General features: G+C 38.2%; 7 protein-coding genes across 14 annotated transcripts; 2 read left to right on the forward strand and 5 right to left on the reverse strand.

Annotated features, from left to right (window-relative positions):
- Positions 1–677: 677 nt before the first annotated feature.
- spata1 (spermatogenesis associated 1) lies at positions 678–13,323 on the reverse strand. The gene is made up of 12 exons (XM_057841588.1): positions 12,974–13,323; positions 12,786–12,892; positions 8,735–8,852; positions 8,582–8,635; positions 7,935–8,301; positions 5,653–5,791; positions 5,508–5,568; positions 5,309–5,426; positions 5,106–5,231; positions 3,452–3,627; positions 2,105–2,203; positions 678–1,527 (listed from the first exon to the last, which is right to left on the reverse strand). Exons 1-12 carry the CDS (start codon positions 13,037–13,039, stop codon positions 1,366–1,368), a joined length of 1,593 nt encoding a protein of 530 aa, XP_057697571.1. The 5' UTR covers positions 13,040–13,323; the 3' UTR covers positions 678–1,365.
- Positions 13,324–17,294: 3,971 nt separating this feature from the next.
- On the reverse strand, positions 17,295–37,395 carry rpf1 (ribosome production factor 1 homolog). The gene is made up of 9 exons (XM_057841586.1): positions 37,075–37,395; positions 35,622–35,678; positions 34,274–34,354; positions 34,097–34,192; positions 33,869–34,022; positions 25,387–25,469; positions 20,864–21,045; positions 20,652–20,778; positions 17,295–18,969 (listed from the first exon to the last, which is right to left on the reverse strand). Exons 1-9 carry the CDS (start codon positions 37,309–37,311, stop codon positions 18,928–18,930), a joined length of 1,059 nt encoding a protein of 352 aa, XP_057697569.1. The 5' UTR covers positions 37,312–37,395; the 3' UTR covers positions 17,295–18,927.
- LOC130919132 (guanine nucleotide-binding protein G(I)/G(S)/G(O) subunit gamma-5) lies at positions 17,324–19,093 on the forward strand. The gene is made up of 3 exons (XM_057841587.1): positions 17,324–17,657; positions 17,768–17,912; positions 17,979–19,093. Exons 1-2 carry the CDS (start codon positions 17,577–17,579, stop codon positions 17,891–17,893), a joined length of 207 nt encoding a protein of 68 aa, XP_057697570.1. The 5' UTR covers positions 17,324–17,576; the 3' UTR covers positions 17,894–17,912; positions 17,979–19,093.
- A 5,516-nt stretch (positions 37,396–42,911) lies between the features above and the next one.
- On the reverse strand, positions 42,912–68,631 carry dnase2b (deoxyribonuclease II beta). 4 transcript variants are annotated; one of them, XM_057841009.1, is made up of 9 exons: positions 68,541–68,631; positions 68,279–68,321; positions 62,741–62,854; positions 56,526–56,577; positions 56,281–56,455; positions 55,954–56,032; positions 50,944–51,105; positions 49,792–49,989; positions 42,912–44,181 (listed from the first exon to the last, which is right to left on the reverse strand). In XM_057841009.1, the coding sequence occupies exons 5-9, from the start codon at positions 56,392–56,394 to the stop codon at positions 43,847–43,849; spliced, it is 888 nt and encodes a 295-aa protein (XP_057696992.1). In that variant the 5' UTR covers positions 56,395–56,455; positions 56,526–56,577; positions 62,741–62,854; positions 68,279–68,321; positions 68,541–68,631; the 3' UTR covers positions 42,912–43,846. The 4 variants fall into 4 exon arrangements, with proteins under 4 accessions (XP_057696992.1, XP_057696990.1, XP_057696989.1 ...); XM_057841007.1 differs by lacking the exons at positions 62,741–62,854; positions 68,279–68,321; positions 68,541–68,631 and having other exon boundaries at positions 56,526–56,689; XM_057841006.1 differs by lacking the exons at positions 62,741–62,854; positions 68,279–68,321; positions 68,541–68,631 and having other exon boundaries at positions 56,281–56,677.
- uox (urate oxidase) lies at positions 58,261–62,944 on the forward strand. The gene is made up of 8 exons (XM_057841010.1): positions 58,261–58,300; positions 58,619–58,831; positions 59,677–59,793; positions 61,510–61,588; positions 61,672–61,858; positions 61,966–62,089; positions 62,631–62,714; positions 62,789–62,944. Exons 1-8 carry the CDS (start codon positions 58,280–58,282, stop codon positions 62,858–62,860), a joined length of 897 nt encoding a protein of 298 aa, XP_057696993.1. The 5' UTR covers positions 58,261–58,279; the 3' UTR covers positions 62,861–62,944.
- Positions 62,866–69,268, reverse strand: samd13 (sterile alpha motif domain containing 13). Of its 4 annotated transcripts, none has more exons than XM_057841011.1 (5): positions 69,108–69,268; positions 68,541–68,652; positions 68,279–68,321; positions 63,917–64,028; positions 62,866–63,825 (listed from the first exon to the last, which is right to left on the reverse strand). In XM_057841011.1, the coding sequence occupies exons 2-5, from the start codon at positions 68,566–68,568 to the stop codon at positions 63,682–63,684; spliced, it is 327 nt and encodes a 108-aa protein (XP_057696994.1). In that variant the 5' UTR covers positions 68,569–68,652; positions 69,108–69,268; the 3' UTR covers positions 62,866–63,681. The 4 variants fall into 4 exon arrangements, with proteins under 4 accessions (XP_057696994.1, XP_057696996.1, XP_057696995.1 ...); XM_057841013.1 differs by having other exon boundaries at positions 69,211–69,251; XM_057841012.1 differs by lacking the exon at positions 69,108–69,268 and adding an exon at positions 68,953–69,101.
- A 129-nt stretch (positions 69,269–69,397) lies between these two features.
- Positions 69,398–100,303, reverse strand: prkacba (protein kinase, cAMP-dependent, catalytic, beta a). Of its 2 annotated transcripts, none has more exons than XM_057841003.1 (10): positions 89,636–90,801; positions 84,110–84,171; positions 83,765–83,893; positions 79,849–79,947; positions 79,649–79,731; positions 77,379–77,505; positions 77,150–77,245; positions 74,548–74,670; positions 74,279–74,443; positions 69,398–74,183 (listed from the first exon to the last, which is right to left on the reverse strand). In XM_057841003.1, the coding sequence occupies exons 1-10, from the start codon at positions 89,766–89,768 to the stop codon at positions 74,058–74,060; spliced, it is 1,143 nt and encodes a 380-aa protein (XP_057696986.1). In that variant the 5' UTR covers positions 89,769–90,801; the 3' UTR covers positions 69,398–74,057. The 2 variants fall into 2 exon arrangements, with proteins under 2 accessions (XP_057696986.1, XP_057696987.1); XM_057841004.1 differs by lacking the exon at positions 89,636–90,801 and adding an exon at positions 99,972–100,303 and having other exon boundaries at positions 69,409–74,183.
- Between the last annotated feature and the right edge of the window lie 1,651 nt (positions 100,304–101,954).

Here is a 101,954-nt window from a genome sequence, read left to right on the forward strand (position 1 = left end):
TAATCCATGACGGTGTAATGTGTTTCCGATGGTTTTCTTCGAGACTGTGGTTCCAGCTCTCTTCAGGTCATTGACCAGGTCCTGCCGTGTAGTTCTGGGCTGATCCCTCACCTTCCTCATGATCAGTGATGCCCCACGAGGTGAGATCTTGCATGGAGCCCCAGAACGAGGCAGACTGACCGTCAACTTGAACTTCTTCCATTTTCTAATAATCGCTCCAACAGTTGTTACCTTCTCACCAAGCTGCTTGCTTATTTTCCTGTAGCCCATCCCAGCCTTGTGCAGGTCTATTATTTTATCGCTGACGTCCTTACACAGCTCTTTGGTCTTGGCCATTGTGGAGAGGTTGGAGTTTGTTTGTTTGAGCATGTGAACAGGTGACATTTATACAGGTAACACGTTCAAACAGGTGCAGTTACTTCTGGTAATGAGTGGAGAACAGGAGGGGTTCTTAAAAAAAACTGAGAGCCGAAATATTTACTAGTTGGTAATGTATCAAATACTTTTTTAATCCAGTTAAATACAAATTTATCATTTAAAAATTATACAATGTGATTTTCTGGATTTTTGTATTAGATTCCGTCCCTCATAGTTGAAGAGAACTTATGATACAAATTACAGACCTCTACATGGCTTGCAAGTGGGAAAACCAACAAAATCGGCAGTGTATCAAATACTTGTTCTCCCCACTGTATGTCAAAGTTGTGTGTATCAACTTTCCATTAGTTTAGAGCCTAGGAAAAAAATACCAGTGAATGGTTTAATGAAAACATAGAAAATGTATTTGTGAATTGCATCACTAGTAGAATCAACAGGAAATAAATTCCAATTGCAATTGGAAATTGTAATAACATTCCTCATTAGACATCTGAATATGAGATTATATATACCGTATATATATATATTTCACAGAATAGATGAAATCTTCTTATGACAGTGTCATAAGACTGTCATAATCATAACATGGCACTTGTCATGAACAACTGCTTATTACAGATGCCATTAAATATCCTAACCCATTTGAAACAAAGTAAACTTTGCATCAATAGTGAAATCATTTACTGAATGACATCTGTCAGAAGCATTCATATACATGACAAGTGTCATGTCATGATTACAAGTCTTATGACATTGTCATTTGAACTATTCAAATAAAGTGTAACCGATGTTTCTAACTAAAGACTAAAATAAAACTTGAATACTGAGACAAAACTGGCCAGAGTTTACAACACACATCACTACACACAAATAGAGCTGTTAGCCATATGCATAATGGAAAAGTAGAAAAAATATTTTCAGAAAAAGAACACCATTTTAAACCGAGGACTCCCACTAGCCATTTGTGCTGGTTAAAAAAAAGAAACTTCATTCTTGTGACTCATTTGAAGATGTTTTGGACTTATGCTTCGTTTCGTGTCTGCTGACAAAGCTCAGAGATGCCACAGGCCCGTGGTGGCACGACTGACTCTTCTTCTGTGCCAACTCGGCCTTCAGTGCCCTCAGTTCAGTGGCTGCCTGTTTCCTTAGCTACAACAGAGTTTGTAGTAAGACTTAACATTCAGTAAAGGACCTCTGTTGTTGTGGTAGTAGAGCTACCGTATTTTTCCGACTATAAGTCACAGTTTGGCTGGGGGTGCGACTTATACTCTGGAGCGACTTATGTGTGAAATTATTAACACATAATTATATCATTTCACATGTTATTTTGGTGTTTTAGAGGGAGACTGATGGTTTGGTAAACTTGTTAGCATGTTCTTTATGCTACAGTATACTGTAGTTATCTGAATAACTCTCAAATAGCTATGTTACGTTAACATACCGGCCACGTTTACATTTCATTGTTCATGCATCATGTAACATTATCATACTGTACACTTAATCAGCATGCTGTTCTCTATTGTATTTTTATTTTAAATTGCCTTTCAAGAGGTCATACCTGTTCTATGTGTTGGATTTTATCAAGTAAATGTCCCCCAAAAATGTGACTTATACTCTGGTGCGACTTAGATATGGTTTTTTCCTCTTCGTTGGGCATTTTATGGCTGGTGCGACTTATACTCAGGTGTGACTTATAGTCCAAAAACTACGGTACTTTGAAATTTACCTTTATCTCTGTCACCAGCTTCATCTTGGCGTCCTCGACCTTCCTCTTCAGGTTGTCAATATCGTGACTCTCTGTTAAGATCTGAATGATCAGCGCATTCTAAACACACATGTTGCACACTTATTTACTGTGTGTAAGCATAAAAAGGAATTTATGGTATGGGGCATGTATGGGGAGTTACAAAGTTCAAAAAGTTTGTTAATGTAGTTAAAGCGAACAGTGCACTTTTGACATATGTCATGTGAATATATTGTATTTCAGGGGTTAATTTGTGCAGGATCCTGCCAGAACAAGATCCGGCACCTCTTGATTTTGGCCTCCCTGTGTTCTGGGACTAATGTGGGTAGATCCGGTACCTCTCGTGTGTAGAAAAAAATAAAAATAAAAACGTTATTAAAAAATGTATAAAATGAAATAATATGCATAAAGTCATTTACAGAACAAATCCCAAGAATTGCATGTTGTTAATAAAAATTTAACATCATTTGAAAAAGTCGGAGATTTGTTGATGCACTGAAAAGCTGGACCAACAAATCACGCCCCTAACATAAAAAAATAAAAATAAAAACAACTTTGCGGCATCTGGGGAGGAAGCAGCCAGGATCAAACGGTATTTTAACATGCCAAAAAGACAGGTGGATTTACTGTCTTTTTTCAAAAGAAGGAAGATGGTTCAAAACGAGTCAGAAGAGCAACAACCGGCGATGAGGGCAGCTGCAGCGATCATGCTAATAGGCAGGACCGGGTGCAGCAGGAGGCTAGCGCCGCAGCAGCTAGCCAGGTTCACAGACAGCCAGCCAAGCTGGGGCAGGAGGCAGCTACCGTGGCAGCAGCTGGCCAGCTACAGCGCCAGCAGTCAGCCAGGTGGACCACCAACAGCCAGAGCAACAGGCCAGTAACCTCATGGGAAATTCGGGTTTGGGCTATGGGATGAAACTCGCAAAAGAATGGGTTTTTGTTATTTATTGTAATGTCTGATTTTTTTTTATTTTTTATTTTTTATGTTTTACAAGTTAGACCTGTTGAGTAACTAATTGCTGACTGTGTACTGTAAGCCCCACCTGTGGTTTATCGGGCAATTGCCCATGCTGTGCAGAGTGTGGCCTAAATAATTGTAAATTGTTGTCATAACATATATACCATGGATATTATTTGAAATTGAGGCTTGTAAGTCCCACAGCATGGCAAGTGGGCATTTGCATGTTGTTTTCAGCACCATTTTCTGCATATGTTCCAGGACCTGTGCCTGTCTCGTCATTCCTGCGTTGTCATATGTACTTTGCCTTTCAGCACCTTATGATTTACAAATTAAGTACTGCAGATCATACTCAGGTCACCTGGGTGTACCTTTTCAGAGGTCGTTCCTTGCTTTTGCTGGTTGCCTCTGCAGTCTCGGGCGTGAAGCTGTAGCAGAAGTTTGTTGTAAAATGTTTCCAGTTCTTGACGCACATTTCTCAGTGCATCTTCCAAAGGTGCGGTGGCCTTCTTGGTATCAAAATACTTTTTTTTCCAGCTGTCACGGGCTGGAAAAATAAAACACATGTTAAAAAGGAAAGCATTTCCAGTAAACCGGAAAAAGCATTTATGCGTGGTCATCTATAGATGGAGTCCTGGAGAAATGACTATATACTCTAAGTGGATCCTTTAAACTTCCAAATGCCATGTAAGGCAAATGATAATTAAAATACTTGCTACTACATGTACTACTATTGCAACACGCTATATGTATTACCAGTATCTCACATTTTACTGTAAATATTTAAAATAAAGATATTTGAGTACATTAATATTTAAAAAAAAAAAAAAAAAAAAAGTATCTATATAAAAAGGGTACCAAATCCTGCGACTTCAGAACAATAATGTACTCAATGTATAACATAGTTTTTGATGAATTGATTACTGTAATGAATTAAAAATACAATTTTGAAAGGTTTATATTAGGGCTGTCAAAATTTTCGCGTTAACGCGCGGTAATTAATTTTTTTAATTAATCACGTTAAAATATTTGACGCAATTAATGCACATGTCCCTCTCAGACAGTATTCTGCCTTTTGGTAAGTTTTACAGCAAGGCTTTTTATGCTGTCAAACAGCGAACTCTAGTGGTCGCTTTGCGACATGGTTTATTGTTGTCTTGCCAGTTCAATATGGCTGCACGACGTCTCGGGCTGACGCCTACGTTGTAATTTTGTGCTTATATGATCCTTGGACAAGATTTGTCCGTAAGTATGGTTGTTGTAAATAATGTACATATTATGTTAGTAAGCGAAATGTTATATTTTTTGTATGAGACGCTTTTTGTTTATGTTTAGTGAACCTGTATAGCGTGCTAAGCTAACGTTGTTGCTAATGCAATGCTTGTGTACTTTTTTTTGTAGTTTTACGACGGTCTAAAGAGGACAATGGTTTGAGGCCATTTTATTAATAAATCAGATGAAAAAGGAAGAAGTCTGATTATTATGGCGTCGTTCACTAGCTGTCTAGCTTTGGAAAAAGTAGAGGCTTCAAAGTGAGGACAGCATAGACAGATTTAAATGACAGTAGAGTGAAATGCCCACTACAGTCCTTATGTACCGTATGTTGAATGTATATATCCATCTTGTGTCTTATCTTTCCATTCCAACAATTTATTTTACAGAATATATATATAATTTACAGAAAAATATGGCATATTTTATAGATGGTTTGAATTGCGATTAATTGCGATTAATTACGATTAATTAATTTTTAAGCTGTAATTAACTCGATTAAAAATTTTAACGTTTGACAGCCCTAGTTTATATATGTTAGCTTCATACATACTGTAATAGGATAAATTCTGGACCCAACCACGAAATATATATCAGTTGGAAAGGTTGGTTCTGTATAATTCACTAATAATTAAAATATCTGAAAACTAGAAAGCATTCCTCGAGGACTTTTGTTTTAAGACTACAATCAATCAAGGAATGAAGAGACTGTGACTGTATTTTAAATTTTTGTGATCTTTAGTTCCTCACTACCTTGGTTCCTGCGGTGCCTGTTCTGGGCCAACAAATCTTTCCCTTTCCTGAGCAACTCTTGTCTCTTCCACTCTAATTGTTTCCTTTCTTCCTTTACCAGCTTGATTTCCTCGATTAGTTCTTCTCCTAAAAGAAAAAAAAACATTTTTCATATGGAACCTCATATCTGTTGTGTGTGCCATTTTCTTTAAGTTGTGGCTTACTATTAGTTGGAACGACAGTGGAAACAACGGGTTTGTGGGTCGTCATGGTCAGGTCTAGACCGGGAGGGGGAGAAGTGCAGCGGATGGGTCGAGATAACACAACTGGGCTTTCTATCACCTTAGCAACAGATAGAAACAATAGGATTCACCAACATTTGTACGGACAGAACGTCTTCTTTTAAAACAGTACAAACATTACCCCACTTGTTGTTTTATTCCCGATAGACTGAAACGTATGCACATCTCTTAATTTTCCGAGACTGAGGATAGAAGACAAAAACATCAGCTTGACGATTACTTAGAACAATCAAAGAAAATTACAGAGATGTTTGAGTTAAACTCACTGCCTGTCCAAATCTGGATCATCCACCAAACCAACAGCTCCTGGATCTTTGGCAACTCTGCTTCCTTGGTGGTAATTTTTCTTCTTTCTGTATGTCGCTTCTTCCTCTTTGTGATGTTCCTTCACCTGAACTAAGCAGCCTTTAAAAAAGCGCATATCAAAGATTTGAACATCTGTTTCTAATCTATATCATCATGTGGGGAGAAAGAGAGGAAATAATAATGAATTTATATCCGCTTCAACAATACACCATCATGGAACTTTTTCTTATTTCTCAAATATTTTTAACTCTATCAATGCCAGCTATTTTCAGGCAAATCAACATCTAGAATACCAGCTGATTTTGAATATTTTGACTGATATTTCAAGGCCCAAACTAGAGTTCCCCAATATTATCGACTGATGAAAGCATTTTAAAATGATACTGAATAATATCGACATTGATTTTGGGCCAGTATGCACCTTGCCTACAAAGTGAATGTCGAAGCTTTCTGACTTTGCACAAGGGCAGGTCACAGCTTAGCACAGCAGTTATGCTTATTGACCATGAGATGTCTTCAAACTAAGATCCTGGGGATTTGCTATGTGAGCATAATCATGATTAAAAATCTAGTGGGGCATCACAATACAATTTGCCATACTATGTTAAGTCCATGACTGCATATATCGGTATCGGTCTGTTATCGGCATCGGATTTATGGAGTTGGACAATATCGGGATATCGGTTATCAGTTAAAAAAGTCATTTTGGGACAACTCTAGATCAAACCATATTGTGTCTTATGATTATGTAGAGACAGATACTTCCAAATAAAACACTTTGTCTTCTTTCATTTGAAAAAATGATATATTAATTGATTCATTAATTAATTGATAGGGGATTTACAGTAAGTAGAATGATTTTGTTTCAGTGCCGTTGATAGTGATAGAAATCCAAACCATTTTGACTGGGTGGGGCTGATTGAAATGTAATACAGCAGCCAGTCCTTTAACCATTTATAGAGCGAATGACTATTTTTTTGTCATTTGAAAACCCTATTTATTTTTACATTTAACACTTTTAACCCTTCATAGGGTAAGTGACTATTTTTGGCAAATAAATAAATAAATAAATAAATTAGCAATTATATATATATATATATATATATACACATACACATTAAATATACATTATTTTTTATAATTAGAAGTACATGTATAAATTATGACAGTGTTAATAAAACCTAAATCAATTACATTAAAATGAATAACAACAGAAATACACACTGGTTACAGCCCCAAGTAATAATAATAATACATTTTATTTCTAGAGCACTTTTCAAGACATCTAAAGACGCTTTACAAGAAAGATGGGAACACAATAGCTCAACGGGAATAACAAAACAATCATAAAATTAGATTAAAAGCAGGATAAGAGTAAATAAAACTTTTAAGAGGTCAGGATAAAACTGAAATAAGGATCATGGTGGGTAAGAAAGTGTAAACAGGTGTGTTTTGAGTCTGGATTTGAAAAGTGAGACGGTAAATACAAAATAAATTGCGAAGATCGAGGGGTAGGGAGTTCCAGAGCTGGGGGCCACAGTGACTATAAGCTCTGGAACCGAAGGTGGCGAGACGGACATGGGGGACCGAAAGGTGTAGGATAGAGGAGGAGCGAAGTGAATGGGGGTAGTTAATACAGAGAAGATTGCATAGGTAAGGAAGGGCCAGGCCATGGAGTTCTTTAAAGGTAATTACAAGGATTTTGTAATTGATTCTTAGTTTGACTGGGAGCCAGTGAAGTTGACGGAGGATGGGGGTGATGTGGTGTGTGGTGGGGGTCTGAGTGATGAGGCATGGTGCTGAGTTTTGGAGGAGCTGCAGTTTCTGGAAGGACTTATTTGGGAGACTGAAGAGCAGTGAGTTACAGTAATCGAGCCGGGAAGTGACTAGACTACAGACAAGAGTGGAAGCGGTATGGCGGGTGAGAGAAGGGAGGAGGTGAGATATATTGCGAAGATGGAATTAGGCCGATCTGGTGATGTCGTTGATATGATATGATGGCAACACTCAAAAGTTAACTCATCGCATCCCATTAATGGCAAAAGACGTCCAATTCACTTAAACCAGGAAGACTGCCTGCGAATGCTCATGTTTCAGTGGCATTGACAGCGCTCGCCGTCCAAACATTTTACTGTGAGGGGCGAATGAACATGAGTCAATGGCAGCCAGTGAGTTAAATGAGTGCCTAGTAAGGGTTACAAAATAAAAATCGCAATTCATGCATGAAAGGGTTAATGGTTACCTTTATTCTGTGCTTGACTGTTGGACTTTCTCTGGCCACGGTCACTCCTCTCATGCCAATCGCTCTTACTCACAGAGAGACCTTCCACCTCCCCGTGCCCTCCCTCGGAAGAGCGGTATCCCTGCTCTTCATCATCATCTTCGTCCTCCTCCTCCAAGCTAGAGGTGGGAAAGAGCTGGTGGGAAGACTGTGGGATGTGGGGGAACTTCACAAGCTCTTTAGTTTCAGCTGGTGAGCCCAATGTCTTGTGGGGGTAGTAGGACGAGGGGTCCGGGGAGCTGCTATCGGTGTCTGGGCTGAGAGAATGGGAGGAAAGGCTGCTCTCATTCTCCACTGTGAGCAGCAGGTAAAGCTCTGGCTGGGCAGCCTGTAAATGCAGTACAAAACATCAGTGTATTAAGACACACACACACACAAAACATGCATTTTCCTGACCACCTCTGACAGGGACAAGTATGGCAAATATTTTTTCCATGGACTTCTTTTCAACTCTTCACTTTCAACTTTTCTTAGAAACCAGGGCTAGAAAAAAGACGCCCCACACCAGCAATGACGTTTGTTAAGAAGGTCTATAGTTAAAATCAGGGGTTGTTCAAAAAGAGAACAACAACAAAGAAAAATAAGGAAATGAGTCATATTTCACTTACATATGGTGGAGCAAATGTTTTTGCTTTCACATCCTTCTCCTGCTTGCTTTTGACCTGCCACCAAGCAGACAAAAGAAACGATTAAAATGTATGTTATGCCTCAAACACATTCTTAAGAACGATTGTGTGGTCTAAGTTGTCAGATGGCCATACCAGAGCCAAGCTGCGGCCCACACACTTCAAAAATGAAAATTTGTCCATGCTCCTCTCTGTGCCCAGAAGCTCCCTCAGGTCACTCCTCATAGCTTTCAAGGTGACTTCAGGGTAAACCCTAAACAATCAAAACACAGCACTGTACTGTTACATCAAGACAGACATACACAAAAACTACATTAATCTTAATTTCTGATATGGCGGAAAACACAGACAAGACTGAAAAAGCAGTTTCTGTTCTTGCACCCTTCTTATAAAAAATGCTGTATTTTAAGCCAAAAGAACTGTTGTGTTCGATAGAACAATATGTCTGTATGCTGCCATAGCAGATTCATGGCGCATGAAGCACCCGAACTATTATTAATTTGTCCGTTTTACCCTGGAACCCCCGTTTACAGATGTCGTGCAACCGCTTTTGTTTCAACCTAGCCATAAAAAGAAGGTAAGTAATTATATCTATTATTCAAAATGTCTGTCATTTTTAGCTTAGAATCATTAATTGATGTCTAATACTTCGTTTAAAAAAAACGTCTTTAAAAAATTATTCACTCGCATATTTTAAACTTTTGAACAAACTACATCAGAATGAAAAAATTGGCGTCTTTAAAAAAGTCACGGATATCTACCTTATAACTATCGCTTAATTGTATTTTTTTCGTTACTGTCGCATTTTCCCTAATATTTCAGATGATAAATAATCGATCCAAACAAAGAAAATTTTGAAAAAAAAAAATTAAAAGGGTAAATATATGAAAAAGAAAATCTCGACCGCTCCTTGATGTCTGCGATTTCTGCATCGCGACCCATGTTATATTACCATGTTTTACCCATAAAATCCCCCCAAAATCCAGCTGTGACCATTCACTGCTGTTTTTTGACACTCAGGGATACATGCTACATGGAGTTTTGGGAAGGTAAGTATGCGATAATAACTCGTTAAAGTTATGGCTTCTTTCTGCTCTCGCGTGCTCTCACCTCCAGATAGGGTTTTGCTGTTTAAAAAAAAAAAAAAATGTAAAAATGCCCTCCTGTTCAAAATGTTTCTTCCCCCAGAAATTTGAGATTTTAAGCTTTCCAATGATGTATTACACATGCATATCTGACAATTTTGAAATGTGGAAAATTGGGGGTCTCAGAGCGGAATTTCAAGTCACCTGAGGGTTTTCCGCCATTCACAATCAATAAAACATGAAAGTATTTTTTTTTAGCTTAACCCTTACAGGGACAGTGGTCACTGCAGTGGACAGCTATTGAAAAGTGGACACATAAGATCTTTAACCCTTTATAGAGCAGTGAATATTTTTATCATTAAAATTTTTTTAAATTAGCAATGATAATTATATTGTTTTTTTTCATGACTGTATTTATGTATATTTTTGCAATTATAAATAATGTATAAATGAATTAAGGCTAGGCTTGTGTTAATTCGAGTTAACTCACATTCATTAACAGTTACTTATTTTTACTGCGTATTAATTTGTCTCGTTGTGACATGATATAGATTAATATTTCATTCATGTGACCGTTCATTTTAAAAATGTGTAAAATACTACTTTTGAATCTATTATTATACAGAATGCAATTAATCGCAATTAATCATCCCGGTTAAAACTAGTAAAACTAGTAATCATTGCCCACCCCTAAAATTAATACAATATTAATGAAAAACAAAATGAATTAAATTAAAAAGAATTAAAACAGAAATACACACTGGTTAGCGCCTCAAGTAACACTCAAGTTGATTTAAATTTTTTTTTTTTTTTTTAAACACCATTCGTTGATGTCGATAGACAGCCAATTCATTTAAACCCGGAAGGCTGCTGTGATTGCTCATGTCATTTCAGTGCCATTTATGGCACTAGACATTCAATCCATTTTTACTTTCATTCATTTGCCACTCCCAGTCATAATGAATTGGACGTTTAGTGTCTTCAATGGCAGGCAATGAGTTACAGTGCTTCAATGGCAGGCAATGAGTTACAGTGAGGAGCAGAAATATTTGCCCCCCCCCCCCCCTTCTGATTTAGCAAGTTCACCCACTTAGAAATTAGGTAGAGGTCTGAAATTTCAATCATAGATGCCTTTCCACTTATAGAGGCATAATCTAAAAAAATGTGAAACTCACATTTCAATAATTTGTAATGTACTAGAGTTCATAAGTATTTGTACCACTGAGAAAATCCATGCTAATATTTAGTGCAGAAGCCTTTGTTTGCAATTACAGAGGTCAGACGCTTTCTGTAGTTCTTCACCGGGTTTCCAGAAATGGAAACAGGGATTTTGACCCATTCCTCCACACAAATCCTCACTAGATCTGTCAGATTTCAGGACTGTTGTTTAGAAACACAAAGTTTCAGCTCCATCCAAAGATTTTCTATTGGATTGAGGTCTGCAGACTGGCTAGGCCTCTCCAGAACCTTGATATGCTTTTTACGCAGTAACTCCTTGGTCAGCTTGGCTGTGTGCTTCGGATCGTTGTAATGTTGGAAGATCCAGCAACGACTCATCTTCAAGTCTCTGACTGAGGGAAGGCGGTTGTGGCTCAAAATCTGACGATACATTTCACCATTCATCCTCTGCTTCACACAGTATAGTCGTCCTGTCCCCTTTGCCAAAAAGCAGCCTCAAAGCATGAGGTTTTCACCCCCATATTTCACAGTGGGGATGGTGTTCTTGGGATGATACTCATCCTTCTTTTTCCTCCACACACGACGAGTAAAGTTTGCACCAAAAAGTTGTACTGTGGTCTCATCTGACCACATGACTTTCTCCCATGACCCCTCGGCATCATTTAGATGGTCCCTGGCAAACTTCAGACAGGCCTTCACATGTACTGGCTTCAACAGGGAACCTTCTGAGCAATGCATGATTTTAAACCATTGCACTGTAGTGTTCTACTGACAGTAGCCTTTGAAACTGTGCATCCAGCTCTCTTCAGGTCATTGGCCAGCTCCTGCAGTGTAGTTCTAGGCTGAGCCCTCACTTTTCTCATCATGAGTGATGCCCCAGCAGGAGAGATTTTACATGGAGCCCCAGGCTAAGGTAGATTATCAGTCATGTTTAGCCTTTTCCATTTTCTAACAATTGCTGCAACTGCTCGTTTATTCACACCAAGCTGCTCAATTGTCCCAAAGCCTTTTCCAGCTTTGTGGAGCTCAACAATTTTTTCACTGGTGCCTTTTGAAAGCTCTCTGGTCTTGCCTATGGTAGCAGTTGGATCATAATTAACTGTGGGGTACACAGGTGACAATAATGTGCTCAAAAGGGTGGTGGGTGGTTACTTATAGTGTAAAGGTGGACTTTTTAAAGGTAGACTGACAACTCTTTCAGTGTCATAATTGTTGCCGATTCTCAGGGGTACATATACTTATGAACCCCAGTGAATTACAAATAAATTATTGCCAAATCATACAATGTGAGTTCCGGATTTTTTTCATATAATGTCTCTATGAGTGGAAATGCATCTATGATTGAAATTTCAGAGCTCCAGCTATATTCTAAGTGGGTGAACTTGCAAAATCACAAGGGGTGCAAATACTTCTGCTCCTCACTGTATATGGGTTTAAAAATAGAAAGAAAAATACATAATTCATGCATGAAAAGGGTTAAATGAACCCTCTGAGGCTCAAATTGAATGTTAGTAACAAGAAAATTGTACTGCTGAATAAAAAATGGCTCACAAAATATGAATGTGAAGTCAGTAGGTGATTAGTTATTGCATCAGTTGTTGCAGATTTGCAACAACTAAATGCTGTTCTTTTTATTGATCAGTTGTATCCTTTTTATTTTAATTTACTTTAACTTCATAAAAAAGAAAACTAGCGCCTTTAATTCATATCTAGCAGCATACAAAGAACGACATGTTCCAATTCTATAATTCATTTGATAAAGTTGCAAATCATACTGCTTTTATAAAAATCAATATTGAACAGTATTACATTTTTAGGTAACTTATTGAATATTCAATTTACTTGTTCAGTTTTCAGTATCTCTCAACAGAAGTGAAGATGTTCATATCAAACTCATTTTAGTGTTCCAAAACAAGTGTGACCTGATGAAGCCCGCAGATACAAAGCTCTCCGTAGCTTCCGCAGGAACTTTGTTCAGCTTCACATTCCACTGGTCGTCCGGCACATAGAGAACATGGAGTTCCACAAACTGAACAAACGCAACAAACATTGAAACAGTTCCCTTGAGTGCACAAATTCATCATTTATCTTTCATGCATTGTAAACATACCTTGCAACTGATTGGTCTCTTATCCACAGCATAAGATGATAACTCCATCTTCATCAGTCCAGTCATGCACGTTAGTGCTCGTCACACAGAGAAGCACTGAGTTTTCTTTTCTTTTTTAAATAATGTGTCTTTGGCCCGAGGTGAGAACTGTTGTGAATTGACGCAACACTATAGTAGCTGTCCACACTAGGGATTCTTTTATGAGAGTGCCAGCATTGGTTGCTCTGGTTGCAGGGGGGCTGAAGTACTCACACTTTGTATTTGAGCAAGAGTACAGATTTTTGAGAAGAAAAAAATACTTTGGTAAAAGGAGAAGTAGTGATTAAATTCCAGTTTTTCAGTAGAAAAAAAAAGGAAAATATTTGATAAAGGGGTATAGAGCAAAAAAAAAAAAAACCAAAAAAACAGTGGCTATAAAAAGTCTACCTAACCTTGTTCAAAGTCTAGGTTTATGTGTGATCAGTTTTCTTCTCTTCATCAACTTTGAACAGACTTCCAGTTCTTACTAATGTCAATATAGTGCCATAGTTACAGAACTACCTCCACTGCGTTTACTCCCATATGTTCAACAGATCCCTGTCTGTATGGCCTTGATAGTAGCCTATACAATGCAGCAACAAAATGTCGGATGCAGTCGCAAGGGGTGTGCTTCAAAATGGATTGGACATCTATCGTATTTCGCCTGGGCTCATTTACATCACAAAAATCTGGATCTACCCTTAATCCACTGTACTTGATCTGCTTTCAAATGTAAGTAATAAAAATAAAATGTGCTCAAAAAATATTTATCTATTGAGAAGACATAACAGAAAACTGGGGGTTGGACTTGATTAGCCCAGGATCTTACATGGCATGAAAGCAAATAATACAAGTGCTTTTTGAACAAAAGTGGGTAGTAACTCGTTACATCTACTTGAGTAACTTTTAGAGACAAATATACTTCTAAGAGTAGTTTTACCAAGTCATACTTTTACTTGAGTAAATTTGTGAAGAACAAAACGCTACTTTTACTCCGCTACTTTGGGCTACACAAGTCGTAACATGTGTCCTCTTTACTATAGCCTACCAAACAGTGGGTCTACCAGTTTCACCAATTAGACATCGCAACAATAATCACGACTCCATTATACCAATCAGACTCAAGCTTACCGTTCTATGATCACGCCGGCCTGTTCAATCACATGGCGTCTTTAAAGCGTGGTAAAAAGTATGTATAGACCCTACTCACCAACGTCACAAAATGACGTGTCGCTGTATCCGGCCGCCATATTGTCCGTCATTGTTTAGCCCTATTCTCAATGGTTTTAATTAGTCGTGCAATTTTTAGAGCAATTCATGGAAGCCCCGGTGTTATCTGACGCTGTAAACTCATTGGATGCCTTGCATAAAAGGCGTTATGTGGAAAAGCTTCAGTTTATCCATTCGCCAGATCCATATTTGATGCCTAAATCGATGTTTTTCGACCCGCTGTCTTCGCCGTCTCTGCCTGACATCTGCTACCCTGATATCTGCAACTATCTTTTCCACAGAAACTCAGCCTATTCTCAAGAAACTTTGAAAAACTTTAAGAGCAGCATTCTAAGCAACATTACCACGTGTGACCCTTGACTTTCAATTTTCTAAAATGCCGACAATCAATTAAAAAAAAAGTTGACTACGACACGTCAAGGATAGGTGCATATTGGACTATTTCTTCAATAAAATACACAACTGTGTCTGCCTCATTTGCAAAGAGACAGTCGCGGAAGATACGCAACGAGAAATTAAAGCAACTTGAAGCTAATTTAATTTCACAGCAGCAGTATTTCGCAAGAGCCCGAGGGTCGAAAGAGAACGCCACAAAGGTGAGATTGTTGTAATTATGAATTAAAAAAATAAAAATAAAGCAAATGTGACACACAGAAGGGCTTGCTAAAATTTCTTTAAATGTATTGTTGCTACGTTAATCAGCCCAGGTAGCCCCCCACATTTTTACCACACCAAATCAGGCCCCCTTTGCAAAAAGTTTGGACACCCCTGTTTAACCGATGATCTGTAGACGAGGCCAGCTTCTTTCACTTGTTACCAGCTAAATATTATTCAAAAAATAAAGATGGTGGAAGAAATAAGCATCTTGAATTTGAAACGGTATGTTGTCGGCGATTAGCCAAGCAATGATCTTAATTGTGGTTGTCAGCCTAAAACCCTCTAAATATATATTAAATGCATTTAACCAGATATAAAATGACTACTACATAATCTGTGGTAATCGTTTGGAGCCCAGTTTTCTCGTCGAATTGCAGCAGTCCATCTCGCTCTCCTCTCCGGGTCTCTCGGAATACTGTAGAACTTCAAGTCTCTCCGTCTATCTTCTCTGTTATTTTAACCGACCGCCACACACGCCTTCACCATTTTGATTATTAATGTTAACGAGCAGAAAAACACACCATAATAGGAGGAATTTACGTAGCGGTAATGCATCAACACGACGAATTGACGGACAATATGGCGCGGGGGCGTGGTTGTGACGTCATGTGAGTAGGGTCAATATTTACCATAGAGCGCTGTCGTTAGCATGACTCAAAAGCACGGATTTTACCTCTCTGTTTTTATTTGGCACCAATCATAATGGGAAATGTTTTCTCCACTAGAGGGTACTCATGTTCTTTGGATAAATGACGCTTCATTTCTGTTGACTTTTTTTCTTGACAGAATTCAAAGATTTTTTGAGGATTTTATTATAATTTCTAATAGATACAATGTATATACAGTATATGGGGCACGGTTGGAAAGCAGCACATGCTCAAAATTACGACAACATTTTCTCACATTTAGTGCCAGACAGCGGTTAAAACGTGGTGTGAAATTTTTAGTCACTTTTTTGTTTGTTTGTGCACATTTACACCATTTTTTAGCAACTTAAATATTTATTTTTACCGGAAGTAACAAAATAAAAGCTTGTGGAGCAGCTCAGACTGTCTGTTCACGTTGCCTGAAAATGAATAAAACCTACTCAACGGTGGCAGTCTGCTCTTGGACATGAGTCATTGTGATAATAACAATATATAGGTAAAATATATATTTAGGAGAAACTATTTAAAGAGTGGCGGCACGGTGGCTGAGTGGTTAGCACGTCTGCCTCACAGTTCTGAGATCAAGGGTTCAATCCCGGGCTTCGGCCTTCCTGTGTGGAGTTTGCATGTTCTCCCCGTGCCTGCGTGGGTTTCCTCCGGGAACTCCGGTTTCCTCCCACATCCCAAAAACATGCATGGTAGGCTGATTGAACACTCTAAATTGTCCGTAGGTGTGAGTGTGTGCGTGAATGGTTGTGTGTCTCCTTGTGCCCTGCGATTGGCTGGCAACCAATTCAGGGTGTCCCCTGCCTACTGCCCGAAGTTAGCTGGGATAGGCTCCAGCACCTCCGCGACCCTCGTGAGGAATAAGCGGCATGGAAAATGAATGAATGAATATTTAAAGAGTATTTTGTGTGCTCCAGCTTTTATTTTGTTACTTCCGGTCTCCAGTCGTGTGAATTTGCATATTAAGCTAAATGTTTAATTCCGACCGTTTCCTGATTTAAGATTTAGGGCATAAATTTAAGATTTAAATTAAATATTTAGTCCTGGATTTAAACAATCAGGTCCAAAACGTCATTATTTAAAAATAAATATTTAAGTTGCTAAATAATGTTGTATATGTGAAAAGTGACTCTATAAATCTCACACCATTTTAAACACTGTGTGGCGCTAAATGTGAGAAAACGTTGTCGCAATTTTGGGCATGTGCTGCTTTACAAACGGCGCCCCATATATATAAATTTAGAGGTCTGAAGATCAAATCGTCGGCTTAAGTAACTGGCAGGCGGCCATCTTGCGTCGGGAGACTTCATTGGCGGGCTTTACAGCAGCGGACGTGAGTAATTTTGTCTTATTTATTTATTCATTCATTCATTTATTTTGTCATTTATTTATCATCATCTATTTACTCCCTGAATTCTTGACGGAGCGACAAACTGATTTATAACAAACTGTATTAATGTAGATTTGATTTCGTATGAATGATAAACAAATGTAAATAATTTTCAATATGCTGTAAATTTGCTCTATGAGAAAATTAGCGGTTTGAAATTGGTCGAAAATTGAACAAATCAACTATTTCAAAATATACGTTACATTGACAGCGGAATGGCTCTGACACAAAATGGGCGACAATTTACTACGGGTGTCCCCATAGGTTCGTTGCGCGCATTTAACATCTAGTTGTATACATATGCTATTTATGGTTCATCTCAAATTCCGCCGTCAAACGTGGCATTCAAATAACTCTAATTCATATAGAGGCATACGTTTCCCTCCTTTATTTTAATCTAATTGAAAAGAACAAATGTAACGCAACTTCTCAGGTTACAGACAGAATGACAGGATTCACAAAGTTTATCAAGGAAGATTCAATTTCCGTTATCCGTCAATCCCAACAGTATTACAAAAACTTGAAGGCACCACTAGAGGACGCACCCCCCTACAAACCGGAAGTACAGTCATCGCCCGCTTGTCAACAAGTTGCTGGAACTTAAATTTTAGTTTTTTCTCCCCAGAAACTATAATCGATCAAACAATAAACAACAATGTCGGGGTCATCAAGCATCGTAGCGATGAAGAAAATCGTCCAGCAACTACGGTTTGAAGCAGGAATAAATCGAGTGAAGGTACAAACTACGCTTGGCTGTAGGGCGTTGTTTCTCTGTGCTTAAACTCGTTTTACAAATTCTGTTGTACTGGCGTAATCGACTTAATGTCCATCGTTGGTGATCGTCAGGTGTCCATGGCCGCTGCTGACCTACAGCAGTTTTGTCTTCATAACGCCCAGCATGACCCGCTACTCACTGGAATGTCATCCAGCAACAACCCCTTCAGACCTCAGAAAGTGTGCTCCTTCCTATAGCAGCGGGGCCCTGGTCACCGTGAGTCCCACTTTACATTATATTTCATCAGTCCTTCGCGTATTCACGTTTGCAATCCTTCTACAGGTCTTCAGTTGTGTGGTGCCTCGGGTGGATGGACTGGAATCGCCTCAGGAGTGTTAGGGAAAATTGCAACTAACTTAAGTTTCGTTTTTAATTGCCTTCATAACGTTCCACTCGTAAACATTTCTGGGTGCTTACATTTTCCACATATTTTCTGTATGTTTTAAACAATTACATTGAGTTCCTTGGTTTAATGCGGCAAAACCATGTAAATCAAGGGTTTTCATCCATCAGTAAACTACTGTAGTATGAAAAAACATTGAAAATGTGTATTTTTCAGGCCTTCCTGTGATGTGCAACCATTTCTACTTCCATGCACAAACTATCCTCAATGTCATTCTTGTATTAAATAAATATATGAAAATCAGTCCTACTCCGTAAAAATCTGCCTAATCCCAAAATGTCATGGTTATGTTTGTATGAAATGGATAGAAAAACAACGAATCACAGGACCAACCCCCCCCCCCCCATGTGCCTTAGGAATTGTAGTTGGCATGGTTGACGTAAAGAATAAATACATTTCACTCTGTGAAAATTATATATTTTCCATATCACACAAGATTTTATATAGTTCAGTTGGCACTATGTCTCCGAGTAAGCTCTTCATAATTGTTCATGTTTGTAAAGATGACATAGTATTCAACTGCACTACAAGGTATCAGACAGACACTAAAAAACAAAAAACAATTTGTTATACACAATTGTGAGACATTCTTGAGAGGGGCCGAGGATCCGTAAATAACAATTAACACCTTGTTGTGTGTTAAATGCAACAGAAAGCAATAAAATCTGTGTTTCTCCATCGTGTGTGTAATCAAGCCTGTAACTGCTCTCCTCTGTTGGTTACAGGACTCAAAATCCATGAATAGCACAATACAGTCATTTTGAGGGAAACCACAAACTGGGCGATAAACAGATGTCCATGCGTAATCCCAGGAGGGATATTTTGCCTTCACAGCTGGAATTTCCGCCTACAGGCATCCATTTCATGGCGCTAAAAAAAGGGGGGTAACATATTAGCAATAATTACTAGAATGCTGAGAGTAGCCACTCCTATAAACATTTGGATGTGGGTTGCATCCAATTTGTTTGGATTTGCTTTATTTTCCGCACTATAAGACACACCTAAAAGCCTTCCATGTTTCTAAACTATTGACTGCACTTTAGAATCCAATGCACTTTATATACAGTATGGATCTATATTGGTTAATCATGGCATGACATTCCCTTTAACGCAGGTCTATCAAGTTGATGCATAATGCAACCACTACTGGTAGTACTGTGTCTGAAAATGCGGTGCGCCATATATATGAAAACATTTTTAAAATAAGCCATTTATTGAAGTTGCGCCTTGTACTCCAATGCGCTTTATAGTGTGGAAAATATGGTAAATCAGACATGTTTTCCAATGGGAATAATGAAAAGACCCAAATATATTCTTAATGGTCATACTAAAGCAACAACAACAAAAGTACAGGAAGTAATGTTGCCATTTTTGTAAAGGTGTGTGAAATTTCCGATACTTAGATTATTCGCGATTCGGCCGCTGAAGATTTGATAACGATTCTCAAACATCCATATACCGATTATTTAAATATGCTAAGTACAGTCGAACTAAAACACAGCGTGGTCTTCAGGACGCAATGAGGTACGGACCGAGAGTAAGCATCCACAACTCATAGCGCTAGATAAGAAACCGCCGACAGCAGCTAAAAACAACGCCCAGTTGCTACAAACTACGCCCACATAATGCTACAGTAGATATCACAATTAGAGAACTAGATGCAAAATGACATACTCGCCGGCGTTAGTGAACAGCCGTCATCTTAAAGCAGTAGACTTCTCAGGTAGGCTCTTGTAGCGAACCTTCCGAGTGAGCCTCATTAACTTTTTATCTAAAATATTCCTAAATCAGCAAAATCTTGACTTGAATCGATCTTTAAATGACGAAACAGTTTTAAAACTTTCACATGTCGAAAGTTGACAGAAGGGAAATTATGAAATAACGGGAGCAATTTTAACAACTTTAACGGTTGATTCACAACATTAAATTGATTGAATGTAGTTTAAAGCTGCTGATACAGAATGGGGACTTGAATATTTTACTGTTTTTAACTGTCAACTTGACACTGAAATAGTAGTTTATTTAAGCCTGAGAAGATTTTTGTACTATTTATATAACCAATGAACAAAACATTAAAAGCCGCTAATAGCTGGGGGGCGGGGTTGAGCATCATTAAACGATTTATAATCGAATCATAGCCTCTGAATCGTGAGGTGCCCCAAGATTCCCACCTCTACATTTTTGGTTAACTTTTGAGTTGCTGGATTGAATGAATTTATCTTTTCCATAGACATGTTTGATTTATAGAAGAACAAGTTTTATGAATGTGATTCTAAATAATTGGCCAAAGTCAATGGGAAAGGCTCCATCCCCCTCACTCCAATTGAAGAACAGCACCACAGAAAACAGATCGACAGATGGTTTCTAACATTTTGGTAGGAATGAATTTGAGAGACTACTATGCTTGAAGAAAAATGTTTTGTTGATTGACAATTTGAGAGACTACGATGCTTGAAGAAAAATGTTTTGTTGATTGACATAGCAGTAGAGGTAGCATAAAAATAGGAAAATATAAGAACGAACATTAATAAATGACACGCAAATGATCTCACCTTGAGGACCCACTCGTACTCGCCAAACTTGGAATCGAAGGTGCCTTTCTGAAGAGTGCGAAGCTTAAGAGTGAAACGAGGTCCCAGCTCCTGAATTCCGGCCTTTTTCTCATTCTTGAATATGTATCTTTATATAAACAACAATAATATGATAAGCTGCCTTAAAAATCATAGCAAAAATAGGACTGGGTGTTTTCTTATCAGAATTTCACCTGTGAAATCGGAAAAAGATGAAGTCTCTCTGATTGTGGAAGGTGGCCACCTGCCGACCCACAAATTGGGGGTTTTGAGGGAAAAGGGCAGCAAACATCCGGCCGATGCTGTGGCCCAAACGCGTGGTGAAGTTGTTCAGGATCACTTCTGGATAGTGCTCTGTTGGTTCCTTGCCTTTTTTCTGTCGACACAAAACAGCTAGTATTGGGAACTTCTGCCATCATTTTAAGGATGGGCGGAATTTCCAGCTTGCAATATTGGTTTCAGTTATGCCGGGTGACATAAAAAAAAAACAGGCACCAAATTTGGTTAGCGGTAAGGCTGTTGCAATAACAAATTTTAGTGGGCGATATATAGTCTCATTAATTATTGCCGACATGCCATATTGTCAAAAACAATTTTTTGAACCAATTTGGTTAAGTTTTAACCACCCATTCAAATGCAATAAATGTTGATTCTTAAATAAAACACACAAAACTATATTAACCCTTAAGGAGGCAGACTATCACGCTAGCGTGATCTGAAGGGACATTTGAAAAAAAAAAAAAAAAAAAACTTTCAAGTGCAGCGCTGCAGTGAGGATCATTCAAAAGTGCAGACTTAAAACTTTTGCAGTTTTTATTTGGCACCGAGAGGCCAGAGAAAAACATGTTTTAATTTCATGGTAAAAAATAATGTCTGTGCGACAGGTTGGTGGGTGTTGCATTTTTGTTCTACAAAAATGGGCAAAAGTTCTCAAATCTGTTGATTATGTTTTACATGGCAACTTTGCTGACGTGAGTAACAAATCATGTGATCGCAAGTTATATGGGGACGTTAGAAGCAGAAATTACAATAACAACATGACGAGCGGAGACTGCCAATGTAACATTAAGACGCAGAGGATTTGTGAGATTGGCAGAATACAAACTAAATATACACACTTTATTCTACGCCCATATTGAATATACACCCCAAAATAATTTATGATGAGGAAAATCTCAGCGATCTTTCACCTTGGTCCGTGGCGGTGGGGGAGCGTGACGAGAAAGTGGTTCAGCCAAACACCGGTGATTATGCCATAAATGAGAAGTAAATCAAACCAAATTTGAATATTTACAGCTTTTGATTTCCTTGTACTCAAACCATTATAGACCCGTTTCATATGCATACAACTTCATGTGTATGTATATCCATTGTACAGAAGTTCTGCGCTGAAATGGTACAAGGAAAAAAATCTATGGCCCATTGTATGTAGTTTGAAATATTTTCATACAGTTTGTTAGTTTACATCTCAGTTGTCTCTCAGTGTTACAAGTGTACTATCTGAGAATGCAATACTTTGTTATTTTACAATTTTAATTATTATTATTTTAAGTTGTAGCAAATTTTTTTTTTTTTTTTTAATTTTGTGCTTAGGGCCTAAAAGGGCCTAAAATCAATTTTATTGTAAATATTTGTACACAGTAGTTTATTTCAATTTTATATATAAATTATATATATATATATATATATACAGTGCTGCTCAAAAGTTTGTGAACCCCCTCAACATTTTGGAATTTTCTATTATTTCAACCTGATTTCCTAATCAATCAATTCAGTAGTTTTTTTGTTTTGTTTTTTTAACAGTTGTGTTGTCGAGACTAAATTAAAAAGAGTTTTCATCAACTGATGTAGGTGCAAAATTGAACTGTTTGGTCACAACCAAAACCGCCATGTCTGGCGAAAAGTCAACACTGCATACCACCAAAAGAACCTTCTCCCAACAGTGAAGCATGGAGGTGGGAATGTCAAGATCTGGGCTTGCTTTTCATCCTCAGGACCTGGACAACTCCACATAGTCCAGGGAATCATGAATTCTGAGGAATATTGTCAAATCCTAGAACACAACCTGACGCCATCTGTTTTGAAGTTAAAGCTTGGCAGAAGGTGGATCATGCAACATGATAATGATCCAAAGCATTCCAGCAATACAACCAAGGAATGGCTGAAAAAGAAGAAGATTCGTGTTCTGGACTGGCCCAGTCAAAGTCCTGACCTAAATCCCATTGAAATGCTGTGGCGGGACCTGAAGCGAGCAGTTCATGCCAGACGCCCATCAAACCTCTCTCAACTGACTGCGTTCTGCAAGGAAGAATGGGCAAAAATCCCCCAAAGTAGATGTGAGAGGCTGATTAGTCACTACAGAAACCGTTTGGTTGAGGTAATCTCTGCAAAAGGAGGCGCAATATCCTATTAACTGAAGGGGTTCACATACTTTTGCACACATGATATCTGAGTTTTTCTTAAATCAACCACTTTTGTTAAATAAAGAATGACAATATAACTATTTCTTTTGTTTCAGTCCATTATTTGGAATGTCAGTATTGTGGATTTGGGTATAACTTAACATTTAATAAGGTTATTTTAGTTTTTTTTACAAAAAATCTGACCATCGCTGTGGGGTTCACAAACTTTCGAGCAGCACTGTATATATATATATATATATATGTGTGTTATATGTATAATTATATATATATATGAATAATTTTATATTTTAGCACACTATATTTCTCTATTTCAAGTTCCAAAATCCTTCATTGAGCAATATTGTGTGTGTTTTTTTTTTTTTTTTTTGCAATATTGTGTTTTTTTTGTTTTTTTTAATAAATAGCATATTTTTTCCAATTTGAACTTGCTTATTTTTTGGGCCTAATATGGTCATGAAATAGGTTATCGTGGGGAAAATAAAAAGTTTTTTCATATACTGGTCCTTCTCAAAAAATTTGCATATTGTGATAAAGTTCATTATTTTCTGTAGTGTACTGATAAACATTACTTTCATATATTTTAGATTCATTTCACACAACTGAAGTACAAACCGGATTCGGTTGAGGTTGGGAAGTTGTGTAAAATGTAAATAAAAACAAAATACAATGATTTGAAAATCCTTTTCAACCTATATTCAATTGAATACACTACAAAGACAACATATTTGATGCTCAAACTCATAAACTTTATTTCAATGTTCCAAATAATAATTAACTTAGAATTTCATGGCTGCAACACGTGCAGTAGAAGTTGGGAAAGGGCATGTTTACCACTTCGTTACATGACCTTTTCTTTTAATAACAATAAATGTTTTGAAAGAGAGGGGACTAATTCTCTTAGCTTCTCATGTAGAATTCTTTCCCATTCTTGCTTGAACCGCTTCAGTTGTTCAACAGTCCAGGGTCTTCTGTGTCGTATTTTATGCTTCATAATGCGCCACACATTTTGAATGGGAGACAGATCTGGACTGGAAGCGGGCCAGGGGAGAACCTGGACTCTTTTACTCCGAAGCCACGCTGTTCTAACATGTGCAGAATGTGGCTTGGCATTATATTGCTGAAATAAGCAGTGGCGTCCATGAAGAAGACGTCGCTTGGATGGCAGCATAATTTGCTCCAAAATCTGTATGTACTTTTCAGCATTTACGTTGCCTTCACAGAAATGTAAGTCACCCATGCCATGGGAACTAATGCACCCCCATACCATCACAGATGCTGGCTTTTGAACTTTGCGTTGATAACAGTCCGGATGGTCCGCTTCCTCTTTTGTCCAGAGGACACGACATCCAGTGTTTCCAAAAACAATTTAAAAGGTGGACTCATCAGACCACAAAACACTTTTCCATTGTGCATCAGTCCATTTTACATGAGCTCAGTCCCAGAGAACCCGGCAGCGTTTCTGGATGTTGTTCATAAACGGCTTTTGCTTTGCATGGTACAGTTTTAACCAACACTTACTGATGTAGTGACGAACTGTATTTACTGACAGTGGTTTTCCTGAGCCCATTTGGTGGTATCCTTTACACACGCATGTTTGTTTTTAAGGCAGTGCCGTCTGATGGATCGAAGGTCACGGTCATTCAGTCTTGGTTTCCAGCCGTGGCGCTTACGTGCATTGATTTCACCAGATTCTCTGAACCTTTTGATGATATTATGGACCGTAGATGTTGAAATCCCTAAATTCCTAGCAATTTTGCTTTGAGAAATGTTGTTCTTAAACTGTTCAACTATTTTTCATGCAGTTGTGGACAAAGTGGTGAACCTCGTCCCATCCTTACTTGTGAATGACTGAGCATGTTTGGGGAGGCTCCTTTTATGGTACCCACCTGTTCCCAATTAGCATGATCACACGTGGGATGTTCCAAATAGGTGTTTGATGTGCTTTTCTCAGCTTTCTCAGTATTTTTTGCCACCTTTCCCAACTTCTACTGGACATGTTGCAGCCATGAAATTCTAAGGTAATTATTATTTGGCAAAAAACAATTAAGTTTATAAGTTTGAACATTAAATTTGTTGTCTTTGTAGTGTAATTGAATATGGGTTGAGAAGGATTTTCAAATTATTGTATTTTGGTTTTATTTACATATTTACATTCCCAGAGTGCTGTAGCAAGGCACCTCAGTGGGAAGTCTGTGGGAAGGAAAAAGTGTGGCAGAAAACACTGCACAATAATTATCGGACCGATAATTATCGTGCACCTGTAATTTATAATACCTTCTACATCATCAACTTGCCTTCATTTCCTTTCGTAGCCGAACACTGCTGACCTTGAAGTGTGCAGTGGGCCCCTCAGGCAGGTGACAAAGAACCAAACCATCTTGGTGTTGTAGTCAAGGAAGCTAAACAAATAACTTTCATTTTACTCATAGACTCTTGGGGGTTTTCATCTTTCATCAGGGTATGTTTACAGTCTGACATTGGTTATGGGCTTTTAAAATTTTAAAATAAAGTTTTAAATACAGGTGACAATGTTGCCAAAACAGAACCTGGAAAACATTGAAACGTGCATGCCAGGCAAACAGTTAACGAAGCGGCGGTGTAAAGAAACAACACACCTTGTCCTTGTTGAAGGGAAAAAAACAATCTCTTTGCTGGTTGTGCTGAAATGAAAGTTAACGGTGGATTACAGACATTTTCAGAAAGTATTGCAGATTGCAATTCATTTGTTTCCCACCCTGGTAAATAAGTTTTGATAATTATTATGAGAAAACATTAACGTCTTCAAATACACGAATGAGAATGTGTCCGAACTTTAAATTTAAAACAAACAAAAAATTAGATAGGAGTATATGGATTAAGACTTGGTATTAGCAAGGTGACTCAGGTGACTTCTTGGACAGTGCTAAAAAATGTGTTTGGGACACCTCTAGTTATTAATACCTATTATCACATGCATATATCATCAAGTCTATCATTGTGTATCAGCGTGGTTATAACTGACATTATGAAATGGCTGCACCCCTAAGATGTGTCATTTATTGAGTTAAAGTATTATTTAGGGCTGAACCGTACTGGAAAAAACTGACATTGCGACTTTTGGGGGTTTGCAATATATTGCTATATTAAAACTAGAAGAATTTTCACGAGATCACTTGAATAGCTCTATTTGGGGAGATTTTGGTTGACTCACTTTGACCACATTTATATTCATTAGAGGTGTCCTGATTCGATCACGTGATCGGACATGGGGCCGATTGTGCCATTTTTCAGAGGATCAGAATCAGGCGAACAGGATAGGGCGTTATGTTTTAATGCTTCATGCTAGACATGTGCCGATTACCGGTTTCAAGGTATACAGTGGTATGAAAACGTCAAGGTTTCAAAACCGCAAAAATTTTCAGACATACCGTCCCTAAGGTAGTATTAGCTATTTTTTATGTCCCAAAAATGCAAGGAGAAATCCCTTGCTTGCAGCTGCAACCCTAACCCACTGGTTAGCTCAGTGTCAGGGAGTCAGCTGTGCTACACAATGGCTGGAGAAGGTGAAACTTCTGAACTTTTTCCCCATCGAAGAAAACTAAAGCGCTGGTATGGGAATACTTGGGTTACAGAAAAGTTACAGACGGCCGCGGCTTAGAGGAGGGCCAACCAATATGTAAAACATGTTTTTTTTTTTTCCTCTGGCAACAGTGTTGAGAAAGAGTATGTGTAACGTAAACATGATACGAGTCATACACACATGCTTTTCATGGAATATAATTATTTTTGTTGTGATGCTAATAATGTTGAGCTGTGGCATTTATTTTAATTTTATTTTGAATATTTTGGTTGTTTTAGTTTACCTTTACATTATACTTATGTTCCAATTTGCTAAGGTTTTGAAAAATCCTGTTCATTAAATAAAAATTGTATTCATTTCTTCATTTTAAAATTCAGATATCTCAAAGTAACACATTTTAGAGCTGTAATTGCAATACCGTCATACCGTGAAACCGTGATATTTTGGCTTAAGGTAATCATACCGGCACATGCCTACATCATGCTTGTACATCCTCTCTAGCCTGGTACACCAGACTCACCGCTGTTCCAGCTATAAAGTCTGGCGACCAATGAGTGGATCAAATTTCCAGGGCGGAGCAAGCCACAGCAAACAGACAGCGGAGTGGACCAATCAGCGACGGGCAGACGTGACGTTGGTAAAGCGACAACTCGCGAGAACAGAGAAATTTATTTAACATGGCAGGCACGAGACAGCCTGTTGTCAATGACTTGTGTCTACGTGTTTTTGTTAATTTGAAACTGATTTTACCGTGGATTGGAACATATTCTCGGCTCTCCTGTTCATCATCGGTGTTGTTGTGGAGACGTTGCTCGTTAAGAACACGTCACGCAAATAAACGAATCTGATTGGACGGTTCATTTTGTTCTTGCTCGAGAGGCCGTTAACGGGCTGGGTCCCAGACTATTTTCACAGTGTTTGAAAAATACAGGGAAAACAGTCTGGCCGTGCCAGGCAACATCCTCTCACCTCCATCCTGCTGAGCAGAGCGACCAAACTGTTTTTCTAGGTCGCCAACGCAGCTGGCGTTTGGTACTTAGATTTAACGATGATTTACAGGTTTGTAGCTTTGATCTGACCAGAGAAGACTCGGTAGTGCTACGATCAAAGCACAAATTTGCTAATCATTGTTAAACTTGCAGCCCAGTCCGAAATGTGCTGTTCCAACTCATTATTTTGTAAGTGAGAGGCTGTTCTTGGCAGCGTGAGCTTCAAAGCAAGAAAAAATAACTTTTTTTGGATCGGGACTCTGTATCGGTTCTCAAAATCAGGTGACTCAGACTCTGGTTCAAACATATGCGATCAAGACATCCCTAGTATTCATATAATACCATTTAATCCAGACTAAAGGGGTTTATCTAAATGATGAAGATCTGTGTATATGAAAGGGATCCAGGAATTGCTGCTTTTACGAAGAAAAACAACAGTTTACATTAAAAACAAAAATTAATCGCACGTCCTGCGATGGGACTGGCGCATGCGAACATTGTGATGGCGATGTTCAAACGATATACTGCGCAGTCCTTGTATTATTTACTCCATTTGCAGAGGTCTAAGGAAATTTCCATATGCATAGTTAATACTTTGAACATCAGTTTTTCACATGAAGATCTTTTCTATTAGGTATTGTCTTTGCCTTTAACAGGTGGTATAGATGTACTACCTCTAGCTAATGTTTGCGGATTGTTGTTGTTGTTTTTTTTTAAAAGTGAGAATGTTTAAAGTTTTATGATTAAAAAATATACATACAGTATATATATGGCGGAAAACACTCAGGTGACTTGAAGTTAGGCCTGTCGCGATAACAAATTTTAGTGTGCGATAATTATTATCATGAATTATTGCGATATTGCGCCCCCCCCCAATTTTTTTTTAACCAATTTACAATAACACAGTGAGAATACAGTATATATTAATAGATCAAGTACACCCATTTAAACGCGATAAATATTTACTCTTAAATTCAAAAATATTTTTTAAGAAATCGCAACTACAAACAATAGACCATGCCTCTTAAGAAAAAAACAACAATATTGATACAGCACAGAAACACAGAATAAATAAAATGTGTTTAAAAAAAAATTGCACTTAATAACTTAAGCATTTAGGCAAATGAAAACTTTTCCCGTCATAGCTTCTGCAATGGTGTTCCATAGGGATGAAACGATACAGTTAAGTCATGGTTCGGAACGATTTTTGATGCGGGGGACACGATTTTCGATCCGATTCAATACATTTAATACTCTGTAAAAAATAAAAAATAAAAAAATTAAAATCATATTTTTTGTTTCGTTTTTGTTGTTTTTTTTTTGCTAACGAGCAAAAGTTAAATTGCCATCATATAAACATGCGTTTTAGTGCATAATATTTATGTGCTTACTTCTGATCTGAAAAAAAAATGTGTATAAAAGTGCTGAGAACAATCTTTAATGTTTGTAGAGTGAGGCAGGGCGCACTGTTGATTGCTACAGCTCTCTTAGCAACTAGGTTTACTACATGAGCAAGACATCCTATTTGTGGTCCAAATCCATCTGTGTCACGTACTGAATTAACAATATTTGCAACATTATCTAAAGTCACTGGTATGGATTGATTTGGCCTTCTTATCTTCCATTCAGTCATGACAGTTTAGAATTCATTGATGTAGTATATGGACTACGTGTCCCATAATCACTCTGGGCTCACGTAGCCAATGGCATGGAATGTAGCACATCTAGTTTGCCATTTCATGATATCTAGTGTGTGCGCGCATTAAAAAAGTTAGCAAGCGCCGCTGTAGTCATGTCTGCTCATTACTACACAACACCAGCATATGATGTATTGACAATCGACTTTCATAAACAGGACGAGTTTGAAGCAGCTGTTCGTTGTCAAAGCGAGGTTGTTCGTAGCAGCCAAGTCGGTGACAATGTTTTGGCGGACTTCGTTGTAAATATCCGGCGTTGTGCCGAAAAATAACCGCCCCGCATGAAATGTCACTCCTGTCGGAAGCGCCCACACGTCAACAACACCGGCGCGCCATAGATGGTCTTCAGTCACTCCGGAGCAGTGACGCGGCTGGCATATGTTGAACAATAGTATATAATGGGAACGATTGGCTCCGGCGCTAGTTTTTGCCGGACCTGGAACGAAGATGCATTTTGCGCTGTTGGTAACGAGGAATCCGAACTTTTAACAGCACGTCTGCCGCACGTGCGCACACACGTGCACGCGAGGCGATAAATCGCAGCGGAAAAATTACCGCCTTCATTTTTATTTATCGCGCGATAAATGGAATTATTGCATATTGCGACAGGCTTACTTGAAGTTCCGCTCTGAGACCCCCAATTAAGCCAACTTTCAAAATTGTCCGATATGCATGTGTGATACATCATTGGAAAGCTTAAAGACCAAATGTGAAGTTTGCAACCATGTTTTTGAATAATATCAATGGCTAAACAATTATAAGCATATTTTCGTTATTTTTTTTAACCCAACCCTTCCAGATTCTTTGTTTAACCCATATCAACGCCCTTGAAAACGAAAATGCTTTTCTTCGACAATCTTCGGACATCACGTCACACAGAGAACTGCGAGGGAAGTCCGCCATAGAACAGTATTGTTGCATTGCTTCTCGGTAAGAAGCCACGGCGGTGTGTGGCCATGTATCGTTGTCAATCTAAAGAATAGTTGTATGAGTGGCCAAAGGATAGCAGGGCACGTAAATGGACATCTTTCGTTCACACGAAGCAAATGAATTTCACGCCATCATCGAGTAGTGTTCTCCGCTACAAACACTTCGAAGATGCCTGCTTCCTCAACTGGTCTGCTTATGATCAAGGATTTGCAAAAAAGTGTGATTTTTGGATAGATGACTGATTACTTTGTCAAAGCAGAGCTGCCAACTGTTGTGGAATGAACAGTAGAAGGTAGCGACGTTAGCCGAAAGGTAACTTGAGGCAAAACCCCGATCGTGTTGTGGAATGAACAGTAGAAGCTAGCGACGTTAGCCAAAAGCTAACTCGTGGCAATCCACGATCATAGTTGTATTAGGTTCATTTTGCCTACACTTATAAATTCGTCAAAACTTTTCTTTTATCCCAGGCAATAGTAGGTGGTTTATTTACCTGACATGTTTCGGCGAACACTTCCGCCTTCGTCAGAGTCCGAAGACGGAAGTGTTCGCCGAAACATGTCAGGTAAATAAAAGCTAACGTCACTAGCTTCTACTATTCATTCCACAACATGATCGGGGATTCGTCAAAACTTTTCTTTTATCCCAGGCAATAGTAGGTGATTTATTTACCTGACATGCTTCAAATCATAAAAATAATAGCAGCCTATATCTTACCAATCTTGTAATCTCGATGGGTCTGTCTCCATTTCATGTCAGGTAGTCTGGGCCAATGTTTGCATCCTGATTAGCGTTTGGCTAATACATGTACGGTCCAACATAAAATTCCAACCTCCTCTTGTTCCTCCAACTCTTCAAAAACTTGGATCTCCTCACTTGCACTCGATCTATTGCTTATATCGCTGTTTGAATTATTGTTTGAAGGGCTTTGTATGGCGGCCGTATGGAGCGCTGCCATCGCTGTTCTCTGTGTAACGTATCACTTCCGGGGTTGTCCCTTTTCAGGCTCAAACTTCGGAAATGCGATTATTTTGTCAAATATACAACATATAAATTATTTTTTCATGCTTTATTTGTTGGACAATGTTTATTTACATTAATTGTGACCCTATTTGGCATTTATGAAAATACTTCACATTTGGTCTTTAAAATTTTGACCAGGAGGGCATTTTTAAAACCATTTTTTTTTTAAACAGCAAAACCCTATCTGGAGGTGAGAGCACGTGAGAGCAGAATTAAAGGCGCCATGACTTTAACGAGATATTATAGCGCTTACCTTTTTTCGATCCAAAATCTCCATGTAGGATGTACTGTATCACTGAGTGTCAAGACACAGCTGTGAATGGCCACAGCTGGATTTTTTGGGGATTTTATGGGTGAAACATGGTAATATAACAAGGGTCGCGATGCAGAAATCGCAGACATCAAGGAGTGGTCGAGATTTTCTTTTTCATATATTTACCCTTTTAAACGTTTTTTTTTCCTTCAATTTTTTCTTTGTTCGGATCGATTATTTATCATCTACCATATCGTGAAAAATGCGACAGCAACAAAAAAATACAATTTAGCGATTGTTATGAGGTAGATGACCATGAGGTTTTTTTTTTGCAGACGCCATTTTTTTCATTGTGACTTCATTTGTTTAAAAGTTTAAAATATGCCAGTGAATAATTTTTGAAAGTCGTTTTTTTTAAACGAAATATTCATCATCAATTATTTTATTATAAGCTAAAAATGACTGAAATAATTTTAAATAATAAATAAAATTAATTAACTTCATTTTACGGCTGGGTTGAAACAAAAGCGGTTGACGACGTCTGTAAACGGGCGTTTCCAGGGTAAAACTGACAAAGTCCGGCCTGGGGGCCAAATGCGGCCCGTGGACAAATTTCATCCGGCCCTCAGCCTCTGTCCTAAAATCAATGACGTCTGGCCCACACACAGACTTAATAAATTGGTCAGCAGTACTGTTACCAGCGTATGAAGTAGCTTACACACTAAATGCTGCCCCTCATTTACCCACTAAAAGGCTGCAGCACTCTAAGCAACATTACCCCGTGTGACCCTTTACTCCCAATTTTCTAAAATGGTGACAATCAATTGCGACGGCCGACGCTTCAAGGATAGGTGGAAATTGGACTATTTCTTCTCTAAAATGCGCAACAACTGTGTCTGCCTCATTTGCAAAGATACAGTCGCTGCTTTTAATAGTTCAATGTGAGGCGATATTACCAAACAAAATGTACGACAAAATTACAGGGTAAATACGTAGCTATAAATTGAAGCAACTTGAAGCAAGTTTAATTTCACAGCAGCAGTATTTCGCAAGAGCCTGAGATTCAAAAGAATACGCCACAAAGGCTAGTTGCGAGATTGTTGAAATTATTAATTTAAAAAAATAATAAAAGCAAATGTGACATACAGAATGGCTTGCTAAAATTTGCTTAAATATATTGTTCTACGTAAAGGACGTCAGCCAAGGTTGGTCCCCCACATTTTTACCACACCAAATCTGGCCCCCTTTGCAAAATGTTTGGACACCCCTGATATAGACATATTGTTCTATCAAACAACAGCTATTTTGGCTTAAAATACAGCCATTTCTTTTAAAGAGGAGTGCAAGAGCAGAAACTGCTTTTTCAGTCTTTTCTGTGTTTTCCGCCATATATATAATTACAGTGGTACCTCTACATACGAAGTTAATCCGTTCCAGGACCTTGTTTGTAAGTCGAAATGGTCGTATGTCGAGCAGGATTTTCCCATAGGAATACATTATAATTCCATTAATTCGTTCCACAGCCCAAAAACCTTCACTAAATCCTTAAAAAATACTGCTGGTACTATTACAAATGGCAACTACACATAGCAAAACAAATAAATTATAAATCAAAATCGGAATAATAATAATAATAATTCCTGTATTAATGTAACGAATCGGGTTCTAATGTGGCGGACGTTTTTTGCTGACCCTGAACGCACCGCGGGGCTGACGTGCCAGAGACAGACCGGTGAGCTTGAGTTTCACTTTCACTTTGAATGTTTTCTTGAGAACACCGTCAATTGCGGCAGACAGAAGGTGTTTTTGTTTTGAATAAGTTGTGAAATAAATGATAAAAATGTGGCGAAGTTGGCGATTTCTCTGGAGATGTTACCACAATAAGAATTGTCAGCTTAACTTATAAAGACTGGCGAACGATGGTCGGAGGAGGACCGTGGAGATGTATTGTTGAGCCATTTCACGGATGCCCACCCTACGCTCATATTTTTCTGTCATTTGCATCTTCATTTAGAAGGTAACCGTCAACTTTTTCCTTGTTTCACCACCTGTACCAACCTTTTCTGAAACCAGTGTTGATTTGTCACACAAGAAAATCCGCCGTGCATTCGTCTGCGGTGCTGCCATTGTTGTCGTATTTCGAGCATGTCATCGGATGTAGAAACAAATGGCGAGTCAAATTTTACGTCGGACGTCGAAAAGTTCGTGTGTCGAAGCGATCGTATGTAGAGGTACCGCTGTATTGGTAAGCAACTTTTGCCATTCCAGTGAGGGTGCTAGACACTTGATCCTCCATAGCTCGGAGCCCTATTCTGCATTAAAGGATACTTGGCACTTTACGGTCCTCGTTGATGACGATAAGGTATGTGAAGTCCCTGGCGACACACTGGGGAATGATTCTCTTGAGGGCCAAGCCTCTTCTGTAGTAGACATGAGCGTTTGGGATCACAGTGGCCAGCTGCCTGCAGAACTTCACTGTTCTCTACAAGAGACACAGAATAAAAATTAACAGGTTGAAAACCCAAAGTAGCGTTTACAAAACAAATGAACACTCACCCCTCTTGGTCTGTCTGATGTTGTGATGAGCACTTTGGGGTTTGTTAGCCCGTTGAAGTAAGCAGAAAATTCATCTGTTGCCTCATCAAACGCAACCTTAAATGGGATTCAAAAAGTCAAGGATGAGCAGAAACGTACTGTATTACCTGAGATGAGGACAAAGACTCATGACCGCACCTCTTCATCTTCGGGGTCAACTGTTGTTTCGTCGTAGACTCTTTGGTTTTCTATTGTCTTGGGGACTTGTTTAGGTGGCGCCTTCAGAAAAGACACAAAAAAAAAACACACCAAAGACCAGGTAACAGTTAATACGTATCACTTTTTTTTTTGCTGTATTTTACATGTAGATATTTAATTTCCTATGTAGCATAATATTGTATATGAAAGATAATTGTATCATAAAATTACGCTCAGGCATGGCATAGAATGGATAGATTGGAAAAACTACAGTATATTAATACTAGAGCTGGGAATCTTTGGGCACCTAACGATTTGATTACGATTACGATTCAGAGGCTCCGATTCTATTATAAAACGATTATTGATGCACCCCCCTCCTTTTTTTCTCTCTCTTTTTTTTTTTAATGTTTTGTACATTAGTTCCAAAATTGTTCAAAAATACTCTCAGGCTAAACCACACACATCAAGTTAACATATAGCAGTAAACAAATATACAAAAATAACATTAAATAAAAAAACTCCAGTCCCCATTCTGTATCAGCAGCTTTAAACTACATTCAATTAATTTAATGTTGTGAATCAACCGTTAAATTTGTTAAAATTGCTCCCGTTATTCCATAATTTCCCTTTTGTCTACTTTCGACATGTGAAAGTTTTAAAACTATTTTAAAGATAGATTCAAGTCAATATTTTACCGATTTAGGAGTATTTTAGATAAAAAGTTAATTAGGTTTGCCTGGAAGGTTCGCTACAACAGCCTTGCAGGGAAGTGTACTGCTTTAAGATGGCGGCCGTTTATAACGCCCGCATCTAGCTTTTTGTAGATGTGCTGCTAACACTACCAAATTTATAGTGCATCTAGTCCTATATAAATGATATCCACAGTAACATTATATCGGCAGCAGCCAGGTATGTTGTTGTGTTTTTTTTATCTCGTTGCATGAGTTGAGCTAGAGCCGTGAGTTGAGCATTGGCATTACCCGAGTGGCCGGGTAATGGGAAGCATGATGTTTAGATACTCTCGCTCCGTTCCGTCCCGAAGACCGCGCGGCACGCTGAGTGTTGTGTACTTCCGCTTTACTTCGCATATTTCAATAATCGGAATTGGGATGTTTGTGAATCGTTCTCGAATCTTCCACGGCCGAATCGCGAATAATCTAAGAATCAGAAATTTTGCACACCTCTAATTAATACTGGTAAGTATTCATGCTATATCTTGTGAAATCATTTCAGCTAGCTTTAAGACTATCACTTTACTACATTTCAAAGCCAATTTTCAAGCATCAGTGTAAAACCCATACTAAAATAGTATTCTTCCACAACAGAAAAACAAGCAAAAACTCACCTTGTCACCCAAAAGTTTTGCCTGTCTTTTCCTCTGTTTCTTCAGCTCCATCTTTTGCTGAAATACAAAGAAAGGAATAATTCCCACTGACAAAGTAAAGAAACATTGTGTTAAATGAACAATAGAGTGGTATTTTTTTCTGTTTAGTTTGATGTTACTAAACTGACAAAGTCGGACTAAATATTTTACTTTGTAACTAGACATGTTTGGATAAGAATAAACAACATCTTAGGCCATCATCTTAGGAACATTTTCTACGGTTTGGCCTATCAACCACACGCACATTTTGGGAAGTGAAAACATGGGTTCTTAAAAACTCCGTCCAAAGTGAAGCTGTGCGAATTCTGCATTTGTGGCGCCATTATGTGGACACTGATAACCGAAGATTTAACTGTGGAAACATCACTGAGTGCGGCAAACTTTGTTCCTACGTCCCACATGACACCGATGTTTACATCGTTTACGTTTAGATCTCATTATTAGACAGGTGCTTTTTGCTATCATTTATTTACCAACTCTTGCAGCGCATCATACTGAAGAACACATGTGAAGGATGGGGGTATTATGGACAATCATGTTTCACGCATTGTTATGAATGTACATAAAAACGAATGAGAGCGGTTGGCGGTGGAAGCTTTTTGTCTCTACAAACGTCAGTTTAAAAAAAAAACTGCTAGGTGTAGACATGCCCTTAGTGTTGTAATGCTGCATGCATAAGTGCAAAAAAAGATTTTTCGGGGGGTCATTTAGCCATCTAGAAAGCCTACTAACAATTGGGTGTACATATGCAGCAGAGGTGTACATTAAATTTGTGTTTAATTCCACACAAATTAAATACTATAATAATAATAATAATAACACAGTACATGAACCACGGCAGAAAAAAAAAAACGTGCAATCCATAGTAATAAGTTACAACACCCGTGGTCTCACATTAAATCTGTGATGTTTAGCTCACACACACAGTGCAAAAAAAACGGCTATTTCCTGTGTAATCTTTACCTGATGACCCAATCGTCCCAATATCGATTTATTCTTTGACTCTCTTTTCCGGTAAAAAACACCCAATTTGTTTGACACGTAGGGATAGCAGCATTTACTTGAGGATTAATTAGACCTAACTTATCCTATTTACTAAGTAACTATATCATACATAAAGTTATATTGTACATTCTCATATGACTTTTATGTGTTGCTTTAGGGAAAAAAAAGTCAGAAGTCACTCAACATTTACTCCGTACTTGATTATTCTTTACAAAGAATAATGCATGAATTACGTTAAATAATTACTAGGATTTTTTGTTTTGTTTTGACGTCTACTTGCGTCATATGTTTCTAACATAAATAACATAACATGGTAAATGTTTGCCATTTGTTTACGATATCTACACTATGCCCGTGTCCCCTAAATACACAGAAGATGCCCTAAAAAGCGACGAAGTCATGACTTTACCTTTCTTTTTTCTTGCTTGAATTTCATGAACATCAAGTGTCTTCGCTGCTTATTCTTGATTTCAGACACGCTGAACGTCGGTGGGAAGGCGACGGTGGCCTCAGTCTTCTCTTCTTTCACCTCTACATCGTTAGTTTCCATCTTGTCTGGCTGCTCCGCGTCCTTCGACTGGTCAATCTTATTTTTCTTTTTCTTGCTTTTGCCCTTCTGTGTCACGGGAACCTCAATAATGTCCATCCTGTTCCTACAGTATTTACAGATGAGGAAAAAGTACTTCACGTGCGTGGATACAGCTGCTTCCGATTCCAGTTACTTCTTCACATCCGGGTCAAACTATTTATTCACTTGTTAAACACATGGGAACCCTAGCGGCCAGGCGGATGTGAACAAACAAAAAAACAAATAAACCACTGTAAGTACTGTACAGGTAGTTCCCTGGTTACGGCGGACCTGATTTACGCGATTTCAACTTTACGAAGCCCGAGTCTCGTCGTTTTTTTCCCCCTAAATGTTGACTTTTTTTTTTGTACGCATGCTTTTATTTTGGCACAGAAAGCATAGAACAGGAAGCGAGCGCATGTGAAGACACACCCGCCCACCCCACACACGCTCACAAATCGCTAAGGGTGTCAACAATAATCGATGCGGCGATGCATCCCGATGCGGGGCAGGGACGATTCGATTCGATGCGGGCAACACGCTGAATCGATTCAGCGCATTTTAAAATATATAAGTACGTTCAAAAATATTTCCTGCGCAATTCCGGTGATGCAATGGATTTGGTTTCCCCATTTGTATTGTTATTCTCATGTTTACCTGTAGAGAGAGCTACTTTACATTCAAAGCAAGCCCCGTAGAGGTTAGATCGGGCCTAACAAATTCCAGCCCAACCCGACACGGCCCGTTGGTATTGAAGCCCGACCGGCCAGATCAATTAACTATAGATTTGCATGCCAGAGCCGAGTGATGCGGAAAAAGAAAAAAAACGCAGCAGCAGCAATTTATTTTCATTTCTTCAAGTTTTCTTACTGTTTAAATAGTCTACATATTTTTATAAGAGTTATAAAAGCCTTTACACAACGAAATAACGCTGGGAAAGTTTATTATTAAAAAAACGCGGTTTTGCAGACACACAGAGGAGAAGATTTGAAAGGATCACATTTGCCTTTGTGTGCATAAATAAAAGTGTCTTTCCTAACAAATTCTCAGTTGGCAGACAAAAAACGCAAGTTTACGCAATATTTAAATAGTCTACATATTTTTATGAAATTTATAGAAGCATTTACACAACGAAATAACGCTGGGAAAGTTTGATTAAAAAAAAAAAAAACGGTTTTACAGACACACAGAGGAGAATATTCAAAAGGATCACATTTGCCTTTGTGTGCGTAAATAAAAGTGTCTTTCGTAACGAATTCTCAGTTGGCAGGAAAAAAACGCAAGTTTACTCAATATTTAAATAGTCTACATATATTTATGAGAATTATAAAAGCATTCACACAACGAAATAACGGGAGGGGAAGAAGAAAAAGAGGGCTGCGCCACAGCCCTCTGCGCATTTTTTTTAATTTATTTTTTTAAATACTTCATTAGTCCGGCGCGGCGGCCCGACCCGACCCACCGAAACGTGAATGCTTAACATTTTGGGTCGGGTCGGGTTCGGGCACAAGATCTAACCTCTATGCAGGGGGGACGAGGAACCCAAATCCGCTTCCTTACCGGAGTAACGTCACAGACAAGCACAGTTGTAATCGAGAGAGCAGAGAGATAGGACATAACATAACAATGGCTGAAACGGAGAAAGAGGGAGCGAGAAATATTATAGATATAAGATTGGCTAGGCCTACATTTTACTTTTGTTCTACATTGCAATTTAGTTGATGTTTTGTTTGCAACTGAACTGATCCCTGGATTGATATTGCGTTAAAGATGCTGCTGCACTAAAATATTTTCTTTGTCGTTTTCTTTAATATTTATTTGAATATTTTTATTGATGGGTCGTTGTGACTAAAATACAGTGACTGTTATTACTGATTTTGCACAGGAGTTCAGATGTTGCACTGTGTGAAAGGCTGCTACTGTGTGTAAAAAAAAAAAAAAAAAAGAGAAAGCCCTGGTCTCATTATAAGCACTAATTAAATGCTGTGATCTGATTTTTTTTTTTTTTTAAGATATATATGAAAGTATACTATTTTCATTTGACTTCGACCAGGAGTGACACAAGAGCCAATAAAAAGTTGTTTAATGTCTGTCCGCTTGTGTTGGCTCATGATTCACAAAAAATATGCTTTGCTTTAGAATTTTAATGCATCCCAGGCTTTAATGTATCGCAATGCATTGCCGAATCGAACCGAATCGAATCGTGACCCTCTGAATCGAATCGAATCGAATCGAATCGTGGCCTTCTGAATCGTAATCGAATCGAATCGTGAGGGCGGTGTCGATGCACACCTCTACAAATCGCAGCCGAGCGACAGAGAGGACATTCTGCTCGCACATTTATTGCTTGTGAAGCATCCAGAGGCGATGACTGTTCATATCCCCTTTTAAACTGTTTATTGTGCGTTTTCAATTGTGGTTGAATACTTGGGGCCAGTTTATGTGATTGTTTTTGATGATGTGCGGATGCTAATTGATGTATGATAATCGTTTGTTATTGCTGTATCAGCAGCTACTTGTAAACGCAAACCTGAATTGAAGATGAAACTGATTTAATTTCATTTTATTTTAGTTTCATTCTGCAAATGTTGATGCCATGAGCAGCTGAATCAAATCAGCAAGCCACACGGACATCTGACATCCTCATTTCAGAGCTTAGCTCACTGTCTAGCTAGAACTGAGATCCAACATCTTGGCGAGGACAGTACAATGACGTAGAGTACATGTTTTGGATAGTTTTTTATTTTTTTTTCTTTCTTCAATTTAGACCCTCTATATTGGGAAAAAAACTACACAAAAACATGTATTATTTACATCTATTATTATTCAGACCCTCTTAATTAAAAAAAAAAAATCCAAAAACAGGTATTATATATCATTGTACTGTGCTCGCCATGACGTTGGAGCTAAGCGCTAGATAAACAGTAACAAATGTGCACGCAGGTTGTCTACTCTGCGGCTGCTCTGTATCTGCGTGTGTTGGGTGGGCGGGCCCGTCTGTAAATGCGCTGGCTTCCTGTTCTATGCTTCCTGCGCCAAAATAAAAGCATGCATTACAAAACAAAAGTCAACATTTAACAACAACAACAACAACAAAAAACGAAGAGACTCAGGTGTCATAAAGTCGAAATCGCGAAAGTTGGGTCTGCCGTAACCTAGGGACTACCTTTATCATACAAGTATCAGATTTCTGGAATGCTTTTGACAGTGATCTTATTTTAAGTTAGAAAGACCATATTAGCACATCACCATCTTATATATGTTATACCATAAATCAAATTCATCATCAACGTTTAGCCCTTTATCAATAAAGTGTTGTTGTTTCGATGTTTTGAAATTTAAAAAAAGTGCATACGACCTGGCGTCCACATGCATGGACTTCACGTTTTGGCTAAATTGCGGCCTACAACCAAAAATGTGAAGTCCATGCCTGTAGATGCCAGGTCTCAATTATAATCATGTATATATATTATAAATTATTAATCATGATTGTATTTTCCTGTGTTATTTTTATCATTTCTATGAAGGTGGCATGGTGGATAAGTGGTTAGCATGGCCGCCTCACAGTTCCTGTTTGGAATTTGCATGTTCCCTCTGTCTCTGCATGGGTTTTCTCCAGGTACTCTTGTGTCCTCCCACATCTTAAAAAAACGCGCTGTAGGCTAAAGACTCTAAATTTCCCTTGGTATTAGTGTGTGGCCTGCGTTTGGTTGGCAACCGATTCAGAGTGTACACCGCCTGCTGCCCATGGTTAGCCGAGATGGACTCCAGCACCTCCGTGACTCTCGTGAGGATAAGTGGCCGGAAAAATGAATGAAAATTTATGAATAAATTAATAACACAAGATTAGTTGTAGACATTATTAATTATATTGATTGATGATAATGGTTTTGGAAACTTTCTTTTACCTTCTGTTAAAACACTATACTGTACAAGAATAGTAATAGATCTGTTAAAATAAAGAGTGGAGGGCGGGTATACTCCACACATGTGCCTTGGCCATAGTTGCTTTCTTCTGACTGGTTCAATCTTTTTCTTCAGTGCCTTTTTCTTCTTGAGTTCGGAATTGTCAAACTAACCAAATGGTGCTCTGTTATTACTTCTGTGCCCATGTACAGTGGGGCAAATAAGTATTTAGTCAACCACTAATTGTGCAAGTTCTCCCACTTGAAAATATTAGAGAGGCCTGGAATTGTCAACACGGTTAAACCTCAACCATGAGAGACAGGATGTGGAAAAAAAAAAACAGAAAATCACATTGTTTGATTTTTAAAGAATTTATTTGCAAATCATGGTGGAAAATAAGTATTTAGTCAGTACCAAAAGTTCATCTCAATACTTTGTTATGTACCCTTTGTTGGCAATAACGGAGGCCAAACGTTTTCTGGAATTCTTCACAAGCTTTTCATACACTGTTGCTGGTATTTTGGCCCATTCCTCCATGCAGATCTCCTCTAAAGCAGTGATGTTTTGGGGCTGTCGTTGGGCAACACGGACTTTCAACTCCGTCTGCAGATTTTCTATGGGGTTGAGACCTGGAGACTGGCTAGGCCACTCCAGGACCTTGAATTCCTTTGTTGCCCTGGCTGTGTGTTTGGGATCATTGTCATGCTGAAAGACCCAGCCACGTCTCATCTTCAATGTCGTTGCTGATGGAAGGAGATTTTCACTCAAAATCTCCCCATGCATTCTTTCCTTTACACAGATCAGTCGTCCTGGTCCCTTTGCAGAAAAACAGCCCCAAAGCATGATGTTTCCACCCCCATGCTTCACAGTGGGTATGGTGCAATTCAGTATTGTTTTTCTTTCAAAAAAGAGAACCTGTGTTTCTACCAAAAAATTCTATTTTGGTTTCATCTGACCATAACACATTCTCCCAGTCCTCTTCTGGATCATCCAAATGCTCTCTAGCGAACCGCAGACAGGCCTGGACGTGTACTTTCTTCAGCAGGGGGACACATCTGGCAGTGCAGGATTTGAGTCCCTGGCGGTGCATTGTGTTACTGAGAGTAGCCTTTGTTACTGTGGTCCCAGCTCTCTGTAGGTCATTCACTAGGTCCCCCCATGTGGTTCTGGGATTTTTGCTCCCCGTTTTTGTTATCATTTTGACGCCACAGGGTGAGGAGGGAGTTGAAAGTCCGTGTTGCCCAACGACAGCTCCAAAACATCACTGCTCTAGAGGAGATCTGCATGGAGTAATGGGCCAAAATACCAGCAACAGTGTGTGAAAAGCTTGTGAAGACTTACAGAAAATGTTTGGCCTCTATTATTGCCAACAAAGGGTACATAACAAAGTATTGAGATGAACTTTTGGTATAGACCAAATACTTATTTTCCAACATGATTTGCAAATAAATTCTTTATAAATCAAACAATGTGATTTTCTGTTTTTTTTCCCACATTCTGTTTCTCATGGTTGATGTTTACCCAAGTTGACAATTAAAGGCCTCTCTAATATTTTCAAGTGGGAGAACTTGCACAATTAGTGGTTGACTAAATACTTTTTTGCCCCACTGTATGCATGATGAAAATCATTATACTGTTCTGAAATCTCATCAATAAACTCATAGTTAATGTTAGGTGACCATTTCTGTATAGGAAAAAAGATGTCCAAAGAATGTCGCAGAACAAAAGCAAGAATGCGGTGTTGGTAGCCTTTGTATTGAGATTTATTGAAACCCTTGTCTCGAAATGTTCTCTTAAGCCTGGCTACAATACCATTTTGTGACCAGTACTGACTGATATTGTGTCAGAAGTGATCATCTGAATACTGTTCTATGCATTGTACTCGTCGCGCAGGTGATATGGTGGTTTAAAGGTGTCTACAAATGTCCACGGTCCAAAACCAAAATGCCAAGTTGCACTGTTCTTCTGTCATTTTTTACCACACAACCTGGTATTCCTTATTGTCAATTTCTAAGTCTATCTTCAGCCAGCCTTTGAAACACATGTGATCATTTCTGGTTGACAAAAAGTATTTAAATAACAGTTTGGCAGCAAATTTAATTGAGTTGAGTGGCTTGTTGCACTGTTTGTGGGACAGTATGACTTTTCTGGAACTGCCCCAGGGTCAGACGCAACACTGTTGCTTCTTTCCTTGCTAGTAATTACTAATTAAATCAACAAGTCATGTGTTTTATTTATTCCGTAGAAAGATTTAATAGCCAAGCAATATTACTATGTTCACACTTTCTTAACGACAAGGCACTGGTAAATCTCTTTCAATGATTGTATATTTAATTTGGAGCTGTAAATGACACATAGGACTTTGGTTTTTGACTGGAGAGTTCTTTGTTAAAATTCCAAATTGCCAAAAACATGGCAAATGAGGTAAAAATAAAGTGACCGCAAAAGCAGAGGTGCTTCTGGCCAAAATAAAACAGGGAGGCTAACAAACACATAATGGAATAATAATGTTCACAACATTTTGTGAATTGTATTCATCCCATAAAAATCATTTTGGAAACTATCAATTAACTGAACAAATTAACAGTAGAAAAGTGATGATTTAATTAACTGATTCCTTGTTGAATTGATAATTCCTATAGGTGAACAATGAAATGGAGTCAAATGCCCATCCCTTTGTAGTAACAATACAAAAACAGTCTTTCTTTTAGCATCCAATGTACCAGTCCACTGACTGTCTGAAAGCCTTGTAAATCAAAGGGTTGTGTGAGCACAAAAGCCCGCCACCGCGCCACATTTGGGATACCTCCCTGTTCAGGTCCCCTAAGCAGGTCACTTTATTCTGAAACTCCCACGATGTGCACCATTTGGCGTGATCGTACTTAGAATTGAATGCGTCTGATTCAGGAAGATGAATCCTCTTGATGTTCATGACATGATTGGGCAGGGAGCAATTGGAAGGCAGTTCGTGTCCTTGTCTCTGCCAGGTCTCAGCCATCAAGTCCACATTCAGGACCTGAGCCACCCAGCCAGTGTAGATGTCTGGATGGAGGCAAGTCAGAAATTAATCACTTGTGGTTAAAATAATGAACTGTATGGCAATACATAATTCAATGAAGAGTGTTCAAACATTCATATTTCAATGAGGATAGTATGCAAACAATGACAGAAGGGGTAAAAATAAGAAAGTGAACCATCACATTTAATATTTTGTGATCCCCCCTTTGGCAGCAGTATCTTCAACCAGACGCTTCCTGTAGCGTCAGATCAGTCTGGCACATCGATAAGGACTAATTTTGGCCCATTTTTCTGTATAAAACTGCTGCAGTTTAGTCAGATTCCTGAGATGTCTGGCATGAATCACTGTCTTTAGGTCATGTCACAGCATCTCAATGGGGTTCAAGTCTGGACTTTGACTTGGCCACTCCAAGACGTGTATTTTGTTCTTCTGAATTGTCTTGTTGTACCATCCATCCTCTTTTTAGCTTCAACTGCCTGACACAGTGGTCTCCAAACTATTCCACATAGGGCCGCAGTGGGTGCAGGATTTCACTCCAACAAAACAAGAACACACCTTTTCACCAATCTGGTGTTTTATGAGTGTAATCAGTTGATTGCAGTCAGGTGCTGCTTGTTTTAGTACAAACCACATTGGTTAAAAGGTCTGTGCTTGATCGGTATGAACAAAAACCAGGACCCACAGCGGCCCTCGAGGACCGGTTTGGAAACCCTTGGTCTGACAGATGGCCTCAGGCTTTCCTGCAAAACATTCTGATAAACTTTTGAATTCATTCTTCCATTAATGATTGCAAGTTGTCCAGGCCCTGGGGTAGCAAAACAGCCCCAAATCATGATGCTCCCTCCACCATGATTCACAGTGGGATGAGCTGTAGCTGTTGGTGAGCTGTTCCATTTTTCCTCCACACATGACGTTGTATGTCACTCTGAAACAATTCAACTTTGGTTTCATCAGTGCACAAAATATTTTGCCAAAACATCTCTGGAGTGTCCAAGTGCCTTTTTGTGAACATAAAACGAGCAACTATGTTTTTTTTAGACCGCAGTGGCTTCCTCCGTGGAGTCCTCCTATGAACACCATTCTTGGCTAAAGTTTTACATACTGTATAGTTGATGTGTACACAGATATATTGGACTGTGCCAGTGATTTCTGTAAATATTTAGCAAACATTGTAGGGTTCTTTATTCTATTTTATTTTATTTTATTTTATTTTTTACTTCTATGAGTATTCTGCGCTGAACTATTGGCGTTATCTTTGGTGGACGGCCACTCCTTGGGAGAGAAGCAACAGTGCCAAACTCTCTTCATTTGTAGACAACTTCTCTGACTGTCGATTGATGAACATCTAGACTTTTAGAGATGGTTTTGTATCCATTCCCAGCTTTATACAGATCAACAATACTTGATCACAGGTCTTCACACAGCTCTTTTGACCCAGCCATGGTGCACATCAGACAATGCTTCTCATCAAGACAATTCTTACACGGTGTGTGTTTTATAGTGGGCAGGGCAGCTTTAAACCACTCATCAGTGATTGGGCACACACCTGATTTAAAATTGTTTGGTAAAAAATGGGTTTCAATTGCTGTTTAAGTCTCTTTAGGCAGAGGGCTCACTTACTTATTTTCCCATTTCTGTCATTGTTTGCATGCTATCCTCATTAAAATATGAAAACCTATAAATTTTTGTGTGGTTTTAGTTAAAGCAGAAACTGTTCTTTCATCTGTGTGATTTTGACAAAGCTCAGATCCTCATTTGATGGTGATTTTATGCAGAAATGTGAGAAATTCCAAAAGGTTCAGATACTTTTTCATACAACTGTATGAGTGAGTATTCTATAGACCTGCCCAATCAGAAGTGAATGTATTTTATATTCATTTGGTCCTGCCCCTTATCGAGTGGCAATGTTCAAAGAAAGCTGAGCAAAGCTTGGCATTTTGAGCTGAGCATCTGCTGCCAGCTTCTCTCCAAAAAGACCAAACCTGCCTCCTTGCCTGTCTTTCTTCCCAATGTTGGATGAGATTACCCTAACAGTATATTTGTTAGGGATGAGATTACCCTAACAGTATGTTTATTTGTTCACATATTATTCCACATATTTGCTCATTTTCCTTGGTTGATATATTTGGATAAGATATGAATGAGAGTTATCAGCTTCTTTCCTGTAGCATGGCCATCATTGGTGACAAGTTACTGTGGCCATGGTGCAGCTGTGCAGGGAATTTCAATTTTGGTGTGAGCCACACAGATGCCCTTACAGGTTTAATTCATGGACTGGAAGCGGCATAGAAGTAATAAATGGCGTATGGTTAAGGAACGTCAGGACCGAATTTTCTCAAAGATATGATGCCCGAGAGCCGAGGTCCAGGCCGGCCTGCTTTTAATTGTTCACGCATGACTAAATGTATCTAGCTTAGTTGTTTAGTGCTTTTGTTTTGCTGCTGTGTTGTGTGTCGTAATCTCCGATTCATTTAAGAGAATTAAAAAACCTGTTAAAAAAGAATCAACTTTGTCCTTCTTCAATTGCAATCAATTTTGAGGTGAAATCACTCTTCAAACAGGATTTTAAATTGGCCACATTGAGATGTCACACTGTGTTTTAATATGCTAGTACCCGCTCTCTTCTACTAATATCGTGAGTACTTACAAAGTAGGCAAGCTCAAGTCTGCCACTTCCTGTTTCTAAACTAAGCCCTATCAAGCATTCAGTATGTAAACAAAGCAGTATTTATCATACACAGTGGGGCAAACAAGTATTTAGTCAACCACTAATTGTGCAAGTTCTCCCACTTGAAAATATTAGAGAGGCCTGTAATTGTCAACATGGGCAAACTTCAACCATGAGAGACAGAATGTGGGAAAAAAAAACAGAAAATCACATTGTTTGATTTTTAAAGAATTTATTTGCAAATCATGGTGGAAAATAAGTATTTGGTCTATACCAAAAGGTCATCTTAATACTTAATTATGTACCCTTTGTTGGCAATAACGGAGGCCAAACGTTTTCTGTAACTCTTCACAAGCTTTTAACACAGTGTTGCTGGTATATTGGCCCATTCCTCCATGCAGATCTCTTCTAGAGCAGTGATGTTTTGGGGCTGTCGTTGGGCAACACGGACTTTCAACTCCCTCCTCACCCCGTGGCGTCAAAACGATAACAAGAACGGGGAGCAAAAATCCCAGAACCACACAGGGGGACCTAGTGAATGACCTACAGGGAGCTGGGATCACAGTAACAAAGGTTACTATCAGTAACACAATGTGCCGCCAGGGACTCAAATCCTGCACTGCCAGACGTGTCCCCCTGCTGAAGATAGTACACGTCCAGGCCTGTCTGCGGTTCGCTAGAGAGCATTTGGATGATCCAGAAGAGGACTGGGAGAATGTGTTATGGTCAGATGAAACCAAAATAGAACTTTTTGGTAGAAACACAGGTTTTCGTGTTTGGAGGAGAAAGAATACCGAATTGCATCCAAACCACACCATACCCACTGTGAAGCATGGGGGTGGGAACATCATGCTTTGGGGCTGTTTTTCTGCAAAGGGACCAGGACGACTGATCTGTATAAAGGAAAGAATGAATGAGGCTATGTATCGAGAGATTTTGAGTGAAAATCTCTTTCCATCAGCAAGGGCATTGAAGATGGGACATGGCTGGGTCTTTCAGCATGACAATGATCCCAAACACACAGCCAGGGCAACAAAGGAGTGGCTACGTAAGAAGCATTTCAAGGTCCTGGAGTGGCCTAGCCAGTCTCCGGATCTCAACCCCATAAAAAATCTGTGGAGGGAGTTGAGGGTCCGTGTTGCCCAACGACAGCCCCAAAACATCATTGCTCTAGAGGAGATCCGCATGGAGGAATGGGCCAAAATACCAGCAACAGTGCTTTGTGAAGCTTGTGAAGCGTTACAGAAAATGTTTGGCCTCCGTTATTGCCAACAAAGGGTATATAACAAAGTATTGAGATGAACTTTTGGTATTGACCAAATACTTATTTTCCACCATGATTTGCAAATAAATTCTTTTAAAATCAAACAATGTGATTTTCTGTTTTTTTCCCCACATTCTGTCTCTCATGGTTGAGGTTTAACCATGTTGACAATTACAGGCCTCCCTAATAATTTCAAGTGGGAGAACTTGCACAATTAGTGGTTGACTAAATACTTATTTGCCCCACTGTATATTTGTTATGGGTTACTACAATACTTGTGGTGCATGACCAGTTCATTATTTATTTATTTATTTTTAAATGTTCTATGGTTGCGATGCCTATGTTTGGACGACTGTTCCATGATGATGGTCGTGTGAGTATGTCAACTCTACGTGATTGAATATTTTATTTTCAGAGTAAGCATGATGTAACTGAAACAGCAATTCGTGCGCCGGCCATCATTCCGACAACCAAAGATGGCCACACTCACAATTTTGCTACTGACACACCCACTCCACTGATGGCCAATCAGAGCAGAGTTTAAATTTCAACAGGAAATATTCAAATTGGATCCCGTCAACCACATATTTATAAGAATCGAAGTGCTGCACAAACCAAGCAAAAAGGACGGTCATGGTTTCAGTTAGTTTGTGCCCTAGTGTGTTTTGTCCTTGTGATTGCTCATTGTTTTTGACCTGTTGTGGCCTGCTCCTTGTGTATCTACCAATCTGCTTCCTCTCATATCACGCACCTGTGCCTCATTGTTTTGTTACCCCTTGTCTGTGTATTTAAACACCCTGTTTTTATTCAGTCTTTGTTGCGACATCGTCTGTTTTGTCAATGTCAGTGTCTGAGCCCTGTGCATACCTGTGCCCTCTTTGATTCTCATCGTAAGTTGTTTTAATACATTATTTGTTAGCCTTGGTGTTTTTTGTCTTTTGTTTTCACTTTGTTTTTTGTCAGCTTCAATTAAAACATTTTTACACCACGCCAGTTTGCCTCGCCTTCGTTTGCCTGCATTTGGGTCAACCACCCGAGATCCCTGACAAAGAACTAAACTAAAATAGCTTGAGAAATGACATTCTGAGCTCCTTTAATGCAAATTGTGCAAACCTAGTAAAAAAGCCTAAAAATGTTATGAAAAATATTGTAAACAAAACTGCTCTAGAACACCTTTTGAAAAACAAAGGAAAATAGCCTTGGTAAAGAAACGATGGTAGACTTTTTTCAAAGCTTTTGAAATAATCACTATCAAAGTGATTTTTGTAACCCTAACTGGGGTTATTTTGAGATCTCCACATTCTGAGGTTTGAAGGGGGTCTTCCCATGACAATGTTTCAGCTTTTTCCCCATCTGTACGTTTGAATATTTACTAGTAACCTACACATCAAAATAGTCTGTATTGTCCTTAGCTGATTCCCATATTTTATTAGCTTTGAATTATCTTTACTCTGTTGGAACACCCGCGACATGCAACATCAACCATACTTTCAGACCCTGGGAAGTGCATTTTTAGAGTTCAGAATCATTATCAGTTTGCCTTTCAGATCATTTTAGTGATCATTGTATGTTTTCTGTCATTACATAGCGACTGGACAACTTTGACTACGTGAGTAGATATTCAGTGAACACAAAAAACATATGACTTGCAGCTACAGTTGCTTGATTTTAGTTTAGTGTGAAAAATCAAATATACCTTACCATCCACAAAACGTTCAGATTTGGCAAAAGTGAATAACATCTCTCCCTTCAGGGAGAAGAGTTGGTCCCTTCCTTTATCCAGAGGTGCTTCTGGCCTCTCGCCAGCACATAACTGGGCCAGCTGAGGCAGTTTGGTAGCAAATGGAGAGGGCACTGAACAATTGTAGAACCGTGGAAAAAGATATACAAGATGCTGTGCTGACATATGGGGAAAAAGAGATAACCAGCATTAGAAAATACATACGATGGAAATTTAGAATATGTTATATAAAAAGATAAGACTATGGGACCAAACAATGTTTGTGTGTAATGAAACAAAAAAATACTTAAGAATGTTGTACTTTACATCCTAAATGTTTATTTGTAATAGCGTACTATCTACAAGTTTATCAATATTAAAGTGGATGAGTACAGTACAAGTAATCATTGTGGCAGCAGCAATAATTATGGGTTAACAACAATTCCAATTGTAATAACAGTACTGAGGTAGCAAGAATAGTATCATAGTTATAGTTTTGTTAGTTTGCAATGAAGTTAGAAGTCACAGTAATAGTCAAAGTAACAGTGGTAAAATAACAAATTGCAAAGTTAGTCACATGCATGAAATAGTAATTGGAGTTGTAGTCATAGTAGTGGGATAAAGTAGTCATTGTAGGAATGGATGTGCCGTTAGTAATACAAGTATGTAAATTAAGAGGGAATAAAAGTAAATGTATCAGTAGAAAATGAAAAATGTGGACATCTTTGAACGTTTACAGGTTTAGATAGAAAATCCAACGTAGCGGCCGCCACAAAATAAAGAGCTTTTTAAGTTGAAAATTCTTGTAAATAAATGCGTAAATCCTGGAATTTCTATAGATATGAATGTAAACATTTCTTATATAGACGCAGCCCCCTAATTCTCATGAGAATCCAGAAATAGACCCATTATTTTGTAGTGTTAATTCTTCGAAAAAGAAGTAGCAGCAACCTATAGTAGTTGCATTACAAATAATATCGTAAAATAGACATAGTAAGAGGAATACACTAATGGGAAACTGTGATGCTATGTATTTGCACACAACTGAGTCAGTGTGTACGCATGGGTGTGTATTCCGTGTTTTCAGCATTATGTAAAAGTGATAACCTTCTGTTTGGAAAGGGTTCACTCACTGATACGATGGAATTGGTCATAGGGGAGGCTCACACAATAAGCAGTCTGGCCATTGACTTTGCCAGAGGATGGGTACAGATAACCCATCTCTGGGAATGAGGGAAAATGGGGAATGCTATGGGAAAGCCAGAATCCTTGCAAATGGTCAAATAGGAGCACTCCTGTTGGAACCAGAAAACAAACTCAGAATGTATAGTACAGTTGGCACAGATCACACTTACTAAAGGGTAATATAGAGTATGCCATTTACCTTGGTTTGTCTGCCTCTAAAAAGACTCTGTATTTAGTGTTTTGTCTGATAGACTTGGTGATTGTATTAATACCGTGTTGAGTGAATTGTCAGAGGCAATATGAATTTCAATTTAAAAAAAAAATACTGTATACGTACAGTTTTACTTATATATTTTTTTCAGCACATTTCAGACAGTCATTCCCAGTTTTTGCATCTGTCTAGTTGTCATACAGTAAGGTCCACACAGTTTGGGACATCAATAAAATTCTCATAATTTTGGTTCCCTTATATTTAATGACCATGTAACTGTTCACAAGAGCAAAAGGAAAAATTGCGTTTCAGAAAATAAAATCTGCTCATAATCAGGTTCAGAACATCTTCCATGTTAATGTGCACTTTGAACTTATTTTTGTTCATTTATGTAAGGCTACTTATTTATTTCCTTATAATTAAAAAAAAGTCAATGTTTGCTTTGTCTTCAAAATACATATATATATATATATATTTCACTGTGCATAAGGTAAGTTATTTGTACTTATTTTTCGTTTGTGTATCTTACTTATATCTTTATTATTAAAAAAAAGTAAATCATTTCATTATCTTCAATTTTAAAGTAGATCTTACAGTGCCTTGCAAAAGTATTTGGCCCCCTTGAATCTTGCAACCTTTCGCCACATTTCAGGCTTCAAACATAAAGATATGAAATGTATTTTTTTTTGTCAAGAATCAACAACAAGTGGGACACAATCGTGAAGTGGAACAACATTTATTGGATAATTTAAACTTTTTTAACAAATAAAAAACTGAAAAGTGGGGCGTGCAATATTATTCGGCCCCTTTACTTTCAGTGCAGCAAACTCACTCCAGAAGTTCAGTGAGGATCTCTGAATGATCCAATGTTGTCCTAAATGACCGATGATGATAAATAGAATCCACCTGTGTGTAATCAAGTCTCCGTATAAATGCACCTGCTCTGTGATAGTCTCAGGGTTCTGTTTAAAGTGCAGAGAGCATTATGAAAACCAAGGAACACACCAGGCAGGTCCGAGATACTGTTGTGGAGAAGTTTAAAGCCGAATTTGGATACAAAAAGATTTCCCAAGCTTTAAACATCTCAAGGAGCACTGTGCAAGCCATCATATTGAAATGGAAGGAGCATCAGACCACTGCAAATCTACCAAGACCCGGCCGTCCTTCCAAACTTTCTTCTCAAACAAGGAGAAAACTGATCAGAGATGCAGCCAAGAGGCCCATGATCACTCTGGATGAACTGCAGAGATCTACAGCTGAGGTGGGAGAGTCTGTCCATAGGACAACAATCAGTCGTACACTGCACAAATCTGGCCTTTATGGAAGAGTGGCAAGAAGAAAGCCATTTCTCAAAGATATCCATAAAAAGTCTCGTTTAAAGTTTGCCACAAGCCACCTGGGAGACTCACCAAACATGTGGAAGAAGGTGCTCTGGTCAGATGAAACCAAAATTGAACTTTTTGGCCACAATGCAAAACGATATGTTTGGCGTAAAAGCAACACAGCTCATCACCCTGAACACACCATCCACACTGTCAAACATGGTGGTGGCAGCATCATGGTTTGGGCCTGCTTTTCTTCAGCAGGGACAGGGAAGATGGTTCAAATTGACGGGAAGATGGATGCAGTCAAATACAGGAACATTCTGGAAGAAAACCTGTTGGTATCTGTACAAGACCTGAGACTGGGACGGAGATTTATCTTCCAACAGGACAATGATCCAAAACATAAAGCCAAATCTACAATGGAATGGTTCAAAAATAAACGTATCCAGGTGTTAGAATGGCCAAGTCAAAGTCCAGACCTGAATCCAATCGAGAATCTGTGGAAAGAGCTGAAGACTGCTGTTCACAAACACTCTCCATCCAACCTCACTGAGCTCGAGCTGTTTTGCAAGGAAGAATGGGCAAGAATGTCAGTCTCTCGATGTGCAAAACTGATAGAAACATACCCCAAGAGACTTGCAGCTGTAATTGGAGCAAAAGGTGGCGCTACAAAGTATTAACGCAAGGGGGCCGAATAATATTGCACGCCCCACTTTTCAGTTTTTTATTTGTTAAAGTTTAAATGATCCAATAAATTTTGTTCCACTTCACGATTGTGTCCCACTTGTTGTTGATTCTTGACAAAAAATTAAAATTTTATATCTTTATGTTTGAAGCCTGAAATGTGGCGAAAGGTTGCAAGGTTCAAGGGGGCCGAATACTTTTGCAAGGCACTGTATGTTCTTGAATAGTTAAAATTGAGGTTTTATTTTAGATTTGAGGAAATAAGGGGAAATAAAATTTAAATAGAATTTTGTAAATCAGTAAAAAAATACAATTTTGAATGGAAATCAGTTTCTCATTTATGCCTTGTTCCAGTGTAATGTAGTAGCCTAATGCATGTGTGAAACCTTTCATACATTCATTCATTTTCCGAGCCGCTTACCCTCACGAGGGTCATGTGGCGCTGGAGCCAATCCCAGCTAACTATGGTCAGTAGGCGGGGTACACCTTGAATCGGTTGCCAACCAATCGCAGGGCACAAGGAGACTAACAACCGTTCGCGCACACACTCAACACTTTAGAGTGTTTGATCAGCCTACCATGTATGTTTTTGGGATATGGGGGGAAACCAGACTACCCGGATAAAACCCACACAGGCACGGGGACTGGGAGAACATGCAAACTCCATACAGGAAGGCCGGAGCCCGGGATTGAACCCTTGATCTCAGAACTGTGAGGCGGACGTGTTAAGCACTGTGTGTGTAAAAACTGTTGGGTTTTATATTGTGTTATATTTATATCTGTACCAAAAGCAGTTTTTGCATTTCGGTGGTTTTATGAGGTTTACAAATTGTTTCAACTTTGCACCATTCACCTGATTCAGATCTTATTGTCATAACAGGAACACATTATGAGCCACCTCCAAAAGGCTCTTACCCCAATAGCAGGTGACTGTGTGCCAGATCTGGCCTCAGCTCGCCAGATCCGCATAGCAAACACACCCGCTTAACGTCAGTGCGCCAGATGCGACCCAGATCAGCACTATGACAGTCCAAATGATAGGTTACGCACTGTTCCGGGGTGGACCTTGCAGACAGGACGTGCTCAAACTCCCGCTTAACGTCACTGCGCCAGATACGGCCCGGATCATCACTAAGACAGTTTTGCCTTAATTGTCGCCTTGATTGCACAGATGGGTGAGCCTGGGACCAGGTGCCGCTGAACATCGTCAGCAGTTTACTTAAACCGGTCCTTGGCCTCACATCATTGCCAGATCAACAACTCACAAATAGGTATGTGACTTTCAGCTAACAAAGAATCTTATAATCCTGATACTGAGCTCATTTGTGTGTTTTCCCCCCTAGATCCTGTACTGCACTGGTGTCAAACTGACTCCAAAAACGAAGTGATTATTTCTGCCGTCAACACGTCACGGCAAAAAAAACAAAAAAACAATTCCCACCAGGCCAATAATATACCGATTGACTAATCAGAGCAGTTCACGGCAAAAGAAAAAAAACGCTTTGCGAGTTGCCGATTAAGGTAAAAATAACCACTGCCTAGTCTATTGAATCGTAGCAGCTAATTGGGGCAAAAAATAATCGATTCAACGCACCAGTAATAAAATGTCGGCTGCAAACGTAAATGTGCTTGGATTTAGGTTCCCACAGGCGAAAATAGTCCACGGAACCGTATTCTTTTACTGTTCCTCGATTAATTGCGCTCAGCCATTTATTTCTCCTTTTTTTTCTCACGTGGAAGAATGAAGAACTTCAAATGCGGCTCCGAACTCTTCCTTGTGTGACAACCCGCAACACAGCAACTTTTAGCCATTCCGACGGAAAAAAGACAGCAAATAAGACGAAAGCTCAATGCGTTTCTATTATTAAGTGACTCGTCTTTTACCCCATTGTCAATATGGCGACGCTTTGTTGTGGCTGGTGACGTCATTAAATGCCCGGATGTCCGACTGCCTCTATAGGATATAATGGGAACGGATTGGCTCCGGCGCTATTTTTTACCGGAGTCGGACCGGAACCGCAACGATCATGCATCTGGTGTACTTGGGCCCTAACGCTCCCTCTCATCATCAGTAAATTAGGTCCCGCGTTACCCCAGAACTTTAACAAATACAAAATGTTATTTACAGTCTAAAAATGGATCATCTTTAATGTTGAGTTGTTTGTTCCAATTAAAATATTTTGTGAAAAAACAATGTTATATTGTTATGTTGTTGTATGTTGCAATAATATGTTAACATTAATACAGTAAATGGCATGAAAAAGAAATGTCATTATTGCTTTTAATATTCAAATTTAATTTGCAATATAAACACATTACAGTATTATATATTGAACTAAATGGACTCCAAATTTAATACTGAAAACGGTTTCGATACAAATCTGGCCCAGATTGGGTAACGTGTGCGATATCCGGGCCATACATTTATGTCTGCTACTTTGAACCAGTTCTGGCCCAAAACTGGTTGCTGATCTGGCAAGTGATTCCTTACAGGGTTTGGGCCATTGTTCAAAAAGACACTGGGGCGGATCCGTTTTACGAAATTGGGCCGAAATTTGCAGTACATTTGGCCCATGTCCGATCCAGTTATATTTTGCTATCTGGGTAGTTACTGTGAAAAGTCTGTGTCGTTGAGATGTGGCAAAATTTAAATCTCCTCTTTGAGCATTTACATTTACCAACTATTTAGGAGCACTAACTCAAGATTTTCCCCTCTAATAACGATTAGACTACAGTACCTTTTGTGTGTCCATATCCTTTGATGTATTTGAGGAGTGGTGGTGAATCATTGTAGAGGACATAAACAGAGTTACTAGGCTGAGGAAAATAGAGCACATTTTAGGTGTCAAAGTATCAAGTTCATAATTCTGCTTAGCTTAGCATTTGCTTTCAAAATGACTTTGCTTGTCATCACTTTGTGTAATGAAATCAGGAAGTGTTGTTTATAGCTCTTTATAGCAGAAGCTATACAGTTCCCTGTTAGAAAGAAATATAATTTCCTCTAAACTCTGAATGCTTCCTCAGTGTATTATGCAGGAGCATGAGGGAATAAAGAAGATGCTCACCTTATAAATGGCTTTGTCGTATAGCTGATTGAGGGTGTTTCCAATTGCTCCTTGACTGGTGTTAACCATGAATTTACTAAATTGCCAGGTTCCTATGGAGGGGTCCAGGTACATGTAATCCACCCCACTACCCACCTCACCGATCTTGTATTTTGGCAGCTTGTAGATGATGAACCTGCAACACATGACAGACCAAATCTCCCAAAAAGTAAACTCCTGGTTGATGACAAAGTAAATCACCTCACCAGTCGACAGGCTGGCCATCTTCATTCTGACAGGAAATAGCAGCATCAGAAACTGTGAGGGTCAAAAGCACAAAAATACTTGCTGTGCCCATTCTGACCTTTTTGATATCTATAGCTAAGTGAGTAAAAAATTAGCTTAACTCCTCTTAACCAATGACTGATGAGTAAATAATTTGTAAGTGGTCACTGCACAGCTACAAATGCAAAAAAAAAAAAAAAAAAAAAAAAGGAAGTGATGTGATACACTCCCATGATAGGGGTTTGGCTGACTGTTGTTTACAAGTCTTTATACCTGTGGAAGACCAAAGCTGCCAAAATAAATATAAATAAATAAATAAATAAATAAAAGTGAAAATAAAACCGACTATGAATACAAAATAAGAAATAAGATTTAAAGGGGAAAAAATGGAAATAAATACATGAAAAATAAAAATGAATATAAAAACAAAGATAAAAAATGAACTCATTGGCTGTCCTTGACAGCGCTAGATGTCTAATTAATTTTGACTTATTTATAATTATAACAAATATTAAATAAAAAAACAATAACAATTAATAATTTGCAAAAGAATATAGTAATAACTGCTAATATTTAGGGTTTTTTATTACTAAAAATAGTTACTTATCCTATAAAGGGTTAAAAGTGTTACCGTAATTTTCGGAGCATAAGCCCCACTTGACTAAAAGCCGCAACCCACCAAATTTGACACGAAAACGGTATTTGATCAAATGAACCCCATGAAGCTTTGAACCAATTGGCTACAAAGCTTCATTTCTTCAAGAAGCTTCATTTGGCCCTCGCTGCTCCCTTGAGGGAGACAATCAACCTCTGATGCCACTTGCTGTCAACAATGTTGTCGTCCAACATGCCTCCTACCATGCATTGCAGCGCTACAGATGCAAATTACATTTAAAATTCGTGTTCTGTGCTAATTATTTCTTCCAAAGTTTCAAAGGAAAGCTGTTCTGAGGAGAGGATTCTTTGCAGCATTGTTTTTGTCGAGCTCTTGAGTAGAGAATAAGCAGACAGTGCGAGACAAAACCTCAGGTTTGAAGGTTAAACGACCATCTTTGTGGGCAACAGTGAATTTGTGTGGAGAAACATGGTGGCTTTCAATACCATAATTTTCAAACTATAAACAGCTATTTTCCCCTGCTTTGAGCCCTGCGGCTTACAGTTCAGTGTGGCTCATTTATGAATTTTTAGAGGCTAATGAGCTTGATGTCTTTGGGTGTAAATATCCCACAACACTATGTAAATACTTGTGGCTTATAGTTCAATGTGGTTCACATGTGAAGGAATACATTTAAAGTTGGTGGTTGCGGCTTATTGCGATGTGCCCCTTTCAGGGCAAAATTTATGTTAGTTGTTCTTTCACTGAGCTTTCCTAGTCCTGGGATCAACCCTGCCACTTCCATCATTGTTGTTTTAGCAGCAGAAGAACCAATGATGTGCCAGTCAAAATACCCCACACACGCACACATTGTCTAACTAAGTATTTGTCGATTTTGCACTGGCACACAGGTGTTTGCAAAATCAGCCCAAAATCGGCAAAAATAAATAAATAAATAAATACACAAGACAGTGCATTCAAGTAATATTTGAATGACAACTTCATTTGATTAAGAAACTCTCCAATGGCCAAGGGCAATGGGAGAACCTCCCTCTCTGTAAAACCTCCTTTACCTGTCAAACCACCTTATACTGCTGCAAGCAAAACATTGGTGGAGCATCAGCAAAGGAGAAGAAAGAAATGGCGACTACTTCTGCTCAGGTAAACAGGATCACAACTATCCCACAAGAACAGCCAACTTTCAGCCCAGCATTGGTATTTTAAGAGATTCTTCACATTATGGTGTATGATGCCTGCCTTTGTAGGTATACTACCTGGTGTCGTGATTTGGCATTAGCATTAGGCTACTGAGAGCCAGTTCAAGATGCATCAAAAGTTCTACCTTTAAAATGAGAATAAGCAAAGACATATTTCAATTCTATTACATTATCTGTGAGTGAGTAAGTGAGTGAGTATGTGTGCGTACCAGGAGGAAAAAGATTGATCATTTGCATGTAAGATTTCATTCACATGTGTCAGAATGTTGAATTTGTGCGGACGGGCTACGGCAAGAACACGGTGAAGGTGTTGTGCATCAGGAGACAGTCGGGCCACCATGACATCATGGAGATAAAAGCGGACGTGGAGCTCACTCTTAAATCACACAAGGGTTATCTCACTGGAGAAAACTCGGACATCATCCCTACCGACACCATCAAGAATACCGTGTATGCCTTGGCAAAACTCAAGGGGGTAGGTTGTACGAACACCACAATGATCAACAGACAATTATGGCGTAATGCATCCAAATAAAGCCTCTCCACCTAGATCATATCAAACTGATTTTTTTTTTTTTTTTTTTTTTTTTTAAACTTTATGACTTATTATATTAATTTTAATTTATATTTTATATTTAATAATGATGTATTATTCATTACTCAGTATATTAGAAACCCCTTAACTCTGAAGGTTTAATGTTGCACTTCAAAACAAACGATAATTCATAGTAAACATATGTAGAGCTGATTTTGTTGAAATCATATTAGTCCCTAAAAAAAATACATACATTATGGCTTTTAAAACTTTGTAGGGAGACAAATTGATTATTGTCACTCACTCAAACTAACCAGTTAGAAAGTGCACTATATCGAGAATGGCTTCTTTGCCATTATTCTCAAGTGTGTAATACACAGTCATTTTTAAAATTTATTTCCGCCATAAGGAATTCCTGGAAATATACAAAAATGACTCTAAAATGGCCACGTTAACCAAAAATAGTGGACCTTCTGCCATTTGGGCTTAGTTTCTTAACTTTTTTTGTAGGTCTACAAAATTGGGCATAAAATGCAAATTTCAGATTGAAACATGAAACCAGCGTTGGGGAGTGTTTTTTTTTTTGGGGGGGGGGGGGGCGGGGGGGGCGGGGTAATTTTAAAAACTATTTCCGGTACCCTTCTGTAATAATACTGGATGGTACTACAAAATATTTCGAGAGAGTTAAACAGGACATCATAGCATTTAATAGTAAATTGTTTTTCAGTGGGGAATTGTAAATTTCAGTTTGTGAACTCCTACCTCACATTGTCTTTGGTGTTCAGGTGAAGACCATCGAGCACTTTTCTTTGGCTCTTTGTCACCATTTCCTGACCTCTTTCAACCATGTGGTGAGCGTTAAAGTTTACATGGAGGAGGCACCATGGAAAAGGTTGGAGAAGGTAATAGACAAAAAAAGGTATCCTAAAATTAGTCAGTTTGTGTTTTTGAAGAGATTCTTGAATAGAGACTTTTAAAAATACCGTGTATGTTTAGTACAGGATTAACCAAAACAGACTGTAAATTCATGAATTGGAGAAGATCTAGACAACGGATTTTGTAATGGCTTTTTGTACATTTTTTTTAATATAAGTAAAAATTTTAGGTTTATATTAATGTATTTACATTGACAACAGACAAGTTATTTTACCTAAATATTACACTTAAAGAAGTATGGTTTTCCAAATAATTACAGTGTTTCAAACATTCATACAGCTTTAATCGTTAACAGAAATTTATGCAGAATTAAAGCTGGAAAAGCTTGAAAAATGAAAACGAAAATGTTAGGTTACAATGACCATCTAATGTGCAAATTTACATAAATTTCAACCTTGTTTAGATGTGCTTGAGACAGTTTTTATACTAACCCTAATCCACTGAGACAGAGGTGATATGTATTACCCAAAATAGCTATCAGAATTGCGCTGTAATATTCAAATCTCTCTGGTGGTCCAAATTGCTACCGAATAAGGGCATAGGTTTGCATAGGAACGATAGGGACATAACTCTACCAACTTTTTAGGATGCTCAAATTGTCCCCACCAACTTTTAACCTTATTTGCATTATACAATGAGTTCAGTTCTATAGGTCATTTAGGTTGTCTTCCCATATGTTATAAGGATAGAATGGGCCCTACCATTATTAAGTGAAATGTTATGAAGTGTTCAGACTTACATTTACCCCTTTTCACTTGCTGAATGTGCCAATGCATTTTTTTCCACAAATGCACATTTGATTGACTGATGACTTGTACAACATGTCGACAACATGCCGCCTTCTCCACCTCCTTTGAAGAGGAGTGATTTTAGAAGTTTTTTTTTTCCAGCCAGCAGTAGCAGCAACCACTGTAAGTCATGTTAAAAGATGTCAATATTGCGGAGGTGGGGAACACACGACAAATTTTGCTACTGAAAGTCTGGCTGTGCTTGTGGACAAAAACAGTAGTGTTTTACCTGAAGAAAGGCTTCTTCTTCTTCTTTTTTGTTGTTGTTATTCCCCGACAAAGTTTTTTCAGTTATATTTAATTTCTTTATTTAGACGGTCAATGTTGAGTGGTCTTTGGACAAATGTTTTTTTTTTTTTGCATTCTGGATTGTTGGGATTATTAAAAAAAATGTGTATGTTAATATATTTCATGGTCAAATATTGCAATTTAAATTTGCTGATAAAATCCAGACATTTATTCTGGAAGTTTTCGAAATGTTTCCTTAGTCATTTTTGAAAACCAAAGTTTGAATGGAACGATTTATCACCTGAACTAATACACATTAAAAGTTAGTATAAGTCAATAGATATTTATTTTGGATTGATCATTTCAGCCCATCAATTAACTAGGTTCATATTAGCGAGAAAGGCAGCCCACCTGACCCTCGTTCATCTAATCAGTTTGGTTTTATTAATGTTCCGTCCCCAGCAAAAAGCGTACATGCAATTTATGCTGTTATATGGTCCCTGCCAATGTTGAGCCCAAACCTATGCCCTTGTTACAGAGTATACTATTTATATCAACCAAGCCGGATCCCATCCAGGTGGACTTTGGCCAAAGGGCGAGGTACACCCTGGATGTTTTCATCTCATGAACGTGCAACTAATACACTTGTATTTTGTTTTAATTCAGAATGGGGAGGAACATGCCCATGCCTTTATTTACAGCCCTGAAAGCAGTCGCTTCTGTGATGTGGAACAACATCTCAACAGTAGTGCAATCAAATTTTGGGGGGATTTCCTATTTTTGTGGTTGTTACTCTGCATACCCACTGTCTCATTATCCTTAACTCAGGCATCCCTGTGGTCTGCGGTGGACTCAAGGACATGAAGGTGCTGAAAACCACTCAGTCTGGTTTTGTTGGATTTCTCAAAGACCGCTTCACCACGCTGCAAGAGGCCACGGACAGGTGTTTCTGTACCACTGTGTATGCCAGATGGCGCTACAACAAAGTTGAAGATGTCAATTTTGATGCCGCATGGTAATGATTTGTTCCCATTAGTCCATACCACGCTACAAATTGTGCATTCAGTAGTCACTAAAATGCTGCAGTATAGTTAAACTAAAATAGGCATTTTTTTCTGATAGGAAATGCATCAAAGATACGATTATCGAGAAGTTTGCGGGACCATTTAAACATGGAGACTTCTCACCCTCTGTCCAGAAGACCCTTCATGATACACAGGTTTTAATCCTCATTAGGGCTCCTGAGGTAAGGGAAGATTTTAAAACTTAATCAAAATATTATACAGTGATTCAAAAAGAATGCGCCGAAATAATCATGTAATAGATCATAAATATTTAAAAAATAAAATAAAATAAAAAAAGTTACAAAACTCTAGCTTGGACACATGTTCAATATCCACAACAAATAAAATACACTGGACTATAAATCGCAGGATTCAAAATTAGGGAAAAAAGTAGCGGCTTATAGTCCGAAAATTACGTAACTTCAAGTTTTCAAATCAAGTGCTCAAAGGTGGCCATCATCGGCACTTGAAATACATGAAGTAATACTTGAAGTAATGTTCAACACATTTGCCAGTTTTTTTTGTTTTTCATTTTTGACATATCGCGTGATTTAGATACATCTTTTTGAATCAACCTGTATATTAAAGATTTTAAACCATCTTTTCTAAATGTTAGTTAGAATTAAAATACATTTATAATGATGAATTACCACCTGTTTATAATCATGCTGCCAGATTAACAGGACATTTTAACACTTTTAATGTGCAATGTCCGATTTACAGGTGGATGAAATCGAGATAATCATGCCCAACATCCATTACTGCACCATCGACATGACAAAAATCGGCATTGAGAACAAGGATGAAGTACATTAAATTATATATCTACGTACTGTATTGTGAGATTATTTGTTGAGCAAATCAATTTTGTTTTTTCCCAGGTTCTTCTTCCCCTTGACAGCCCCTCAGGAAACATCACAGCAACAGTGCGCAGGAAGCAAGCAAAGCTGTGAAAACGAGCAGAAATATGGAATAATGACATCGCTGATGTCCATACAGCACATAAATTTTAGCAGCAACAACCAATAAACAGGTGTTGTTCTTTGGTGAGAAAAAGAGCACCATTTATTGCAAGTTTTTAAAATATTAAAACTCCAGTGTTGCACAAGATCAATTACCACACACAGACATACACCTGATTAGTCGTCTTTGCAACCAAGTTGAAGCACCACAGGTAGTAGAGACATCATAATTAAACACACATTTCATTTTCAAAGAACCAAGCAAGACCTTTTGAGTTATGCTTGAGGTATCTAAAAATCCCATAATACTTTCCAGCCAAGTAGCAATGCATGGACTCAGTTGTGCAATGCCGAGCATACACATGACTTTTTCAAATTCAACAGCACCGAATCAGTACTTTCTGCCATTTCAAAGTGTCCCATCATATATACTGCAATCTTATGTACAAATACAATTTTTAAAACCATCAGTGGTTCATGACGAACAGACAAACACAAATATAACACAATTCATACACACAAATCACACTTCTGGAATAACATCTTCAATAAGATCTGTCTTAAATAAAAAGACAACAAATACAAAACAAAATACAAATTTGAAGCAGCAGAAATAAGAACAGCTAAAAAGGTAAACAGCTCATTAGACCCCATATGTGCCACCAATGTTTGGAGTCCACACTTCCAAAAACATGTTCAAACTCATCCTGTTTTAAGGTGCCATGCAGTCAGAGGAGTCTCTGCCAACGGACAGCTGGTCGAGGGTTGTAGATTGTCACTGAGGCATAGAGTAGCGAAAGCCTGATGACGTGCTAACAAGCGTCGCTCTTTAGGTGCTGGGTTTGCAGTGGCTTCACATGATACTCGTAGATCTTCAGAGCCGGGCCCAGCTTTATCGACAGGCCCGTTAGCACGTCATTACGTGTCATCAGGAGCAGTGACTTGCCATCGATTTCCTGTCGAGAAGTGAAGAGATGTTACTGCCATTGTCACCCAAGTAGCAGTAGTTGTCTTCAAGTTGAAACGGGGGTGGGCGGGATGTCCAACCTGATCTTGGAATGCTGTGGCTTGCTCCTCAAACCCTGTAGCTTTAAAGTAATTGACGACGTCAGCAACCGCCCAGTTGGCTGGATCTGGAAGCTGGCCATTCTCCACTGGGCTACAGAGAGATTATACTCTTCGTTACAAGATTCTGGCTTTCGTCAGAGCATCCGGTGTTCTTTGAGGGTAGTATACCCTTATGCTAATATACAGCCCTTTTCCACACATTAAATGATGCTCAAAGCACTTAATAATTAGGGGTGCACAATATCCATTTTTTGACCAATACTGATACGAGAACTGATGATATACTGTATATAATTTTATAACCCTAACCAGAATTTTCATGATGACATGCACATTATTATATTGTACAAATCAAAGACAAGAACAGTTTTGACTTCAAATAAAGTGCCCATATTTATTTTTTCAAATAAATATAATATGAGTCAATCACAATCAATCAGTCAATATCATTGACGATGTGTTTCACTGAACAATGAGCACTGAACTAAAACAAACATAAACCAAACAGTGTACTATTGACGCTATAAGAATGGGCGGTTTCTGCTTTGTCAGCAGATAAAACATTTGGTGCAACAGGAGCTGTACTTTTGTGGTCTTGGCTTGACTTTCTCAACCTGGCAATTATAGGACAGCAAGCCTATCAATAACCAAAAGGCCTCTCAAGAACTTGTAAACATAACACTAAAATGCAAACATTTGCTCATTGCTACAGTAAGGTTTATCACTCAGTGATGGAAAAATACGGCCTCTTGAATGGTAACAAAAGTTTGCGCACTGGCAAAACAGTAGTGGAAACAAATGCACACATCCCAATCCACCGACACCGTGCCATAAATAATATATATTATCGGGCCTATTAATGTTATCGGATCTTTTGGGATGATGTCATCATTCTTATTATCGGACCGATAATTATCATGCACCTCTATTAATAATACTCATAATAAAAAAGTTGTGCGCTTAGCACGTGCGGGGTACGTACACTGGATTGTAGAGCTGGGAATCTTTGGGCACCTAACGATTCGATTACGATTACGATTCAGAGGCTCCGATTTGATTATAAAACGATTATTGATGCACCCCCCTCCTTTTTTTTTTTGTTTTTTTTTAATGTTTTGTACATTAGTTCCAAAATTGTTCAAAAATCCTCTCAGGCTAAACCAAACTACTATTTCAGTATCAAGTTAACATATAACAGTAAACAAATATACAAAAATAACAGTAAATTAAAAAACTCCAGTCCCCATTCTGTATCAGCACCTTTAAACTACATTCAATTAATTTAAAGTTGTGAATCAACTTTTACAGTTGTTAAAATTGCTCCTGTTATTCCATAATTTCCCTTCTGTCTACTTTTGTCAAAGTTCTAAAACTATTTCATCACTTAAAGATAGATTAAAGACAAGATTCTGCTGATTTAGGAGTATTTTAAACAAAAAGTTAATTAGGTTCGCTACAACAGACCCTTCTAGTGAGGTCTACTGCTTTAAGATGGCGGCTATTTACTTACGCCGGAAAGTCTGTCATGTCGCATCTTTGTTCAATAATACATGTTCTAACACCGACGTCGTCTGTCATTTTGTATTTAGTTCTACATATATATGTGATATCTACTGTAGCCGTATGTTTGTAGCAATTAGCAACTGGGCATTGTTTGTAGCGGCTGTCAGCCGCAGTCAGGTATGATTGTTTTTTTTTTTATCTAGCGGCATGAGTTGAACATTATATTTACTCTCGGTCCGCTCCTCATTACGTCCCAAAGACTGCGCTGACTGTGTTTTACTTCCGCTTTACCTGGTATAATTCAATAATCGGAATTTGGGTATTTGTGAATCGTTCTCGAATCTTCCACTGCCGAATCGCGAATAATCTAAGAATCGGAAATTTCGCACACCTCTACTGGATTGCATTTGATAAAGTTGTGTGGACACCAACTATTTCCCTATTAAAATGCTGATTTATGGAATATTTATTTCCTCATGTTAAATATGACGTTTACCGAATGCAATGACAATCATCAAATGGTTTGAAAGAAAAAAACCCCAATACATTTAATGTGTGGAAAAGCACTATATGCCAATCTGACAGAACACTGGGTTTAATCGCGTGATTGCCCACAGTTATTTATGTCGTATTTCGCGGTCCCTTGCAGTAGGAATTTGAAAAAAAAAAATGTATCAGGCCGCAGTGGACTGTACAATTGCCCACATAGCAAGAGTTAACCTTCTGTCACGGTAAATCTTCTCCCAATTATGAAAAACGATCAAACTCAATGTACAATACGATGGTACTTGCTACACGCTCCCACGATGCAACACGAGAAAGGTCAACAATGACGACACGAAAGATCCTCCTATACGGCTGCATAATCAAATCATTCTTGTTTGGAACCCGCAATCAGAAGCTTGCACCTCTGCTCTCCAGATTCGCTGTCGCCGTCAAAATGCGAGGCTAACCCATAACACAATTGTCGCGGATTGCTATCACAGCTTCTCCAGAACACATTGCGACCTAAACAGCAATGGCGATTTACATCAAAATAAGGTTTTTAATGACATATTAAACTGCGAATTATTTTCAAAGGTAGTATATTATATATGAGTTACTAACATTAAAACAAAGAATACAGACCCAACATGTCAATTTAGTTGGCGTTCCCTTTAATAGTTTTACATATAAGTCACTCATGAGTATGAGTCGTGCCCCCTGCCAAACGATTAAAAAAACAAACAAACTGTGACTTACAGTCAGAAAAATATGATATTTATAAGTATAACAAATAATATAAGAATACAACAGTGATTAATATTTAAAAAAAATATAATAATAATTATGAATTTATTATTTAAAGCAAAACTTGTTAGCGTTTCAGTTTTGGTTGATTTTAGCGACGCCGGTGGACAAACGCTGTAGTGTTTTGCCTTAAGGAAGACTGCGTTTCCCATGAGGATCAGTGCACACTTGCACAGTGTCGTAAAATCATCAATCGGTCAAAAACCAATCTCCCGGATGCCTGCAGATGGATTAAACAACATTTCTGCTTCCAGCGGGTGTGTGAAGGATGAATCGTAATAAGGTAATGAATACAGTTGCGGCTAAACAATAGCATATGACGGTTAACAACCGTGTGGCTGAGAGGGCTTACCCCCCTAACCCACCCGACCTCGTCAGCGCCTCACGTCAGCGAGTTAGCCGGGCTAATGTTTATTCTGTATATCCTAGTAGCCTCTCTTTTTTTCCTCCTCAGACAAAACTTTTTGTCTCTTTTGTTGCTCTGCCATTGTTGCAAAATCCGCGCGAAAGTGACGTATGCCGTAAAGCAGTCAGCAAATTTGTAGCTTTTTTTTGTGCGTGTGGCAGCCACCTTTCTCAAAATTAATTAGTTTCGGGGAAAGCGATAACGATCCCCTCAAGATATAAAAGAGGTGTCATTCAGCTAGTTGTCAGTCGACATATTATCATATATCATATGTTATGAAAATATTTTATAATGGTTGAAAAGTTACATAGTGTTGCTTTAAGTTTTTTTTTTTTTTAATGACTAAAAAGTCACATACTCTACAGTCCACTATAGTGACCAATGTCACTGGAAGAGTTTTCAATACATCTGTAGAAAAAAGGTCACCCAAAATGACTCCATCTTGAATTTAGGCTAGTTTTATGGCGTCATATTGATGATTTAGAAATGCCCCCATTTTGTGCAAGTGTACCATTGACACTATAAGAATGGGCGGTTTCTTCCTCCATATACAGTCCATTGAATTTTAACAACTTTTTGTGTGTGTTTTTTTTTTACCAGTATTGATAAATTTCAGTATCTTGAGAAGAAATCTCATTTCATTTGCACACCCTAATCTGGTTTCCAGCCAATCACCGGGCATAGACAAACAACCTTTCGAACTCCAAATCGCCAGCTATGGACAAAGTGTTTTAGTTTTATGAAAGTTTTTTTTTCTGATGTCAGAGGAAACTGGAGTAGCCACAGAATACTCTGGCAGGCAGGTGCAGGGGGAACTGCATAATGGAAGGTTCTGTTTTAAACTCTTGATGTAAGTGAATTCAAAACCATTCAATTATGATCACAAATAATCAAAAACGTTGTTTGAATGTAATACTGTTGTGAATTGATTAGCATTATTTAATAATGTCTATTTGGCATTCATGTTATTTTAAATACTTTTGGAAATTACTTACAAGTTATTCAGCACTTGACTAGTTTATTTCTCCCCCAATTAATGCTTATAAACAAGTAATTATCTTCGGTAAAAATGCACTCTTTATTGAGTACAGTTTTTGGTTACATTACTCATCCATCTAACTCTTTGTAATCTGAGACTGTACCTTTTGGTGTCAAGAGAACCATTTGCCTTGTCTTCCATGACGGCTGAAATAAAAAAACAATTGGGATCCATTATGACACATCACTACACAAATAATATTCTCTAAACCTTTACATTCATTCATAAAAATCTCAAATCACACACTTGGTTGTCACAAAACAGCAAGTCCAGCTAAATCCTTTTAGCTACTATTATGCAATTACATACACTGCCTGAAGGGTAAGTACTAGGCATCACCATAAAAACGAATGTTGTCTACTTACAGTCAGTAAAGTTGCAATTAATTTTCATTTGATTGTTTTTCTTGTCGATCTTAATGAATTGCTGGCCGGTAAAACATCCTTCTTGTTATAGTCTTGCAACGACTAGATGATTCTGCCGGGGGAAAATGACAGGAAACCAGTGTTAAAGATGACAAATGTCAAACTAAAGAGAGACACACAACGTGCACGAGGAAATGGATCAGGAATAGTAGAACAAAGCTTCTATCTCAGTAACTAACGACGGAACAAGATGTGCAGTGTGAAAATGACGCCTCTAAACTCACATTTCAAAATCATAGTTGAGATAAAAAACAAAAACAAAATAGGGTCAACACAAACCCTAGCGCAACCCGACTGGTGTCAACTAACTTTAATAGCAAAATTCAACGTGCCCCAACAGCAAAACACTTACATTAAATAGAAAGCGAAAATAAAATACTGTAGCTCCCTTTTGGTATTTATCAAGCTAACATGGACAGTTAGCTGGCTTTGCTAATACAAAATCGAACACATTTTGAATGACTCTTCTTCTTCTCAACAACGCGTCGTCCAAGTTAAACAACTTACGTATGACGACAAAAAGTTCCCGACTTCCCGAAATGCTCTACTAGTAAAAAAATGGAAGATGCTCATTTGATGAAATCAAAAATTAATCAAAGCCAACTAGCACCTTAACGTCATAGCTTCCCTTTCACACGTCACCGAAGAATCATGGGAAGTGAAGTTTATTTCATTCATTTTTGCATCCAAGGAAATAGAATCATGCTTTTCATTTATTTTTTTAATAAAAATGATTTATTATTGTGACATATTCTTTGTTACATAAAATCTGCTACAGTAACTTATATTCCCTTTGATAAAACAAAGGTAAGTGAGCTAAATGTAGTCTATCATCCATTATTAAGATATGCAGATCTTCCCACAAACTAAAACAGAAGAAAACCCTGCAAAGAAATCAATCATATGCTGGTTTCTGTACCAGCAATACTAAAACATAACAAATCCAACAAGATTCTGATGGATTTGTTGTGTTTTGGTTCTGTATGATTTATTAGCAGGGAAGTCAGTGTTATTAGGCCCATACTGGCACACGAGACTAACTACAGAGAGAACCCAAAGTGACTTGTTTATTCAGGAGTGTCGAGGCTTGGGGGAAAGTGCCATTGTTTACATCACATAATTATGACAAACACCATTACACACAGGTTCTTCATAACACTGAAAGAGCTGTGGTTTTCACACAAAAATAGTTTTGTGGTGGATTTGACACACAGGCAGTTTGGATTGAAACATGCTGATGGTTAAGGTGATAATTAGAAGACGTTGCCCAAACATAATGGACCCACAACAATTTCTGATGGACCCTTTTTATATTAACTCCCCCCAAAAATGCAAACGTGATTAACACAAAAATAATTTGAATAAAGGGCTATACATTTTTCACTGGTGTGAGAGGCATCATTGTGCATTGATATCTGCAGTGTCAATGTCTTCAGAGAAATTAATTCGCTGAAATGAAGATTAAATGTGATTAAATAATGTACCGTAATTCTTTTATCAAATGCAACAAAAAGCAAAAGACAGTCTTAGAAAACTAATCAGATCAGAATAAAAATATAATTATGGAAAAAAAAAACATGGCTCAACTACGTTCTAAATTTTTGAATAGTTGAACTTCTGCATTTTGTGTCCTTTCTAGTGCACTGAGCACAAACCCATCAAAAATGAGTTTTATAAGAATTTAAAACATGTGAGTATGATGTTGACAGTTGCTTGAATTTCTCTAGCAAGGAGCGAAATCTAAACACATGAAATTAATTTTCCCGAACCTGAGTGCTTGACTTGCATGAAGTTTCTCATGTCGATCAAAGCAAAGCCAAACCTCTGGAAGAACTTCCATTATTAACTACAAGGCTTAATAGACATATGGTACTGCATTAAAGTTGAACAGAGGCATTGGTAAGAAATACTCCTAATGTAGAAACAATGTCAACTTGTGTCACTCTAGTGGAAGATGAGCGGAGGCAGGAATTTCACTACAGCAACAGGATGCCATGAACAGAGGAATGCTTTACACACAAACACAAACAAAAAAAAAACCTCAATTCGTTGACACGAGAGATACATAACTTTGTGAAGAAATGCTGAACAAAAACAATTGAAAATGTTTAAATATTCAAAACATTTGTATTTTTTTCATACTTTTCTGTGGAGTTTGATTTGCATTACCAGTATACTGCCGTCACATGTAGTTTGAATATTTCCAAAATGCTGCTTTATAGCAAAGCTACAATAGTGAAACACAAAATGCGAGTTGCACTAAACCTTTGTCCAAGACTAAATTAACGCAGTTTCATAGACATGAGCCCCCAAATGCAGCTTACAAAAAAAGCAACTCTCGATCACAGTGTACACTTTCATGCAAATACTATGCATTATTACTGCAGTAACGATTTGAATGTCTGGTTTGCTGCTACACATTTGTTGTTAATTATTAATATTTGCTGTCATGTGATTGTGCATGAAAAAGCCACAACAATAAAAACTGATAATACATTCAGTGCTAAAAAGAAAAACAAACAAACAAAAAATCTAACAAAATATAATAAGTGATAGGAACAGCTTAAGGGCACTAAAACGCAACACTGTTGTACCAAAGTAACTAATACTGTACATGGAAATTAACAGCGTCAGATATAACATACTAAAAACAGTCAAGTAAATATGACAGTGACATTTCTTGTGAATGTGCTGCTCCACCACAATTAGCATTCAAAACCAATTGTTAAGCAACATTCAGAAAGATTCTGCTACACAGCACTTAAAATATTTCTGGATGTGCGGAAAATAACCTCCTTCTTTCTACCCCCCTTACCTTAAAAATGTGTAATATATCTTAAATATGAAATTCAATTTCAGTCATTCAATATTACATCAGGTCTGAGGTACGGTACAAGACATCTCCAATGACTACATATGGGTGTAACAATGCTACAAATGATGCAATATATTAACATGAATGGCAAAATTGATTTCAGATTGATACTTGAATGCCTATGTATCTGCTGTTGAATTTATCAGTGCAAATCTTCTTGTACCCTCAAATATTTGGCCGTCCCTTACAAAAAACAAACAAACAAAAAAACTGTTATTCAATAATACACACTCATATGCCTATAGGTGACAATGTTGGGAGTGTTAAATGATAATAAACTGTGGCCAAAACACACTCAGGCATGTACCTTGATGCTAGCTATCAGCCTGTCAAAAATCAAGTCCATCTTTCTAAAGCTTAAAGAGCAAGTGAAACCCCCTTTTTGGTAAAATTGCAGTGCAAAATAAATACTAAAATCCCTAGTAATATCACCTACAATGCACAGTCTGTAAAATGAGTTTCAGCCCAAAATGAGCTTGTCGTGTGGCTATATATGTGCTTCTGTATATGGTCAAAGCTAAGCAAACAGCTAAATATATCGTAGCTCTTCACTGCTTGAATTGTTCTTTTAAAAAAGTGTAACCATGAGCCATTAACCCCCAGTCACCATTCTCGCTCTGGTTTAATTCCATCCTATTTCATGGAGGGGAAAAAAACAAACAAAAAACTTTTCATTTGCAGTTGACAGCCCCATAGTCAGTAAAATGATGTCCCATTAACCTGCTGTGGTGTAAATTTCATGTAACACATGCAAAAACCAAACTGGGCACACCATGTGAGAATCCTGAATTCACTTTCTCATCTGCTGGTTTTAGTCATGCAGTATACAAGGAACAATTGGTAGCTACAGACTGGTGATACGAGAGTCAACTAATTTTCCAACAACTGTGCCACTGATCGCATAGAGTTGAAAAAAGTTTACCTCCCTACACGCCTGTGCAAAGTTTACTATCAGCATGCCAAAATCATCGATTGTGTGCGTGTACACACAGTACTCCTGAAGGTTAGGATATTTAGCTTTTTTTGGTGAAATTTCAGGAAGATCCAAATATTTATCAAGCTTAATTTGACATGTAAGCTTTTTGGCAATTGCCCATCTCAAATTGATCCATATTTCAGTCCTTTTTGCACAACTTGTTCTCAAGAAGAAGCTGACCTGCAAATTTTAGAGAACAATAAGTTGTGCAGAAAGTACCCATAGTTGGGCAGGTACACTTAAAAGCTTAGAGGTAAAATTAAGTTCTGTAAAACAGCCAAATAATTCTTATCTTTTGTGAACAGCGTATATGCACCTGTGTATCTTTTTGGAGCGCTGCGTATTGATAAAGGCACAGACGATATGGGAAGCACATACAATTGTTGCGAGTGTCTTTTTTTTCTCAGCATGAACATTCAATGGCAATTCAATGTCAATGCAACAACGCTTATCAACTGACGCCTAGAGGAGTCGATTAGACTAGCCACAAAGCTTTACCCCTGTAGCGAGCGTTTGGATGAAAAAAGAAAACTTGTAAAATTATACTGTATGTCTACATCTTTAGGGTGTCTAAGCAAGTCCTTTTTTGTTTTGTTACAAGGGTGCTGTTGACTATTTTTTGGACTCCAACCCAATTTCTTATGAAGATTTGGGGGCCTGTGCAAAGGAGTATAGCCATTACAGACCAAACTTTTGGGCACTGGTAATTGTTGCTGGAGTTTTTGAAGTTCACATGGCAAGTACTGCTGAGGTGCATTTGACAAAGCAAGTCACTAAACTTTCTAGGGCTTGCTTTTACATCCTGTCTGTTCACTCTGACATTTAAGGGCAAGGCAACAGACCATTTTCAATGTAACAAATTGATTACCCCATTTTCATGTGCCCATTTAGTCGTGGGCCCTTATATGTGTCCTATACACATCCAAACTGACTATATCAGGCCTAAGAATCTTACATATGTGAATCTCTGCCCTAAATTTTTGTAAATATACATTTGTATTTATTTTATATATTAATTTTGTACAAAAACAATGATACCAATATTGGTGGCTCTAATAACTTGTGGCAACTTGTAACAACTTGTAGCTGCGCGAGAAAAATGTTGATTTCTCAAAACCTTCGGTCTCGACTCAACTTGGTTGGAACTAAAACATTTTTAAATTAAACCAATAAGCAAGTCATTTTCCACAAGAGATGCTGAATGACGTAGCCCCCAAAAAATAATGTGAGCAGTAACAGATGCTACCATGAATCACCTCATGAGACTTGTGAATACAACTCAATTTGATGTCATTCCAAAGATAACAATTCTAATTGAAATCGACTGTTAAAAAACACATTTTAAGATAAAAGGGGACTATAGCTAATAAGGTGGTCTTATATTCTTATGTTACAACACAAGGGCATGTCTGCATAATGTACCTGTGTGCAGGTTTGTGTGCTGAACAGCACGTAAAGAGCATGGCATAAAGCCTCATTCATCCGTGTGTAACAAAAGAATAGAGCATTTGTTTTGGACACATGTCAGCCACAGTTCCACCTTAACCCCCTAGGAGAGTGCAAATATCCCGAATACACAAATCCTGATGGGACTCTCTTCCACTGACTAGAATTCAGCAAATTCTTTTGCACACTTTTCCGTTTGTGAGACACGAATGTCCTCCTCTTCGTAGTCATCAAAGTTGCTTGTGTCTCCAGGTCCTCTGCACTTGGGTAAGAAGGGGGCTTCAACCTAAAAGTAAAGTACAAGTGAACTAACGATGCATATCCATAATTTATCAAACAAATTTTATTGAACATGGAAAGAAAATCATTTGTCTTGTTTACCTTTCTCTCATATATGGCAATCCAGTCTGTTGTTGAGAACCACTTGTGATTTTTGATGTCATTAACACCATTTTTAAGATTTCCGAATCTCTTTGTCAAGTCCACCTGAAGCAGATTTCTCAGCAGATCCTTCAGATCGGAGCTGAAGTGGGAGGGGAATCGTACCTAGAGCAGCAATCAGAGAGAACTTTTAAATGTCAAACAGGCACAAACCATATTATTATTCGACAATAAAGGCAAGTTGATTAAGTCAAATGCAATTGTTGCACCTTGCCAGACACAATCTTCTCATAGATCTGAATGGGCTGATCAGCAAAAAATGGAGGGTAACCAGCAGCCATCTCATAGATGAGAACACCGAGTGCCCACCAGTCCACAGCTTTGTTGTAGCCCTGAAAGATTAGGCAAACATTTGCATATAAATAAATTGTTTTTTGTCGTTTTTATTCTACAGGTTTATAAAAAAAAATTTAAAAAGTGGTCAGCAAATAGAGTCAGTTAATAGAAGTTGGTTATGATGGGAATGTGACACAACTTAATCCGGAGCCTCCAAACTTAGTAACTTTTTAGTCATCACATCTGTGGGGACTATTTTGAAAACAGCCACCGAGAGGCTTAGAAGGCTCTGGGTTTCTTGACTCGTTGAGCTATTCCAAATTAACCGAACGTAAAGTTTAAAAGTGTTGATTCCAACTAGTGATGTCACGAGGTGCGCCGAGCCTTCGAAGCATGTGTCGAGTAATGAAGGGACTTTTCCGCGAAGTGCGTACCGAGGCTCACTTCATTTAGGGGAGGTTCTGAAAATGATGACGTCCGACGCCTCGCTGCCCAGCTGTACCACATGATTGCTTCACTGAGTGCTTTAGATTTGCTGCGTGGTGTGACAGCTCGCTACAGTCTATCAACACCTCTGGCTGCATTCAAAATGTGGGTGTTTGAAGGAGAGTTGCGATCAGGTGAGAGTTTGGATAGTGAAAAGTTTGAGTTTAGAGGAGGGTACAGTAGTTGATACTCGGATGGAGCCAGCAAGAAAGAAGACGTCCTCTCTGTGGATTTTTTTTTTTTTTTTTTTTTTAAACAAAACAGAATAAAAATCCCGATCCATCCTGTAGCTACATCAATGTCCAAATTACAAAAGCATAATTACTACCGTTTTTCATGTTACACAAACACGTTTACTGTTCTCTCCCTTATTATGTGTAACGAGTACATGCAGGTCGGTCGGTTTCTGGCTTGGTGGTCAGAGCATCCACCTGCCGTACTGGATGCGGCGTGCGCGTGGGTTCGAGTCCTGTCCTTGGCACGGGGGAGGATTGCATTGTGCGGCATGGGTCCATGCAACACGGCTACACACACATATGTCATTTTCAGGAAAAAAAAACAAAAAAAAACATTGCACTACCTGCCAAATTATGATAATACCATGTATGGAATCATTGTGTGGAGTAAGGATGTGGAATGCTCTGAATGTAGAGTAAATAGAATGTCAAAGTATTTATCAATCTAAGAGAATGTTTAAACAATCAATAATTCAGTGTTACATGTGTGAACCTGTGCAATGATGGTTTTTGAAGTTTTTATTTATCTTTTTGTGTTTATTTTCTTATTATTTTGTGATATTGATATGCATGCACAGCATGTACAGTTTTGAATTATATGGAGGTGCGTCTTATGTTTAAAATTCATTGTATTTTAAATGTGCAGGGGTAGGGACTCTATAAGCTATGCTTCATCTCCCTCCTTTTCAGATGTTTTCGTTATTATTTCAATTAATCATTTTTGTGTTGATCATTTTGTCTTAACGCCTGAAATAAAATCACAATTAATCAATTTTCACACACAAACTACATTAAAAGAACTATTGTAGGTTTTACTTCATGAGTGACCAATCACTCTGGCTGTATGTGGCCACTCCTCTTACTGGACCCAAAAGCTCATACGTTTATATGTATAATTTGTTGTATGTTGATTTTTGGGGAGCTGCTTGGCACTGCGGACCTACAGGAGACATCACCATATCATATTTTTATGACTGTGAGGTACTGTTTGTGTGTATGTGTGCATTTTTGTTTCATATGTATAGGTCATTTTTGTTTTTATACAGCCCCCTGAATAAAAACAAACAGCCCCCTCATACATTATGGTCACCCAGGTAGAGTTTGATCCCATTGCTGAAGATGTATGCCAAATTTACCTTCTGTGGCTGGAAAACAATGAGAAGATTGAAGAAAAAATGTATATACTTATGTGATAATCTATGTACATCAAGGATTTGGTCAGACAATATTTTGCTCAATAATACCTTCCCAACAGACACACACACAAAAATTAACGAATCACTCATGTGGTTGGGAGACAAACGACTGTGATTATACACTTAGCCAGTAGGTGGTTCCGTGGACCCATGAAGCTCTGAGAAATGAACCGTTTCTCGAACCAATTGGCTCAAGTGGTGCAATGCATCATGAGGCTTCATCTCACCATCACTAATTCCAACTCAAAATCAAACAATGCTACTCGTGGGTATCTAACTCAAATAAACAAAATTAAACAATAAGGTGCGGCAGTGAAACAACGGTCAACAGAAAATATGCCTTGAGCCAGCTAACCCCTTCGCTCTGTGTGCTCAAGTGCCTTGGGTCCATCTGACAGCCCAATTTGAAGTAGGCATAACAGCTGAAATGTGTCAAAGGCTGATTACCTAAAACCACGCCCACACCTACCAATTAGGAACCCAAATAGACAGTCAAACAATAAGCTGGGGAAAATAACCAAGCTCCTAAACCAAATAAATAGTATAACATAATCAAAATCGACAGTAATAGACACTACGGCTCATACAACATCCATCAAACAAAATATTCAGGTCACCTTGCTGAGGATGATTTCTGGTGCCAAGTACTCAGGTGTTCCACACAACGTCCAGGTTCTTCCTTTTACTCTTTTTGCAAAGCCAAAGTCTGTGACCTTTAGGCGGAAAGACACAATTGCAACAGAATCCACATCAACCATACATGATGCCCTTGGAATATAATATTGACATTTCCAGACATCGTCAGCTGTTTTAATTTATACATTTAGCTTGCTGTACATGGTGTACCTGAATGTAACCATGTTGATCAATAAGCAGGTTTTCAGGCTTCAGGTCTCTGTAGATGAGGTCTAATGAGTGGAGGTACTCAAAGGTGAGCACTATCTGAGCTGCATAAAATCTTGCATGGTGTTCACTGAAAGAAAGAGTCACAGATAACTGGCTTAGTCTCTTTGGAATAATAACTATAACCTAAAGTATTTTTTTTTTACTATTAGGGCAATTTCACTCTAGTACTGTTTGGTCCTTTGTAAACTTTTTTCTCAGATAGTCAGCTTTGTTTTGTAAATGTGAACGCGCATCCCAACTGTAGTACAGATTAAACAAACAAACTCTGGTCCGCTCAAAAGTCGTGGGTCGTGGAAGCTCTTTGCTGTGATGCTACATGCAGTGCATCCTGAGAAGCGGAAGCAACATAAAGCCGTAGAAGGCAACAGATCTCCTTTGTTTTATCCGAAGCCTTGTCTCTCGTGTTTGTAACAAGAACTTCGGCACGGCACATTGAGTTACCATGGCAAAATGTTGTTGTGCGGCGCTAAGCAGTTGCATTTGATACATAGAAGAAAGTATTACTGAAACAAATGGCCACACCAGAGGCTCCATCTTTACGGTTGTTGTTTTTTTCCTTCTCCTGGCAGGGATGGAGGGGTTTCTCTGGAGGGAGGCATTTCCTCTTTTAAATTTGTCCAATCAATGAGTGCACCTTTCATCCCCATAATGCTACACAGAAAGTTCGGTTGGTGCAGCGTAAATGCTGAACCTTTTCAACAGGTCATTTGCAAGTGTTGTTGCGATGTAGCTTTCCAACCAGACCTCGTCCTCTTAGTCTAATGTGAAAGTGCCCTAAGTGTCACCAATAGTGTAAGGGTAAATTTATTTGTCCTGAACCGTCATGGTACAAAATATGGACATCACGTTCAGTGTATACAGTTTTGCTCCCAAAACACTGAGTTCATTGCAGTATTTGCACTCCAATCTAGGTGTCAGTAATTCGCCTAAAACTGTATGCCAAACGCCATTATAAGAAATGAACACAAAAAGACACACGAAAGAAAGAAAAGTTTATCTCAGGGCAAAGTTGAGATGACAGACAGAAGATAGTGGATCCACCACCTTCGTTTAAATCTAAAGCTGTGACTCTTGGAGTGACATGTAGAAATTACAAACTCCTCAAGATTACTTCTGGCGTTTATTTTATATGTCTCAAACGTCTCCAAACACACACACATACCCCCACCAACCACACACACACATTCATTCCTGCCCGCGCTTCCTTGCAAGTTAAACGATGATTGACACATTGTGCCCATGTGAAGTCTGTTTCTTTGGCAAGATCAAACAGATCGTTAACTTTAATAGGCAAGTGCCGCAGTGACTGAGAGCTGGGAGAGGGGGTGAGAGAGGCTGTGCGAGCGAATGAAGCAGAACAAACGTTTGTGGATTAAAAAAAAAAAAAAAAAAAAAAAAAATTAATTATCGCACGTCCTTGCGATGGGACTATCGCGCATGCGCATATTGCGATGGCGATGTTTAAACGAGATATCGTTCAGGCTTAGTACTGGCAACTTATGATTTACCGCAGATGGTGATATTGTGGGTCTCAGATGTTCAGCTCTTTGTTGGCTATTGACCAAAACCCCTCGTGCAATTATTATAGGTTTTGGTTACAGTAATTAATTGTAAAGGGAAAAAACTGTAAACTATAAAACTGAAAAATGGTAAGTTTATGTGTATCAAGTCTGCAAGCAACTTGTTTTTTCGATTAACAGTGACAGATGGCAGCAAGCCATTGTGCGTGTGGTCAACACTAAACATAAAATAATGTAATTCATATAATTATTGCTTCACCTTTGGTATCAATGTAAATAAATGTATAGACATTAAAGGCTTTTACACAATTTGACAATATGTAATCAAAATGTAATAATAAATATCTACAATAAAATAATATTGTGACCTTTAAAATTTTCGTATAAGTACACCTCAAGACAAATTGTGTCCTTTTTAACATTAAAGATAAAAAAGTAATATAGATCAACTTAAAATAAAGTTAACTTTATTAACATTGTTTTGTTTAAAACAGAAAAGACTTGATTTGCCTGAATTAAAAAAAAAAAAAAAAAAACAACAACAACAACAACAACAACTCACATCCAAACTGTACAAACACACTCACGGTACATTTTTTACCATTTGCTACAAAAAATAAAATGTAATAAAACTCTCAGCACCCCACTTCCCGCTCCACTGGTAGTGAATTAATCTTGTGTAGCACATACCTGAACCTTCCAATACGTCTGAGATGTGAGAACATCTCTCCACCTGGCACATATTCCATTACCATGTAGAGGTTTGAATTGTCCTATTGAAAAAAGAGAGAAAATTTGGTGCCAAAACGTTTTGTTCTAGATTTGTAGCATCAACATTGGCACTGACATGCAGGCTAAATATAAGCCAGCATGCAGTGGCCAGCACCCACCTTGAAAGCGTACTCCAATCTGACGAGGAAAGGGAAGGAGACGGCCTGAAGTATTCTCTTTTCATTCAGTGTATGTTCTATCTGTTTCAATTTTACCACCTGCAAGACCAAGGCGCAACATCACACACTGTATTGTCTAGGGATCTCCCAGATCCGATAATGCGATCGGAAATCGGGCCGATCGGGCCCTTTTTCAGAGGATCGGAATTGGGTAAAATTGATCGTTTTTTCTTTCTTTCTATGTTTTAAAAAAACATACATATTTATCAAATTTTTAAGGGCTTAAAAGTTACAGAGTAATCCAGAAATACAATGATATTGCCAAAAGAAACAAAAAAATATGTTTTATACTCTGCAACAAGTGGAAGAGGAAGTACTGTAAACAGCCCTAATAGGAGAGAGAGCGAGCGAGAGAGACACACAAAGAGAGAGAGAAAGACAAGGAGAGAGAGACGTGGAGAGATATTCAGGGGTGAAAGTGGGCGGGAACGGTCTGGTACGCATTTCCTGTAAAAGAATCGCAGCCGGAACGGTGCGTTGACCCTAAAAATATGAAAAATGCGGTTTTCTTTGCATTTCAGTGGTTTTAGGAAGTTCGGGGGGGGACTGGCTCCGTGGTGACCAATATGTCAGGGAATTACAGCAAGAAATTCTAGTCACTTTTACCCCTGCATATATTGTAAGTATAGCGTCATGGACGAAATTATTGTCACCTATGGAATTTTTCCAGAAAATACAGCATTTCTCACCGTTATTGATGCAATTACAAATGTTTTCAGTGTGAATGTTTATTTCTTCGATGAGCATTGGAAAAACACAAAAAAAAAGCTGAGGAAAAAAGCCAAATTCAATTTTAGACAAAACTAAAAAAAAAAAAAAAAAGGCTGTACAAAATTGTTGACACCCTCACCTCAATATATGGTTGCACATCCTTTGCTTCTTTTGGAAGAAATAACAGAAAACAATCGCTTGCTGTAATCATCAACAAGTTTTGTGCACCTCTCAGGTGGAATTTTGGACCACTCTTTTGCTAACTGTTCCAGGTCTCTCATATTTGAAGGGTGCCTTCTTGCAACATCAATTTTGAGATCTGTCCATAGTGTTTAATGGGATTTAGATCCAGACTGATCAATGGCCACCTCAGAATTCTCCAACCATTACTTGGTGCTATTTGAGTTATATTTTGGGTCATTGTCCTGTTGAAACACCCAATACCTCTGACGCAGACCCAGTTTTCTGACACTACACCCTACATTGAGGCCCAAAACATTTTGATAGTTTCCAGATTTCATGACTCCTTGCACACTCTCAAGGCGCCCAATGCCAGAAAAAAGAATGAGGCCTGAGAAAAGAACATAATGCCTATAGTCAAACATGGTGGATGTTCAATTATGTTTTGGGGTTGTTTGCTGCCTCTGGCACCTGGTGTCTTGACAGTGAGTATAGGAAGAGATTGCTTTCTGTTATATCTTCTAAATGATGTGCAACCAAATATTGAGTTGGGGTTGCCAACAATTTTGGCCAGCCCATTTTTTAAATTCTGTGTAAAATTGTGTACATTTTGGCTTTTCTCTTCAGCATTTTCGTGTTTTTCCAATGCAAATCTGAAAAACACATTAATACTGAAAACATTTATAATTGCATTAATGTCTCGGTGGGTATTTTCTTGAAAAATTCCAGGGGTGCCAATTATTTAGTCCATGACTGTATACACAGGGGTTGGACAAAATAATGGAAACACCTTTAAAAAATCAACAAAAACTCATTTCATATGGTGTAGGTCCGCTTTTTGCGGCCATTAGAGCCTCAATTCTCTCAGATATTGATTCACACAACTTGTGAATTGTTTCCAAAAGAAATTTAAACCCTTCTACAGTTGGAATACTCTCTAACTCTTTAGGAGACTGTTGCCACGTTTACATGGAGCCAAATATTCCAATTACAATCGGAATATTTGTTCAAACCGAATAAATGTGTTCCATATAAACACCTCATTCGGAATGAACAGGCCCAAACCGAATGGAATTTCATTCCGATTCACAGGGGTGGAATATTCCTTTTCCCAAACCGATTAGAAGTAAAATTATATCATGTAAACAGGGAAGCGGAATGGTGTCTGGTTGCGTTCTTTCTGCGCATGCTCCGTACTGACGTGGTGACGTCACTCGGTGACGTAAGTAACGTCACTTGCAACATGGCTTCCAAGCACACGCACAGCGCACCCACACAACTTTTTAAATGAACGGCGTATCATTCTGAAGTTTTGTTTCCACTCGAAAAGTTAAAACAGCAGCTGATCTGACGATCGATCTCCATGTTTTGCAACGTGACGCTTTGTTTTGATTAGTCTGCGCATGTCAGACGGCAGTTGTCAAATGTCCTTTCGGAATAAAGACAGACACATGTAAACGCTGGATCGGAATAGATGAAGTGACATGTAAACAGCTGATGTGAAATTTCCATTCGGAATGATTTGAATCGGTATGAATAAAAGTCAGCATGTAAACGTGGCTAGTGTCGGTGGAAACTGACCTCTTAATTGAATTTCTATAACCCACATTAAATGCTCAATAATGTTGAGGTCTGGGGATTGTGCCTCCCATATGAGATGCTCAACTTAATTAGAATGTTCCTCATGCCATTCTTTAACAATTATATTCAACTATTATGATGCCAAAATGTTAGGTGTTTCCATGATTTTGTCCAACCCCTGTATTTATATATTCTGTATATACAGGGTGTCCATAAAGTCTCTTTACCATTTAAAAATTTGACTAAAAATGCCATTGATTAGATATTTTATTCAGATTTGTTCTATTGTATTCAGTGTTTATTAAAGTTTTTTATTACACAGCATTTGTGTGTTTTTTTTCATCGAGACATCAATTTCTGCAATTGTTTACCTTGACCTTTTAACTGAATACGTGGCACCACAACTACCTTCAACCAACCATCATTTTTCAGCAAGATGGGGCACCACCACATTGGGGGCTGCATGTTCGTGGGTTCCTCAATCAAACATTTCCAGACCGATGGATTGGAAGGAATGGGCCAATTCCTTGGCCGCCACGTTCACCAGATATTACTCCCCTGGACTTCTTTCTATGGGGCTATGTTAAAGATATCGTGTATCGAACAAAGATAGGGGACATTACTGACCTTAAGCGAAGGATTACTGATGCCATTGCCACAATTGATGAGGCTATGCTACACCGAACATGGCAAGAAATCGAGTACCGTCTTGATGTGCTTCGTGTAACTCATGAGGCCCATGTAAAAGTGTATTAAAAGAGGTAAAAAAAAAAAAAAACTTCAATAAACGTTGAATACAATTGAAAAAATCTGAATAAAATATCTAATCAATTGCATTTTTAATAAATTTTTGCAATGGTAAAGAGACTTTATGGACACCCTGTATATTTAGCTGTTTATTATGTATTTTATATTTTATCTTTTACCAGTGTAATGTTATTTGCTCAAAGAAAACTGGTGCAGCAAGTCAGTGATCAAATACACAAACTATTAATGAAGATTCATTCATTCATTCATTTTGTTATCTTTAATACGTTCATGTTTTCAATTAACTAAACTCAGGTGAAAAAAATATTTTGACAAGTAACTCCTGACATTATTATTAATATTGTAGTGTATGAAAAGTATTTTTAATGTTTTTATAGAGGGAGGTCTGAGTCATTGATTTTTCATTCATTTTCTACTTCCATGATTCCGACTGGAGATATACAGTTGTTAATTCTTCCAATTCCAAAGTCCACCAGGCTTTAGGAAAGACTGCAGTCAATCCCAAAAGTCTGTAATGTTTTACTTTAATCATGTGATCATGTTGAAAATTTAAATAAAATATAGATGGCAACAGGATCCTGTAAAATCTGAGTCTTGTGTTGATCATTTCACCTACCTTTTGTTTGTCCAAAACTTTCATAGCGTAGAATTGGTTTGTTCCTTTATGCTTGACCAGCAATACTCGACCAAATGAACCAGTTCCCAGAGTCTTGAACCTTTCAAAGTCATCCAGACACGTTGTGCTCTGTGGAATGAAAGTTTAGTGTTATCTGATGACTGCGCCAATTCTAAATTTGTGTTATGTATACACTGATGGGTACTTTTTTGCACCCAAAAACAATTATGCAATCAGGTTTCATGTATTTGTACAGGAGGAAGTGGCTGTCATTACTATCATTCAGGGTATCTTCAAAGACTGTTGATGCAAGAGAAATGTACATCTGATGAAATGATATCTTACCTGAGGTGGACACTCCCATTTTCTTAAAAAATCTTCTTTGGCTTTAGCTAAGAACTCTTTCACTACAAAAAGAGCAAAATAAATAAATAAATAAATGTTCACATTAAACACCCACATGTTGTTGGTTAATAATCAAACAACATTCAAGGTAAATCACATTTTAAGGTCAGGCACATTTCAGGTACCAAGTAAGAATGACTACTTAACAAAATAAGGGGGAAAAACTCCAGAACAAAAAAACACACAGAATATTGAAGTGATGCAAATAGCTTTGGTCTTGACAAGATTGGCCAAATTCAAAGTGAAGCTTTTCTGCATCTCTTTGGGAAAGAGCCGAGGGTTAGTAATACTATAACAATGGGCAAGGGAGGACAAAATTCAGAGCGCAAATTCAGAGACTACGGTGCAGGCATTTCAAAGAACATTGTGAAAGGTCACATCAGACATGAGAAATCCAGAGTCACAGAGTCACTGAACAGCTGCCAATCAAAATTGTAACATACTACATGTACAGGGCTAAATTGAACAAAGCATTCACTCTGTGAATAAGGAGGTCTCAGAGAAAAGTGAGCATACCAAAAGTCTCTACAAGATCATCAAGGGATTTTCAGGAACATTGAGCCACATGGATGGAAGGGATGAAGAAGAAAAAGAGAAGGAGAAACATTCATGAAGAGTTTGAAACAGCAGAATTTGTGATTCAAGTGGATTCAATGTAACACCAAACAGAATGGCATACAGTATATGAGAAAAGACGGCACACACAGTACGAAAAGACTAATTTCTTCAAAGGCTTCTGGGAACACTAATTGTTTAAAAATTCCAAACATGCCTAAGAATTTTACATAATATGGGAACAATTATTGTTTTATTGTTTCCACATTAAAACAGCTGAAAGTTTCTGCCAAGCGGGTGTTTAATAGTTTGGTTGGATTAGGTCAGGCTTTACCAGATTACCCTAGGAAAAAAATGACAAAACACAGCAGAAACATAAAACACATTTATAGTTACCAAAAAAGGCACACACAAAAAATGACTAAGAGAGATAAACAAATACTATATAAAGATTTTGAACATATCTTTAATTTCCCTCAGCTCGTACAAATTGGATTATGGCGAATAATATGTTTTGCAAAACCTCTGGGTTTGAATTGTCGTGTGTAATATTATCGGCGGAAAACACTCAAGTGACTTGAAGTTCCACTCTGAGACCCCCAATTTGGCCAACTTTCAAAATTGTCCGATATGCATGTGTGATACATCATTGGAAAGCCTAAAATCTCAATTTTCTGGGGAAAGACAAATTTTGAACAGGAAGGCATTTCTAAAGAAAAAAAAAAAAAAATTAAACAACAAAACCCGATCTGGAGGGGAGAGCACGCGAGAGCAGAATTAAAGACGCCATGACTTTAACGAAATAGTATCATGTACTTACCTTGTTTTGATACAAAAACTACATGTATCATGTATCACTGAGTGTCGAAACACAGCTGTGAATGGCCACAGCTGGATTTTGGGGGGATTTTATGGGTGAAACATAGTAATATAACAAGGATCGCAATGCAGAAATCAAGGAGTCGTCGAGATGTTCTTTTTCATATATTTACCCTTTTAATTGTTGTTTTTCAATTTTTCTGTTTGGATTGATTAGTTATCATCTAACATATCAGAGAAAATGCGATAGTAACAAAAAATGCAATTAAGCGATAGTTATGAGGTAGATATACGTGACTTTTTTACAGACACCATTTTTTTCATTGTGACGTAATTTGTTTAAAAGTTTTAAATATGCGAGTGAATAATTTTTTAAGTCATTTTTTAAAAAACGAAATATTAGACAATAATCCATGATTCTAAGCTAAAAATGACAGACATTTTGAATAATAAATATAATTAATTACTTACGTTTAATAGATGGGTTGAAACAAACGCGGTTGCGCGACGTCTCTAAACAGGGGTTTTGAGGGTAAAACGGACAAATCAAAAATTTGAGGGCTTAATGCGCCATGAATCTGCTATGGCAGCATATAGACATCTTGTTCTATCAAACACAACGGTTGTTTTTGGCTTAAGATAAAGCAGTTTCTTTTAAAGAGGAGTGAAAGGAAATCTGGTCTGTGTTTTCCGCCTTATCATAATTTATAATATCAAATTAGCCAGTGGTGCACACGCAGTCTGGAAGCTGTGGATTGAATAAACACATGATCTCTGTTTTATTTATGAACATAGTTTGAGCAATGTTTTATTTTGAAAAATGATCGAATTTTATCCAAAGCAATATTGGCCTGTGCCTTTTGACACGCCATGACACTTGTCTCTGTCCCTTGCATAAATTAAAGCTAATAGTAAACCTACAAGTAGGCATGTGCCGGTATGATATTCTGATGGTATGATAACCTTGAGCGAAAATATCACGGTTTCACGGTATTGCAATTAGAGCTCTCAAATGTGTTACTTTGAGATATCTGGGTTTATAAAATAAATAAATGAAAATTTCCCATTGAACAGGATTTTTATTTTTCAAAACATATTAGCAAATTTGAACATAAGTACATGTTAAAATATATATATTTTTGAAATAAAATATTCTAAAAATTTAAATAAATGCAGTCCTTAAGGTGAGCGAGGGATTTCTCCATGCATTTTTGGGACATAAAAAAATAGCTAAACTCTTAGGGACCCCATTACGGAAACTTTTTCCGGTTTTGAAACCTTGACGTTTTCGACGGTATACCTTGAAACTGGTAATCGGCACATGTCTGCCTACAGTACAAGCGTGCAAAATGACCTTATTTTTGGACTATTATTTTTGGACTACGAGACACACCTGACTGTAAGCCACGCCTACAAAATTTGGCAAGAAAACAGCATTTGATCATTCGCAAGCTACAATAGACTGCATTTGTCCACATTGTATTATGAGATATTTACACTAAAAGACATGCAGTTTATTTGCCTGTAAAAATATTTAAATAAGACCAGTGTTGCACTGATAGTAGTCTCGGAAGGTAGCAATTCCTTTGCACGCTAGGTACTGGAGTTCTCACACAAACGTAAAAACAGTTAGTAGGAAGTCTTTAGTGGGCTAGACAAGTGTTATTGCCAAGCGGAGATTAGGCGGAGGCTCGGTGCAAGGCGTGTGGACGTGCAGAGGCGCGTGTTCGCTGAGAGTGGTCAACCCGAACCCTCTCTACTGAAGGTAAGAAGGTAAGCTTTTTGATGCAGCCTCAGTTAAAACATCAGGGCTCTGTGTACTCATCGGGGCATTGGTGGAGCATGCATGGAGTAGAAAAATATTTTGAATTAACTCTAAAAATCCCATATAGACCCTTTAATGTCACTATTACCATACCAAAACAAAATTTGTCCTGGATTTACTCAGTTTGAATTAGTATTAATTATTATTTGTATGAATTAGTAATACGTATTTAGCAACTATTTAAAAAAAAAAAAAAAAAAAAAAAAAACAACAATAAAAAGCACGTGGTACGGGTACTGTATTGATGGCTTATAACACAGAGCCATGTATTGGAACAAGGGCCTAAATGGTACACAGATTTTTAAAAATGGGTTCTTATGTGTTTTTTATTAATTGGCAGTTTTTATTAAACCTGACCGATGAAACAATAACGATAATCATGGTCATATCATTTTTGTCAATATGACTAATGAAAACATTTGATAAAAGTAGACTACACCACCCGAACACAGGGAAAAGGGGGGCGCTGATGCCACGTGAATGCGAACTCTGAAAAGGGTATTCAGTATATGGCCTTTCACAGAGCAGCATTAAAGCCTGATACTGTGGACACTTATTTTTCTGGCCTGTAACATTTAAAGCAAAGCTGTCTAGTTTATCTGTAACATTTTTGAAAATGAGCATTTTCTTTTGCCTATTTATTTTGTTGACATTGTCAGACACCTTCATGCACAAAAGGCTTTAACATGTTGCTGAGTGTAAATTCAAATTAGTATGTCTATTTATGTTTATTTAATTTTTTAAGATTGCATGTCTACCTCTGATTTTGTGCAGTGTTGTGCATTTTGATTACCTCATGTGCAATTCTCTGCATTATGTTAACTTTTTTTTGTGCAATGTTCCTCTTATTTGTGGAATACTATGTAGTTTGTCACCATGCATCTTTGTTCTGACATTAAAGATTGGTTAAAACAGAATCTGGATTTGGAAAATCAGACTTCAACTTTGAAAGAAAAAATATAGATATCGTGACAATTATTAAAATCGCCTGATAAAAACATTTTTATCGTGGTAACAATTTTTGGCATATTGCCCAGGCCTACTTTTTTATACAAGGGCACTTACAACCGCGGTCATAAGTTTTAAAAAATTTTACCATTTAGTTGAATGAGAAACTTTGAAAAGAAAAGTTTGACCTAGGTTGTACCATTGTATATTACCATTAAGCTAGTTGGTGCTCGGAAAAAGAAATGTATTTCATATTTTGGTGCACAATTCATGTAACTTTCCTTGCTTTGTGTGTATAGCTTTACAGTGAACCTCACTTGTTGTGTAATAAACCACTTGAATATCATCATCATTGGACTCTATTTGGGAAATTGTTGAAAACCTGCCAAACTAGTCATTTTGCACCTACATATGCATATGGTCAATCGCGTCACCAAGATGGATCGTTTTTTTTTTTTTAAACATTGATCCTAAAATTGCCCAGCCATAGGTGGTCGTATCATACAATTTTGATGAACAGTATGTACCCACCACACCTTAAAGGCTGGTTAATGAAAATATTGTCTGACAATCAACTGGTGCGTGGCACAAAAAAGGTTGGGGACCACTGCTATGAAGAAAGTCTTTGAGTTTCTTTAACATTATAAATTTCTGCTAAAAAAAGGACTATAGATTTTTTTTTCTTCAAAATTTTTTTTTCTTATTTTGTCAAAAAAAATTTTTCTTATTTTGTCAATGCTTATGATCAATCTGCTTACAAAAGAATAGTCTAACAACTTTAGGAAGCAAACCTTGGAGTGAAAGTTTCTGTGGAAGGAGTTTTTCCAAATCATGTTTGATTAAATATACAAACTGCCTCAGATTTGGCATTTCACATTTTGACACTCTCCGAAAAGCGTCTCTTTTAGCTGGAATGTTTCATATTTAACCACATGGAAAATGTGTTCTAGTCCCACGGAACACCCCTCCCCAAACACAAAGTTGGCTGACATTACTTTTAAACAGCAGAAGAGCAACTCACATTTTTATTTCTGGAAGAAAAAAATGTGATATTTGAACACAAATAATGCAGCGCCACATGAAGACGAACAATAAAACTATATTCACAAACATATATGTGTTATCCCCTCTGATGACTATCATAGAGCATCTTATTGAATCAGTCAATTAGCCCTTTGCGTTCATTATATCGTCATTATAATACTTAGATTTTGAAAAGAACTTTCCTTCTCAGAAAAAAAAGGAAGTGGGGGTAAATCCACTCACACCTTGAAATGTTGCAAATGATTCAATGGGTGTAAAAGCTGTTGAAAACTTACTTAACGTATTCCACATGATGGTGAACTCAGAGATGTGAGGCACCTCACTTTCTTGTCCTCTTTGTTCTTGGCTACTTTTCCGACATATGAGAAAAAAACGGCTGGCGAACGACTGATCCTTTCCCTGGGCCATGTGGAGATTTTATTTATCTAATAATTTTTTTTCTATGATTGATAAGAGAAGAGTCGCACAGGCAAAATACCCAGTTGTAGAAAAGGGAGCAACTAAGATATAGTACGGTAGCTTCCTGTACTATGTTGTCAAGTACTCTGCAACACTTGGCTAACCACATAAAGTTAAGCTTCCTGTTCAAAACGCTACCTCCAATTCAGTGACCATCCTTTTGCATGTTTTCTTATCCTACACCCACTGTGTCATCTGCACTGAATTTGGAATACAAATTTTGATATTCTTTTCTCCAGTGACTCACAGCAAGTCATTTATTGGACAGTTAGTAAGTCAGTCGGTCAAGATCTAATGTTACCTACAGTATAAGTTTTTATAATGAAGAACGATTTAAAAATTACTTATGTTTCCAGATGATGAAAGTTGAAGCAACTTTCTTTATAGCTTGTCTTATTCCACATCTTCACATACGTTACTTCCCATGTGTTGTTTCCGGTTTCATGTTTGCAATTTAGTGTCTGTGCTGCTCTTAATGTGCACGGCTTGGCCTATAAGTTGGCAGTCAGAAACACGCATGCCAATCGGTCTTTGTCAGGTGACGTAACGCTGTCAAAAGCCGCAGTGCATTGTGGGTTGAATCGCCATTTTGAGTGTACACTTATTGTAAACAACTGAGCAGTGAGAATCGTCTTTGCTTTCATCATTGTCTTTGATAAATGGGACACTCGTGTTGTTTGAAAGGCTGCCAAACTAAATCACACGACAAATATGGCAGCAAAGTTGACCACGACGTAAGATTTTTTCGTTTTCCCTCTTGGAAAAGAGGTTATAGACAGCAGGTTGAGGAACTAACGAAGCGGCGTCAGATGGCCTGGGTCGCAGCGGTGAAACGACTTTCTACACCATATCTCCCTTCCGGCGTGTTTGCTCTCGGCATTTTCATGAAGGCAAGTCAGTTTTTTTCAAAGTATTGATACTGAATATGCAGTTTTTTTGCTTTCTAAAGTCGCTATTTTCTCATTGGCTAACCTTAGCTAGCTAGCCTCACTTGTAAACTACAGGCAAAGAGGGAGGGCAGTTGAAATGGGTTAATCTGTACGTGATAAATCAGTGTTTAATTTATTCAGTCATCGTTTATAAAAACATTATAGAGTGAATGAGTTAAAAGATAAAGGTAAACAGCAAAAATGCACAGAAATATTTATCAATGTGCGAGATTTCCTTTTGTGATCTGAGAGATCTGATGGGATGGTAGCATGTCTGATTAAGTGTTTACGAAAGTGAAATGCCATGGAAATATCCAATCTTACCTAGCTTTCTAAATAAAACCTGTGATTGCAGGTGAACCAGCTTATGAAATGATGGAGACTGACCCAGACTGGGCACCATCCCTACATCTGGGACACACATCTGTTACACCGACAAACACTGCACGCTCTGCAAGACGAACGTGAGCAGCTACGGAAAGAGACACTGCAAGCACCAGAGATGGGGCTCCAGCAGGATGCAAACATTGAAGCGCTGCAGACCAAGGAGGGACCATCTGAGCCTGGTGAAATAAACAGTCACCGACAGAATGAGGAAGGGACACCTGACACTGGAGAAGAAAGTGGTCAGCTACAGACTGAAGAGGGGACACATGAAGCTGGAGAAGAAGGTGATCAGCTAATCACAGAGGATGAGACGCACAACACCAATCAGGATGTGACACAGACTGTGATTATTGACCGTTTTGAAATTTTCACAGAAAACCCATCAAATCTGAAAGCACGTGCCCAAATGTTTTCCAGCTACAAGCGCCACCACACTATGAAGTATTTAATATGTATTACACCCAAGGGAGCCATTTGTTTCTTATCAAAAGCCTGGGGAGGGCGTATAAGTGACAAACATATAACCCCTAACAGTGATTTTTTTTTTGATAATTTGTTACCTGGGGACATTGTCTTGGCTGACAGAGGTTTTGACATACAAGAATGTGTGGGCATGTAGTGTTCAGATGTCAAACTCCCAGCATTTACAAAAGGCCGCTGTCAGCACATTTGAGAATCCATGTTGAAAGGGTCATCGGAAATGTTTGTCAGAAGTATAAGATCTTAACAGGAACCATACCCATAAACATGACTCTTCCATATGAAGGTGAAGAAGCCACAATGTTGGATAAGGTCACTTTCTGCTGTGCCCTGATAAGCCATTGCCCAACAGTAGTATAGTACAATTTTCTTTTCGTAGTGTTTGTACAAGCAGTTTTTAAATACGTTTGTAGATGACTTAAACCTGTTTAATAAAGTATGTCAGTGACAATTTTGAAGTCTTGACTCCTTGCCTCTCTTAGGTACGTAAAACACTAGTGTTGGTTTTGATAATGAAAAGTACTTTTTTATTATTTTTTTTTACTAATTACATTCAAACAATTTTGTGGAGATAAACACTGAATAGGAAATACAATGTTTGCTAGCAAAACGAGATGTTTGACAGGTTTACTTTTTTGGATTTATAATTTTTACTAAAATTCTCAATCAAAACACAGCAGCAGCACAATGCTAAACAGAAAATAGCAATACAAGGAAATATAAAACATGTGCATATGAAGTAAAATAACACTAGTTGTAGAATAACGTGTTCAAATAAATTTGTCCCACTTCACATATGTCCTGCATTGAGAGAATTAAACATCTTTGCATGGCAATGTCAACACTGAAACAATATATTGTGCAATATACATGAATTTGCATGTCATTATGACAGTTCCTTCATCTGTTTTGGTCATGTGATGTTTAAGATGATATTCAAGGTACAATTCAAGTTCAAGGATGTTCAAGTAAGAGCTGTATCATGTTTCTGAGAGTAGCAGCGAGTGACGACTGTGTTGTCGCAGTCCTGCGGTCGAAATGCGAAGATCCTGCACCGAGCCATTCGTTAAATGTCCGTGAGCTTCGAGAGATTTATAGTTTTTAAAATGTAAGCGCTGATACTGTAAATGAGGGACTTTTTTTATATCCAGCGATGAAGTTGGAGGCAGTAATGTGGCGTCGGAGCTACTCCTGTTCTGGTTTGTTTACATCCGTGATACACTCAAAATGGCGCATGGGGGCGTATCCGCTAGTTTGGGCACGTGACTGACAAAGACCGATTCACACTTCCATAAAAAATCCAGGATTTTACTTTAATAATATATATACAGTAAATTAAGCCTGTCGCAATATGCAATAATTCCATTTATCGCGCAATATATAAAAATGAAGGCGGTAATTTTTCCGCTGCGATTTATCGCCTCGCGTGCACGTGCGTGTGCGCGTGCGGCAGACGTGCTGTTAAAAGTTCGGATTCCTCGTTACCAACTGCGCAAAATGCATCTTTGTTCCAAGTCCGGCAAAAACTAGCGCCGGAGCCAATCTTTCCCATTATATCCTGTTGTTCAACGTATACCGGCCGCATCAGTGCTCCGGAGTGACTGTGGACCATCTACAGCGCGCCGGTGTCGTTGACGTGTGGGCGCTCCCGTCAGGAGTGACATTTCACGCGGGTGGCTGTTTTTCGGCACAACGCCGGATATTTACAACGAAGTCCGCCAAAACATTGTTACCGACTAGGCTGCTACGAACAACCTCGCTTTGACAATAAACAGCTGAATGAAATTAAGAGCGCTGTGTCATATGCTGGTGTTGTGTAATAATGAGCAGACCTGACTTCAGCGGCGCTTGTTAACTTTTTTAATGGGCGCACTCACTAGATATCATGAAATGGCACACTAGATGTGCTACGTCCCATGCCATTGGCTACGTGAGCACAGAGTGATTATGGGTTACGTAGTCCATATACCACATCGATGAATTCTAAACTGTCATGACTGAATGGAAGTTAAGAAGGCCAAATCATTCCATACCAGTGACTACAGATAATGTTGCAAATATTGTTAATTCAGTACGTGACACAGATGGATTCGGACCACAAATAGGATGTCTTGCTCATGTAGTAAACCTAGCTGCTAAGAAAGCTGTAGCAATCAACAGTGTGCCTTGCCTCACTTTACAAACAGTAAAGATTGTTCTCAGCACTTTTGTACAAACGTTTTCCAGATCAGTAAGAAGTAAGCACATACAGTAAATATTATGCACTAAAATGCATGTTTATATGATGGCAATTTAATTTTTGCTCGCCAGCAAAAAAAAAAAAAAAAAAAAAAACACGAAACAAAAAATATAATTTTTTTTTTTTTTTTTTTTTTACAGAGCATTAAATGTATTGAATCGGATCGAAAATCGTGACCCCCATATCAAAAATCGTACCGAACCGTGACTTAACTGTATCGTTGCATCCCTATGGAACACCATTGCAGAAGCTATGACGGGGAAAAGTTTTCATTTGCCTAAATGCTTAAGTTATTAAGTGCAATTTTTTTTTTCTCTCTCTTTTTTTTTAAAAACACATTTATTCTGTGGTGCTGTGCGGTATCAATATTGTTGTTGTTTTTTTACTTAAGAGGCATGGTCTATTGTTTTTAGTTGTGATTTCTTTAAAAGTATTTTTGAATTTATCTATTAATGTATACTGTATTCTCACTGTGTTATTGTAAATTGGTTTTAAAAAAAATTGGGGGCGCAATAATATCGCATATCGCAATAATTTATGAGAATAATTATCGCACACTAATATTTGTTATCGCGACAGGCCTACAGTAAATATACTGTATGTTCTTCAAAGCATAGAACGACTATGCCTTAGAATATTATTATTATATTGTCTGTCTGTGTGTTCCTGCAGGGGTTGTGTATAAATATTTGTTTCTTGGCGATCTAAGTACAGCAGCTTCAATGCTAATTTTTGTCAGCAAATGAATTGCATTTAACACTGTGTATTAGCATTAAGGGGAATGAAGCCAAAACCAATTATGTGCCTATGTGTTGTATTTAAAGTGCCTATGACAGCAAAAAGCACATTTATTTCTTATTTCACGTGGTATTTTATGCTCCTGAATGAAATGGATTGCTTGGATGTGTGTGGAAGCGATCCATTTATATATTCAATTTTTTTAATCCCGTGCCATTAAAATGAGTGACTTCCTGGATTGAGGGGAAATGCGAATGTGACGTTACCCGGGTCAGCATCTCACAATACAGCATTGCTTTATAGCATGCATATGGACTGCGGATTCAGCTGATTTTGCGGTTTAATTAATTTTTTAAATTACGCCAGCCAAATGTTCTGCAGGGTTTTGTTGCTGCACCAGGGAGAGGCGTGTGAGCCTTTTAGGGTTTCAAAAAGTTCCCGTTCACTGAGCCTTTTTGGGATTCAAAAAGTTGCCGTTCACCGCGGAGATTGGCCAAAACAAGTCCGACAATTGTGGAACCATTGGACTTACGAGGAAGTGAGTAAACATCGTGTGTTGTATTATGTCAAAAACTGGGATCATGGTACACATTCTAATATGAAGGTGGCTTGCATTTTGGGCTGACAATGGTCCTTGTCCAGCGAGAAGGCCACTCGGCCAACAACCGGCGGCTTGTCACCCCCCCCCCCCCCCCAACCCTCTTCACGTGCCTGCCAGGAGAGCGCTATACTCGGCTTATGCTCGTGCGGTTGCCCATATCATCCAGACGTCTTGCCCCCTCTGCCCTCTTTGTGTGCCCGGCAATAGACCACTATCCTCGGGTTTGGCTCGGGCAGCTACGTGCTCCTCCGACGTTGGCCGGTTTGTCCGGCGGTCATTCTCCAGCTGCTTCCCTGGCAAACGAGCTCTCCTGCCCGCAGCAGGGGAGTGACGAGCTGTAACTTGCTCGCCGCCGGGGGGGTTGCCGATCGGTGAAGACAATAGACAACCCCGCCGCCATGTGACATTTTCTGGGGTAGTTTCGTTTGATTTTTCACTTTGAAAGCCGAGAATAAAACTTGGAAACACAGCTTGGTTTCGGTTAGCATGTTGGCTAGCTGTCACGCCTCCTGGTTTGTTTACGCCCTCTGAAGCCGGGGCAGGGAAATGACAAAAGTCGGACTTACTGCGGTGGCATAAAATATCATTCGGGAGGTGCAACAAGTCGACAGTCTTGACCATTATGGCATAATTTTGCCATGTCGTACTGAATGAATGCATTTTTAATACTGAATATTCCATCTAGCACAAGACTGTTATTTGTCATGACCATACCATTTATTTAGCAAAATTTGATTCTAATTTACATAATAATGCTATTTAAGATTTTTTAATGCTGTCACCGGCACTTTAAATACACAATGTGTAATACTTTTTGTTGTGTGTTTAGTTTTACAGTAGACATCAACTGTCAAGCTTAAAATAAGCCACAATATACTTTTGATTTTGAGGAACTGCTACAGTGTCTGTTACTGCACTCAACAACGAGCATCACATGTGCTTTTACAAGGCTTGAACTTGCGTACACTTCAAGCCATGCGGAAAACCAATCATTTCTTTCTAATTAGAAGTCTTTTTGATTGTGAAAAAGCCAAGAACAAAACGACCATAAAATTTTGATGAAACGTCCAACCCTATGTCATAATGTACAATAGTAAACCAGTGGTATTGTCAAGCCTATTGTAGCAAGGTTTCCCACAGATGGGATAGATCCCCTAACCATCATCGCTACTTGTTTGGAGTTGAACAAACTACCCCTTGTAGGCAGGGTTGAGAAGTGGTGCCTTAAGTGTGGCCATAGCGATGCCGTTTTAAACATCGAATAATTTTTCCGAAGAGAAAACTTCTTTTATGAAATATTATGGTAGCCTTCACATAAGCTGAATTCCCCCCTTCAGGAGATCAGTTAAGCTTATCCAAAGTGTGCAAAGGTATACAACAGTGGAGGATTGTCAATCCCCAAAGCCGTACTGAAACAGATTAATGCTGTTAGTACAGTAAATAGGGTTGCTTGTCTGTTAACATTAAATATACTTTAACTGGTTTTAACCAAATATGAAATGTTTATTAACATGATAGATCATAACCCAGAAACACTTGCATGCAGAGAGCCTGTAATCTTCCAGTCCTAGAGCCAAGTCCTCACAGACATTGTTGCCCTAAATCTTGATGTAAACATACTTTGTTGGAGTGCACTGTTTGCATAACAAGACCATTATATCATTATACACAACAGTCACGGGCACCAAACAGGAACTACTGATGTTTTCAATAAGAAGCCAATGAAACTGCTTGGATAAGTCTGGCAATCAGAAAACAAGTGAAGATCAGTGCTCTCTGTGTAGAACACAGGCGTGGTCCAGTTCAGTGGATTAATTTGGAAATCAGACAGTAAAAAAACAGTACTGTTAGCCCTTGCCAAAGTTTACGTGTTAGTACTACGCACTTGGAATTTCTTTCAACAGGTGCAATGATTAAAGATGTTTACTACAGAATGTGAACTGTAAGCAATGTGTAATTTCAGCAAAATTAGTTAGCTTAGATTAAAAAAAAAAAAAAAAAAAAAACTTCTGAAGGGTTGACAATGAATTTCATTAGAAATGTGTTGTGCCCATTTTAGGTCAGTCAACTCATTTTGTACATGTTGAGTCCTTTTGCGTTTGCCATTCCTGCAGTAAGTTCTTTGAACTCTAGGGGCAGTGTGGTGGATGCATCCAGAGATTTTTGTATGATATTACTTTTCATAAGACTTGAGGAAAGTTAAAACTGAAGTTAAAACACATATAAAGAGTGCTACTTTCAAAGGCGCCAAATGTGTCAATCAACACAAGCGGTAGTCTGCTGTGGCAACTCATTGTGTGTGTGTAAGTGAGCAGCTGTTCTCAGCAGGGGGAGCAGATTTGAGTGGACTCACTCAATGAAGCATTTAATAAAGACAAGCATTTTTTTAAAATGTTATTCTTGTTTAAAAATAATTCACATTATGAAGGCGGCACGGTGGGACAGTAACATGTTTAAACCTTTTTTTTTTTTTTTTTTAAACAATGTTTTTTTGTTATCTGATCGGGACATGGTATCGGCAGATTCTCAAAATCAGGTGACTCGGACGCAAAAATATGTAATCAGGACATCCCTAATATATATACAGTACATGCATACTGTATATTCGGCCTGAACGATATTGGAAAAAAACTATCATTGCGATTTTTGGGGGGTTCGCAATATGTTGCGAAATTATATTGTGATATTAAAACTAGAAGAATTTTCACCAGATAACTTGAATAGCTCTGTTTGGGATAGGCTTAAACAATGTTGGAAAAAAAATTAACATTGTGATAGATATTGCCAAGGCTCAACACTTACTTTTTGCATAGGTTGCACCTTTTTCTTCAGGTGCAGCAGCACAAATTGTAGGCCCACCCACATTTTTTATTGCATCACCTTTAACGCCATACTTTTAATCACAATCCATAACATTCATATACTGTAATTCCTTCATTCATTCATCTTTTGAACAGCATATCCTCACAAGGGTCGTGAAGGTGCTGGAGCTTATCACAGCCAACTCCAGGCTGCAAGTTTAATGATGATTAACACATTTTGGGCCTTTGATTGTAGAGCTACTGAGGCTTCCTTAGCCAGATCAAAGCTACAAACCTGTCAATCATCATTAACTTTAAGTACCAAACGCCAGCTGCACTGGTGACCATGAAAAACAGTTTGGTTGAACTGCTCACCAGGAGGAAGGGTGAGAGGCTGTACGAGCATGAAGCATTTTTTAAATTAAAAAGCCGATCAGTTTCACCCGACTCCAATCCCATGAAAAATGGCACGATCGGCCCGTTTTCCCTTCACATGATTGGATCGGGGACATCCCTAATTAATATAATGCAGTTTAATCCAGGCTAGCTGTATACAAAAAGGATCCAACATCTGCACATTTGCTGCTTTTATGAAGTAAAACAAAGGTTTATGTATAAAAAAAAAAAAAAAAAAACTAACTAAAACCAATTGCACGTCCTGTGATGTGACTAGTGCGCATGCGCACATTGCGATGGCAATGTTCAAACGATATATTGTGCAGGCGTACTGTATACATTACTAGTTACAGTCTTCTGTTTAACTAGATCATAACATTACATTAGTAAATATTGAAGGTTTGGACAACCATCAAAAATGTCACAGAAACTTAGGACAAACTGATTATGAAAAAGCAGAACAGAAAATTGATAGATGGACAAACAGGGACAGATTTTACATATAATAAGTAAAATGAGAGCAAAGCTTCAGTATTTCTATTGACTGCAGTGAAATTAGCCCCTCGACCACTTGAGTAGCCCCCAGGTAATTAGGCATTGTGATTTCCTAGAAATTTTAGTGATTGTTTCAGAATTTATACAATTACTATAGAAATTTAATGTTGCATATTTCAATGTATCCTTCGTGTGTACCCTTGTAAAATGTTGATAACTATTGTGAGATATTATTAAAAGGATCAGTTTCTTCATGCAGATAAAAATAATTACAAACGACTTTTGGCTTTTCTCTGTCAGGGGATGCCGTAGCGAGTCACTCATGACTTTGTCTGGCACAGTTTTTACGCCGGATGTCCTTCCTGATCCAACCCACCCATTTTTATCCGGGCTTAGGACCAGCAGCGCCTGGGTATTGGGCACTGACCACAAGTCGAAACGGCGCTCTTGTTATGAGAGCCAATAGCATGAGCCACTACTACAAATGCACATATAAAATATTGTTAATTATTAATAACATTATCGTCAGCAATTCAGCAAATCGTTGATTCAGACGTGTGTACCTAATTGGATGCCTTTAGGATTAAGAGTCCCAAGGAAATACAGTCGCTCTAAGTTTCCAAAAGCTTGGTGACCCCTAACATACTGTAGGCCTACATACTTTTGGTGACATTGTAATGTGCTGATATTCAAACTCCTTCAATAAAAGGTTTGAAAACATACTTAATGGACCCATTGATGTATTTTTTAAATAGTGGTTGATACTTAAAACGATTGCGCTAACAACAGCTGCATACAGAATATAAGGTATGATTAAAAACATTGATGATAAGTAAGAGTATCCAATATATGCATGCGAGAAAAACATTTACAAACAACTGCGCTATCTACCAGATGAACATGTGAATGCAATACCAAAAACGGCATTCTGCCCTGTACTGTGCTGTAATGATAAGAACAGTGCAGCATCAGCTAACAACAAACTGCTGAAGGCTGCTCACCGCACGCGTAACATTACAGCTGATTACAGTGCGCGCAGTACAACGCCTTAGCGCAAAATGTAACAGTTATATGATGCTAACTTACCGCTTTCTTGCTCATTGCCTTTCTTGGCAGTAGCTGCGTTGCCCATCGCGGAAAGACAGGCGATGCACAGCTGGCTCTGCGCGACGATGGTGGCGGTGTGGCTGGCTAGCGAGCTAGCAGCCCCTCCTCCTCCGTTAGCTGGCTCAGAGATTTCAACCAGCCAACGACAACATCAATTTCCCCTCTTTGTCAACAGAAATACGATGTGCTCTGCGAACGGCTGTGGTCTTAGAGACGAAGTGTCAGTTTAAATTCAAGAACGCCGTCGGTGGGATGAAAACATGATGGAGACTTTCCACCTCTGCCTACTGTCGTTTTATGCTGCGTTTACGTCGTGTGGGAACGACGATGGGTCAAATGATGCCTTTGGGTTACTGTAATTTCTGATTTACTTTTCATCAAAATGCAATCATAACTTTGTTATTAGGCGATTTATTAAACATTCTGTACATTAACCCAATAAGCACTATGTCTTATATCATGCCCAGCCATTTATTAATCGTTTTAACTCTATCACCTTGCATCATATCCAGAATTATGTTGATGTTTTTTTTTTTTTTACTAAAGACCAGGGGTTAAAGTTGGCCAGAACGGTCAGGAACGCAGTCCCGGTATAAGATTCAGGGCCGGAACGCAGTTCCGGTATAAGATTCAGGGCTGGAATGCTGTTCCGGTACACGGTGCTTTGATTCCAAAAATATGACGGCAACTGTCAAAACACTGTGTAAAAAATAAATAAATAAATGCTAAGCTGCCACACATGCATTTCATCTCCAAGAAGAAAACAATCTACCAACATCCGATTTACATACACAAGTGTTAACAACAAGGATAATAAAGTGCTTGTGTCGCGTAATCTGTTTCAGCAGATATTTATTATTTTTTTTATTCCACGGACGGCATGGAGGTTTCCCCAGCTGCTGCAGTTATCTGAGTCTGATGATGATGAGTCACGTCAATTTGCGAATGCACGCAGCAAAGCAAAACGCCTGGACTCATTTATCCGCTCAATTGGCTGACATACTGAGATGTGATCAGCAGAGATAGTTAGCTCTAATTGGTTCAAATGTGCATGTTTTCTGGAACAGCATAAAAAAATGTTTTTTTTTTTTTTTTTTAAGTTTGTTGAATTGATGCGAGAAAAAAGGGCAATGCAACAGAAAATGGATCAAATCTTTAAGAGCAAGGAAATAGTTGAGGAGGCTTATTTATCATATTTAGTTTTATTTGCTTTGATGGGGAGGTTCAGAACATCTTAGCTGTCAATGTGCAATTTGGACTTATATTTGTTCATTTATGTTAGGCGACGTATTCATTTCCTTATGATTTAAAAAAAAAAGTGAAAGTTTGCGTGATCTTCAAAATATATTCCATTTCACTGCATAATATAAGTCATTTGTTCTTATTTTCTGAATGTATGTTACTTATATCTTTATTATTTAAAAAAAAAAAAAAAACAAGGAAAGCAGAAGTAAATGTTTACATTAACTTCAATTTTAATATGCTAGTACATCCTATGTTCTTAAGTAGTTAAAATTGAGATTTGGCATTTAGTATGTGAGGAAATGAGGGAAAATAAAAATTAGGAGATGGAGGTTGGGGTTATTGCTGTTTTTATTAACTTTTATTTTGAAAATCATTTAAAAAGTACAATTTTGAATGAAAATCAGTTTTTGTATGTTATAGAAATAACTGCTAAAACAATTTTCTTAGCATTTCAGTAGTTTTAGGAGGTTTGACCCCCCCCCCCCCCCTCCAAAAATGAAAATAAATAAATAAATAAATACATAAATAAATAAATCAACAAAATTTTGGCCTCCGTGGCGACCTTCATGTCGGGGAGTTCCGGCAAGAAATTCTAGCCACTTTCACCGCTGCTAAAGACCTTCCAGAATTTACTAGGATGGTGGTAACGAAAGGCATGAGTGAGTTCATTGTTGCATTGGAGTTGCACACAGATTGTCTCATCTGGAATAATTTGTT

Source organism: Corythoichthys intestinalis, chromosome 7 (assembly GCF_030265065.1).
Source record: "Corythoichthys intestinalis isolate RoL2023-P3 chromosome 7, ASM3026506v1, whole genome shotgun sequence".
NCBI classification, from domain to species: domain Eukaryota; kingdom Metazoa; phylum Chordata; class Actinopteri; order Syngnathiformes; family Syngnathidae; genus Corythoichthys; species Corythoichthys intestinalis.

What these genes read in the sequence shown, in the direction of transcription:
- spata1 (XM_057841588.1), bottom strand. Translation starts at nt 13,039, where the DNA reads ATGACTGGACTGATGAAGATGGAGTTATCATCTTATGCTGTGGATAAG. An exon ending in AGAGACCAATCAGTTGCAAG is followed by an intron (nt 12,893 to 12,973) that starts GTATGTTTACAA and finishes GCGTTTGTTCAG; the next exon opens with TTTGTGGAACTCCATGTTCT. An exon ending in CAGTCAAGCACAGAATAAAG is followed by an intron (nt 5,792 to 7,934) that starts GTAACCATTAAC and finishes GCTTTTTTAAAG; the next exon opens with GCTGCTTAGTTCAGGTGAAG.
- LOC130919132 (XM_057841587.1), top strand. Translation starts at nt 17,577, where the DNA reads ATGTCGGGGTCATCAAGCATCGTAGCGATGAAGAAAATCGTCCAGCAA. An exon ending in CAGGAATAAATCGAGTGAAG is followed by an intron (nt 17,658 to 17,767) that starts GTACAAACTACG and finishes GGTGATCGTCAG; the next exon opens with GTGTCCATGGCCGCTGCTGA.
- rpf1 (XM_057841586.1), bottom strand. Translation starts at nt 37,311, where the DNA reads ATGGACATTATTGAGGTTCCCGTGACACAGAAGGGCAAAAGCAAGAAA. An exon ending in TTGACCCCGAAGATGAAGAG is followed by an intron (nt 34,193 to 34,273) that starts GTGCGGTCATGA and finishes ATCCCATTTAAG; the next exon opens with GTTGCGTTTGATGAGGCAAC. An exon ending in CGAGGACCGTAAAGTGCCAA is followed by an intron (nt 25,470 to 33,868) that starts GTATCCTTTAAT and finishes TACAACACCAAG; the next exon opens with ATGGTTTGGTTCTTTGTCAC.
- dnase2b (XM_057841006.1), bottom strand. Translation starts at nt 56,571, where the DNA reads ATGCTGCTATTTCCTGTCAGAATGAAGATGGCCAGCCTGTCGACTGGT. An exon ending in AGGATATGGACACACAAAAG is followed by an intron (nt 51,106 to 55,953) that starts GTACTGTAGTCT and finishes TGGTTCCAACAG; the next exon opens with GAGTGCTCCTATTTGACCAT. An exon ending in ATCTGAACGTTTTGTGGATG is followed by an intron (nt 44,182 to 49,791) that starts GTAAGGTATATT and finishes GCCTCCATCCAG; the next exon opens with ACATCTACACTGGCTGGGTG.
- uox (XM_057841010.1), top strand. Translation starts at nt 58,280, where the DNA reads ATGGCGACTACTTCTGCTCAG. An exon ending in TGGCGACTACTTCTGCTCAG is followed by an intron (nt 58,301 to 58,618) that starts GTAAACAGGATC and finishes CACATGTGTCAG; the next exon opens with AATGTTGAATTTGTGCGGAC. An exon ending in CATGGAAAAGGTTGGAGAAG is followed by an intron (nt 59,794 to 61,509) that starts GTAATAGACAAA and finishes GTTTTAATTCAG; the next exon opens with AATGGGGAGGAACATGCCCA.
- samd13 (XM_057841011.1), bottom strand. Translation starts at nt 68,568, where the DNA reads ATGAAAATTAATTGCAACTTTACTGACT. An exon ending in GGTTCTCTTGACACCAAAAG is followed by an intron (nt 64,029 to 68,278) that starts GTACAGTCTCAG and finishes ATCTCTCTGTAG; the next exon opens with CCCAGTGGAGAATGGCCAGC. An exon ending in CCACAGCATTCCAAGATCAG is followed by an intron (nt 63,826 to 63,916) that starts GTTGGACATCCC and finishes ACTTCTCGACAG; the next exon opens with GAAATCGATGGCAAGTCACT.
- prkacba (XM_057841003.1), bottom strand. Translation starts at nt 89,768, where the DNA reads ATGGCCCAGGGAAAGGATCAGTCGTTCGCCAGCCGTTTTTTTCTCATA. An exon ending in GATTGGAGTACGCTTTCAAG is followed by an intron (nt 79,732 to 79,848) that starts GTGGGTGCTGGC and finishes TTTTTTCAATAG; the next exon opens with GACAATTCAAACCTCTACAT. An exon ending in AGACGTATTGGAAGGTTCAG is followed by an intron (nt 77,506 to 79,648) that starts GTATGTGCTACA and finishes TCTTTCTTTCAG; the next exon opens with TGAACACCATGCAAGATTTT.